This window comes from Phoenix dactylifera, chromosome 1 (genome assembly GCF_009389715.1).
Source record: "Phoenix dactylifera cultivar Barhee BC4 chromosome 1, palm_55x_up_171113_PBpolish2nd_filt_p, whole genome shotgun sequence".
In the NCBI taxonomy this organism is placed as follows: Eukaryota; Viridiplantae; Streptophyta; class Magnoliopsida; order Arecales; family Arecaceae; genus Phoenix; species Phoenix dactylifera.
Window position 1 is genome coordinate 17,461,534 of NC_052392.1, and position 123,200 is coordinate 17,584,733.

The following is a 123,200-nucleotide window of genomic DNA, read 5'->3' on the forward strand; positions in this document are numbered from 1 at the left end:
TGCTCCACATGCTCCGAGCTATCAAAGATCTATCTGATGGACCTACATGGGTGATCTCTGTGCCTGTAAAGTAGCTTGTTCCATGATGAACCTAGGTGTCGGGCAGATCTCTCAAAAAATTTAGGCAATTTAGGCCAGCCAGATAGGGTAAGCAGTATAAGTTGCCCTAGTAGCTACATACCGGATTCTAGGGGCGATGGCCCACCGTCTGAGCACCTGAGTGAAGGAGCCTGACTGACACCGAGCGTCCGGCGGGATGTCAACGAGCCTCCAGACCCTCTTAGCTCGCTCACACTAAAACAAAGCGTAGTCCACGGTCTTCTCCACGGCTCCACCTGGCACCCAGGGCACTGAGGTTGCATGCCCAGTCCCTACCCGCTCAACACCGATCTCATTGACAACCAACCCTAGACCATCTTCTAGAGGAATAGGGCAACCCTCGGGTGAAGACCAAAGCCGCTTCAATGGAGATCGCCACAGAGGTCTTTAACCCCCCTACTGGGGGTACACATGCATCGACATCGTTGCATCGGCCGACCTCACGAAGCACAAAGTTGGGGACCTTATTATCGAACTAGTCCGTGAGGGTCTCCGACTCGGTGCTACACGAGGGCAATCTCTGGGTGATGTGGAAGATGATCCAGGGGTTTATGCTCCCGGGCGATGAGGAGGAGCTGTGGTGGAGGTCACTAGAGATTATGCTCAACTCATCCTGCCGCACTGCCATTGAGGTAATCAGATGGGTTCTTCTGCCTGCTTGTCTTATTTGTTTTGTTTTTTATTTTCTGAAAAACTAGCCTCCTCTTTGTTTCTGCAAGGGGTGTACGCTACCCACATACTAATTGAGGTCATCCGCTCCCATCGGCAAAGATTGGAGGTCTCCAACTGCCTCCTTTGAGAGGCGGAGCATAGTAGGGCCCACATTGAGGTGGAGCGGGTGGAGGCCGAGAGGAGAAGAGAGGAGGTTGAGGTGCGGGCTCATTTCCTCAGCTCCAAGGCTGAGAGTTCCTAGGTAGAGCTAGGGTAGATGGTCGTTGGGCTGCGGGAGATGCAGCAGGCCATTAGCGAGGAAGGGGCATGTGTGAGAAGGAAGGTCGATGTGGAGATTGTTCACTTGAGGAATGCAGTCACTGTGGCCAAACTTCGGGCCTCCCAAGCTGAGGAGAGGTTCACTTAGGCAGAGGATAGAGCTACCCAGTCTAAGGAGAGGAGTGACATCGCAGCCAAAGAGGTCATCCAAGCGAAGGAGGAGTCTTTTCGTGCTAAGGAGAGAACCCAACATCATCATAGACTACAAGACTTCTATAGAGTTCCACAGCGAGATGTTAGAGGCCGCCAAAGACTCCTTCAAGAAGAGGTTCACCTTCTACCAGAGAAGAGTCTACAAGATGGCTCCTAAGCTCGATCTTAGCTTGGTCACCTTCTCGGGCGAGTGCTCGAACGAGGAAGCCTTCTTTCGGGGATTGGGGAGCAAGGCCGAGGAGGAGGAAGAAGAGAAAAAAAAGAGGAAGAGCCGACGAAAGACGAGTAATTGTGTACGCTATTATTTATCTCTCTCACTTGCTTTTTTTTTCTTTGGTGTTGGCTCAGCTACGAGCCGTTGTTTTGTACTTTTCTTTCTTTTCTTGTAAAATGAATGAAAGTTTGCTCGTCTTTTTACTTACTTGGTGGCTCAGCTGAACCGATGCCCTTTTTATTTGAGGGGTTGCTCAGTCTAGAGTACCGTTCGGTAACTATATGATTATGCCCTTTGTTTTTCGAAATGGTTGTCAAGGCACCCACCTCGACAATGTAGTGGCACCTGCTAAGCAGTCATCATGGGGCAGAATTTTGTCATTTTCTCAAAAAGCTACGTGTGCCATCATACTGACCTGTGCTCGAAGTCCAAGCACCTTTCTTCAACAAGGCTCGTACCTTGATGGGGTGATAACCCCGAATGCTGCCAGGATAGTCGTGGGCTCCTAGAGAATCCTGGAATTAAATTTGGCCTAGCTAGGGGCTTGACATGTGTCCTCTGACTTGAGCTTGGGTGCTTCGGTTCCAACTATAAATCACGCCTATAAATAGGACAAGAATCTCCCTTTATCTCTTTACTGTAGCAAGTACCTTGCCATTTGACTTTGTCGAGCTTTGGAGAGACTGTAGTGCGACTCGTGGGGGTCTTCCACTAGTGATCGGCCATCAGACTAGCGAAGATGGGGGCGGAGCTGAGAGTAGAAGCAACCCAGGGCAGAAAGTTGTCTTAAGTTCCTCAAATCAGCAATGAGATCAGAAAATATGTCCCTGTATGCCATAGAGGATGAGGGCAAGGTTGCTCCTTCCTTAGGATACGAGTCTTCTATTGTCACGGGACGTGAAGAGGTTGAGTCCTCACCAAGGAGGTTTGGTTGAGGACTGTTTTATCACCTTCAAGGAAGCCGCAACAAAAGGCAGTCGTCAGACTCCTTATGGATGTTGTAGTCCATAAACATTTAGTTGCTATCGGATTTCCTATGCTTTCACATGGGCTACCCAATTTTTCTTTCTTATATAAGCACGTAACCAATTGGATTGTAGTTTCCACTATAATTGGAGCAATGAATAAAGATCGTCTTTTTTGCTTTGTCCTCCTTTACTATTTCTATTCCTATTTATGATCAGCATCATGATTCCAACAACTTCTTAGGATTCCCATGGGGATTAGCAACCTTCCTCGGGTTGCCACAACACCACTTGGGCCTAAGTCATCACGGAACTACTTATTATTTATCTTTTTGCTAGGTCTGCCCCCAATTAACTCTCGTTATGCTGTCATGGCCTCCTTGGCATTAATATACTTGTCCGCCCAAGACAGCAACTCGACGTAGTCTCTTGAAAACTTCTTCTCTAGGGAGAAAAGAAACCGAGAAGTTTTCAGTCTACTCCTAATGGCGGACATCATGATTGAATAATTCAGATCGAGTACCTCCAGCATGGTTGCATTGAAGCGGCTGACGTAATCTCGTAGGGGCACGTCCTCCAGTTGCTTGATGGAAAAGAGGGTGTTGCTTGATGGAAAAGAGGGTGTCCGAACTCCTCAACCTTTTGCTACGCATGAAATGGGTAGCGAACATCCTGCCGAGTTGCTCGAATGAGTGGATCGAACCAGACTGCAGCCTGATGTACCACAATCGAACCATCTTCTGCAAGATAGTTGGGAAGGCTTTGTACAGCATCACGTCGATGGCACCCTGGAGCATCATGAGAGCTTTAAATCTCGCTAAGTGGTCCAGAGGGTGATGGGGACATCAGCTAGGTCCCCATTTTATTTGCATATTTGCTTATTGTTATTTCTGGGTTTATTTGTGTTTAGGGATTTATTTGTGGTTTATTTTATTCTGGGCTTATTTTCATTTTAGGGCTTATTTGTAGGGAATTATTTTATGTAAGAGGTTTATTTTAATTGTTCTTATGAGGCCCTATTTAAAGGGAACTTGTAAGCTGATTAGGGTTTAATGCAGAATTAAAGAATTTCTTTCCCCACGTTTCCCTCTTCTTCTCTTCTCCTTCCTTCTCCTTCTCCTCTTCTTCTTCCTCCTTCTCCTCTCCTCTTCTCCTGCTTTCATTTTAAAATTGGTCCGGCATCAACTTGGTATCAGAGCAAGGCTGGTTTTGCCCCTGCTGCCAAAGCCACGGTCCAGTGTTTCCCCTCCTTCTCTCTCTATCTTCCTCTCTTCCTTTCTCTCTCGGTTTTCACCAGCCCCCCCCCCTTCCTCTGTCAGTCTGTTCAAAAAAAAAAAAAAGAGATCACTGCCGAGTCTGTGAAGGCCCAGATCGACAGCCACCCACATCCGATCCCCTCTCTCTCGGTCTGTGTTTTCACCAGAGCAAAAAAAAAGAAAAAAAAGAAGAAAGAGCCACAGCCACAGTCCCTGCGCCGGATTCCCCTCGCGTCCATCTGACTTGATCCCTCGGTCGTCGCCGCCGCCCACCACCGCCCTGTGACAGCCTCGGACGCCCTCCACCCGATCCGGGAAGAAGCTGCCCGCCGCCGTGATCGGCCGCCACCTGTCGCCGCCGACCACAGAGCCGCGGCTTCGAGCTCCGTCGCCGTCCCCTACGGCCGATCCGCAGCCGCCGCCCATCCCTCCTTTCCGCGGCCGCCGCAGCGAGAGTCGGGAAACCCTCCCGAAACGGTCGGGAGGTTGGGAACAGACTAACGGGTAAGTATCAGACCCGTTAGCCCGCCCCATTAGCCCGGACCCGTTCCGGAGAAAAAAAAAAAAAAAAAAAACGTGCACGTGAATTGCACGTGCGGTCGTTAACGGGTATCGGAGCGGGTTGCGTTCTAAAAACCCGAATCCGATAATCCGAACCCGAAAGGGTTAACCAAAAAAAAAAAAAAAAAAAAAAAAAAAACTAACCTCTGTTCTGCCGAAAGGGAAACCCTAGGGTTTCACCGTCTTCTTCGCCGCCGTCGCCGAGCTCCACCTGCAGCGCCACCACCAGCCGCTCCGCCTTTCCCCTCGCCGCCGTCGTGCCACCTCTTCGCCGCCGTCGCCGAGCTCAGCCTGCAGCGCCACCACCAGTCGCTCCGCCTTTGCCGCCTCCGCCCGTGCCACCTCCTGCCGCCGCCGAGATCCGTTCCATCCTCTTCTCCTCCGTCGTCCACCGCCCGAGCCGCCGGTGCCCGAACCGACACCACCATCCCGCCGGGGCCCGAGCCGACGCCACCATCCCGCCGGGGCCCGAGCTGACGCCGACGGCCTCCTTCCGCCCCCATTTTCCTCACCACCGGCCGACTCCACAGGCTGCCCGCCGCCCTCCTTCCGCCGTCCTCTCCTTCTCACGGTCCGACTGCCCTGCCGCTACGCCCATCTCCGCTTGCCGTTTGCCGCTGCCCATCTCCTCCACTCGGGTGGTGTGTTATCTTTCACTCGAGCTCCATCGCGCCCCATTCCTGCGCCCGATCCACTGTTGCACCTGCGGCCCAACTGACTGCAGGGCCCGCCACTGATTCAAGGGTCAACTCACAAGCATCCCTCATTTACAGGCCCGCTAGCCACACCATACAGTATACCCCAAAGTTGACAGGTTCAGCAGGTTCCCCAGTTGCTGTAACTCGACCAGATTCACGCCATCCGACGAGCCGACTCACCGCGCCCCGACCGTCGCCCCAGCCCACGAGTACATGATTCTGATTGGCTGTATCCACCACAGGTAATAGGTTCTTCCTCCTTTGGGCTTGTTTATCTAAATATGTTCTAGTTCTCTTGCATGACAACCCTATCTTGAAACTTATTTTATTGTCAAACTGCACAACCCAGAACATCTACTACCACACCCATTCTATCCACCATTTAAAATCTAAATATTAAATTAGCACACCTTAGCGACAGGATAGTTCTCAACATCCATAGATCAGATTACTTTCGGACTTTGAATGACTGTAATACGTGTTTGCAACCTAATTTCTTATAGTGACTAATTTCTTGCCTTAATTCTGAAATAACCAAAGTGCAAATTAGTAATATTTAATTTTAAGTTATTTTTGTAAAAATTTGCTGATTTCCGAATTCATAGTAGGTTGCATTAGTGGGTTGCATCAGTAGGTTGTCCTGCATTACCTTTGGACAATTAGGGTTCATTAGTAGTATTGCATATCATATTACCAACTAGAGTAGTTCCTGTATGCCCACCCGTAGTGGTAGAGAGTACCTCCTCACTGACTCCCAGACTCCTTCATCCACCATGGACCCCAGAGTCATACAAGATATTCTGGAACAATTAGCTGCAATACGAGCTGATCACGACGAATTCAAACGTGAGATCCGTGCTCAAATACAACACCTTAGGCCTCCGGAACCATCATCCCCAATCGCAGCTTACCCCGAGTTTGGTTTGACCACACCGCCGACAGCTTTTCCCCATCCCCCTAGGAACCAACATCATCCTGATCACCAGCGCGATCTTGATGAGCGACTACTTCGTACTGTGCGAGTAGAAGCCCCCACATTTGCTGGTCAATTAGAGCCGAGCGTGTACCTTGATTGGAGAGCAGCCATGGATAATTATTTTGAGTGGTACGATATGACTGAAGATAGAAAAGTACGATTTGCTAAAATGAAGCTTATTGGGCAAGCTCACTGGTACTGGCATAACGTTGAACATATGCGTGAGACCCAAAGGCTTCCTCGTATCACTACCTGGGAGGATATGAAAGAAAAACTGAATGAAAAGTATCTGCCATTCTCTTACCGACAACGCCTTATGGATAGGTGGCAGAAACTAACTCAAGGGACTTTAACCGTCGCCGATTACATTGCACGATTTGAAGAGTTTCACATGAGGTGCGGTGTAATCGAAGAGGAGACTGTTACTCTTTCTAGGTTTCGGGCAGGACTCCGCTAGGAGATTCAGAAAGAATTAATCCTCCGAGAGATTACCACCCTTGGCCAAGCATACCAGTTGGCTCAAGATGTAGATAGTTTCTTACAAGCCCCTGTAGTGAGGCATACCGACCCTCGACCCATGGCCCCAGGGGCCCGACCTAATCAAAACTACCTCCCACAACCCAGGCAGCTTCCCAATCCTTCTAAGCAGCCCGGCCCTAGCCAAGCACCGATTCGGACATCCCCGATACCTGTCCAGAACTCTTCAAATGATAAAGAAAAGGGCATACTAGGTCCCAATCCTCGCTCTAGAAGCCAAACCCAATGTTTCAGGTGCCAAAAGTTTGGCCATATCGCGTCCCAATGTAATGCCAAGACCTATCTAATGACTGAACTTGAAGTAGGAAACCAGGAGACTGAATGTGTCGAAGAAGTCTATGAACCAAACATCGAGGATTTTGTAGAAGACTTTGGAGACGAACAGACCGGGTTAAAGTTTATCCAGTCTGCACCCCAAAATGAGCCCACTGATCGGAATGACCAAAATCCTAGGCTTCATGTGGTTCGGTATACTCTAGCTCAAACCAAGACCGAACAAGATTGGCGTAGAACCTCCATATTTTACACGTTTCTTAAGATCAATGATAAAACATGCAAAATCCTATTTGATAGCGGGAGTTGCATCAACGCCATTGCGTCTGGAGTTGTTTCCCGCCTCGGCCTGAAATCTACCCCTCATCCCAACCCATATAAGGTAGCCTGGGTAGATAAGACATCCATCTCAGTGTCGGAAAGATGCCTTGTACCGATTCAATTCCTATCTTATAAAGACGAGATCTGGTGCGACTGCCTTCCGATGGACGTAGGTCAAGTCATTTTAGGGAGACCTTGGTTATATGATAGGGACGTCACACTTCATGGACGTTCGAATTCGTGTAGCTTTATGTTCCAGGGTCGGAAAATTGTACTGAACTCCTTGCCTCCCCGAGAGCCCGCCTCTACAAAAAAGAGTGCTACCCTACGGAAAGATAAATCACTTCACATCATTACTTCGAACGAGGTAATGAAAGATATCGACAGCCAATCACCTGTGTTTAACCTTGTGGCTAGAGTTATCAATGTGGAGTCGAATCCTGAGCACCCACCCGCAGTAGTTTCCCTGTTGGAGGAGTTTCACTCTGTTTTCTCTCAGGATCTTCCAGATACACTTCCTCCGATGTGTGACCTCCAGCACGTCATTGACCTCATTCCTGGAGCATCCGTACCAACTCTTCCCCATCATAGGCTCAACCCAAACGACCACACCGAACTGAAATGTAAAGTTGACAAACTCCTCACTCGAGGGTATATTTGTGAGAGTTTGAGCCCCAGTGCTAAACCCACATTCCGCACCCCCAATAAAATTATGGTTCAGTATCGTTTTTCCATCCCTAGGTTGAACGACCTCTTCGATTCTATGTCTAGTGCCACGATCTCATGGCAAGATGTCAATATGGACTTCGTGTTGGGACTTCCTCGTACCTATATCAAGCACGATTCCATATTTATGGTTGTGGACCATTTTTCGGATATGGCTCCTTTTCTCCTATGTCCTAGGACTTCTAACAATTCTAGAATTGCCACACTTTATTTCAATGAAGTCGTTAGACCTCCTGACCTTCCAACACCTATTATATCTGATAGAGATGTTAGATTCGTGAGTTCCTTTAGAAAAATTCTTGGACACATGATTGGCACTAAATTAAAATTTTCGTCGGTCTATACTAGGACCTGGGATTTAGTGTTACCGACCGTCGAGTTTGCATATAATAGTTCGGTCAATAGGTCCTTAGGCGTGAGTCCTTTCGAAGTGGTGAATGAATATAAACCTAGGCAGCCCATAGACTTGATTCCCATGTCACATCAACATAGAGTCTCTGAGTCTGCACAATCATTTGCTTCACACCTGCATTCATTGCATCAGGAGATCAGCAAACTTATTCACTCTAATAACTTAAAATATAAATCCTTTGCTGATTTGCACCGCCGTTATAAAGAATTAAAAGTAGGTGATTCAGTCATGGTAAGAATTAGACCTGAACGACTTCCTTCGGGGACGTTCAAAAAGTTGCAATCTCGTAGTGCGGGACCATTCAAAGTCCTAAAGAAAATCAGTTCGAATGCGTATGTTGTAGATCTTCCTGAAGACTATGGGATTAGTGCGACATTTAATATTGAAGATTTAGTCCCATACAAGAAATCAACATTCATTCCTTCTGACCCTTTTGTTGATACATCCACTGTTGTTGATCACCCTGCTCTAGCACCTGCTAGTGAGCCTCCACCTCCCCAGTTTCATGCACGCAGAGAACACATAGAACATATATTAGATGAGCAGGTTATCTCTACCAGGAGAGGAAGCTACCAACGTTACCTTGTTCGGTGGAAAGGTCGACCCGAATCAGATGTGTCGTGGATTTCGCGAGCTGAGTTGCAGCGCCTTGACCCGGATCTTCTGGAGCAGTACGACGGCCGCCCCGATTTACACTCGACGGGGTCGAGTTTTTCTCACCCGGGAGGAGTTGATGGGGACATCAGCTAGGTCCCCATTTTATTTGCATATTTGCTTATTGTTATTTCTGGGTTTATTTGTGTTTAGGGATTTATTTGTGGTTTATTTTATTCTGGGCTTATTTTCATTTTAGGGCTTATTTGTGGGGAATTATTTTATGTAAGGGGTTTATTTTAATTGTTCTTATGAGGCCCTATTTAAAGGGAACTTGTAAGCTGATTAGGGTTTAATGCAGAATTAAAGAATTTCTTTCCCCACGTTTCCCTCTTCTTCTCTTCTCCTTCCTTCTCCTTCTCCTCTTCTTCTTCCTCCTTCTCCTCTCCTCTTCTCCTGCTTTCATTTTAAAATTGGTCCGGCATCAGAGGGTCTAAGGTACTATCATAGGTCTCCAGTAATGGAGGGGGGAGGGATAGCCTCCCTCATTATCTTTGTCGAAAATGGGGGCTCAGTGGTGAACTCCATGTCTCGGCCTTGGCTGGCTTGATGATGTCCCGGGTCTTCGAGGCGCTGGGCATCTTCTCAAGCTTGTGGTCGAGGTTGGCTTCCCTCTTGAAAGCCCTATCAGGTCAGTGAGAGGAAGAATGGCTAGACATCAGCTCTTCCCAAGAAGGAGAGTCTCGGCTGATCAAGATTAGCTTTCCTGCATCTAACTCCGCGGCTGAATGTTGTGGTACGTGGAGCCTTGTCGAAGCCATGATGGCAAGAAGGCTGCTTGGGAAGCTTCTGCCTCCCCACTCTGAGGTGGGGAGCGACAATTTGAGTGCCCCGAGTCCTCATGATGACCATGCTCATAGGCCTCTTGCTGTGGCGGCTGCTAGAAGTGGCTAGTTGTTGCATGTATTGGATCATAGTAGTCGGCACCTGGACTTGAAGAAGTGCTTGAAATTGTTTAGAGGTCACCACAAGGACTATCTCCCCCATCCCGTATAGCCATCACCGTCATTGTTGAAACTGGAACCACCACCCGTAATCACTCGAAATCGAACAAAATCCAAAGCTTTCGACCCAGATCTAAATCCAAGACAACCAATGTCCAAGAAAGCACCACCACAGGTAGAACTATGTAAGGATTAGAGGGAATAGCACAGCAATCGAACACTCGAAAGGCTTCTTCAACCTAAAATTGAAGAGATCGAAGTCTGATTAGGGAGGCGAGAGATGGGTTTGGGGGGAAGAGGGAGGATTTCTAGGAGGAGGGGACATTTATGAAGGATTACCATTATTTTCACAATGCTACCATTGAGAACAAGACCATCTTCCTGAAATCCTTCAAATCCTCTAATTCTCTATCATCTGTGACAAGACAAAGAAGATGAGTGTGTTAGCAAGGAAGAAGAAGAAGAGATTACAGAAGAAAATAGATTGGGGAAAGGGAAGATGAGAAGGGGATGAAGAGGAAAAAAGTTGGGAGAAAGAAGGGGCGCTCGACAGTCGCTACTCAGTCGATGAGGCGAGAAAGGAGGTGAAGAACACTTTCCATAAAGTCGATGGAGAACTGTAAGGGCTGAAAAGGATGTAATTTCTCAGAACTCTCCAGAACAACGCTTTCACAAAACTATCTAGAATAGTACTTTTTGGTATTCAAGACAATGAAAAAGGATGCAGGTTAAATGGGTTACCCAACCTGACCAGTTATTAAACAGGTTAAATGGGTTAAACAGATCAAATGTCTGAAATCCGAACTCGACCCACTTGTTAAACAATTTAAACGGGTCGACTTGTTTATGACCCAAATCTATTTAGTCCGAATTTAAACCTATTTATTGCAAATCGAATGTGAATTGGATTGATGGGTTGGGTCAATTTTTGCCATCCCTAATGATACATATCAATACCTCCTTCCTTATCCTAGGGCTCTCTCTAACCCTCGCACACTAGCTATTTCTCGCCTTAATTTTTTGTTTATCCAGTCTAATTTATGTATATTTTATCCTCAAAAAAATTATCTATATCTTTTGTTTTTCTTCATTCCATAAGTTTGAATTTGTAGTCTATCGTTAAATTACATTGTATTTCTTACATCATTATATTTTTTATTTTAGTATATTATGTATTGTTTTATTGCATATGTTCATATTTTTTGAGCTTTAAGTTTATTTTACATATTTTACATTTTTATTATTTATTATTTTCAAAATATCTATTTTCATTTATTTTCTCTGTGTTATTTGGTTCATTTTTATAAGATTTATCTTTTTCCTTTTTTTTTACTCTCATTTATGTATTTACTATTTATTTCCAATTTTATCATCTAACTTATAGATATAGCAATTGGATAATTTAATATTTTTATCTATTTTCTGCTACTTCTATTTAACTTATGCTTTTATTTTTATTTATTTATAAAATTTATAAATTTTTAACCTATGTCATTGGTTTGTTTTTTTTCTATTTTATTATCTTGTTTTGTATTTTCATCCTTTTATTTTTGCATATATATTATTTTTATTCCATGGATTATTTTATGTTTTTAGTTTTATAGTATAATATTGTACTTTTATTAACTTACTTATTTATGCTTCTTTTAATTTTTAATTTATACTTTTATTTAGATTCTTTACATTTTGTTTTTAATTTCCTAATTATTTCACTATCTTTTAAATGACCTTTTTTTACTCTTCAACTATATTTTCTCTTATTTGATTTCATTTATTTTTAGTATTATGCCTTCGTATTTTTTTCAATTCATTTTTTTCTTATTATTTGACCTTTATTTGAATAAAAAAAAGTTAAAATATTGTATTCAATTTTTATTTTACTTTGTTTGTGATCATTTTTGCCAAACATTAGAATTTATCAATTTTAGTATTCATGAGTAACATATCAAGTGCATAATATTTAATATATTTTATTTTATTTTAGATTAGCTTATTTCCTAATATTGTACATGTTAGCATTATTTCTAAATATCTATTGCATAATTGTATTTTAATATTTTGTTCTATAGTTTCTTTTGAAATTCGTATTCTGAGGTTGATAGATCATATTCCTTTTGAATATTATTATATAACTCTATGTTTTTTATAGTTTTATTTTTAATTTTCCCTTTGCTATTTTATTTTTTATTTTTAGAGTGTTTTATTTTTTACTTTTGTGAACTATGTTGCTTATTTTATTTTATTTTACATTTTATATGTTAAGTTTTTTACTTTATTCTAGTTTATTTGTTATGTTTTCCATTTTTATTTCATATTTTTTTATTTATCTTTTTTTACTATTTATATATTTTTAGCTAAAAATATAATAAATTCTGAAAATCCTTGTCCAGTATTCTCCTAGCTTTAAAATCTCCTGGTCCTATCCTCCCAAGTCCCAACTAGAGGGAGAAGAGAGAGACGAGAGTGGAGTAGAAAGGAAGCCATTCCCCTTCCCACTCACTCCTTCTCTCTCTCTCCCTCCCTCTTCCTTTTCAACAACCCGCACCCCCAAACTTCTTCGTCTCTTCCCCATCCATCTAAGAGAGGAGGGAAGAAGCATATGCTTTTGAAGCTCCTTAATCCTCTCATCGTCAGATCTCTTCCCTCTATAAAGCTCCAGATTGATTCCTTCTCAGTTCCAGCCGCCATGCCCGACTCCTCCTTTCTCAAGCTCTCCCTCTTCGTCTCCGGCGACCCCGCCGACCCTCCGGCCGCCCGCTCCCCCCGGAGCTTCGCCGACGGGGCCGTCGGCCTCGGCATCGTCGCCGCCCTCAGCGGCGGTGGCGACGTTGGAGGCCGCGGGAGGTCCGCGGCGCTGAGACGGTCGGAACCGATCCCGATCGCCCCGACGAGGGCCTTTGCGGCTGCCCGATCGCCGGAGCCGGACGAGACGGAGCTCTCCGAGAGCTATACGTGTGTGATCTCGCACGTCAGAGGCAACTCCGTCAGGAAGAGGGTGTACTTCGGCGACGGCTCCGAGGTCGTCACTGGGGCCGTCCACAGGGGTCGTGCGGTGCTCTTCGAGATGCCGCCGCCTCCGGAGCCGGCGATGCCGTTCGCGGCAATCGGTTTCTTGAGCCGCTGCTATTTGTGTAAGAAGAAGCTTGAGGGGATCGATGTCTACATGTACCGGTATTCCCTCTTCTTCGCCTTGGCTTGTTGTTTTCTTAAAAAATTTGATCTTAGTGGTAGTTCTGATGACACAGTTTCCTTTTTTTTGTTTTGGGGGGGGGAGGGGGGGGGGGGGGGGGGCGGTTCATCGTACTGGAGGGGATTTGTTGGATCAAAATTTTTTGGTGGTACAATTCTTGGATCATTTTTTTTGTGTGCGCGTATTCTTGCAAGGAGTCCTGCAGGAAACATCTGATTGTCTATTAGTTATTAGGAGAAAGTAAATTTTGAGCCCTCAATCTTCAGTCATCTACACAAATATTTCTTCTCCTTCTATTAGTTTCAATTGATCCTTAAACTTTCAATTTAAGTGGGTGCCATCCTTTCTCTCGTCTGACGCCATTAATGGCGCTTAGGAAATGATTTAACTGCCCTTGTCTTTCGTTCTCTACGAAATTTCTGTTACTCTCTTCGCCCTTGTACTGCCACTACCTCCGCTTAGATGCTCCTCCGCCTTGCTTGGTGTCGACTGGCAGCAACTCCTCTTAATCACCGCCCACCCCTGAACCCCACCCCCCCCCCCCCCCCCCCCCCCCCCCCCCCCCCCCCCCCCCCACACACACACACACACCCACACCCACATAAGATGGGAGAGAAGAAATAAAGAACATTGGAAGAGAGAAGAAGAAGAAGCGAAGGGAGAAAGAAGGGACGGTGATGATAAAATCAGCTCTTACCCTTATGCTCTGCGGCACCGGTGGTGGCATCGCCTACAACCATGACGAGCTAGGTGCCATTTTCTGCATGGAACTTGCTGCCAGCCTAACCTTGTGTCCACACAGGGGACTTGTATATATCACGAGGATAATATATATATTAGATTTTTATATATAGAAAATCTTGGCCATGGTTGATAAAGCAGTGAGATAGTCTAACATATGAGGTGAGAAATGAACAAAAATCATATGGGACAGGCATCATAGAAGAAAATATAAGGTGGTACTTTCTATTTTGCTATATTTTTCTTAGTGCCCATCTCAAAGAAGAAATCTAAAAGTCAGAAACTCCTCTTACGAACGGGATCATCATTCCTGTGATTTAAAAAAAAAAGAAAGAAAGGAAGTTGTATGTGGCATCTTCTTTCTTCTTCATTTCTAAAATATGCTTTTTATCATTACATGCTACATGGCCAGGTAATACATACCAAACAAATTAGTCATCTAGCTAGCCAATATACATATTTGGTAAATCGATACACAGTTTCTACAACATAATATTCGCGAGTACATAGTATACAGTCAAGGAATAAATACTTAACAAATATGTATATGCAACCCAGTATACACTGCCAAGCAAATTAATTTATAGTTTATAGAGCATCATGTTCACTAGCATATACATGGCTAGGTGCTACACAATCATCGACTTTTTGATATATACTGCAACCTTCTTTGTTATGCACCTAGCAGTAATTAAATTCATACCTTTAGATAAATCGATATATAGTTTTCAAAATATATTTTTTATCAATACATACTACTTGGCTAAGTGATATACACCAAAGAAATTAGTCATATAGTAAGCTAGTACACAACTCTAAGTAAATTGATACATAATTTTCAAAACATGGTGTCACCAGTACTTGTACATAGAAAACTTTTCTAACTTTGTTTAACATAAGAAATTATATTCATTCTATTCCTTAAATTCTGTAAACTTTTAGGTGCAAAGATCTTGGAAAAGAGAGGGATTTAGAGAAGGAGAAAGGGACTCGTAAGAAGAAGGAAGATCTCATGGATGAGAGAGACGGCTTGATGAGAAAGAGAATAGATGAAGAGATTTGACGAGGAAGAAAGAGGATGCGGATGGTCTCTCTTCATGGACGTTCTCTTTTTTTTTATGTTTTTTTTTTAGTTATGTGACTGATAGACTCTGTTAGTAGGAGGAGTCCTATCCCCATTTGACTTTTGGATTTTTTTCTTTAAGATGGGTGCTAGAGGAAATTTGGCAAAATAGGAGTTCCGCCCCATTTGATATTCTGTAGTACCCGCTTCATATGATTTTTGTTCATGAGAAATGTCTTTGTTATTGTTCTTTTTCCCTCTAGAGAAGCTTTCCCTTTTAAAAGTCATTTTTCCTTTTTCCCAACTTTTTGTTTCATATACATAACTCAGGCAATTGCCCTTAGAAAAATTGCCTGAAGCACCTTACACCCTTATTAAATTTGATTCCTCTCCACTCGCTAAATGATTTGTCCATGTGTTTTGCGTATTCCAATTAATCAATTAAACATACAATGGATAAAAGGGGGCTCCATGGCAAAATTGTTTGGTACCTGAAATCATGTACTAGTCAGGAGGCCTCTAATGGATATACAAATCTCTTGTTTAGGTTTTTACTATTTTCTCAGATGGAAGAAAAACAGTCCATATCATTTGTTTAATCCATGAGATTTACTACATCCATAAACTGTGTTGCTCTCTTTAAGCATAAACTTAAAGCAGGTCAACAATCAACGGAAGCATAACATATGATATCTATTAAAAAAGCACATCTTATGATATTCCCAAAAATATCTGTGATCCAGTCTTCTTTAGACAGTTTTCGGTCATAGCATTAAATATGAATATATTGAAGCTTTAGCTTCACAGTTTGTACCTCAGTCTCTTTGAATCGTGCATGCACATTCATCTCTGATAACTATAATCCTCTGAATCATCTTCTCTTTCTTTCTTTCTTTCTTTCTTTTTAAATCCTCCAAAATGTCAGGATGGGATTTTGATATTATTCTATCCCATTGTTTTTTTAATGGCCCTTAACAGTGTCTGTCTGCCAAATTTTACAAGTGTAGTGTAATTTATGTTCTGAGATATTGGGTTTGTTTGAGATTGTAAATATAAAATGTGAAAATCCTTATAGAAACTTCCTCCTATGAAGTTTTGGCCATCCATGTCTTTAGACTGGTATGCAGATGTTCCTCTGGAAACTGGTGTCAGTTGAATTTCTATCTCTCATCATACTTGTTGATCCAAGCTTCCTTTATGGAAAGTTGATTGGATAAACAATTCATCAACAAATGGCTGAAATCAATTCTTATGTCTTTGAATTTCTCATATATGTTTTGATTCCAACAGCATTTGAACAGAATACTTAGATGGCTGTAGGGATAGCTGAAAATGTTTGATCATTCATTGCCCTTGGATTACTAAACTGTATTGCACTGTCTTCGCTGAAATTCCTTATGTTTAGAATGATGTCATTCTAACTTTCCAAGATCCGATATTTAGTTATATACAGAGTTAAGGAGACCTGTTTCATGCAGAAGTTTCTCCAATTCTGTTTCCTTTGTCATGCTTCAGTGCCCATCCCTGAATAACTTGCTACACAACATTGTTAGCAGTTGAATTGTTTCTCATTTATCTTTCCTCCACCCTATTCTGATTATGTTTCCTGTTTCATGCTTCAGTACCAGTCTTTGAATAACTTGCTATGCAAAATGTTGAGAGTTGAATTGTTTCTCACTTATGTTTCTTATGCCCTATCCCCAAATTTGTTTCCTTTGCTGGTAACTTTGTCTACGACCCTTATGCTGTGTTCCAAATCCGTTGCTTGTATATGTGTTACTCCTTATATTGACTTACAGCTTCAACATTTGCTGAATTTTGGTTAGCATGTGCACAGTGACAAGAAGGAGGTATGTGCTAGGTATATCTGTGTGACAAGTAGCAGTTTAGAAGTGAAAATTGGATGCCTGTATTGTAGATTACACATTAAATCTATAATTTTGCCAGCAGACATAAAGGTACATTCCAGTTGAAGGGCATCTAGAAAGTTGTTCATCACTTTAGTAATTCAAGTACTCTATGTATCATTTGGCCCATAACTTGTGCCTGAAATAACTTGCTTGTGTGAAATTAATTCTGTGCCTGCATTAGAATTCATGGTTTTGTTGGGAAGAGACCTTTAAGGTTGCTATCATCAGGGCTGATTAGTCTGCAAGACAACATAGTTTCTTCTTGCTTGCCGTAAGATTTTGTGCTACTTTGTTGTTCTATCAGAATTCTTTATTCGGTGCATTGGAGTCTACTAATTGAAATCTCTGTGGTTTTGTTTGTTATGCAGAGGAGACAAAGCCTTCTGTAGTGCGGAGTGCAGGTGCCAGCAGATGCTGTTTGATGAGCACAAGAACTGTGGCTCTGAAGTACTGAAGTCGTATGAATGCTCTGTGTCTCCCTGTTCTGGCCCTTTGCTCTTTGCAACTGGTGTGGCCGCAGCTTAATCATACAAAACTAAAGACCCATAAGGAACAGGTAGAAATGATAGGAAATATGAGAAAGGTTACCAGAGTGAATAAGCCATATATGTATAGCTACAGAGAGAACTGGAAAAGATCTGAGATAATATGCTTGTTCGATCACATCTTTTTAGGCAAAGCCCTGACGAGAAGGAATGAAACAAATATGTGATGTATAAATTCCATGTAGCAGAGAAAACATCAGAGGCTTTGGAGCTTCTGTGTACTGCATCCGTTGGCAAATTATTATAGTTATCAATATCATATGTTATATACTCAAGCAATATGCTGCATGATTTTATTATTGTATATATTTTGCATTCAGAAGAGTGGACTCTCTGTGGCATATCATACTCTGCTCTCTTTTCTGGAGAATCATTGATCTGAATTGCCTGCAAAATCCTATCTCACAGCTCAGGAAGCTCATACTCTATGATGTTTGATCCATCCAAGCAAAGTTTGAGAGGCGGGCTCAGGTGGTTGCAAGGAGAATTATTGTTCTTGAAAATCTAGTTTTTTATTTGTTTGTTTCATTAGAAAATTAATGGAAGTTTATAATTAATTTATATAAAAAAACCTTTCTGCTTACAAGAAAAGTTCCATTTTCATTTGTCCTTTTTCATGAATTTTCTTGCAATTAAGCATACGCTTGCCTCTGTCTGCTAACTTTGGATTTTCTATAATGCTCCTCCAGTGAAGTCCTACCAACTCCAGTTGCTGGATGCTGGTGTCTGGGATCTCACAGGAATCTACCAGTCGATGATTGTGCAATGTCTGCCATGGTTGCATTTGGATCAAATCCAACAGACCTCATTAATCACATCTTTGCCTTGGACTTGCAAGTGAATGTGATTCAAAAATCGAAGACACAGTTGCATCTAATTCCTCCATAAGCCATCCCAGAAAACACTGGTTTGTACCCTTAACCTAAACCATTATCAAAAATAATTATATCCTGTGCCCTACCAGCTTGCCTGAGTTTCTGAGCCCTAATTTCCTCCAGCTGATCCGGATGCTATACGAGCCTTTCTAAATGGTTCGTCGATGTTCAGCCTCTTCAGCATTCTTCTGTATTCTTCAGGCCCAACTGAGATATGACTGGCCAAAATTTCTTTAGATGTGAATTATGTAGTTGAATTTAACTAATATAGACGTAAAAGAGTAGTAGTTAGGAGGGTTTTATCATTTTAACTGAAACTCGATGCGTCTTGGCCTGTTGGATTCTGGATGTATTTCTCCAAATAAACACCATCATTCCAAATGCTGCAGCTGCCTCACTCTTTGCTTGCTATCCTTCCAAATAAACACCATCATTCCAAACTAACACGATAAATTGCACCATCGTTACTAATAGTCTATATCCACCATCCGATCTACCTGTTCATAAGAAGGACATGTTCATCCTTCTTTTTTTTTTTTTTATGAAAAAAGAAGGAAGAAGGGGGTGAAGAGAATCTCACCTGCATAGCAACTCCAAACTGGGTCCCTTCTCCACTGGAGCATGTTCGATTCAGGTCATAAATTTCCGTATGCCCTCTTCAACCATGGTTATCCATGTATGAGTACGCCACCCCAGTACCATTTTGGTTGCCAGCGGCAGTATCACTCCCACCAGCAGCGTTTAGGCATAGGGCATCCGGTCTCCGAATTTAATCGATGTCTGCATATTTCGAACCTGAACCATCCAGGTAGAAGTAAAGCCCCGTTCCCACTGGGCTACCACCTTGGTGGTACATATTCATCCTTCTCTACTCCCCTATCCTCCCCCTTTCCCAAACCCTAATTCATTCGGACTCGATCCCATCGAATTTGGTCCCTTAAAAAAGATTTCAAAGAGTCTTTCGTCCACTCCTCTCCAAGGCGTCCTCCGGCGGCGGTGCAGTGGTCCGTCGGAGCAGCAGGTGAAGGGGGCGGCATGGCGTCGGCGCAGAAGCGGAAGAAGTGGACAGAAGAGGATTTAGAGGAGCGGTCGCTGATCGACAAGTATGCGGAGATGGCGTCCAACGGCAGCCTCGCCCGCACGCGAACACGGGAGAAGAAGTTCCGGCCAATCGCCGCCCATGTCAACGCCGGCCACCACGCCGTCGACCCCGTCGCCTACCCCTTCCTCCGGTCCTGGAAGAACGCCTCCACCAAGGTCCAAAATAGGCGACATCTATCTGTGCTTCCTAGTCAAGCAAAAGCTCATCTCCGCCCTCCCTTCCCCATCCGACGGCTCTCACGGTCCCTCCTCCGCCGTCGACTAGGCCGACGGCGTCTCCCACTGGCCCAACTTCCTCCGCTACAAGCAAGTCTTCGGCGACGCCCCGCTCCCCACAAAAACCCCCAAACCTACCCCCCTGCCGCCGCCGCCGTCCCGTCCTTTCCGGCGGCCATCGATGACGGCGATCTGGAGCTGGGGTTTGGGTTCGACTGCTGCGGCGGGGAGGATGGGTTGAGGTCGAAGGTGACGGCCGGATCTGGTTTTGGAGGTGGAGCGCGACGATGGGGGTGCGATGGCTGAGCCCGACGATCGCGGAAACTGAAAAAAAAAAAGAAAGAAAAAGAAATCTGAGGATTTTTTTTAAAATTATTACGCCAAAAATTTTAACTATCTGAAGGTTTTTAGTTTTATTGCTGAACTCTTAAATTCCTTCAATCCAAACTCTGATAATAAATTCCACCTGCTGCTACGATGAAATTGCCGCACGCTGTCTTCTGCCATATAAGTTAGTCATATATATTATGCGACAATTCCATTACAGCAATCAGATGAAATTTATAGTCAAAATACAAATTGAACGACGTTAGTAGTTTGAAAATTTACTAAATTAAAATTAAAAAAAAAATCAAAAATTTAAATTTTTTATCTAATTATTTTTTTATTATTTTATTTGTCGGCTAGAGACGGAAATAGGATTTTTATTCATAGGATCCATGGATCCTATAGGATTCGGGCCGTTCCTAATCCTTCCCTAACAGACCCTAATTGTGCGTGCGTGCATGGCTAGCTGGCTCTCTAGCTAGCTATATTGTTTTGATTGTTTGGATTTTCTAATTAACCAAATATTTGTTGCAATGGTTAATATATGAAACATAGTGGCTAATTTCTTCGGATCCTTTTATCAATTCCTAAAAAAATTGGAACTTGTTGTGTCCCACTGCTAAATATTTGTAGATGGCGTTGCTCCAATGAAGATTAGCATATTTGTTTCGTTGATTAAGATTCTGAGAACTGTCAATCTAGTGAAACATGGATCGAGCAGTCCGCTATGCTTGCCAAAAATATCAATTTTTTTACGGCCGAAGCGTGTCCTCCCTTAGACGTTGCCGTCCATTAGCCGTTATTAAATTGAATGGCTCTTCAATGTTGAACCTTCGCGCAAAAGCGTCCAAGTTCGTTGACTCCCACATTCCAGTCTGCTAAAACGGCCTGGAAGCAGCAATTGGCGTGAAACAGAAGGCGCCAGAAAGATTGACCCTCCCAGAAGGGCGTCCAGGTTCTTCCATCGGAGAAAGATGGGCGTCTAGGTTCATTGTACCTCGAGTTCGAGATAATGAAGCGGGCCCCGCGATTCACACCATAGACCTGAGTTCATGTCATGCGAGCATCCGTACGGGGCATCCCGAGGCTGTCCCCGCTTCTCCCATCAGCCTCTGAAACCCAAACAAAATCCCCGAGGAAGAGAGAGAAGACGTCGAAAGAGGTCCTGGGGTTCTGATCTCGAATTGGATGTTAGGGTTTTGATTCGAAGAGGACGATCCGACGCCGTTTCTGCTTCGTCATTGGATCTTTCTTCCTCTTCTCTGAGATCGAGGAGACATTTGAGTACCTTTCTCTCATTTTTCTGGTATGTTTTTCCGATTACAGCAATGAAGCCTTTTAGTCTATTGTTTATAGGAAAATCACTGCGTGCGAGATTCCAAGAAGCAGATTACAAAAATTTACGAAGCTTTTAAATTCTACTGTTTTTAGAATATTTTCCCCATTAGATCTAGATGTTTAATTTGTAAGTTTTCCGTTCTGCCAAAATTTTTTCCTCCTACATGCCATGAGATAGTTGAGCAGATCGCTCGGCTGTAGAGGAGATAGTAATTAGCCTTAAAGATGCCACCTTTGTATATATATGGTTTACTCTAGAGAAGTTTCTTTTCCTTCCCTAATGTATTTGAATATATAATGTAGGCTGTGACCATGGTGCTGTGGGTATTTGGGTATGGATCATTGATATGGAATCCTGGATTTGACTTTGATGAGAAAATAGTTGGCTTCATCAAGGACTACAGGCGTGTGTTCGATCTTGGTAAGATTTACTTGTTCGTCAAAAGGATGGCCTAGTGACATCTCTCAAAATCTTAAAGCAACACATAAATTAAAATCCTGCATGAGAAAAAAAAAATAATGTTAGCCTTTTTCTTTGCAGCATGCATAGATCACAGAGGTACACCAGAGAATCCAGCTAGAACTTGCACATTGGAGGCCAAAAAAGGAGCAGTTTGTGTAAGCAGAACTTATTCTTTGCCAGATTGTCTATCTGATTACTTGGCTAGAATCTGTTTTGTAAACCTCAGGTTCTTAATCATGGATTTTTTGGACCGTGCCTTTTTTTTTTTTTGGTTTCCAAGTTCTGTGACTTTTGACAGGCAACTGGCTTTTTCTTAGTTTAAGAGGAGGGTACAGTACCCACCTCTGATTTTATATATGTTTTCTTAGTTTCCATTCCCTGGTTTGTTACTTTGTTATATGAGGGCATTGATGAAGGGAAAAACCAAAATTGTTACTTGATTCCATTTATAAAAGATCTGTTAGGTCTCCCTGTTTCTATCTTGATTTTATTGTCATGAGGGATATTTGCTAGATTCTCCAGATACATTTATAATTAAATGCTTGCAGAAAGTGCATATATTTCTATCTATGTCTCCTGTTTTTATCATCAAATGTCTCCAATTTTTATATGACTAGATAGGTTAGACACGATGGCTCTGGGTGTTTTTTTTTTATTTATTTCACTTTCCCTTAAATACCCTTATTGACCACCTGAAAATTATTCTTATTTCAACTACTTCTAATTTTATTCTTCCATGTCTGGTTTGAATATATTTTTTTTACTCATATTCATTTGATTAGAAAGCTTTTATAGCATTTAGTAGTAGCTATTCTTCATTGATATGGGAGGATGTGAAACTTCAGAGTACCATCTTAAAATCTGGCCTTGAAATTAAAAAAAAAAATCCTGGATTTATTTTTAGTTTATCCAGTTTATACCATACAGCAACTATTTGAAAATGTTATTAGAGTGACCAAGTGTGAGAATTGCTTAGGAAATTAAGATGGTCAACTATCTATATGTACATATCGAAGGATGATAAATCAAAGTAGATAAGCAATTAATGCATTCACAAGCACATGAAAGGATGAACTTACTTGGATATCGATCCATACCTTGCGCTTCCAGATGAGGTAAACCCTCATCTGATGTTTGTCCTCGTCAAGCTCTATACAACTTCATTTATATTATATATTCGTGTTTCACTAGAACAGACTTTGATGTGCAGTTCGCAGTCAGTCTTTACAATTTTTCCCTCTCACTCTTGACATGGCTTGTTTCTCTTACAGTGGGGCACTGCATATTGTGTTAGAGGAGACAGAGAAAAGGAAAGGGCAGCAATGAAGGTACAGTTCAATGTGCTGTTTTCTTCAGTTGATTGCTGTTTGATTATTTGATATGTTATCGAGCATTTTTCTTACGCTTCTCAGTATTTGGAGAGAAGAGAATGCGAATATGACCAGAAAACTTCTGTGGACTTTTACAAGGTAAGATCAGAGATTTGCTGTTGTTGATGTCTCAAAGGCCCCTTGAGAGAACTAATTTCTTGATGAACCACTCTCACTCTTCTGTCTGTGGCGTGCATCATTCAGGAAGAAGATCTTCTTAGGCCAGCTGTAACAGGAGTTTTGGTGTAAGATGCTAAACTTTCCTGCTAAATAATATACATTGTGTTGACAAGCTACTTTGGACTGTAATCTTCCGTCGTTGTGAGATTAACAAGTTGTTACTTCTGCAGATTCACATCCACCCCAGATAAAAAGGCCAGCAAGTACTATTTGGGTCCAGCTCCCTTGGAGGAAACAGCAAGGTGAATCAGAAGATTATATTTATTCGAACTCTTTTTCCCCCTGTTCTTTTGAATGATTAGCTTCAGTGGTTGTACTTTTTCTTATCAAGCTCCTTTACTGTGTACTTCAGACAAATTGCTACTGCCCATGGTCCTTGCGGGAACAATAGGGACTATCTGTTTCTTCTGGAGAAGGCATTGTTCAATATAGGTGAGGCTATCTCTTATTTTTTCAACTGAAATTGATCTATGATAAGAGTGGTAACGAGAGGCACTAAAGAAAAGATATTCTATATATATTTCATGTGGGATGAACAACCGTATATATACAAAAAAGAAAACGAACCCCAAACAATATGCATCAAGAATAGAAAATATATATTGTATATAATCAAATGTCACATAATATAGTAGAATTAAATCCTACACAATATGCATCAATAATGAAAAATACATATTGTACCGAACCAAACTCCACATAATATGACAAGAATCAAATTCCACGCAATATACATCAAGAAAGGAAAATAATTGGGTGCAAGGCGTGATATTCGTAAAAATATAAGATCCCCATTGATCATTTTTTGTATCGACATTGTTGATTGTGTGGGTTGAGGTTATCCCTCTGGTTAGCTTTTTGCTAATTGCAGGCAATCTACAGTGCTCTTTTCCTGGGTTTCTAAATCCTCTTTCATAAGATGATTTAGAGTTTGTTATTTGAATTCCTGAAGTATTCATAAGAAGAAATGGAAGAATAATAAATGATGTTTGGATGAGTTAAGAAAGGCAATGGATAATTTTTAGAGCTAATGCAGGTCATCAAGATGATTGCGTGATTGAGCTCGCGAACGAGGTGAGAAAGATAATTGGCAGTTTGAAAGGGACGGGGGTTGTATCTTACGTGCGAAAGGACACACCTTCTTTCATGCGAATCCACCATTGGATGGGGCAATGGCCGCTTAGAGATCTATGTGGGCGGATGAATGGAAAAGTTTGGAGTGCTTTGAGATCTGTGCAAGATGTGATCCAATGGTCGATGTGGCGAAAAAATATTAATCATTCTTTCACGCAGAAGATACGGCCCGAACCCATTTGAAGGTGAGGATAGCTGAGGTCTCTATCTCCTAGAAGCCCCATGAAGCTCTTCTGCATCCTTTATCCCTTTTCGAAACTACTGTCGCAGTGGATTCTTGATAAGAGGCCAGGAGACAATTTCAGTCGTCGTCCAGCAGATATGGCAGCATCCATGTGTTTGTCTCGTACATTTCCAATTTTTCACTTGATTGTACACCCTTACTCGGAGCCCCTTGGCAACGCTCTCTATTTTTAACTTGGACTATACATCCTGAATTCAAGTACTTTGAGATCGGTGCAAGATGTAATCTTATCGTTGTGTCAAAGCTGAGTCTCTTCTTGCAATGGATTCTTTCATACTAATTTTTCTCTCCCTCAGTAAAATAACGTCTTCTCAATTTCGATTTTTGGCTTTTGTGCTCTCTCTCTCTCGCTTTCTTATGGCTTTTGAAATGCATGCGCAAGGCTACAACACTCTCGTTATGAGGTGGGCGAGGCATCTTAGGAAGGGACAATTTGCTCCGCTTGATGGAATTGCGGTTCCGGCCAAACTCTCCACCTGATGCACCGAGGGCAACAAATAACATACGTTGTCGAGTGCTTTCTCTATCTTTCAACAACTTCTGCAGTTTACATTGAAGCAGCCGCAACAAATTCAAGCAACGGGGCATCCAAATCAGCATTTACATAAGAAAAGACAGCATCAGCAATTCATCATAAAGGCAATTGGTTAGAAAATATGATAAGGGAGAAATTTATTCACATTTGGGTAGATGAAAGATAATGCATACTTCTCGGTGGTTGTACCACAATGCACGAACCCCCCTCTCTCTCTCTCTCTCTCTCTCTCTCTCTCTCTCTCTCTCTCTATATATATATATATATATATATATATATATATATATATATATATATATATATATACATACACACACACACATTCGATGAGCCTCCATTCGTCGCATCTACAAATAAGAATGCGACTCTCGGTTATTGAATTTTTATACGTATCCTAAACAGTTGCCGGTCGACCGTGTGGAAAGAGCACGAATGGCCTCGGCATCGTCAGCGGTGGTTGTTCGGACCTTGGGCTATCGTGCTCCGGCGGATTGGATGGCACGAGATCTTCGGCTACAGGACAGGCTGGGATACGACCGTTGAGTCCTTTCAGATGGTGGAGGGTCTCGTGGCCTTCAAATTTTGGAGCAGCATTGATCGGGTAGTTGCGATGACTGGCGGGCTATGGCTGGTGGCCGGTCAACTGCTGGCAATGGAGGAGTGGAGGCCCGATTTCGTCCCCGGCATCAACACGGTGAGTAGAACAGTAATTTGGCTTTGTTTACCCTGTCTTCCCCTAAAATTCTGGGAGGACTCTTTGCTCAAAATTGCAACAGCGACGGTCCGGCTACTAGAGTTGGACGATGTCTCCGACTAGCTCCTGTGAGTAAGGTATGCAAGGGTGAAAATTGAGATCGACGCCCTCAACCCTCTCAAACCGGGGTTGTTTATCCAAGGGAAGCCAACTAAGGTTTGGCAGGCCTTCATCTACGAAGACCTATCGGTCTTCTGCTTTGCTTGTGCCCCGATCGGGCACCTCGAGAGCGACTGCCGCTACCCTGGGCCAGAGCTTGAGAAGGATGGGTTGTCGGGATGCCCTGCTGCGTCGCGGGTGGAGGAGACCTCGGCATGTTCCCCGAGGGAGTCAGGATCGAGGGAGTTCGGAAGCACCAGGCAGCTAGTCTTTGCCCCGTGGATGGCCACAAGCCGTGTCTACTGGCCTAGAGCCGCCGACAACAAGGGTAAGGTGAGGAAGGAGGCTAAGCCCCACCCCCGAGTCGGCCTCGAGTCCGGTTCCTTCCCACTCACGGCCGTGTCCTCCTCAAAATGGGCCGGCTACGCCCATCTCCCCGCCGAACTCGACGGTTGGTAGAAGCCTAAGAAGGTGGGCGGGGCTTGGCAGAGAAGTAGCATGCGGCCGGCGGTCCAACGGAGCATAGGGAGGAGGTGAGTCCGCCTCAACTAGGCGCTGCATCGAGTCTGGATTGCCCAAGTCTGTCTAGCGAGACAGGCCAAGAAGCGGGCATGATGGAAACGGGTCGGGCCCAAGGAGGTAGGGTCGGCCCAGGCTTGGCAGGCCCTAACCACGGGCTAGGCCTCCTGAAACGGGCTAGGAGCCCGTCCAAGAAAAATAGGGGTGGTGGGCTTGTTGGTTGCGGGTCGTGCCAGAGGCCCAAGCCGACCGTGCCAGGCGAGGGCATCTCGAGCCAGGGAGGAGAGAGGCATCATTTTCAGAGCAGGAGCCTCTCTCCGATGGTGCTCAAGGGCGGGCCCCGGTCTCCTAAGGCCGGCAAGGTGAGGGGTGGTGGCAGCCGACCTCGGGTGGCCGGTGTCTTTCCTCTTCACAGCCGACGACAGGAGGTATGGAGGCAGGTGAGGACCATCACGAGCAGGTAGCGCCTGAGGCCATGGTGGATGCCCGGAGGCGGGGGTGGCCCCCGACTTGGGGAAACCGCCGGCGAGTGAAAATACCTCCACGCTCGGGTGGCAGGTGCTGATCGCCACTTCTGTGGTGGATGGGGAAAGTGGGGCAGGGAACCTGGGAGCCGGACAGGCTGAGGCGGGCCCAAGTGAGTTGTGGCATTGGGAGATGACCCAGTTGCTTCAGAGAGTTCTGCAGGGGCCCATGTAGGAGGAAACCGGGCCAAGTGGGGCTGTTGGGAGGCTGAGGTCGGAGGGCTTGGAAGGGCCCTCCATATCTAATTCGGTGGTATGAAGATCCTCTTGTGGAATTGTCGGGGAGCCGGTAAACTTTCGTTCAGGTCGGCTTTCTATAGATTGGTACAACTGCATGATCCTAAGGTATGTGTTTTGTTTGAAATCCGACTGTTCGGAGCTAGTTTGCAGGGGGTGAGACGGTCTATTCCCAACTCCTGGGGTTGGTATGTGGTAGAGTCTCAGAGCCTGTCAGGGGGCATCATTGTCATGTGGAGACTTGGAGGATGCAACCTCGACATATTCCACAAATGCAACTAGTAGATGGTCATGATGATCTCAGAGGGAAATGAACCCCCTTGGGTTCCGTTGGCAGCTTATGCAAGCATGAATTACAAGGAGAGAAGGGTACTGTGGGACGAGGTTACTAGTTTAATCCAGCAGGGGTATCCAGTTTTGGTAGTGGGAGACTTCAATTATATTGACGGCCCGAATGAGAAGCGGGAAGGAGGTGGCCTTGGGTTTACAGGACCGCAGTTCACCTGGTGCAACAACAGACTAGGCCGGGTGTGCGTCTAGGAGAGGATAGATAGAGCTTTTGCCTCGCCCGATTGGATCCAGCAGTTTTCGGACTTTCGGTGCGGTATCTTCTCCGAATTGCCTCAGACCACTGCTCGATTCTGATGAGTACTTCGCATCCTGTTTTGGTTCGTAGCTCTTTTCCCTTTGAGTAGGTCTGGCTTTCCTACCCACGATCGTGAGAGGTGATGCGGGAGGCTTGGCGGATGCTGGTGCAGGGAGATGTCATGTAGAGAGTCACCCACAAACTTGAGGTAACTAGATGATGGCTACTTAGGTGGAATCGAGAAGAGGTGGGGAACATCTTCAAAAGGATAGAGGAAGCAGAAGCAGCTATTATTAGGTTATAGTCTCTTGAGGAATGATAAGGCAGCCTATCTGATGGAGAGCAGATGGACCTCAGAGCCATGTTGTCTAGATATCACTCCCTCCTGAGGCAGCATGAGTTTTTCTGGAGACAGAAGTCCTGCATTTAGTGGATCAGGAAAGGTGATCGGAACATGAGATTTTTTCACCAGTCGACCATGATCCGAAGGCAGCGGAACAAGGTTTGTAGGATTAGAGACATTAGTGGGTAGTTGACTGAAGACCCCGACACTATCAGACAGACACTGGAACAATTCTTTCGATCTAGGTAGACTGATCATGGGGGTGGCTTTGGAGGAGTTATGCTAGTTCCAACGGTGAGAGTATCTGAGCTAAGAAACATATTTGGTCAATCCAATGATGATGGTAGAGGTTCGGAGGCCGTTTGGTTCTTGGGTGAGGACAAAGCCCCAGGACCGGATGGCTTTCCTCCAGTTTTCCTTAGGAGGTACTGGCATATCATCGGGTAAGAGGTATCGACAGCTATCCAGCAGTTCTTGTCGGCGACGATGCCAGATGAGTGAAATAGGACCTTTATCACCCTGATTCCTAAAAGACCGGATCCTGCGGAGCCGGGCTACTTTCGCCTGATTAGCATGTGCACCACCCTCTACACGACTATCGCGAAGATTTTGGTTCGGAGGATGAGGGTATCTTGCCTAAACTTGTCTACCTGGAGAAGGGGGTCCTTGTTGGCGGCCGATCCATCTTTGATAATGTACTCATTACTCAGTAGTTCATGTCTGATCTCCAAAGGGCGTCGGGGTGCAGGAGTTTGATGGGCGTCACGCTAGATATAGAGAGAGCTTATGATAGGATGATGTGGGACTTCGTGGCTCAGTCACTAGAGTGCTTTGGCTTTCACCCACTTTAGATAAGGTGGATTCAGGATTGCATCCACACCCCATCCTTTGTCCTACTGATGAACAGCTCCACATTGCAGTTCTTCGTGTCATTGGTGGGATTAAGGCAGGGGTGCCCTTTGTCACTACTTCTATTCATCATCTGCGCGAATTACCTATCTAGAGTGCTTTAGCTAGTATCAACGAGGCAGGAGATGGAAGCTTACAGGCCAGTGCCGGACTCAGCTCAGATTTTTCATCTGCTATTCGTGGACGACTGCTTGTTGTTGGCCTAGAAGACGATGAGATTGGCTATGGCACTCCGGAGGGTGCTGGAGGAATGCTGTGCGGCTTCTGGTCAGCAGGTCAACCTGGCAAAGTTAGCTATTTGTTTTAGCTTGAAGTTATAGGCTAATTTGAAGGATACCATCATGGAGATTGGGGAGCAGGAGGGGCACTTTGAGATATCTCGGGGTTTCGATCATAGGACAACGTCTTCGCAGGGGGGATTGCTTCTCTTTGGAGTAGAGCATTAAGCAGAGGATGGAGGACGGGCAGGCGAGCGCTCTGTCGATGATGGGCAAAATCACACTGGTACGATCAGTCCTCAATTTGATTTCTATCTATCTACTATCCAACACCTTGGTGCCTATTGCGGCACTACTGTATATGAAGAGCCTATTCATGGACTTTATTTGGCAGCGACAGGATAGCAATAATGGTGTCCACCTATTGGTGTGGGATACAATCTGCTAGCCGACCAGCTGTGGCGAGCTGGGGATCCACTCTTTAATCGAGCAATGAGAGATCTTTCCCAGCAGGTTGGCACTCAGATTTATACTGAAGCTAGCGAGTCTCTTGGGCTCCTTGATGAGGGCCAAGTACGGAGACTCGGTAGACCCATCAGTTTTCTGCATTGGTCGGTGCAGTTCCTTCATCTGGAAAGAGAGATATGCCTCCATGCCCCTTGGTGATTCCAGAGATTAGATTGGAGATTAGTGACGGGCGAACTATTGATTCCTTTGGGCATAGATGGTTGGCCGACCTGTCGTTATGTAGGTGGCCTACCTTTTTTGACCCCGAATAGGGCTACAGAGTCTACGACCTGCTTGTTGTAGGAGAGCAGGGTTGGGATGAGGTCCTTGTGCGGCGGTGGGCTTTTGGCAAGCAATTAGCTGAGCAGGTTTTGGTGTTGCCGATTCCAGCAGGTGAGGCTGAGGATAGGAGGGTGTGGGGCTAGACTGACGGGCCAAAGGTGAGAACAGGAGACCTACTTGGGCTGGTTGGGAGGACATCCGTTTAGCAGATTGAGGGGATGGATCTAGCAGTTGCGAATCCTCCATCGGGTGACCTTGTTTGTCTAAAAGGTCGCTTGGGGCTGCTTGCCCACCATAGGAGTGCTGTCTCGGTGAAGGGTTAGTATTCCCCACGGTGCTGGCCTGCAAGGAGGTAGAGTCTATTTTTCATGTTCTTTTTGGCTATCAACGGGTTGTGTAGATCTGAGAGTGCGCCTCGACTTTCTCCGACCTGCAACAGGGGTGGACATCGACCGAGGAGTTTCTGAGCTTCTTGGAGGTCCTTTTGGAGGCCCAGCCTTATGGAGCAGGAGATTAAGGTGGCTTATCTGGCTTACAACTACTGGCTAGATAGAAATGGCCGAGTCTTTGAGGACAGAGGAGCGCATCCGAGGTCGGTGGTGGACCGGGCTCTTCTTCATGCGGTAGAGGTTCTTGGCATCACTGCGTCGTCGTCCCTTGGGTTGGCTAGAAAAATCTAGGACTCTCATTCCGCTTTTGTAGCGTTCAGGATTTTGTTTGTTTTCTAAGAGCCCCCACTCCTTGGTGTTCTCAAGGTGAACTTCGACGACAGTGTTGGTGAGCAAGGATATAGTGGCGGTTTCAAGTTTGTTACTCGAGATCGGAGGCCCGATTGGTGGCGGCTGGGGGTCGGCGGATCTTCGATCAGACCGTTGTCGGTGCCGAGCTCAAAGCCGCATGGGAGGGCGTTTTCTATGCGAGACGGGTGATGGGCACAGACCGTATTATCCTTGAGGTGGACTAAGCTATGGTGATTGAGTGGATTCATGGTTCGGGGCGGGATGCCGGTGGGGTGCGGTTGCTCCACGACATTCGTGGTCTTTTGGGTGAGTGTGACTCCCATCGAGCTACTCATATCTACATAGAGGCAAACAGTACTGTGAATTGGGTGGTATCCTATGCAGTTCATCATTCTGAAGATTTTATTTGGATGAACTACATCTCTGTCATGTCTTCTTTGCATTTCTTTCTTCTTTGTGACTTTATGGATTGTACCCACACCTATTGTGTGTGAGGCACCAGCGTAAAAAAAAAAAAAAAAAAAGCTGCACTCCCATGTGTCCATCTCTCTGAAAACAATTATGTTAAATGAATGGATGGGAGGCCGAGAAAAACTCCTTCCAAAGCAGGTCAAGAAGATTATATTTCAATACATTAATTAAAATTAATAATATTTTAGTAAAAAAAAGTAACTTTAATAATATTTATAATAATAATAATAATAATAATAATATTTTAATAAAAATAATATAGTTTAACAAAAATGATATTTTTATTAATAATATTTTTGAAAATTAATATTGTTTAATAATATCAAAAGGAGCGCATGAAGGAGGAGGAGAGAGCAAATATGGTTTAACAAAAAAAAAAAAAAAATGAAGAAGAAGATTTAAACAAACATCTATTTTTTTTACTCTCCTGCTCCTCCCCGTGTGCTATTTATTGGTGGAGAAATTGTATCTACAGAGAAGGCCGGACTGCATTGAAGAGAAAAGAAGAGCCATGAGGAATAAATGAGGATGCTTTAAGTCCATCCAGCGTCGCATCTAACCATGTACAAGTTGTCCTCTCGCCAAGTAAAAAGCATGTCCTGCGGAGATGTAGATCTATTATTGAGAGTGGTATTAAACTCCATTGTTCCTTCCATAAGTAGCACCATGTGAAAGCGTAATTTTTTCATTTTTTGAAAGTAATAATGTTTTAGTAAAAATAGTAAAATAAATAATATTAATAATATCGATAATACTAATAATATTTTAATAAAATAATATATTTTAGCAATAATAATAATTTTTATTATAATACTTTAGATGATAATAATGTTTAATAATATATTAATGGTTTAATAAAATGATATTTTATTAAAAATATAAAAATATATTGTATATTATTAAATAATTATGTAATTAATAAAAATTATATATTAAAGATGATATATTTTTCAAATAAAAGAAGTGGAACTTAAATGGAGACCTGTTAAATATCTCTCTCCTTCTGGTACATATTAAACATCTCTTTCAGGATGCAAGCTTCGAGGCGAGGAAGTAACATTCCATGGGGCTTGTTTGGTTCGCGTAAAAAAGAGAGGAAAAGTTTGGTCAAAGAAAAAGTAATGAGATGTCTCTTGTTTGGTTGAAATTTTTAAAGAAGAGTAATAGAAAAGTTGCATTCGTATGAAAATATGATTCCCATATTTTATGAAAAAGTTTTCCTATGAGAAACATAGAAAAGTAACTTTTCCATGAGGCATGAATCACTTCATTTTTATTTTTTTTTCAAAAAGATCCTTCAGCATTAAAGAGGCATTAAATACCTAATTTTTATTAAGGGTATAATAGAAATTATGTATAACTTTTCTAGAAAATTGGATGGTAAATCAAACATAAACACTCTGTAAATTTGTCATTTTTTATATTTAACCAATCATGCCAAAAATACATTCAAGCATTTTCTTTCTAAAAATTTTTATTTCAAAAATTATATTTATAAAAAAAATATTTTTTGAGAACCAAACGCGCCCGTAATGTTTCAATAGTTGCCTTTTAAATGTTCGCAGCTGCTGAAGAAGCTTTTATGAGTTACAATAGTAGGAGGTCCACTTTTCAACCACGTTACGCGACTTGCAAGTCTAGTGAAGCCAACACCTGTTCCATAAGCGTCACGTATTGTGTCATCATTGGAGGACAACTATAAGAGGAAATTTAGATCTATGATTTCGAGGAAGCACGGTAAGGGCCTCCTTGAGTAAAATACATATTAAAAAATAGTCTAAACTATATGAGTTAAAATTTTAAAAAATCTCGAGCTCTCGCTGGATCCCTCAAATGAACCGTCCGTAAGCAGCACATGTTGGGCTCTAAGTTTAAATAAGCTTAGCTCGAGGTCATCTCTATTATAACACAAATAGAGCTGGAGCCCAGCTTTGCTCCCTCATGTTTGGCTCATTTGTACCCCACTATGCATAGCATCTCATAAACTTATAATAGATACGAACAAAAAAAAAAAAAATAGGGCCAAGTGGACAACCATGCTCTCTTAGAAGCAAGATTTATTTCATGTAGCAATGGTCGTATTGGAAAGTTCGTGCAAATAATATAAACGGAGGGCATCTGATCGTTATGCAAGAAAAATTCATGCTAAGCTCCAAGAAAACTTCAATTTTAGAGTAGAAATGTAAGAAGTTTATGAGGCATGCATATTTAATTAATTTGGAAGAGCTGTTGGCAATAGAGCTTTTGAAAGTAGAGCTTTCTTAAGTACAGTTTTCATAAAAAGCTGTTTGTTGTTTGATAACTATATTTTTAAAATGCTATGTCATTTTAATATGTGTTTGATAAACAAACTAAAAAAAAATATTTTTGGTATGACAAAATGATCATAAAGGACACTACATAGTATTATACAATAGAATATAATAAAATATAATATATATTAATATATAAATATATGATACAGTATAATATTATTGTAATGTAATTTTGAAGGCATTTGGCAAGTGGTGATTAAACTCTCAGCCCGCCCTGAACAGTTAATGTGGCCCAAACCCGATCCGGTCCGGTCCGGGCCGGCCCACTTCCACAGTTCAATCGCATTGCTTGCAGAAGGGCTCGCACCTCGCCTTTTTATGCGTCCCCCACTCCCCAACCCCATTATTCTCCGCGACTGTTTCTACTTTCTAGGGTTAGGGTTTCTTCTTCTCGCCATGGCTCCTCCTCTCTCCCATCCCCAAGTTCCCCTCGCCATGGACCCCGATCTCAACGCGCCTCACTCCATGGGAACCACCATCACAGGGGTCACCTACGACGGGGGCGTCGTCCTCGGGGCCGATTCCAGAACGACCACAGGTCCGATCTCTAATAGACTAGCTTAATCTCATCATCTCCTGATAGAAATTTCAACCCATGCACATATGATCCGATTTTAAGGGGAGAAAGTTCTCTTCTTCGTATAATCGTTCGATTCTATAAAAAAGATCGTCTTCTTGTTTGTTTATATTCGTGTAGGAATATATGCTGCTAATCTTGATGTATCCTTCTCGTTAATTCTTCATATTCGTGTAGGAGTGTATGTTGCTAATCGGGCGTCGGACAAGATCACACCATTGACGGATAATGTTTGTGTGCCCCGTTCCGGATCGGTAATCACTTGCATTGTTTAAAATTTCATGCTTTTCAGTTTTTACTGTGCCGTGGACGGATTTTGATAATGCGTATCTTATACCCTAATTTGTTGCCTCTTTTGAACCCTAATTTGTTGCATTGAATGCTTGGAATAGTTAAAATTAGGGTTTTTGGCCTATCGGTTTCAGCAGCCATGTCTTATCCCAGTTATTGGGTTTTCGGCTTGTTGTTTTTGAGTAAGTAGAGCATATTCATGGATTTTTAGTTCATAGCATTTTGCTGGTTTTGCTATTCTTTACGTGATCGCTATATTGTATTTTAAGTTTGTCTTTCTTCCCCTTAAGATTAGAAAAAATGTCCTAATTCTTGGTGGGTCGCTTAAGTTGCGCACTTGCTGTAAATATGGACAGAGAACGATTGGTGGAATTTAGGTGGGCCTTCTTTGAGTCTGGGAGGCCCATAAAGGACCACCATACACTCACATATCAATGAGATAGCTGAGAAGGGGAATGGGACTTGTAAATTGTTCTTCTTATTCTCACCGAATGGTTTTGTGCGTCCATTTACTTTACGTTGCTGGGCATATTCTTTCTCCAGTTGTTTAGTATTTTGATTTTTAGCAAGTTTTATTTGCCTTGCAGGCTGCTGAATTTTAGAGATGGGCACTGGGCCGGGCCGCCCACGGCCCGGCACGGCACGGCACGAAGCGGGCCGTGCCTGGCACGGCCCGCCAGCTACAGTGACGGGCCGTGCCTGGCACGGCCCCTTTGATAGGGCCGTGCTGGGCTAGCGAATCCTGGCCAGCGGGCCGTGCCAGGCACGGCCCGCTTCGGGCCTGGGCCGGCACGGCCCGGTCTAGGCACGCGGGCCAAGCACGGCACGGCCCGCGTGCCAGCACGGCACGGCCCATAAGGGCCTGGGCCGGGCTGGCACGCGGGCCTGGCACGGTCCGGGCCTGGGCCCGGCTCGGCCCGATAAAATTTTTTTAATACATTAATAAATTATGAACACTAAGAAATCTTGATTTATGAATATAAAGCCACCTTAATGGTGGGGGGTTTGGCATAGACCCCTACCAGTTTATTAATTTCAATCAAAATGGTACATGAAGGGAGGTTTGGACCTTGGTCTGACCTCTAGATTCTAGAATACAATAAGAAACTAAGAAAGGGCCGAGGTTTGGACCTTGGTCTGACCTCCAGAATACAATAAAAATGTACAATTATAAAAAATTAAGAAATCTTACTAATCATCAGTGATTCAGTGAATCAGTATTCACTCTTCAGTCTTCAGTCTTCAGTCTTCAGTAGTGTTTGTATCATCATCATCAGAGGATGTTGTATTATGTCCACCTTTATCTTGAAGTCTTGCCTCAGCATCCAGCCAATCCTTGAAGCAGAGAAGCATCTCCACCGTTTCGCCCGTCATCCTACTTCTCTTTTCGTCAAGAACACGCCGACCTGCACTAAAAGCGGATTCCGATGCTACCGTGGACATCGGCACAGCTAAAATATCGCGTGCAATTGCAGACATAACAGGATATTGATTTCTAACACTCTTCCACCAAGATAATACATCTAGATTCTCTATTTGATTTTCATCATATGCAGACTGAAGATCATTTCGTAAATAAAATTCTAGTTCACTACTTAAAGATGAAGAAGATGAAGAGGAACTTGAAGCATGTGTGTGTCTTCTCTGTGCAATGAATGAAAAAATAGATGACGAACGAGAACTACTAGAAGGAGGAATAGAGGTTTGTATTTGTGTTCTAGATCCACGAATTTTTTCATCATATATAGCATAAATATCATAAAGAAGTTGTCTTACCTCATCTTTAGCAGATTCAGCATCTTGATTCATATTTTCAGCGTATGCATCAAGTAAAATTAGCACGCCATTTAATTTAACTCTAGGATCAAATACAGCAGCTAAGTTATGCATAGGACATATCCTGTCCTAATACTCATTCCATTTAGATTCCATTAGGTGAATAATAGGCATTAAAACATCATCATATCTATGTTCTGCAAATTTTTGACTAATTATATATGCTTGTTGTAAAAATGAACATGAAGTAGGGTAATAAATACCAGAAAGAACATTGGTAGCATTATAAAAACTAAGCAAAAAATCTTCCAAAATTTTTCCTTTATTCCAATCAGTTTCAGTCAATGTAAATCCTAATCCACGATCATTAATATATGCACTTAATAAATTTTTATATGGGTATGCATCATGTATCATGCTATATGTGGAGTTCCAACGAGTAATTACATCAAGTTTAAATTTTTTAAAACGTTTACCATGATTTATGCATAATTCCTTAAATTCTTGAAGTCTTGATCTAGAAGCATGAATAAAAGAAACTGCATTTCTAATTTTTGAAATCACATCTTGAATCATGCCCATGCCAGCTTGAACAGAAAGATTTAAGATATGACATGCACATCTAATATGCAGTAAATTTCCATCTAATATGGGATGCAATGAGTCTCTTAATAATACAACAGCAGAATTATTATTAGATGCATTATCAAAAGTAATAGACATAATTTTATCATTAATATTATATGAACATGCAGTTTGATAAATTATATTTGAAATTTGTTGCCCAGAATGTGGAAAATCAAAAGCACGAAAAGCAAGAATACGTTTATTTAATTGCCAATCATTATCAATATAATGAGCAGTAATGGCAATAAAAGAATTACTACCTACAGATGCTGACCAAATATCAGAAGTTAATGAAATTTTTACATTTAAAGTAGAAAGTGTTTCAATTAAATTTTGTTTCATTGCTAAAAAATTGGTCATAGCTACTCTTCTAAATGTACGCCTACTAGTTCTTTTGTAAGCAGGTTGTAGGTTTAATTGAACATATTCTTCAAAATTAAAAGATTCACATAAACTAAAAGGTAATTCATCCTTGACTATCCATTTTACAAGTGCTTTTCTTTGATTTTCATGATTATATGCAAAATTACCTACAAGTAATCCCCCTTGTATATTAAGGCTACTTTGAGTTTGAGCATGAGAATCATGCATCCTATGACTCTCTTGATGTCTTTTTAAATGCCCTGTTCCCCCACTACTACTACAACTATAAAGTTTGGCACATTTTTTACATTTAGCTTTCCAGACTTCCTCAACCATAACTCTATCAAATTCATTCCATACAGTACTAGTCCTCTTACGAGAAGAGGTTTGACCTTCACTCGGTTCACCAGTTCTAGAGGAACTAGGAACAGGGGGTTGGGGATTAGTTTCTTCCCCCTCAGAAACAGGAATGCCAAACTGACTTTCCTCAAAAGATGACATATCTATGATTAATTCAAAAAATAAAAACTAACCGCAAGGAGGAATTGAGTAGAGGGTCGGAGGGCAGAGGCAGCGCCGAGATTCCGAGCTTCCTCTTGTGCTCTCAACAGAAGCGACCTTCTCTTCTCAACAGGAACCTCCTCTTGTGTAGCACTTGAACAAACTAAAAATTAAATTGCTAGAAGAGCACTTTAGAAGAGAGAAATAATAGCAGTAGAGAAGGAGAGAATGAGAGGTTTGGTGTGGTGAGAATGAGGGAGGAATGGGCTATTTATAGAAGCCCAAAAATTTTTTTTTCCCAAAATACCCCTCAATTCAGCCGTTATAGGACTGTTGGGAGGGGCAAAACCGTCTTTTTCCTGAAAATAGCCGTTGGAAACGGCTATTTTCTTCCCCCCTCTCCAGACGGGCCGTGCCAGGCACGGCCCGTCTGGAGCCGTTACGGGCCGTGCCAGGCACGGCCCGTTTAGAGACGTTGCGGGCCGTGCCTGGCACGGCCCGTTACCGCCCGTTACGGGCCGTGCCTGGCACGGCCCGTGCCGTGCCGTGCCCGGCCCGGCCCACCAATAGAGGGGCCGGGGGCCGGGCCGGGCTTGCCTTCCATGCCTCACGGGCCGTGCCAGGCACGGCCCGCTTCATAAGCGGGCCGTGCCAGGCACGGCCCGTTTAGAGTTTTGGCCCGGGGGGCCTGGGCCGGGCCGGCCCGGCACGGCCCGTTGCCCAACTCTACTGCTGATTCCCAAATTGTTTCTGACTATGTCCGTTACTTCCTTCATCAACACACGTGAGTTTTATGCCTCTCTTTTGTTTCTCATTGCACCATACTTTTGATTTTATCTTCCTTTCTCATCTTATAGTGTTCAACATCTCCTAGCTAGTTTATGATGACTGATGAGTTAAGTAACAATTAATTAATGATTCAACATTTTCTGGTGGATGCTGGATTTAGAAATTTGACTTCATAAAGAGTTTGATTTATTGCACCTACAAAAATTCAATTGTTTTTATTGGTGAGGTGTCTTAGTTTGGTTGCAACTTTGTTCCTCCAAAGACTTGGCTTAATGTGTATTATTCATTCTTTGTTAGAAAAAGGAAGGTGGAGGATGTGGTTGGCAACCTTTCCATCCAAGATGTATTGAATTGACAACTATGCTCCTTGACTTGCTGCAATATTGCTTAAACTCAATCTCAAACGTAGTCTAATATTTACAATCTGGATTCCCTAGCTTCACATGGCTCATTGTGCTTGTCCTTTCTCCTTTCATGGCGCATTGGCAGGTAAAGAGATCAAGATGCTTGAGGGAGTTGGAATGGCTGACTTAATGGTGATGGATGGGGTACTTCTATTTTGCGTTTATGATTCTTTTTGCATCATATGACCTGTCTATAGTTTCTTAGAGACATTTCTCAGCCTTGATTGATTTGTTTTGTTAAAGCTTCATGCTTGGAGACAATGCTTCTGATCCTTCTCCACCAATAAAAGAGATGGATAGTGAGGCCAGAATCATAGGCATATAAGTAGAGAATTTGTGCTCAAATTTTGAAATGACAATCGAGACTGTATAATGCTAGATATACGCAAAGTATTCATAGTTATAAATGAGAATAGAAACATAGAATGTATGATCCACGCATATTTAGTGAGATCCATGGTACAGTTCTTTCAAACAATAAGGCAACAATATTTCATGGTTTGAAATCTTTCAAACAAATGTGTAATTAGTGAGAACATAGTGGAGTTACAATATTAAAGTGAAAACCCAGTTAAAATATAGGGAGAACATTGGAAACAACACATTTCACCAAGAAAGAAAACTAAAACTATAGCATTTCCTGTCTTTCTTGTGCCTTTTTCTACCTCTTGGAAATGCAAGTGTGTAAGAGTGTAAAATATTGTGTGTATTCGTAGCAGTTTCTTATTGTAGTGATGGTTTCATTCGATTCATTATTTTGGTTGCAGGATTCAAATTGGGTAACCTGCAGCTGTTAAGGTCACTGCAAATTTAGTTAGGTTATTGTCATATCAGAACAAGGTAATTTCTTTTTCCCTTTTGTGCATAGGTACCATTTTTATGAGATAAATGCCTTTGAAGATTGAAGAACCAGAAAATTTTACAGGATAATAGTGTCGTTTATTTTTTGTTAGTTTTCTTAAAGCCTAGAATATGTTTGTTTTGTGTGGTACTTATGGTTTCTGCTCTCTGAGCTATGAAGGCTATTCTTTCGCTTTATCTTTCTTCAATGAAAATTGGCCTACTAGTGATCTCTTGCTTCATGTAGATCATGCATGCAAAAGCAATTTTTCAGACAAAATGTTGCAAAGACTGATAACTAAACTACTTTGCTTCACCATTTTTGTAAATGTTTGTTTTTCTATAGACATTAGAAATACCAAAATTCATGTCTCATTTAATTTCTACGTTGCAAGAACATCCTATTGTCGTTGTCAAACTGTATCTCACAAGGTTCATCTTGTTCAAAACTTTCAATGATGTTCTATATGATGGTATATTTTCATTTTTGCCATGAATTTTATTTGTCAGAACATTGCTGGAAACTGGCGGCCTAATTGTTGGTGGATGGGATAAGTATGAAGGTGGTCAAATATACTCAGTGCCCCTTGGAGGGACAATTTTGAGGCAACCTTTTGCTATTGGAGCTATTTGTCACACCTCAAGCATAGCTTTTTTTTCTTTGAATTCATTTATTTTGCTTGAAAGCACTTTTCTTATCATGTGTTTACATTTTTACGATCTTCCTTTTTGTGTTGGCGAGATAAATTGTTAAACATTCTTCCTCTTGCAATATCTAGCTGTTTTGTAAGAATGACTGCCAAGTTAATTTTTTTAGTTCTTTTCTTCACCTGATTGAACCTTGAAATCGTTGATCTCTTTAGTACAGTGGACAGTGTACCAAGCTATCGATCACTTGAAGCATATAGGTAGGTTTTGTAGAGCTGTTGCATCTTCTAAACATGGAATTCCTCTAGCTTTAGCTATGTCACTTCTAATGAAATCTGTCAGCCTTGATCAACTTAGATTTTTTTTTTTTTGGTTGAGCATTAGTTGTTTTTGAAATGCTTAAGTTGAACTTTTGCGGGTGATGTCTGCAGTAATGTGATTTTAAGGCAGTTCTATTGTTGATGTCATTATAATGTCATCTTTATGCACTGTATAGTTATGATCACGTTTTATCAACTTCATGTGTAATTTGGTAGCAGAGCCCTCATGCTATGTGCAGGGATTTTTAAAAAGTGTGGGAAACATGAACTCTACTGTTCTTTGAACAAAAAATTTGTCAAGGATAAACTGCAAATAATTCTGAAGTAGCAAATTCATAGTGAATGAATGGATGTGCAATACCCATTTGTTTATCTAAAACATGGAAGATTGGAACATATTTCTTTAACAAAGAAGATGCATCGCTTTTTTTCCCTATAAATAACATTCTTAATGGAAAAACAACAGTAGAAATCAATATTCATTGGCTAAAAGTTTCTTAAATGTTTTTTTCCATATTTATACTGCTACAATAGCGAATGAGCAAAACGGTGAACTTCAGTTTTTGTACTGTATTATAGTGTATGAGTCATGCCAGACAGTTCTGTCAGTTTTCCTGTTCCCAATAGAAGAAAAAGACATGGCATCAAAAAATCGCTTAACTGCAGTTTAGATATAGTTTGAGGTAATATTTTGACTAAAATAATTTTGATCATTGAGAACAGTAGGAGCCTTACAAATAGGAAATCAACAAGAATCAAAAGAAATGTAAATTTCTTGTATAAAATCTCTTACCTGTCATTTAATCAATTCAAAATGACTGATTATGAGAAGCTAGAAATGAGGAAATTTTATTGTATCATGTCATAAAAATTCTGCAAACTTTCTAATTATTACAATGATATCACCACCAATTATCCAAACAGAACATGCAATAGTGACTATTGACGACGGCAGCTTGATATTGGCTAGAAGAACCAACATCAGTGATGCTTGCCGCACAAAGACTCAGAGTAACTGGACAAAGCATCTGAAATAGGCTGTCCAGACTGAGCTATTGCTTTTCCACCCCAGGAAGCTAAAGGTTAGGTGCTATGCATGGAGGCAAAACAAGAATGGGGATCAGCAAATAAATTAGTTAGACAATGTGCCAATTCTCTTTTCATCATCTCTAAACATTCTCATAACATCACCACCATTCTTTAAGGTTGCATAGATAGGCAGCTCAAATCAACTATCTTTGCAACACAAATCTACCTATTTTAGGAGGGGAAATAGATTTGATAATACCAGATTAGATTATTCATTTCAGCATGTGAATTTATCCAAATGTGGCAACAAAATATAAGTACCCAACTAATATCTGTCCCTATTTGCGTCTGTCAAAGAAAAATGGATGTGGATATGTGATTCCCTGGACATCCTATTCCAAATACTTAGTCTAGTACCTCTTCTGCTGTGGTAGTCTGATGTTGGCTAATTTTGACTGTTACCCCTTGGGTTACTGAGGCAATAGTATCATGCTTATTAGAAGGTTTGCATGTTTTTATGTCACCATACAGTAAGTTTCCTTAATTTTTAGCTTCCTTTTATCAATGAAATGATAAATTTATTAATAGCAAAATAGAACTTTCAAATTAGGGATTTACACTTCTGTTGACTCTTTTAAATTTCTTAGTTGTAGGTCTGCTGTTGTTGTCCATGTTCAGAATTGTACAAGCAATAATAGGAAGTATAATATTTGTAGATTTACTTTGATTATGACTTATTATAGTTAAAGTTCTACTTTCCTCAGACTGTATCTGAACTCAAATTAAACTATTTTTTTGTACAATGTTTCGTGCTTTGAATAGGAGCAAGAAAACTTATGGAATTTTTTCGTATGACTCTTATATTATAATATACCATAAGTACTAAAGTTTACAATATTTTCTTTCACTGTTACAACTATGTAAACATGGCAAAAAAATTGAGAAGTTTTTAGTTAATGAATGTTGATGTCAGAAGTCATTTTTGTTCAGTTAATGATGTAATGTATAAGACAAATTTGCTATTCAAAAAAATACACTATAATCTTTAGCACACTTAAACAAACATATATGTATTAACGTCTATTTGTTTGCTTGCTTCTTTTTTTCTTCGATAGTTCTTTGTTTGAAAAATATTATAGTTTGTGTCTATGCATGTATGCACGTATCTATGTGTGTGTATGTATATGTATGTATGAGTGTATGTGCTTGTTTATATATGCAAGCATGATTGCACAAATATATGAGTGATTAATCCTTGAATGTTGATTTGTTATGTTGGTAACCACAATGACTCCACTCGCTTATGAATGGTAATAATGCTGCATTTTTTTAGGATCTGGTTCCACCTACTTGTATGCTTTTTTTGATCAAGCATGGAAGGAAGGGATGAGCAAAGATGAAGCTGAGGTATGTCAGTAGAACACTATTAAGTATTATTGTTATCCAACCTGAACTCAGTCTTAATTTATTTTTTTGGTAAAGAGCAAACTTGTTTCAACTTCTAATCTTCCGTTCTTTAAAACCAACCAATTGTGACTCGAGAACATGAGTAACTGGATGATCTGAACTTCAATGGGTTTGCTGTCATTATAGAAGTATAGGTGCCATGGCCCAGCATCTGTCTCGGGGTTTCAACAAAATAAATACCCTAGATTTAGTTGCATAGCATACTCATTGGTCAGAGGAAGGGAAATATAATTATGAAGCATGAGATTGTTTAATTGAATCTTTTATAAACCAATGCTATAGGTTTTAGATTTTATATTTTAAATATTTAAATATTTGAGGGACTTAAATGGCCAAAGTATACTATTGGTGTATTGCTGGTGGCTGGGAACTAAAGGCATATAATTAGAGTTTTGGAAATAATTCCTTTTCATTCCATTGCTTGTGCTGATGGGTAGGAAAAGGAATTTATGTGACGCCAATTCCTAATTCCCAATGCAGAAATTTATGGTGAAGGCGGTGTCGCTTGCCATGGCCCGTGATGGTGCAAGTGGGGGTGTTGTCCGTACTGTCATTGTAAGTGTCTTCCGTGACTCATTAATCACTGGACAAGTCCATGTCAACTTCCCGTTGCCTGTTAAATGAAATGTTGGCTTACCATTTCTAGCCAATGAATATTATCTTGAGTCTGTTTGCTGCTCCCCAATCTTGGCGTTAGTACGGGACATTAAAGTTTAGATGTGGATCTGGTGAGTCGAATCAATAAACTTTGTGTCCTCACTGTTATGTTGGAATTTACTGCACGATGGCCCAGGGTATGCAGGTCATTTATGTTCTCCATTTTTTAGTTGACAACATTCTTCTGAACTTGCTGGCTTTACCAATGGTATAGGGTGGTTTCCTGGGCTATTTAAAAAGTGCACTTTAATGTGGTTTCTGATTTTATGGTTTTTGATTAGACTGATTAGATTTGACTGTGTTTTTTTTTTTTTTTTTGTGATGCCCCTTATCAAAGAAAGCTTAACCGTGCCGAATCAGCCAGTTCAGAAGCCGATCTGGTCTCCAAATGAGTCGGTTTGATAGTAGAAAATAGTAACCTAATTGGCTCTGGTCGGAACCGGCCAGAATCGGAATAGTTCCGTCTAGTTCGACTTGGTTCGAACTAATACCGATCAGTATCATACAACTCTTGGTACCATACCTTGCCCTTACCTGACTCTATCATGATAGACATCATAGACTATAATGGCACCACCCATATAAGAAAATGCTGGTGCAACTCTTTCCAAATTTTTAATCCTGGAGGTCACTTTTATTTCTGTATATTGTTGTTTGGCCATCAGTTTTCCGTGCACCCCCTCTTGTATCTTCCGTGATCGTTTAATGCTGCCTTTGCAGATCAATGCTGAACTTCTACTGGGGCGATTCTCTTCCACTGTGGCACGAAGAGCTCGAGCCTCTCAACTCATTGCTTGACGTACTGTCATCAAGCAGTCCTGAGCCGATGAGCACGGGAACCGCTGGATCCTTGATTTGCCCCTGGCATGCTGGTCGCGCCCGATGGGATTTCGTTTCTGGAATTTCTGCTTCCACCTCTAGAATTGGGCCATGTAATGGAGTAATCTGGGTGATGCTTCGAACAAGTAATGGAAAATGTTTTTTCTTTTTGACCTTCTCCAGAATATGCTACTTTGGTGAAGTAATCATCTGCAAAAAAGATTTGGATCCAAACAGGTATAGATATTAATGTTTTTATTAAAAACTTGAGACTACCTGCAATATAGGTAATGGTAAATTATAATGAACCCTCTTGAGGTTTTGGGGTAATGACAGATTTCTCCGACGTTTCAGAAATGTGTGCATAACCTTCTAATGTTTTGCTAAATAAGTTAAAAGGATTTTACCGACATCCATCAATCTTTGACCTATTCTGAGTCTTAAATATCTTATTTTTTTATTTTTATTATTTGAAATTTTACAAACTTGAAATTTTTATGTTTTGACAAATTATCCTTTTTTTTTGGTAGAATTGCACAAATTATTCTTAAAAGGGCTCTCAAAGCCTAAATTTGGTAAATTATATATAAATATCCTATATTTTAATGAGTATATACTTTTTGCTAAGCTCTAATCATCATCATAAGTTCATTAGTTAGGAATAATTTGGTCAAATATAAAAATTTAAAGTTTGAAAAAATTCAAATAGCAATAAAATAAAAAAATAATGCAAGTAAAGAATATAAGATATTTTAAAATTTAAATAGGTTAAAGAGTGGTGATGTTAGTGAGGTATTAGTTTATTTAACAGAGAAAGATAACGGTCGCGAGTTATGGTTATGTGTTTTTATGTAGCAAAAGTTAAATAATCAAGTATATATTTTTCAATATAAGATGGAAATTTATAAGAGTTTTTTCGCATGAATATCTTTTTAAATATTAAATTTTGCATTAATATTCTTTCGAAATTGATATTTGCATGTATACTTTCGTAAAACACTTATTTTACTATTCTACTTTTTTTTCTATCCTTTTTTTACCAAAAAAATAATGATTTTAAATTAAAATGATTAAAATATTTTTAACGGGTGGATGTACAAAAAAATATATTTATAAGATGATCGTGATGGAGGATAAAAAAGTAATTTTAAGATTTTATTTTATTTTTTAATTAAAATAAATATGGTTTTTATTAATGGTGTTAGAAAAATCGTTATATTAGAGGTATTTGTGCAAAAATAGTGTTTTATGAAGGTACATAAATAAATATAAATTTTAAGAGGGTATTCATGCAAATTTGAATTTTTAGAATGCATTCATACAAAAAATAAAAAAAAATATTATTATGCGAAATCTCAAAGGGGCATTAGTGTAATTTACTCATGTAAGTATTAATGGGTATGCTCTTGGTCCACCATGGAGCTATAAAACTACTTCATGGTCATGGGTCTTTAATCAATCGGGCAGCTAGTAATTACGCCGTGGATGCAACGGTTACCGTGGATTATGATGGACTCGATCCCTTTGATAAATACGTTGGTAATATCTTGTCAAAAATGCTATCCTATTTCTAGATTATTAGCTAGTGGACATAGCGGATACAGATGAAGGGGCAGGGTTGGTTTGGAGATTGATGTGTATTTCATTCCTAAAATAAATGGTGATTCATGTTCATGCAAGTGAGCAAGCTCACTTTATCCAAAAAAAAAAGTGAGCAAGCTCCTATGGTATGTTTAAGCTGCTGTTATGGTATGTCTCTCTTCCAACTTATAATAATTGAGCAAATTCTGGTCAAAGTTAATTTCTGCTGCTATTCGAGTTGCTTTATTCTAGACTTAATAGACTTAAACATCTAACCAATCACTCTTGAAATCAACTTGATAAATTGCTGTAGTTGTCACATATAGAGCGGAGTTTTAATGAGAGAATTTTTTAATAGTTTATCATGAAATGATTTTTTATTGTCTCTATAATTCCATCAACCAAAAAATTGATATTGTTTGGATTGAATTAGAGCCAGTTAGGAAAAGGCAAATCTACGACTTGGTCGGTACCTTGATCGCTCATCATTGGGTCCAAATTGCCGTACTTGGGTAGCATGTCACTTTCGCTCCTTAGAATGTAGCCCCATCTAATTGGCCAATCGGTTGCCTCACATGATCTAGCTTGTTTTTTATCCCTTTTTTACCTACATTTCTCAACCAGACATATACTAAAATTTCCATATAATGGAGGAAAAAGCTACCGCAAGTAATCTAACTCGATCGGCAATTTCGGTTAAAGATCCAATGGAAGGACAACCGATTCAAGCTTTGGGTCAAAAGTAAAAACCAAATCTCGGTTTCTACCAATGAAGATAATATATAGAGAGAGGCTTCAACAACAACTTTTAGCTTAGAACAAGGCTGCCGAATTGTGTATGCTAGCTACTATAGCTTATTAGCAGTCTCATTCGAAATGTAGGATCAAATTCTACCTTCACTGTAGTTTTTTTGAGTACAATGAGCACCAAGAGAGGGCTATCCTTCGTGGACTGCCATGTAGCATCAGATTGGATGCGGGGCTCATCTCTCAAACTTTATTAGCCTTTATTAGCGTCATGGGCTACCATACTATATTCAAAAGAAAAGAAAAAGGAAAAAGAAGGCTCGGCAAAAGAAACTGGGAGAGTTTGAACTCTATTAACCCGCGACACCACCTCTATTACGAGAGAGACTTCTCCTTTGTTTAACATGTAATCCTTTTTCCTTTTTAACATGTATTTTTTATATTTTACGTCATGCATTCATGATGCCATGACATTTTTTTTTTTTTTTAACAGTGGCTCACACACACACGCGACGGATTTAGATGCGGCTAATAAAATTAGAAAACAAAAAACTACATACGTGCTGCAACACTGAGCCGCAATCCATCTAGATAAAATCTCTAGAATGGTGAGTCGCAAATAAAGCAACCCAGTCAGCGACACTGTTTGCCTCCTTTTAGACGTGCGTGGCCTGGTGGGAACCATACTCTCTTAGTAATCTACAAATATCGTGGAGCAGCGGTCGATCCTTGTCTACATATTTCGATCTTGGATTCACTCAATTACTTTGGCCAAATTCCCATTGAGGAGGAGATGGTCCGCGCCTAGTAATTACTTGGCATAAGAAATGTCCTTCCATGCGGCTCTAAGCTCGATGTACACCATAGATAAGTTGAAGATCTGTTGATCTTCTGCCGCCACTAGCTTGGCATCGTGGTTTTGGTGACGAAGCCTACACCTACGGTGAATAATCCGAAAATCTGTTCATCGGCTGAACCAATATTTAGACCGGATAACGAAAGCCGGTCCCGACCCCCTTCCGGTTTATCGGCCGGTCCGGCCCGTCCGTAAGACGCCAGGATGCCCCGTGGGCGTTAAGGGCATCGCCACGGCCCCCGTCCTCTGATATAGATTGCTGCGTCGCCAAGTAGGGCAATTCTCTCTCTCCCTCCCTCCCTCGCCCCTCCTTTCGGAGCGACCAAGAAGAAGAGAAGAGAGGGGAGGCGCCGCCGGCAGCCGACGGCGACGAGAGAAGCAGGAGATGGCGGTGGTGAGCTCCGCGAGTGGCCTCCTGGCGATGCTTCATGAGCCGCACCCGGCGCTCAAGCTACACGCCCTCGACAAGCTCAACTCCCTCGTCCCACTCTTTTGGCCCGAGATCTCCACCAGCGTCCCCACCATGTGAGCGCCACCCTAACCCTAACCCTAAATCCTTGCTTTGTCCTTCTCTTTCCTCCTGCTTTCTAGCTAGTTGCCGTGTTTCTTTTTTTGGGATAGTTAGGGTTTCTTGATTGGTTGGTTGGGAGGCTTCGCTTGGTTTCTTGTGGTTGGGGTAATTTTATTGCACAATTGAGAGCACCCATGTTAGATTTTGGCGTAAACCCTAGAGAGGTTTGTGGACCGGGGGCACGGGTGGCAGATAATCTCGCGACCTATTGCAAGATTTGATCTTTTGTCGTGTAGATTCGATCTTTCATTTTGTTTTTGTTGGAAGAAGTCCAAAGTTTCATCAATCGACATCTTCTGTCAAGAATCTCATTAACTTTCCCGGCTTCTTGGCAAAGAATGTATAGATTTTACTGATTGTGCCCTGTGCTGTGCAGTGAAAGTTTATATGAAGACGAGGAGTTTGATCAGAGGCAACTTGCTGCATTGGTCGTTTCCAAGGTTGTATTTTGTTTTATTTTTCTTTGGATGCCTCTGTTTTGAGTTCAGAACATGTAATATATAGATCACAGCTGTGAGATTTTCTGAAATGTTATGTGATTGGTGGTTATTTTGCGGAGGTCTTTTACTACCTCGGAGAGCTCAACGACTCATTAACATATGCACTTGGTGCTGGTCCCTTGTTTGATGTCTCTGAGGATTCCGATTATGCTCATACTCTTCTTGGTATGAAATTCTTTTCATTTTTTTGATAGTTATTTGGTTTCTCTTTTGATTGGCTCTGGTTCTGATATATTTTTCTTCCTGCTTGGATCAGCTAAGGCACTAGATGAATACGCCAGTCTTAGGTCCAAGACTACAAAACCAAGTGAAGAGGAAGAAAAGGTGGATCCACGATTGGAGGCTATAGTGGAGAGAATGTTGAACAAGTACGCCCATAGATTACTTCTTTTGGACCACTTTAACTGTTATATCATGCCAAATATTATTATGTTTTCTTAATTTAGGTGTATTTTGGATGGCAAATATCAACAAGCCATGGGAATGGCTGTTGAATGTAGAAGACTAGACAAGCTAGAGGAAGCAATTAGTCACAGCGATAATGTTCAAGGGGCGCTCTCATATTGCATCAATCTTTCCCACTCTTTTGTAAACCATAGAGAATACCGCTGCGAGGTAAGGATATTTTTGCAATCAAACTTTGCCATTTGCTTTAATGATTAGATAAGGGTCTTTAGCGACAAAGAATTAGAAAGAAAGACGAAAGGTTTTTGACACATCTAACTGTGTTTGCTATACTTTGTTCACTTAACAATATTGACTTGAGAGTTGAAAAGACATCTGCATCTTAAACAAATAGTAAACAATCAGTGTATATGATTATGATGAGTGAAATGACTATGCAATGGAGGTAATTGTTCTCAACCATGGTTTGCAGTGCTGGACCTTATGAGTTCGTATTGGGCGTATTGACTCGTATTGGTAGCGAATTGATATTTGGTATGCCCCTCATACCAAGTGTTGGTACCAAGAATTGGACTGTATTGGCACTATACCAATTGGGTATCTGTATGGGGTACCAAACTATGGACTATGAACCTTGTTCTCAACAGATGCTTTATTAGCAAACAACGTGCCTATATTTATCTTTTTTATGAAAATAGTCGTAATCTCACTAAACAAACACTTACCATGCTACCATTGGCTTTCTAAATATCCTATTTGTTTCAAAAGGCTTGTTTTCTAGCATATGAAAATGACAAAACCTCCAAGTGAGAGGCCTGCAGTTCAAACCGGACTGGTGGGACATAACCAATGTGTTCTCAAAAAAAAAAAAAAGATAAAAATGGTACAACCTAATGTGCATTTTCTAGGCAAGATATGCTTAACTTTGACATATCAATATAACTTGCAAGAGCTTGCTTTCTTTTAGTTTTGATGGATATCTACTCAATAACATCTAGGGGATCTATTTGTCGATTTAAAGTTTGTAATAGAGAGCATTATAGGTCTTTGTAGCCAGTCCATTTCCCAAATGCTTCCTTACTGAAAGTGTTTCTAAAGTATCCGCTTCCTTGCTCTTGCACTAACTCCTACTTTAGGCAACTAAGTTATGGGTATCTACTCAATAACATCTTGAGGGATCTATTAGTAGATTTAATTTCTGAAATTGAGAGGATCATCATAAGTTCAATGAAAAGTCAAATATCTAGTATATGTATGTCATAAGACTTGATATGGTGTACAATGATTTATTGAACTTTTATAGATGACAATGGGAAGTTCACCATTAGAAGGCATAAAGAGAACTAGTATTTTACTCTTGATATTTTTTTTCATAAACTGATTATGTGTGTTCAAGTACAATCACTTATTTCTTTATTGTACCTTACTTTTGAATGAAATGAATATATAATCCATTAGGATTTTGGGGGAACATGTTTTGGGATTCTGCAAGTAGTATTTTGCATTATTTCAGAGATATGGTTTATTCTTAAAGAAGGGTGTTGTGACCATATAGCATCTTCATAGAAGATGTTGAGAACGATATAATTCTTTATGTGAAGAAAGTCTCTTGATGATTAACTCAAGATTAACTTGTTCTTGGAATTTCAAAATTTTGTGGGTGAATATGTGCTCAAGATTCTTAAAGCAGTAAATTGGTTGGAGACACATTGAAATAGCTCATAAAAAATGTTAGGATTTTTTGCTTGGTGATTTGTGATAGAATGAGTTGTTCTTCAAATAAAGGTTTGGTGGGTTATGTATGTACGAAGTATTTTTCTAAGTATTTTCTGTTATATATAAAAATATTTTCTTTGCATACATGAGATCATATATTTTTCATCTTGCTTTTACTTGAGAACAACATCACTGGTTGATGAAGAGTGCAAAGAGTTTGACCTAAAAATCTGAGTTGGCTTTGTTTGAGATAGCTTTTATGACATCCTCAAGGAGTTAGCTTTGAAGTATCTCACAAAATCAATCTACTACAAATGACGGTTGTATCTTCTTTAGATGGCATGCATAGGTGCATTGCATCATCCTGATTCCTAATTAATTGTTAGTTTTCTAGTACTAGTGTGATGATTGAAGATGCTAAGGTCCTCAGCTTGTCATTATCAGCCGCCGTCCGCTAAATAGCATGTATGTAATATTTTCTGAGTTAGTTATATGGCATGTATTAGTTTCAGGCATGGTATGCCGAACCGGTCCGGCCAGCTACCAGTACGCTGGAGCCATGAAAACCGGTACAGGCCGGTTCCGTGCCGGAGACGAAGAAGACAGAGAAAAAGAGGGAGCGCGGGGAAGAGAGGGAGGGAGACCACCTGTGGCCGCCATCGGAGAGCCGCGGAGGGGTAGCGGAGGCCTGGAGGGGCGGCGAAGCCCGACGGGGGGTGGGAGAACCCGCGGGGGCACGGCGGAGGCGGAGGCCACGGCCGTACCCCCTGTTTCGAAAGAAACAGGAGACGCAGCCGTGGCTTTTTAATTTGGGGGTTTTAAGTGAAGTTGGCATATTAGTTGCTGACTTTTCTTTCTCGTTCTCTTCTTCTTTCTCGGCTCTGGCGGTGCTCTTCCGGTTCGTACCGCCTGATTTCGGTATGAACTGGAACCATACCGGTCCGGTAGGCAACCGGTATGCCTACCAAACCCGGTACAGCGGACTTTTGTTTCAGGTTTATATATGTCATGGTCTTGCACATAGTTGAAGTCTAGCAATGGTAATTTGCTTGATGGTTGTGTTATCAAATCAAAGCAAATTGGATGATGAACTAGTTATTTGTCTGAATCTAGGGGTTTCACAATGGTTGGGTTCCTTCAGAGGTTTTTATTTCTAGTAGCGGTAATAGATGGTAGAAGACTGGAGTTTGTAGTTCATCAACATGGTTTGCCGTTGATGATGGACGAGGATATTGAGGATGTGGAAGTGCCTGAACTATAACATATGGAACTACAATATTTGGAAAAGTAAATAAAGAATTGTATTCAACATATTTCTGGCACATTCATCATGATCAAATGAAGAAGCAGGAACTGATGTACGCTGGGAAATTTTCTGAATTGGATAATGACATGCAAGCTAGAGTTTAAGAATTATGCAAATGGAAGAATTGTTTGTTGAAGTTCTCAATTATTCATTGTCATACAAAAGGCACCTTGGATTAAATCCACACAAGTGTGGCCTTGCAATAGTCATCTCCGAGGGAGCCATTGACATCATTACTAACAATTTAGTGGTCGTCTTTCAAAAGAATGAGGATGTGTTTACAGAGTTGGAGCAATCAGAGATTAAAGTTAAAAGCAAATAATATAGTGTGAAACGAGTAATGCGAAATAATGCTGATTTCACTTTGTAACCTAGTTCACTATGTTGGGCATCGTAGTGAGAGTCTCTAGTGCTTTTGGAAACATGCTATCTGAGCATGAATATTGCTCTAAGCGAACTCATGTCTAATGATCTTGACCTTTAGTCTGTTTCATTACCTGGATTCTTCTATGCCTTTTATCCCACATTTTGGTTCTTGTCTCCAACTTGGACAGATATTGCAAGAGAATGAATATCTTAACACTTCATTTGACAAATTGCATCATATTTCTCTTTGGCTTCCCCTTTTTTTGATCATGCAACCAAACTGCTACTAATATAATCTGCTTTTGAACTAAATTGCTAATTTAAGAAAATACTCTCAAGTTCATCTTCAGTTATAATTTAGTTGCTTTCGTTTTGCTCTGTAATTAACAAATTCCTTGGGCAATGACTTGCATACTTGGTGGTGACTATCCGGTGAATAAGTTATTAAAGAGATTGATAATTTGATAGTTATTGTGACATTTAATGGCTGAACAATGTGTGATTTAAAGAGACGGAGCAAATTTGCTTAAGAGGAAGGACTGAAGGAATGTGTTTAGTGTTGCAGCCTTGTAGGTGGCTTAGAAGTTTAAGTAGTAATAGAAATTGGATGATCCACCATTTGATGTTAGAATGGAGGAATATTTTATAAAAATAAAAACAACATCTAGGGAAAACCAAAGGTTATGTGCAGCATTTGTGACATATGATTTAAATGATATGAGGAAACATATACTATTTGATCTTGTTTAACTCCAAGAAGGAAATGAAAGATAATAATTGAAATCAGGGTATGCCGTACCGGCCCGTACCGGTCGGTACGGGCGGGTACGAACCAGTTCGGGCTGGGACTGGTACCGGATTAGCGTGGGATCCGGTACCGGAAGCTTTTCACTGAAAAACCGTCCGGTATGAAATATGGTACCCACAAGTGTCAAACAGATAAAATATGGTAAGAATGTAAGTTGCAAGAAGAAATAAGTAAATACATGGGAGGAGGAGAAGTAGAAAATGGGAGGAAGAAAAAAAAAGAATCAACACTTTCCTTCACCATTGCTGCTGCTAATAGGTTATAGGGGATTTATTTATTCTATTGGATCATGGATCAGAAGTTGTGGCTACCCAACTTGACTTGTCAAAGTACTTGGGATGTGTCTAGAAGTATTTGGACTGAATCCTTACCATACTCGATATTGTTCAAAAATAATTAAATGGATTCATGTGGTAAGTGAGGAGTCAGATGTGAATCGCCCCATATTTGTTGTATACCAGATACAAATGCAGTTGCTTTAGGGAATCATTTGCGCGGTAGAGGGATATTTGTCCCTGCTTACCTATGAAATATCGTTTGGGACAAGTGACAGAATCTATTCAAGCTTCTATTAGTCAGTTCTAGGGATTCAATACAAAACCAAGGTCCATGGCATGTGATTGCGGATTATGTTGATGCATGAGTAAGAGTGGATTGAGCACAAGTCATGAATTTATGGTAATGCCCATTTGCATGGTATGGTGAGATAACATCAGTGGCCTAGAAGAAAAAGAAATACCATCTATGAATCAAGGATTCTGGTATTAATCCATATGGCCCATACTAAGTTAGTAAATGCGAAGCCTTTCGGCTTTTTATTGAGTGCTCGGACAAAGTATACCAGCTTTGTTGGCAGATACCCTTTGTAAGTATGGGGTTGTCCCATGATATGTCCTTATTGGCTAGTGAGCTGTACGGGCCCATACCTTGATACTTCAGACTATGCTACCAATTTGTTTGTTTACAATGCCCTGAAGGCAGTAGAGCTGTGTATCTGGCTGTATTTTAGTAACATTTGGTTGTCTCCTCTATTTTGGCCGTTATGTGAGTTGACTGGTATATTGTTTTAATGTCATGAGTCAAGATGTGTATTATTCATTATTGTAAGTCTGTTATTCTTTTATAATCTTCACTAGGATTGGTCTAATAGTTACGGAAAACTAGTGGATTTTACACTTTACTAGGTGTATAGAATGGCAAATAGATTTGGCAATCATATAAGAAATCAGATTTTCAATAGATTAAATAGAGTGGAGTAACCTCTGCAACTTGGCGCATGTGTATGCTAGATTGTTGCAGTTTCAAGCTGTTACGAGCGATTTATCTTACTCTCAGGATGGTCTTGCTCTTGCAATCATTGTTAAAAGATTTACTTTCAATAGATGATGAAGTAACTTGGAGATGTCATTCCATGGAGAATGGATTTGCTATTGCCAAAGGAGAATGGATCTGGAAATTTCATAAAAAGAATCTGAGATTCTTCAGGCAGTCTTCCTTTTCTTCTTCAATCACTTGTTTGTAATCCTTTTAACTAGTTCTTGGTTATGTTTTATGTTGTCTTCAATCCTGGTTTAATTTGAGCTTTTTATGATATGGATTAATTGTGGTGAAGTCCTTGTTTTGTGGGAGACATTTCCACTATCCTTGAACATGCCTAATTTGATGGATATCTGCTAGCCTCATTGTCTGTGCATCATCTTAGATACTGTGATAACTGTTTCACCAAAAGCATGCTTGTTTTCATTTTAACGGGGCACAAAGACTACTAAATGATCTCAAGGTAGATAAGAGGAAGTGCATTAGTATGATTAGCCAACCATTCCTTCTCTCTATACATAATAGCAGTGCTTGGGGTTATAACTCCACCCTTTAGTACAGCTCCACCTTTGTATATTCCCAAACAACCTTCTCGGATCATCCCTAAGAGAGAGTCTGCCTCTTCTGTTTCTCTAGGAGCAGGCTGCATGGCCTTCGCATTGGCTGGGTGACATGCATCAGACATGTCCAGCTCTAGCGAGCTGACCATAGATGAAAAGGGCAGATGTGAAAGAAAGATTTTTTTCTATTGTCAAACGGTGGATGGAATGTTTAAACTAAGCGCATGTTACATGTTGCAAGATTGAACAATGCAGCATATAGGCAGCTGCAAAGCAGCCTATCAAAGTTTGTAACAAAATTCTCCTGTGTTATTCACTTTCTGTTTTTGGTTTTTATTCTCCACTTGTTTATAGCTGGTGCTGATGTAACATTCTTCCATGCTCCAAGGCTCGAGGTAAATTGACCAAGTACTGAGCCTCATATTTGTCTTAATAGACTTTGCAAGTTTCGTAGTGTTTAGTTGGGCTGTTTATCTTTATATGTAAGTGGAAAAGAAAACTTTAGCAAGATACTGGCGGGGACAACTTGCTCACCAACTGAAGTCTGAAAATTGGTTGGTTCATTTGTCTAGTTGTCTGATTAGTTCATGCTGATACTTGCTTCACATACTCTTTGCATGTTTTTGACTGTGTCTTTTAGAGGGCGAAAGAAACTCAAGAGAGCATGTTGCTCACCGAACATATTCTTGCTAGGCACATGTCAGCTCACATCATTATCTCGCAAGGATCATCGATATTATAAGGCAAAGAATTGTGATTTTATTGTAAAAAATTCTTGAATCCTGTATATAGAACACCAAAAGATTCAAGAATTCTAAGAATATGTTCCACTGTCACCTGAAAATTGATGTCTGACTTTTTCTTCAGGAAAACTGCATGAAATGAGGTGGTTCCACTGTCACTGGAACCACACTCTTTCCTTTTCCATGCTTTTCTTTCTTGCTTCCTTTTTTCTAACCTTTTGCAACTTCTCAGTAAAACTCTTGAGGCACTTTGTGCCTACTGTTTCATCAAACAGAAAAAAGACATATGTTGCCACAAACTAATATGGATTAACGTTTGTTGGATAACTAATGCCTATAAAGCATGTTTCTTTTATGAGTTAATTATATTGTCACATAATCGATCATAGATGCCTATCATTTATACTCGATTTATCTTTTAGTTGTTACTATTTGCTATAAACATTTCAACCTATTGACATTCAAGTGTTCAATACCCAGAATACCAAACTTCAAGCAACATAGCTTAAGGGTCCATCTTGTTTTTAGCAATGGAAATAATAAATAATCTCATTCTCCTCTTTATTGTGATCACAGGTTCTCCATCTTCTAGTTAAAATATATCAAAGATTGCCTTCTCCTGACTACTTGAGCATATGCCAATGTCTCATGTTTTTAAATGAACCAGAAGCTGTGGCAAGCATTTTGGAAAAACTTATGCTATCTGGCAGTAAGGTACTTTGCTTTATTTTCTAAATGTTTTGCTTTCTTGTTTATCAAAAGTAATGCAGTGTTGTCATATGTAAATTTCAGGACGATGCTCTCCTGGCATTTCAGATTGCCTTTGATTTGGTGGAAAATGAACATCAAGCCTTCCTGCTAAATGTGAGAAATCTTCTGCCAGACTCAAAGTCTCAAGCTTTAAATCGTGTAAACCCTGACCATGGATCCACTCTACCAAGTTCCCAAAATGGAAATGCAAGCACAGACGATACAACGGCTACAACAGAAGATGTTCACATGGCCGAAGGTTCTCATACTCCAAATGGTAGTGCACATAGCATGGATCCAATTGAAGTTGCATATGCTGATAAGCTTGTGAAAATAAAAGGAATTTTGTCAGGAGAGACATCAATACAGCTGACATTACAATTCTTATACAGCCACAACAGGTTTGGTGCATGATTTGCCCACAATCTTGATACCCACCCTTTCATAGGCTTAACTACTGAAAATAAATGCTTTTTTTTTTTTTGCTTATAGGTCGGATCTTTTGATTCTGAAGACAACAAAACAGGCTGTGGAAATGAGGAACAGTGTATGCCATAGTGCAACTATATGTGCTAATGCAATAATGCATGCAGGAACAACTGTGGACACATTTCTTAGAGAAAACCTGGTATGCATCAAGTATATTAATTTTTGGTAACGTGTGCCTATTCTTGTTCTTGCTGGCATGTTTCTTCTAATAGTTACTGTTCATAAACTGTTCATGTCATCACTTGGCAGGAATGGTTAAGTAGAGCAACAAACTGGGCTAAGTTTAGTGCTACTGCTGGATTAGGGGTTATCCACAGGGGCCACCTTCAGCAGGGTAGGTCTCTGATGGCACCATACCTACCTCAGAGTGGTGCCGTGGGAGGTGGCAGTCCATACTCAGAAGGTGGTGCCCTTTATGCTCTAGGCTTGATTCATGCCAATCATGGCGAAGGCATCAAACAATTCCTTCGTGAGAGCCTCCGTAATACTAGTGCTGAGGTGCTTTTTTCCTTTTGCAGATCAGTACAGGCTGTTATGATTTTTTAAACTATAGATCTCTAAAGCTCTGAACTTTCATAACCTTGCAAACTGATTTGTATTGTGCAGGTTATCCAGCATGGGGCATGCTTGGGTTTGGGATTGGCAGCTCTAGGGACAGCAGATGAGGAGATATATGAGGATGTAAAGAATGTCCTTTATACCGACAGTGCTGTGGCTGGTGAAGCTGCTGGTATCAGCATGGGATTACTTATGGTTGGGACTGCAAGTGAGAAAGCAAGTGAGATGCTTGCTTACGCACATGATACACAACACGAAAAGATCATTAGGTAAACATAATCTTAAGCCGTCAGGCATAAAGCCTACCATTTATGTTGCATTGAAGTGGATTATTCAAATTTTTTATGAGCTGATGTTGTTTGGAGTGGATGAATAAACACCATATCATCTCATAATATGTTAATGCTATAGTACAATGCTGTCAGCATTTCCTGATAAAGAAAAAAGGCAACATTCTTCTTACACAGGTCTTTAAGAGTTGCATTCTTATGAAGAACACATCATTCTTGTAATTTGAAACTATGATGCGGACTTAGAGCATAATTTGAAGCTGCTTATGTTCAATTCTCGTGCTCATGTTTATTTGTTGATTCACCTTTTTCCAGGGGTTTGGCACTGGGAATTGCATTGACGGTCTATGGAAGGGAAGAAGAAGCTGATACTTTGATAGAACAAATGACTAGAGATCAAGATCCTATACTTCGTTATGGTGGTATGTATGCTTTGGCTTTGGCCTACAGGGGTACATCAAACAACAAAGCCATCCACCAGTTGCTGCATTTCGCTGTATCAGATGTCAGCGATGATGTACGGAGAACAGCTGTTCTAGCCCTTGGATTTGTCTTATATTCGGAACCTGAGCAGGTCAGTTTGCGAATGCTGAATTTTATAGTTGAATTGACATCTTCATTTGATGGGGCTGGCGTTTTATCTTTAAACTCCATTTCCACCTTGCAAAAGGAATTAGCAGAATCACCATAGACAGTCAATGTTAGGGTGGCAGTGAATCGGGTTGAGTCGGGTCAAGAATCCCTCAAATCTGTCAAAAGGAATTAGCAGAATCACCATACCTGACCATTTATTTATCCGTTAAAAAATAATATACCCATATTCGGCACACTTATTTTTTTTATGGGCCAGCAAGCCACTTACTCGACCTGCAAACCTGATTAATAAATGAAACAAAATGGAGTCAAAAATAGAAGATCGAGGGTAGCAGAAATAAAGTGAATGAGAAGTGATAAATCCTGAAGTTGCTGTACCCTCCATTTTTCTCTTCTGGGCATTTTATTCATTGTTTGAAAATTTTGTAGCCTTCCTAATAATAATCCTGATCAATCCTTGACAAAGGCAGGAGCCCACTGCCCGACAAATACTATCTTAAGGGTTTGAAGGGGGATTTAGAAGTTCAACCCATGGCAACCTTTCAGGTTGGAGGGCTAACCTATACCCAACCTGTTTATAGTCAGGTTGGTGGGTCTAGCTAAGAAATTGTCACCCCCTAGTCTGTGTAGACATTTAAAAAATCTGTTATCAGGAATTAAATGCTGATATGCCAAGAAAAATAATTTGGGCTGCGTGGTGTTAGTTTCTGTACCTTTATTTACTTGGTTAATATACATCCATCATTGAAATACTTATTTCTCCGTACATTTAGGCATAAGTGGTTTGATTTTTCATTCTCCCTTATTTCGTGGTAGTGGTGACGCCATTAAGTCCCCCTTTTTTAAATAATTGAGAAAAATGATAATAATAGGAAGCTACGGAAAGGTTTCGTGCAGTAATTATTGTTCTTGATTTCTTATGGCCTTGCAGACACCAAGAATTGTTTCCCTGCTCTCTGAATCTTACAATCCCCACGTCCGGTATGGTGCAGCTCTAGCAGTAGGCATTTCCTGTGCAGGTACTGGGTTGAGTGAAGCCATTTCTTTGCTGGAGCCTCTTACATCAGATGTTGTTGACTTTGTTCGTCAGGGAGCCCTCATAGCGATGGCTATGGTTATGATCCAGACTAATGAATCCTGTGATGCCCGTGTGGGGACATTCAGGTATACCTTTTTGCTGTATTCAGATTATGTTATATACGAGTTAGATAATTGGTTTGATTCATCTGCTTCTGTTATCAATGTGTCTAGGCGACAGCTCGAGAAAATAATTCTCGATAAACATGAAGACACAATGAGCAAGATGGGTGCCATATTGGCCTCTGGAATTCTTGATGCTGGTGGAAGGAATGTGACAATTAAGCTGCTATCCAAAACTAAGCATGATAAAATCACAGCAGTTGTTGGGCTTGCAGTGTTCAGCCAATTTTGGTATTGGTATCCCCTTCTCTATTTCATAAGCCTCTCTTTCTCTCCCACTGCCTTCATTGGACTCAATTATGATCTGAAAGTTCCAAGATTTGAGTTCTTATCAAATGCCAAGGCTTCCCTATTTGAGTATCCACGCCCAACCACACCTCCCACATCAACTTCAGCTGTCAAGTTACCCACTGCTATTTTATCAACAACTGCAAAAGCAAAATCAAAAGCAAAGAAAGATGCAGAACATAAAGCTAGTTCTGAGAAGTCATCCAGTGAAAAGGGTCCTAAATCTTCTGAGAAGGATGCCGATGTGATGCAGGTAATTTTCAATTTCAATTACAGCTTCATCAATCTTGCCAAAATTTTGCTCAAGACAGCAGCTGTCTTTTTTAATTTGTAGTAATGATTTAATAGAATTGCATTCACATATCATGAGGGCGGGCCTTGGCACAATGGTAAGGTTGCTCTATTGTGACCTTAGTATTAGGGGCTTGAAACATAGAAACTTCCCTCTTCATGTGGGGTTAAGGAAATGTGACCCTCCCCTAGAGTTGGGCACTGGGCCGGGCCGCCCAGGGCCCGGCACGAAGCGGGCCGTGCCTGGCACGGCCCGATAGCTACAGTGCTGGGCCGTGCCGGGCACGGCCCATTTAAGGGGGCCGTGCTGGGTCACAGGTTACTGGCCCGCGGGCCGAGCCCGGCACGGCCCGCTTCGGGCTTGGGCCGGCACGGCCCGCTCTAGGCCCGCGGGCCAAGCACGGCACGGCCCGCGGGCCAGCCCGGCACGGCCCATAAGGGCCTGGGCCGGGCTGGCCCGCGGGCCTGGTACGGTCCGGGCCTGGGCCCGGCCCGGCCCGATAAAAATTAATGCTTTATAAATTTTTTTAATAAATTAATAAATATTGAAAACTAAGGATTTATGAATATAAAGCCACCTTAATGGTGGGGAGTTTGGCATAGACCCCTACCAGTTTATTAATTTAAATCAAAATGGTACATGAAGGGAGGTTTGGACCTTGGTCTGACCTCCAGAATACAATAAGAAAGGGCCGAGGTTTGGACCTTGGTCTGACCTCCAGAATACAATAAAAATGTACAATTATAAAAAATTAAGAAATCTTACTAATCATCAGTGATTCAGTGAATCAGTATTCACTCTTCAGTCTTCAGTAGTGTTCGTATCATCATCATCAGAGGATGTTGTATTATGTCCACCTTTATCTTGAAGTCTTGCCTCAGCATCCAACCAATCTTTGAAGCAGAGAAGCATCTCCACCGTTTCGCCCGTCATCCTACTTCTCTTTTCGTCAAGAACACGCCGACCTGCACTAAAAGCGGATTCCGATGCTACCGTGGACATCGGCACAGCTAAAATATCGCGTGCAATTGCAGACATAACAGGATATTGATTTCTAACACTCTTCCACCAAGATAATACATCTAGATTCTCTATTTGATTTTCATCATATGCAGACTGAAGATCATTTCGTAAATAAAATTCTAGTTCACTACTTAAAGATGAAGAAGATGAAGATAAACTTGAAGCATGTGTGTGTCTTCTCTGTGCAATGAATGAAAAAATAGATGACGAACGAGAACTACTAGAAGAAGGAATAGAGGTTTGTATTTGTGTTCTAGATCCACGAATTTTTTCATCATATATAGCATAAATATCATAAAGAAGTTGTTTTACCTCATTTTTAGCAGGTTCAGGATCTTTAATCATATTTTCACAGTATGCATCAAGTAAAATTAGCACGCCATTTAATTTAACTCTAGGATCAAATACAGCAGCTAAGTTATGCATAGGACATATCTTGTCCCAATACTCATTCCATTTAGATTCCATTAGGTCAATAATAGGCATTAAAACATCATCATATCTATGTTCTAAAAATTTTTGACTAATTATATATGCTTGTTGTAAAAATGAACATGAAGTTGGATAATAAATACCAGAAAGAACATTGGTAGCATTATAAAAACTAAGCAAAAAATCTTCCAAAATTTTTTCTTTATTCCAATCAGTTTCAGTCAATGTAAAGCCTAATCCACGATCATTAATATATGCACTTAATAAGTTTCTATATGGGTATGCATCATGTATCATGCTATATGTTGAGTTCCAACGAGTAATTACATCAAGTTTAAATTTTTTAAAACGTTTACTATGATTTATACATAGTTCCTTAAATTCTTGAAGTCTTGATCTTGAAGCATGAATAAAAGAAACTGCATTTCTAATTTTACCAATCACATCTTGAATCATACCCATGCCAGCTTGAACAGAAAGATTTAAGATATGACATGCACATCTAATATGCAATAAATTTCCATCTAACATGGGATGTAATGAGTCTTTTAATAATGCAACAGCAGAATTATTATTAGATGCATTATCAAAAGTAATAGACATAATTTTATCATTAATATTATATGAACATGCAGTTTGATAAATGATATTTGAAATTTGTCGCCCAGAATGTGGAAAATCAAAAGCACGAAAAGCAAGAATACGTTTATTTAATTGCCAATCATTATCAATATAATGAGCAGTAATGGCAATAAAACAATTACTACCTATAGATGCTGACCAAATATCAGAAGTTAATGAAATTTTTACATTTAAAGTAGAAAGTGTTTCAATTAAACTTTGTTTCATTGCTAAAAAGTTAGTCATAGCTACTCTTCTAAATGTACGCCTACTAGTTCTTTTGTAAGCAGGTTGTAGGTTTAATTGAACATATTCTTCAAAATTAAAAGATTCACATAAACTAAAAGGTAATTCATCCTTAACTATCCATTTTACAAGTGCTTTTCTTTGATTTTCATGATTATATGCAAAATTACCTACAAGTAATCCCCCTTGTATATTAAGGATACTTTGAGTTTGAACATGAGAATCATGCATCCTATGACTCTTTTGATGTCTTTTTAAATGCCCTGTTCCCCCACTACTACTACAACTATAAAGTTTGGCACATTTTTTACATTTAGCTTTCCAGACTCCATCAACCATAACTCTATCAAATTCATTCCATACATCACTAGTCCTCTTACGAGAAGAGGTTTGATCTTCACTCGGTTCACTAGTTCTAGAGGAACTAGGAACATGGGGTTGGGGATTAGTTTCTTCTCCCTCAGAAACAGGAGGAATGCCAAACTGACTTTCCTCAAAAGATGACATATCTAAATTGATGAATTCAAAAAATAAAAACTAACCACAAGGAGGATTGGAGGAATTGAGTAGAGGGTCGGAGGGCAGAGGCAGAGCTGCAGAGCCGAGATTCTGAGCTTCCTCTTGTGCTCTCAACAGGAGTGACCTTCTCTTCTCAACAGGAACCTCCTCTTGTGTAGCACTTGAACACTTGCTAAATGCAAACTAAAAATTAAATTGCTAGAAGAGCACTTTAGAAGAGAGAAATAATAGTAGTAGAGAAGGAGAGAATAGTTGGTTTGGTGTGGTGAGAATGAGGGAGGAAAAGGCTATTTATAGAAGCCCCAAATTTTTTTTTCCAAAATACCCCTCAATTCAGCCGTTATTGGACTGTTGGGAGGGGTAAAAAGGTCATTTTCCCAAAATAGCCGTTGGAAACGGCTATTTTCCTCCCCCCTCTCCAGACGGGCCGTGCCTGGCACGGCCCGTTTGCGCCCGTTACGGGCCGTGCCTGGCACGGCCCGTGGCGTGCCGTGTCGTGCCCGGCCCGGCCCGCCAATAGACGGGCCTGGGGCCGGGCCGGGCTTCCTTTTGCGCCCGAGACGGGCCGTGCCGGCACGGCCCGCTTCATAAGCGGGCCGGGCCAGGCACGGCCTGTTTAGACCTTGGGCCTGGGCCGGGCCGGCCCGGCACGGCCCGATGCCCAACTCTACCCTCCCCAGATGCTGCAATGGGAGGGGAGCCTCATGCCTTGGGTCGCTCTTTTCCATTTATCACATATCATGATGGGTAATTCTTTTTAAAGCAACCTTTTAATTTTAGTGGTCGACTAGTGATATTCTTCAAGCAAACTCTGAAATTGGCTGGCTTTGTTACCATTTATCTAAATATGGAATATGTTGTTTGAAGTGTGCTGATTTATGTCTCGAGTATAAAAGGGGATTTTGCCCAAGTTGAAGCAGGATTGAATCTTGAGGCTGTATTCGAGGACAGCTTCCTTCTGCTTGTTCACTTGCTTTGACACATATAGCATGGTGGTAGATAAATCACATGCCTTTAGACTAGGAGGGCGACATATTTGGGATCATTGCTATGGCCATGCTCTCATGCATGCCAGTCTGTCCTCGTGGCACACCTCCTGTACTTGGAACGTGGATGCATCTCATTTATTTTGTTTTCTACCCTTAAGCAAAGGATAGCCTTAATAGTTTATTACATCAATGATGGACTATTTTTCGCGTAACAAATATCGCCTGATGATTGCTGTCTCAGGTGGACAGCTCTTCGGAAAAGAAGGTGGAGCCTGAGCCGTCTTTTGAAATTCTGACTAATCCAGCAAGGGTCGTCCCTGCTCAAGAGAAGTACATTAGATTTTTGGATGGTAGCAGATATGTGCCTGTGAAGCTGGCACCCTCTGGTTTTGTTCTTTTAAGGGATCTTCAGCCAACTGAAGCCGAGGTGCTTGCTCTTACCGATGGACCGTCGCATGCAGCTAGTGCTGGAACCACCACTGTAGCTCAGCAGGGATCTGGTTCTTCAGCAATGGCTGTGGATGAGGAGCCTCAGCCCCCACAACCTTTCGAGTATACCACATGATGTTTTATGGCCTTGCGCACAATTTGGAATAGAGTTCATGACCGGGTGGGGATTGAACTTCTTTTACTCGTTTCTTTTTGTGTACTCCCATAATTTTTTTCCTTTTTGTCCTGGATAGTTAGTGTGAAATTTGTTGGGAAGGGAAAAATGTACATTCAATAGAGAGAGAGCTGGGTCTCTCTCTGAGACTGCTTGACGAAAGCGTTGGGGCTTTGGCAAAAAGATGTACTCTACAAACAGATATGGCGCCCCACTCTGTGTTGCCGTCGGATCAACTCCACCGTAGACTGCGAAACACGATAAAGTTGTTCCCTTCCAGTGCCAGCAATCTCTTTTATGTTGGTAAATCCATATTGATGTTAGAATTTTAGGTCAAAGCTTCACGTGTATTGGGAATATTGTGGCTGAACCACTAGTAGTAGTTAAGCGGGGAGTTTCAGTTTGCAAGCATGCATCATCTATCTGTTCAAGTGATGGTTGCTCAAAGGTAAAACTTTCAGTCCACAACTGCATGTGGCTTTCATGTTGTGCCAATGGCATTAGAGTGCATACATGTTTGAATGTAGAACCGTTGCATGCATGCATAGAGCTAATTTCGTAGGGACTGTTTGATATATATATATATATATATATATATATATATATATATATATATATATATATATATTCTGAAGTAGGAATGTGGAATCCAAAACAAAAAATATTTGTTGGGTTGCTACGTTTCTAGTTTCAATAAAAGTAACTTTCATTATTTATGAAAAAATGAAAGTGAAATTTTTATTTTAATTTTTGTTTAAGTGAGACTTTAGTTTATTCCGTGCGGCCCGACTCTGGACTCCCGTCAATTTGGCCTCTTTCCCAAGCTCGCCTCCCTAGCAGTAGCTTGATGGTCGAAGAGATTCATTGAGATTAGGAATGTGACTCCTTTTGACGTCCTCGGTGCCCTCACCACCCTCTATTCCAGTGCTGCCCTCGCAACCTCGTTCCCTCCACCGTCACTGAGCCTACCGCCTCTCCGATGCCTCCACCGAAGTGGGCTGGGATGGGCTGCTCATATCTGAAATTAATTTAAATTATTTAAGGGCTTCTCGGCTTAGACTCAAATTTTTTTAGATAATCTAAGTCCGAGTCTGGTTTAAGCTCGGGTCTGAGTCTGGCCCGAATTATTCATTTGGGCAAAATAAAGCTCAGCAAAAATCCTATTGAAATTTAGTATTTTATAATATTGTTTCACAAGTAGATAAGTTAGTTAAAAATTAGGCAAATAATACGTGATATATTATTTTTAGCTAAACTTATTTTAATTTGTTTTTTATTTTTTTAAAATAACATCATTCAAAAATAAATTGATTCAGGCTTAAATTCGGACTCTGAATCGAACTTGGCCCAAAAAAAAAATGAAAGTTTAATTTAAGGCCAAATCTAGTTTGAACTCCTTTGGGCCTAACTCGAAGTTCAGTCTAAGCCCATTTCTATCTCATCTGATTGTCCCATGCAACGGTGATCGGCTTCACCAAGGCTGAGTGCATCCTCAAGTGCCTTCTCCTCCAGTGTCTCCATCTTTGGCCTCGCTTCCACGTTCAAGTCTTCGCTGACCTCAAGCGCAACTTGCCGGTGGTCATTGATGTGGGGTCCCAAGACCCCTACTATGAAGGGGGTCCAAACTGCAGTGCTTGAGGCCATGGATGCTTACCCTAAGGAGGCAGCTCGATCCTATGTGGCACACTATTGGCAAGGAGACCAAGCAGCTGGACAAGGTCTCAAGACCTTGAGGAAACTGAGTTAAAAAGAAAAAGATAGCGACTACTGACCATATTTCTGTTGCCAGAAATCCGAGATAAAAAAAAACAGCAATATGAAATGCAGTCTTGTTCTGTATTAGCATTAGAGATGAACCTTGCTCACATTTTGATTTTTGTTTTAATATGCTTCACTAAAATTAGCTATTCCAAAATGTGAAACAAACAGCTTCTGATCAGCCTTCTGTTGATGGCCAGCGGTTATGATCTTTTTTATAAATTTTTTTTTAGTATGTTCGAAGGAAAACAGATCATAGCAATTCTACTAATGAGCGTCAGTTGATCAACCTGCTTGTAACCTTCACATCAACGCTAATTGTGATAAGTTTATTAATGATGCACAGAGATTTCCTCAGACCTAGAGAATGATAAATGAGAAGGGAGCCTGTCTATGTTGATTGTACTCACATTAGAACAGTGTGAGCAGCCGTTGTACCAAAAAAAAAAAAAAAAAAAACTAACTGACAAGGGAGACCCATCTGGCTCAACTTCTGAATTCATAAATAAAATCTGCTGAGAGCTTTACATCTCTAAGTCTTGGTCAAAATTATAATCCCTATGATGATTATTTTCTCCAAGCTTGCCTGAAAATCAGTATCGAGTATGTTTGGAAAATCCAACAACATTAGACTAAATTTTCCGTAGGATCATGAATTACATAATCTATTTAAGGGCATATTTAGATATTCCTACAGAATTGGACTGAAAATCATATAGAATTTATAGATTGGGCCATCTATTTAAGCATGGTCCTGTATCAACCAAATATCACCCAACCCAAATCCCATGGAAAGAAAAAAGAGCCCTCCATAGATTGTTTTTTTCTTTTTGCAGTCCAAAGGCTAGGATGAAGGTTGGGTTTGGATAAGCTCTTGGAAAATACAAACTAGATGGGCCAACATGATTCTTATAGGATTTTCAGCCCAATACTATAGGAATATCCAAACAGACTCTCTATATCATCCCCATCCCCCTCTAGTCCAAATCTTGTGGGAGCTGAAAAAAAGACTCCTAGAGTCTATTAGGCCCATATATGAGATTTAGGCAAAAACTAGGACAGGCCTTTAGATGAAATGAGATTAGGCATGCTAGCAAGCTTGATTTCCATAGGCAATCCAGCCCGATCCTGCTAAATTTTCCAAACAGGCCCTTAATGTGAATTGCACCTTATGACAAACCAAGAAATGATAAACATTCTAACATTCTCACTTCTGCCTTAACTTTTTATACTCAGCATGTTAAATAACAAAGCAAGATGATTAGAATGACAATCACACCACAAATTTGTAGATTCTACGAAATGCTAGTAATTACTTGCACCTGGGCATCAGATCAATAGTTTCCATTTTATTATGTCAAAAAAATGACAAAGGGTAAACAAATAAATGGCAATGAATCTGCCAGCCCAACATGACTACATTCTATCAAGACTTACACTTGATTCTAGCTTAAACTTCTGGATGCACATCTGGTAGGGGCCGACGTCGTAATTTTAGGTAGCCAAACTTTCCAGCACCCGGTGATGAACCATCAAAGATAAATGGCAGGTAGCCAGTTGCATCTCTGTACCTCCGTTGAATCTGCAAAATTCCACCCGAATGGTAAGACTGAAAGTTAAGCTCGAATCAGCAATTCTCAATTGAAATATCTATGCAACTCAAGAATGGTGGTTAATTTACATGTTATATTGACTCTCTTAATTGACTCTTGATGCTACTTAAGTTAGGTTCTAAGCATCCTAAGTCTTGAAAGCCTCTTGCAAATTAACAGACTTACACTTGCTGATATTCCTGAGTATGCATAAAACAACTAAATTTTAGGTTGAAAATTAACCTCCAGAATTTCTTCATTGCTTTGGACACAGTTTCGTCCAATAACACAAACTGAGCCACCTGAGCCACCTCCAGTAATTTTTGCACCAAATAGAGTCCCGCCTCCATGTTGAGATGATTTACGGTGCTGCACTTGTTGCACTAATGCAACTAATTTATCTGTCCCATATGAGCCTAGTCCACAGTCACTGTAGCTGTAATGGCACTGCAGAAAGGAGGTAAAAGAATTAGAAGAAAATAGTGAACCTACGCAATAGGAGAAAAAAAAAAGAAAATCACCACAGATGGATTATTAAGATTAGTGATTTGAGCTATTAGATATTAGTAATGCCAGTATCCTATCAAAAAAATGCTGCCGGTATTGAGTTATGAAGAGGGTTCACCTTTCCTGTAAAAAAGAAAAAAATTCTGTACTCTTCCACTAAAAAATAGAGAGATTTTAGATTAAACCCTCTTTAAGTAATTTATGAGTGTTTAATGCTGAATAGTTCAGGCACTAAATACTGGAAAGGGTCCCATAAGATGAAAAGAGTAATTAAATCATGCATACCTGATACATGAGTTCTCCAAGAGCACGAAGTTGCTCATCTGTTGTTCCTGCGCTTAATAGTGCTTTAAATGCCTAGTTGCATTATTAAACAACAATTTGTCAGCCAATTAAAGAGTGTAATAAAGAAAACCAATTATTAATCTCTTTACTTAAAAAGGCCAAGTGCACATGGCACCTAAAATTCTTCCAGAAATGTTAAAAGGAACATATACAGCTAAACAGAGTGGAGACACTGATTCTCTTTGCCCTTCCATTACACATTCTCCTCAGAGCATAGGGTCATTTAGATGCTTGGAGTATTACCATAACAAAAATAACTATGTTTCCTTGAATTCAGACCTGATAAATATTGATATTAGCAATAATTTGCCTATTATCTTTGGGTTCATCCAGAGTAGTTTCATTAAAGGCAAAAATCTGTCAACTATGGAATACATCTAATTCAGCTTTTAATGAAACAGTACACATACTATTTTCCCCCCTAAATTCCAGAGTTTACTCTATGTTTGCTATCATATCCTTAATTTCAAGCAATGCCAAATGAGGCTTTTCTAAGAACAACAAAGTCTTTGCTGGTATTCATGCAATATCCACTAGCCTGCCTTGAAAATTGAAATTTACTAGCAGGTTAGATAGCATATTGCCACAGTTCAACTCAAGATTTGCCATACTGTATCGAACCAGACGGTATGGAACATACCGTACCCATTTATTATCGATACATGGTACAGGGGGCAATACTGATATTCGGTATGCCGAACTGGCCCCGTACTATACCGACATTGTGGCAGTGATACGGGGTCTGGTACAAAAACGGTGTACCTTGGTTCAACTTATATATTCTGATCCTCATTCTGACAAGACCATGAGTATTTTTAGATAAAACACATAGACCATAACATTATACATTATGTTTCAATCGCATGTTTTAAACTTATACTGCAACTTATCAGACCTTCACGGTCAGAGTTAAAGCCAGTTGAGTTGCATGGTCAGAGTTAAAGCACCTGCATGAAAAATCAGAACTCTGGTACTTTAAAAAACAGCATAGAATATAAATTGATAACATATTCTTTGCACACACAAAATGAGGTCCTTCTAAAGACAACTAAAAATACATGAACTAGGTTAAGGTGTATATTATGCTGTAAAACACATGCATACGATCCATGCCATGTTAAGGTCATCTAGCAAAACTTTGACTAGGCAAGCCTTGCACTGGCAAGTTTACATGGTTGAGATTTTTTTAAAAAATTTAATTCAGTGATAGTGTGGAACTTCTGCATTTTTTGATAAAAATAGTGCACAAAATATCGTATTATGGTTGCCTGCTAACTCTCACTTCCAATATAGAAATGATACTTGCCCATGGTATAAACAGATCTTTGCTTAAAAGATTAAGACTTCATTGTCATCGTACTGAAACCTAGGAACCCTTAAGGACAAACCTCAACACGGAAATTTTCATAGATTGGATGTCTAGTAGGTGCTCTGACTCCATAATTGAGCTCAGGATCAATTGTGGTTACTGTGTCATCATGACTGATGTATTTGTCTAAGAATGTCTTTCCGAGTATGCTCTCAGGAAGATTTTTAGCATATATAGCTTCATATCTGCAGTACAAGATGAACATTAGTTACGAGATCCCAACCATAAACTCTCAGATTAGCCATGTGCAAGAAGCAAAAATATGGTTACTTTTTTCATGAATAGAGAAGGATAAATCAACATTATATTATATTATATTATATATATATATATGGGTTTCATTAATCAAAATTTAAATATTCATGATATATAAAAGAAAAGGTCAGATCTTAGTTCATTCTTATAGACAACAATCAGATAATGCAACTACCTGTGCGTTGAAAGGTTGCATAGATAGTCAAGAGAAGCTTCAGTTTTAAGTAACTCGATGTTGTCCTCTTCATATTCATTAGAATTTATTTCATCCACCTTTTCAAGGGAAGTCCCACTATCCAGTGAAGAGGACAGCAAGGCAGTTGCTGCAGATTTAATCATCTTACGCCCCATGAAAGTACCAACTCTAACAGATCCATAATCTGCCCCTCCAACACTGCCAAAAGCACAGTTAGTTAGAAAGCCATATTATATAAATTAAGATGCCTTTTCCCTAGGAAGGTCGTGACTGTATTCCATTCACCCTATACTGAGAAAAGTAATTCTATTTTAAGTTGCAATTTAGCAGTGACTTGGGTTCTGCAACATAGTCAGTTCAAGGTTAAGTAGCCACCTCCTCAATGAAGGCTAGCCTGAATCCCATATGAGACCTGGAATTTGTGGTGCAGCGAGGGTCCAATGGCCTCATCCTCCCTTTGTCCACTTGGCTGATTTGGGTGGCTACATCTGCTGAAGCTAATGCAAGTGCTATTCTTCTAGTCTTACAGAGATAATTAGTGTACTTTAAGGGTTTGCCAATAAAAAAAAAAGCTACACCTAGTCTATCAAGTGGCTTCCCTGCAAATCATTTTTGATGAGTTTCTTGGCATTGTTGGTGAGGTCGTAACTTCTTATTCTAATTCTACACTATGACAATGCTAAGGTTGATGCTCTAGCTAAGGGGATGTGGAGACAAGTTTTTCCTATATTTAGAAAGTCAATGTCCTAGTCGCTGTTTGCATTTATTTAGCAATGTCATATCCAAATGTGTTCTCATATTTTATTCAATAAAAAAACCAGACTTTGATTTCATATACCAGTCATCAGCTGTTGCTTGTGAGATCTATTTGGATGACCGACCAACTTAATTAAGGACTATCTCCCACATGAGTGGGGAAGGTGTAAAATGACAACCTAAAAGGATGAAAAAGTTAGGAGTATGGGAATCTGCTGATCCCAAAATCCCAAGATTTTTGGAATGAAGGGAAAAGAAACTGCTAGTTCCTCCTGCTTCCTTCCCTTTGCTTAGAAACTTCCACCTGCTTGAGAGGTATCTCATGGATAGGGTGATCGGTATCCAAATAGGCCCTTAAACAGATTCTTGTGGATATTTTTCTACTCAAAATGTATACCACAAATTTAGTTGCTAGCTGACAGGGCAATCAACAGCATACTTGAGCAGTCTACTGGTCAGTCTTTTTAAGTTTGACATTCTTGCCTTTTCTGAAGTTGGATGGCAAGCACAGCCTTTGAAGCTTAACTAATCATTATTAGGACCAATCAATTCTGTTGTTTTAAGCAAATTAAAGAACAATGCAGACCTGTGACGTATTCCGGAATCAAAGCCCCAGAAACGTATATGAGTTGGGATGCTAACCAATTCCTTTACTTCTGCAGGCTGCATTAGGGAACATTCAAGAAATGAATAATGGAAAACTAGAAGTGCAGAGGCAGTTTTTCTGCATATTTAGCAATACAAACCTGGCAAACCATTGCAAGAAGTTTGTTAGCTTCCCCACAAGCAGAGGTCATTTGATCCATCACTCCACAAGGAGCTCCAACAACATAATTCTCAACCTGTCAAAATACAATGAGTTAGTCAAGGTTATATCACAGTTAGAACCTAATGAAAAATATCACATAAGAAGGCTGGATATATAAGCATGCCTTCTGACAGAGCAATGCTAAATCTCTTGGAGAAATATTTAGTCCTGCAGATAACAAAAGTTCCCACAACATCATATAAATATTGATACAAACTTGAAAGCTCAACAGTGACACTAAATTGTGACATTAAATATTATAATCTAACATTAATCTGGATAGCAATCACAGAAAATCATAATATACTTAGTCAGTGCTATCCGAGAAATCATGTATTCATGGAGGAAACTTAGGAATCTAGCCTCTATAAGGAGATATCAAACCTAGTTCATGCTATTCCACAAAATCATCATATAGGTGAAGTATGTAGTCGCATTCATTCTGGATACATGCAAATATTAAGACAACAAGTTCTATCGATGTGATGCCCAATTGATCAGATATGAGATCCAAATGGTAGCTCCAAGATTACATTTTAAATGAAATTAACAGAAAGAGAAACTGAATAGGGGTTCTGAGAATCAAACTCTCAGGCTGATTGATTGAACCCTTGATCTAACAATGAATGTTTAATTGTAATTCTGAATATCTTCTTAAGAAGATAAAAAAGGAAAGGGCAGAAAATTCTGTTTACATCTCTATTACTCATGAGATGCAGTTCTAAGGTTCTGTCTAAAATCCAAATAAACACATAAACTAAAAAATTCACATGTAAAATTAGGTTTCCTCATCTAAATAGGACACTTATGTCATTTTTCTAGAATCTGATGTTATTTATCAATCTCTTTCATTTTCTTTCTCTTTATTCTTTTCATTTTGCAGTACACTAGATAATCTACTATAATCAGAGAGCCATAAAAAATAAAATAAAAGACATACTTTAAATCTTTAGTCCAAGTTCAAATTATCTTCATATTAGATTCATATTAGAATCATTGAAAAAGTATCTGACTCAAGAATCCAACACTTTAACTACACTCTATTTCGACTTCTGGTTGAAGAGTCATTGCAATTATAAGGTACGCTGGTCAGGGCCTCAAACCAGCAAGATTTTAACCATCTGATTCTTGGGACATAGCAAGGCATATCTCAAGATTCCATGTCAACCTTGTTTTATATTTCGTTCTGCTGATTTTTAAATCAATCCTATAATAAATCTCATGCTTTAAATGCTAGTCTCAGATACTTAAAAGCAACTTCAGCCAAAATTCTCATCCTGATTATGATTAGTTCCATTTCATTTTTGTTCTGCAACTTCAGCCAAGATTTTGATTCTGATTAGTTCCATTTCATTTTGTTCCGCTTTCACTGACTCCTAGGTTAAGCAAATTCATCTGAGACAATGTTTAATGCTTTTAAGTGCTTCCTTAGAATCCACATCTAAAGAGATGGAAGACTGATGGCCCATAGGTATCAATGAATAAGCCTTCAGTCCTCTTCTCTGGATCGACAAAAGAAGGTGCAGTGGCTAGTCCTCGGTTAAAGTTAGCCTGTTTTAATTATGGACAAGAATAACATTTTCTTTTTGGGTTGCAGACCACCTGGACTCTGGATTGGCAATATGTGGACTTATTTCAACTAGATTTGTAGTTAGAGAGTTGGATTTGCTATTAGATTAGTGTCAAATTAGTCAAGTTGTCTCTTATTTATTTCTAAATATGGGCTGAAGGTACTTTAAAATCATGAGATTTACTTGTAATTAGATAAGCAGGTGAGGGAAGAGTTGTCAAAGGGCCAATTAGCTGAAATTATTTATGGTCCCTCCCCCCATAACAAAAAACACCAGGTCATGGCGGAAGCAATCAAAGGTTAGACAATCACCTTTAGAATTGATCCTTGACTCAATTCTTGAGTTCTTCCTGGGTTTTAGATGCATAGTTTAATAGCCTTAGTAAATTTAAAAATCATATCAATCCATGCTTTTAAGTGATGATATATAGCACTGGAACCAAAGTTCGTCGAATCGACCGTACCGACGTACCGGTGGGCACCGGTATGATACCAGTTCGGTGGAGACGCACGTGGGGGTGCGATGTGCAAACGCGAAAAAAAACTGCGCGAGTCGCGTCTGCGAGAAAAAAAAAACTATGCGTCCACGTGCGGACGAGAAAAAAAAACTACGTGTGCCACAGAGTGTCCACACTTTGTGGCATTAAATGGCCCATGTGGACTGCCAGAGTGTCTGCACTCCACGGACGCGATGCGCCAGGGATGTGACGCGCGGATGCGGAAAAAAACTGCGCGCGTCGCGTCCGCGAGAAAAAAAACTACGTGTCTGCGCTCTGCGGCATTAAATGGCAGCTGGCGAGCTGCCCCGCACGGAAAACCGGCGCGGGCGCGATTTCCTGCTAGAGAACCGGCTATGGGCGTGCGATTCCCCGTTCGCGCGGACGAAAAAAAAACTACGTGTCCGCACTTGGTCACATTAAATGCCACAGAGTGGCATTAAATGGCCCCACGCGGGCTGCCAGCCCCCGTGGGCGCATTGCCCTGCGCGCGGGGGCAGAGAATCGCATGCGAGCGCGCTCCCAACTTGGGGTACCGCTCTCGAGGAACCGCACGCACGCGATTCCTAGCTCGCGCCCGTGCGGGCGCGCTTGGGCCGGTGCGAACCGGTCCGGTTCGCACCGGTACCGGCTTGTACCAATGCGTACCAAGCTAGTACGCACCGGTTCAAGTACGGAACCAATAATTGGGTCAGAACCCAATTTACATACTGTACGGTACCGGTGCCTGTCGGCACTGGTTCGGTACGGGCTGAACCGATTGGTTCCGGTCGGTTCAGCATACCTTGACTCGAACCCTAGTCTTGTTTAACCAATCAATTGCCCATGCATTAGACTTTTTTCATGTTAGTGCTCAATCTATCAATTAGCTTTCAGATTTTGGTCTAAGTGTGCATAATGCATTTGCATCATCTTAGGAAAGCATAGAGGTATCACCACCGGGTCTATTCTGCGACACCATGTTGAGTTGAAGGTACTAGGAGCACTAGGTGACATTTTGCAGAAGTCCTTTTCTTTAGATTTTAATTTTGGTTGTTTCTTTTCATGGTAATACATTTTCTGCCTACTTTCTAGTCTATCACAATTTCTGCATAGGCATCTCTTCCTTTTCCAAGAGACTCCCCTCTTTATTGAGCCTTCTATTTGGGGTAGTAGGGTATGATATCTTAGATTTCGTCCTTTCCCATCAACTGAGCTTAGAGTTTTGTTTTAATTTCTAATTTCAGATTTAATCTTGTCACAGATACTACACTAATTAACCTGACTCTAATCTAGCTTCTCATCTCTTCCTCATTTCTTACATAGGCAACCTAACAAAAGAACCAGTAGAAATGATGTGCCCTGATCAAGTCGCCACCAAAGCAGAGTTGACACAGTTTGGGGAAAATTCAGACTATTTGGCAGTAACAACCATAAGAAAGCATATGACATGACATCAATTACGCATTCACATATATGACTGTGATTTCTCGATCTGAAATGTTTTTTCCATGGTATGTTATCATCAAAAAGAACCAACAGTAAGCTCACATGATTAATTGATATTTAAAGGCTGGGTCATCTTGAATGGACCCAGAGGAATTTGTTAAAATATTATGAGAATCTTTAAACACCAGGAAACTAAAATAGCTACATATCTCGTTAGACAGTTCCCAGACAAACAAAAATAATTTAGTACCAAAAAAAAAAAGACAAGCAGTTGTCTCAAAATCAAAATAACCAACCATTAGCAGCAGCTATTGCAGACATGCTGGCAACCTCCACTGAAGCAGAAGAAGATACACCTTTGCCTTCTGGAACAGCAGAAGAAACCTGAAGTTCATTTTGACATATCAAACACTAAAGTAACAGGCTTGGCTTTGAAGAACTGTATATAATGCTAAGCTTAGAGCATTGTCAGGGGCTTTAAAGTATACATAGAGAGCCCCCACTGAATTGTTCGAAACCATATTAAAATAAAAGTTCCAGATAAATTCCATCCACGAAAAAGTTTTGAAGTTATTGAACATGCATAGGCTACCACTGGCAGGGAAATAAACAACACTTGGACTTCCTATTTTTAGTTGCTCAGATGGGAATCAAGTGATAGAATCCAATTCAGTCAACACTATTGTTACTTCATAAACCACATCTTGTAAAGGGGTCCTCTAAAGTAAAGTTTGAGGAAATGCAGTCAGCTTTACAAGATGTCTCCTATACACGAGTCACCACTACATAAAGCAGTTTTTGAAGAACTAAAAAGAACAATATTGAAAAGGTAGCTTAAAAGCTAACAATAAAACCAACTTCACAGAAAACCATTAATGGCATCCTTCCCATGGCAAGATTTTGAGGTATGTCCTATATTAAAATTATCTAGTTTGGATTTCCATGTCACCAATTTCATGCTGCCCCTACCAAATTTAACTTAATCCCTGGTCATATCCAAGGATGGGTCCTTGACAGAAGGAAGTATATCTTCAAAACTTTGTGAATTTATTGATTCTATGTCAATCTTCAGTCTCCCATCCTCTTCGACTCTTAAATCTAAAATCCTGAGACACTTTCTAATGTTACCTTTGGCCTACAATGCATGTTGAAATAAACTCAAACAATTCTAAAAACAGAAGGATTTAGGTATCTGCACTTGCCACCTGTTGGCACAGCACCTGCCATTCTGTGCCAAATCATAAAATAAACAAAATAATAAAAAAATAAAAACAAGTTCAGTTAAAAAATATATAAAAAAGAGTCAATATTTAAAAACATAAATATAAATAATAATAATAATATAAATAAATTAAAATTCAAATAGAACCAAAGTTTCTAGATGTACATTTCTTGTCTTCATCATAAGAGAATAATCATGAGGATGATTCTTGATTTCTCTTACAACAATAGTTTTTTCTTCATAGCAGTAAATAGGCATGTACGATGAATGATTACTATAAAAATTAAAATAATAAAAGTACAAATAAAATAAAAAATTTAAATATTTAGCAAAAAAGAATATATTACTAATAGAAATAAATATAGGATTGAGTAGAGTCAATAAAAGTGGAGAGGTTGGATGGATCTAGTGGGCTAAGATAGGCATAGTAGAGATCGAGAAGGATCAAAGTGTAAATATTTATTTCCAAAAATGCCCGTGCAGATAACTACAATATGATAAAGTTTTCTATTGAAACTAACTATTTTTCCATCTATGGGCAAATTTTATAGACCTGAAAACTCAGAAAGGCTTTTTTAATATAGTATAAATATTTGGGTTTTACATTGAATTGTTTGGCATTATTTTTTCTTGGCTTAATGGCATTAGAAATTTCAAAAAAAAAACATCAACTAAAATATGATATTAGTTGAACAAAGTTTTTCATTTTGAGTCTGATAACTAATGATTATAAATTTATAACGTTCTATCACTTTTCCTATCCTCTCATCAACATGTGTATGAAGAAAAAGTAGGATAATGAAACTCACAATCTCTGAAAATGTTTGAGTAAGAAATAACTAAATACATTAGACAAACAGATGAAGTTATACCAGTATGCTGATACTGTCAGTAAAGCAAACACCCAGCTCGTTCATTAAGACAACAATTGCCCCAGCCACATATGCTGCCCACCTGAATGGAACATGATTTAGTGGATCTATAAACAGAAAAATGATGAAACACATCAGTAAAGAGGAGCGACTAACTTCTGTGACGGATCTTGTGCGAAGAATTTATGTGCCTTTTCATATGACATTGGTTGCTCGCCATCCATCATATCTGATAAGTCCATGTCAAAGGTTGGTGCTCGGTTACTCAACTCAGATCCAAATGATACCTGAAAAGATGAGTCAGAAGACAGCAAAATAACTTGAAAAGACAGTCTGGAATAAAGGAGGTTATTGACATTACAAATTGATCAGCAGGGATCAGAAGAATGATGACTTCACAACATCATTACCCATATGTGTATCAGTTAAGACTTCTTGAAAGAATTGTCCTTTTGCAACAGGAGACAGAGGAAGGAAAAGAGAGCATGTGGTATAAAAATGATTTATCTGGATCATCACATATTAAGGGATTTTAAAATACCCGATTTAGTCATCATTCTTGCTGAGGTTCCAGTTCATGAACACAATGACGTGGTGCATGAGGATTTGTTCAGCACACAGGTGACACAGCCCACGCTACGGTCCCTGCGTGTTTGAGCTTCCACCAGAGCATCTCGGCTCGTTTCTCTTGGATAGACCGAGCATAGACCCTCTCCCCAAGAAGCCTAGCGCAGGAGAGACTATCACATTCTCAGATGATGATTTATAGGGCATTTAGGCCCCTCATGATGATGTACTGGTTGTTTTTATAACCATCGCAAACTTTGAAGTGAAAAGGATCCTCATAAACAATGGCAGCTCTATTGATATTCTATACTACGAGGTTAGAGAAGATAAAAATTCTTAAAGATCGGCTCATGCCAATTAAGGCACTTCTGGTCAGTTTCACTAAGAACTCGGTCAACCGGAGGGATCATCACATTGCCCATTACCACCAAATATTTGCCTCAACAAGTGATTGTAATGTCCGAGTCCCTTCTACATATAGCCATTATCAGGCGACTAACCCTTAATGCAATTAAGGCCATCGCTTCTACTTACCAGGTGGTGATGAAGTTCCCGACTGAGCATGGGATTGGGGAGGTCTGAGGTCAATTTTACACAACCTCCCTTAAGATGAAAAATGAGTCGCTCCTTATCAAAGGCTTGGATACCCGAGATGAGCTAAAGGATCAAAGGGGGGCGCCAGTGGAATAATTGGTTTTGGTGCCACTGCAAGAAGATCCTTCTCGGACGATGCGGGTTGGCTCCCTGTTGGAGCCCAAGGTATGAGCTCTACTAGTCCATTTTCTTAAAGCTAACTCAGATGTATTTGCATAGATAGCCATAGACATGCTGGACATCAAGCTCGGACCTTGGCTAGATTCCTGAGCCCTTAAAGCCTTCCCATGGCGGACCTCCTCTTGCGGAGCCATGGACCCAGAAGGCTTGTCCCACGGCACTCCCTGCAGGCTCCAAAGCTCACACCCGGATTGAACAACGAGGTTTGAGCAAAAGACTCTAGCATGCCTTCTTCACGGGCTACCAACACCTGAATGTCCTGCAGCTAGATGGGACGCGATTTAACTAGTGGTTCTTCTCGTGGTATGGAAAGGAGCAATTTCAGCTTCTTGGAAGGCCCAGCTAAAATTTCCTCCACCGCCCTATTCCTGACATCTTGAGCAGCTTTCATCCTATCTTCTTGCTGTAAGGCCATCTCAGTTTCTGCAACACAAGTCAACTCAGTGAGATAAATGCAAAACCGAGGGAAAAGCTAAATAAAGCAAACACTGACCAAGCCTGTGGTTTACTCGAGGACCTAGGGTCCACGAAATTGGCTTGGAGAAGGTTCTCACCTGAAAATAGCTGGTTGGGACTTATCGCCCTCAATCGGCCCAAGGATTCTATTGTTTCCTTCTCCCAGTGCTTCAGAAAGACTACCTTGTTGGGCCTCTCAACAATGGTACCCCAACTGGTGGAGACATACCAACGATCAGAGGAAGATATGGCCATGAAGTACATATCCTTCCACCTATGAATGAAAGAGGGATTGTCAAGTAAAAACCTGATGCTCTTCCCCGAGGTCAAGTACCACCATCCATTCTCGGTAGGATGCTTCTTTAAAATATAAAAGAATATAAAAACATCTACACTAAACTTTAAGTTGTGAAAAGCACAAAAACAAATAAAACCCACGATCATCCACCAATTGTTGGGGATGAGCTGCATGGGGGCTAGCACATAGATACCTAACACCTTGATAATAAACGGATGAATAAGGATCCTAAACTCCACTTTGAGGGTGTCTTCATACAAGGACAACTGATCTGCCCTCTGATTGAAGACCCCCTCATTAAGAAGGAGCAACCTAAGCCCCACAGAGGCCTGAATATTATATGTTCCCCTAATCAGGTCAAGGTCGGCTTCAGAGAGGACTCCGTCCGACTCGGCTGACGTAGCTCTAATGGGTACAGGTCGCCCTAGAAGACGACCCAGCAAGAGAAGATGAAGAGGATATACTTGTTAAAGATAGGAGGTGCTCTTTACACATCTACTTAAGGCCAAAAAAGTCTAGAACTATGGTCCCAAGAACTCAGGAAGAAGACAAAAGTGGAGAAGGAGAAGGGGCACCACCTTCCTCTTTTATAACACAACGAATGAACCAGATACCTCCAAATGCATAGCTCAGATGAAGGCCTCTTTTTACCAAACTCTTGACAAAGATCATGCCCTGGGAGTCTACCATCCAGAAGGCAGCACATGCCCTATGCGCTGCAAAAAAAGCGGCATCGTTAAAATGTTTAATGACAAGCCCAGATTCAGAGCGATCCACCATGATTGCAGCACGAGATTCCAAGTGCTGCACATTCCAATGGAGGATTCAAAATTATGAGATGGTACTAAACATCCAGAGGTTGATGTCATCAAGCCAGGCTTGTACTCTCTCGCTGAGGAAGTGGAGGGGCAAGTGATGTGGCAGTTCATGAACATAATGACGTGGTGTTTGAGGATTCATCCAACACACAGCCCATGCTGCGGTCCTTGCATGTTCGAGCTTGCGCCAAAGCATCTGAGCCCATTCCTATTGGATCGACCGAGCAGAGTAGAAGCACCCGAATCCCGAGGTCGGCATCCTTCCAGATCAGTCCTACAACCTTGATTGCTGACCTGTGCTGAGCAGAATCTCCCCGGGGAGCAACAGCAACACTTGCAATTTGCAAACATCAATTGCTTATGCCTATAGCAACTTCATTTATCTCTAAAGATGGGCATTCTCCCAACTTAGTCAAAAATGGAGATACGCATCCACAAGTTGGCCTTCTGAGTTAATGTGTTAGGAGACTATGATCCTGTATCTCTTGTTGATAAGAGATGCAGACTTATAAAAGCTTCTGCAAATAGTAACAATCAAAGTTGAAAGACTCATGCAGGTTCAAAACCTTCTTCAATGATCGACAAAGGAATGGAGAGGAGACGTTGGGCCCTCAGATTAACAAACGTAATAAACCCATTGCAGAAAATGTCAATTGTCAATCTATATTCACCAGGAGAAGTATGATGGTTTCCAATAAAGATTATAATGCAGCTTTTCTATGCTCTTAAGTCACAAAACTTCACTGTATAAAGTTCTCAACATGAAACTAGAAGTCACTAAGCGTTCATCCACAGATTAAAATATAAATGGAATTTAATTTGCATTCCCAGATATTAACACTACATAATAGAAACATATGAACCAATGCATATAAAGTGTAAAGCCCATACAATTTGCAGAACAGGAGTGAATTCTTGTCCTTTTGCCTTTTGTCGTGCAAGGGCATGTTTCCAGAGTTTTTCCTTATTAGGATGATTCCTTTGAATGGCAACATGGCAGGCCTCTCTAATTGGCATCTGTTTAGAATGGCAAAACTGATAAGCCAAGAAAATAATAGAACTCTTCCACATGAAACCATAAAGAGGAAAAGCAATCCTAAATTTTATTTAAAAAAGAGAAAATATTCTAAACACTCAAAATTCTATAATTCTCGAACAGAAGACTTATACATCAAAACCCGTAGCTCAACCAACTTGCTTCCAACAGCATCTCTCTCTCTCCTCTTCCCTCCCTCCCTCCTGAACCCCCCCTCCCTCTCCCCCTCTCTCTCCTAGCACACTCCACAGGCCTTTCACTTGCTGTATGTGGAAGCCAAGACATCGGAGAGGAAAGGTGGAATAGGAACTAATGGAAATATAACATGTTAAGCGGAAATCATGAAATGTTTCCCAAACAACAGCGATGCTTCTTTACGAGGATAGGGAACTGCCTTTGATAAATGCCTCACCTGACACCTCTGCAATCTCTAACATTGCCAATAACAAGTGAAAGATAACAAGAAACAAAAGCTTCTATTTAGTCATCCATTTAACCCATGCATTGAGTAGAAGACCAACACTCTTAGTAGAATAGCCTATCTTATTTCCTGACAAAACTGATTTCTTTGATATTTGGCTAAGATGCATAATACAATTCCCTTTGTAACTCATTCCCTTCTAAGTTTTACATCCTCATATATGTTCCCTATGAATTTTCCAATAAGGAAATGGAACTGTTTCAGTCTTCCAGTTCCCAAACAAGTTGTCCAGAATCACCAGACAGTGGGAACTGAGAACAAAGTTCTCAGCGGCTGTTCTATTCAGTAATTATAGAAGTAAATAAAATTGATGGCATCTGTTAAAAGCTGGAGAAAGACTCAATCTCTTTGTTAAGGGTAAGATTGTACATCAATAGTATGTGCTTATAATGAATCTGCAAACATGTGCAAAACAGCATCTCTGTGTTTCCTAATAGCTAGGTAGATGCAAGACAACAAAATGAAATCTAGATGCCTATCTGCACCAGTGCAGAAGCTAACCTGCAAAACAAGACTTCCTGAATAGTCTGCTATCCCTCCCATTACATCCAACCTTCCAGGTGCTCTTGTTACATAAATTTCCTCCTGCAAGAAAACTGACCCTGAAACTGGCTATTGGATTATATCTGGTCCAAGTGACTAAAAACAAATTCTGAAATCATAAAATAGATTACAGATAATATAACATATACATAAATCAAAAGACTGTGTACATCAAAGGGACATTTTGACAAGAAAAAAATACATTAGGAAAATAATTGGCAAGAATTAAAATGTATAAAATGGCATTGCTGAATACTGATAGGGTAAGAACATACATCAGATTACAGTGGGGCCAGGAGATGGATTCTATAAGAACATAGTACTGAATCTGCAGTACATATAGCAATCCATGACAACAGTATAGAAATAATAAATACTGTTAGTACTAGCACTCTTACTGTATGAATGTCACCGACAAGATTTAAACAAATGAGCACCACAAGAAACACAAAGAAAACGACTAGACATAGAAGATCATAATTATGATGATATTTTAAAGACATTAAAAGTGCCCGTTTATGGTGAGTTCCTTGTACAGCAGGCATGCAAGGAGATAACATGGGTCGACATTCCTGCCAAGCTAGGATGACAGCCCCTCATGTTCCATGCTGTAATTTGTATAATAAATGTTGCATTTTCAAATTCAAACAGGAAGCATAATAATAAATAAAGAAAAAAATTGTCAAGTCCCCTGGTGGTTGATGTTTCTCAACCAGAATAAGTAAACCAAAGCATTTGAAAAAAAAAAAACACACAAACACATAGCAAAGAATGGGTTAGGCCAAGACCTCCCAGTTGAATAGCCCAGCAGCAGCAACCTGCTCCCGTAATAGGTGCTTCTCGGTGTCCTTTCCTGGATCAGCACTACTTGCAAGAGTTGACAAGCTCTTTAAAAAAGCCATTGTATCAGATAAACCATGAAGTTCCCCATGAAGAATCTCAAAGTTCTCGATGCATCTACAAAAGACATTCATGAAAATAAGTCAACTACAATTGAAAAGGTAGAAGCGAAGCATGATGATTCACATAAATTACAGAAGAATCAATAACTCACAATTGCTCTAAATAGGCACTCCCATTCATTTCATTATTTGGCGATGCAGTGTGATGGTGAACTTCATTTTCAGCAAGCAAATACCAATCAGGAATGCCAAGTTCTCTACCAGGAGCGCATTGTAATTGATAGCCAAGAACAATGGCATCACGTAATCGCCTCACCCCACTCAACTACATTTATAGAGCAAACAAAGACATTAAGAGAGCAAATCTTTCTAGCAGCATGGTGTACTGTAGCAAACTGAATAAAAACAAAATGTATCTTGAAGAAAGGGAGCATACTTATCATAAAATTCGAGAAGCCAGCCCAACATAAAAGTAATATTGAACAACAGGTCTCTTGAAGATTAAATTGATGCTGTTAGCTATTCATATTAACTTGGTATCTATCATCAGAAATAACAAATTCTATCTCTAAGAAAGAAAGCTGAAATTGCTTTTGCAGCTTAAACTGATACTAGATAGAAAGTTTAGAACTTAACATTTTATACAATACTGTCAAAATTAACAACTAGGCATTGCAGTCCTAGCAGAAGAGAATTGAAATCTTAGAGAGTGATTGATCACACAATTGCTTAGGAATATATAAGAGTATATGCCAAAGTTAACATTGCAAATAATGATACATGAAAAAAAACAACTGAGATTAGGCTCGGCTGGTCGGGGGAGGACGTCTTACCCAAGAACTGGAAAGAGTGGAATGCTCAAAAGGAAAGAATGCAAAAGGTAGCTTTTAAAAGGACAAATGCATCATTGTTGCCATAGCAACATAAAATGAAGCCCCAACTATTCCACTGAGCATTTCAATTCACTATAAAAGTTTCAGAATATCCTCAACAGTCATTTCATACAAAGGATAGATCTGTTGCTGTCTGAGAAGTGGAATATGAGCACCGGAGTTTCAAACTCAATTTCCAATCAGATGTAAAAGAATATAATGGATCTCTTTCACCAAATAACTAGGGAAGCATACCGAAGAGAGGCATTCCTCAAGTTTAACATACCTGATTCATATACTTATGTTGACATTCATGATACTCTCATATATCAGTCTTTTCATTGATAAAAACCCTAATCCTAGAATAATTTCCATATGGTCAATCATGGAAAGACACTGAATGCAGACAGCATGTGTGCGAGAAAGTTTCACAAACAGGATCAGTATTGCAAAGTTTATCATGGAAAATAAAATAGAAATGTATATATTCTAGTCTGAGAATGAAAATAAAATTTAGAGACTAATCCTCATCAATGTCCGTGAAACTAGAACCGGGCACCGTACCAGTTATCCGGTGGGACGAGTCGATACGGGCCGCGCTGTGCCGGGCCCATACTGACACAGTAGAGGAGGCGAGGGAGAGAGAAAAAGAAAGAGAGAGAGAGAAGGAGAGAGAGGGATGGAAGCCGACAGAGGGTGGTGGAGGGCTGGTGGAGGCCGGCGGAGGGCCGTAGAAAGCCGATGACCTAGGTTGGAGGTGGAGAAAACCTCCGCGGCTGGGCAGGTCTCCTCTTTCGTTCGAAACAGGGGTCCGACCCTTTTTTTTCTTTTGTGATTTTTAAGTGAAGTCGGCAAATCATTTGCCGACTTCACTTAAAAATCACAAAAGAAAAAATGGGCCAGTCCCTGTTTCCAACGAAATAGGAGACCCGTCCTGTTTTATGCCGCGGAGCCCGGAGGAGCATCCTCCGGGCAGTTCGCTGGCCTCCGCCGGCCCTCTGCCAGCCGGCCTACACCTCCCTCTCTCTTCCTTCCTCTCCCCCTCCCTCTCCCTCCCTCCCCCGCTCGCTCGCTCTTTTTCTCTCTTTCCTTCTCCTTCTCCCCTTTGGCAACATGAAGAGAGGTAGGGTTCTAAAACATAAAGTTGACCAAACAAACATGAACTTGTATATTTGTTCATGATTGGCATATTATAGAACCAACATGACCAAAATTCAGTAAACTAGGATACTTCAAAGACATAAATCAAATAAATATGTGCCGACAAAATTGTTCAATTTTTGACCACACAATGCATAGGTAAGAATCCTACTCAACATTTGGTTTTGTTTCTTAAGCATTTTATACGTTGTAAGTCATGATTAACATGGGATTCTGGACGTAGATGGCCCATCATGTACTAGTAAGATTATAACTAAACGCATTATCTCCCTCATTAATTCTCTCTTATATATATGCAGAATAATGCATGCATGTATATTAGATTAAAGAAGAACTATAAACGACTTGTAAATGTTTAAATAAGTTATACAAAAGAATAATATACAGAAAAGGGCATGAAATATGAATGAAAAAAGATATTAGCAGATAAGCTTTGGCTCTATTTCAAGTAACAAGTAATACGCACCTTATTTGATGCATGATTTTTCCCATTAGCAATATCTTGCAGAATGCGGGAAACCACCTGAAGATAGAAGGAAGGTAGATAATTGTAAATTTGTAATGGTTCCCATGTGAAAGTATAGGATACTAAATACTAGCAGTTAATTTTGTCTCCACATGGATATTTTTCTACTTGTGCATATTTTCATATATCAAGATCATAATAACAAGTTGCAAACCGAGAGAGGCTCTACATGGTCTTTCAAAATAAGGAAATATAATACAATAGGATCTCCACAGGCACAGTAGTTATCATATCATGAAAGATGTCTAGAGTGGATATACTGATGAAAAACAAGCATGAGAAAATATGACTAATGCTTAATTTCTTGTGAAGAGACAGGGATTTTGGTTGAGAACACTAATGGTCCGCTTCAAGAAATCGTACATGCAGGAATCTCACTAATTATATGTGAGGATATTGGAGTACATTCTTCAATGATGAGCCTATTAATTATCTACCAAAAAAATTTACAGTAACCCATAACTCTAGAGATTTTAGGTTAGTTAAGAATTGTGTTCTTCAAAAGCTCAAAGGTACTGAGTAAAATCAATTGATGCAGTTTCACAAAAGATAGAATTATAGACAGATGTAAACATGAAATTAATTTTTAACTGCTTCTGGTGCAACATTTTGACATTCAAATAATAAATAGCAGAGCAAGAACTTAAGTATCTACTGTTTAAGCCAAGTTACACAGAAAAGAGAGCATTATTCCCTTTTAAAAATATGTAGTTGTAGTGGATGATACAATTTTTTTGGTCCTTAAATGTCCTATCTTATGACTCCATTGCAATATATGGTGTTTCAGTATTAGGTCTGCAAAGAAGTCCAAACTTCCTCTTATCACCTATCATTATTTTAAACCAAGCAGATGCTCAATTTACCATGCACACAATCTTCATGGCATAAATTAAAATGCTCAACAACCACCAAACATAATCAAGGAAACATTCTTTCGGCACCAATAACAATTAGGCAATGATTAAAGTTGTAACATACTGAAAAGTAACAGAATATTAATTAAAGTAAAGTAAATGGTTCACTCATAGCTAGTTATACGGTAAAGAGTCAGGTTCGCATGTAGGTTGTAGATAATGGAAAAAAGGAGAATACTTTGCCACCACTAATGCCACCATCATAGCACGGACTAAGGGTAAGTGCCCGTGCAAGATACGGCATCCATTGTCCAGTGAGTAAGTCCCTCCTAATCATCTCAACACCACTTTGGTAATGCTGCACCAAGATAAAAACATGATACATGTTACACAAAGTATACCATTATTTTTCCTAGTTATCCAAAAAAATAGAAGTAATAAATTTGCATTACCTCAAGCATATTTCTTAAGAAAGGTTCTTCATTAAAATAATCTCTTCGTACAAAGACAAATGGCAATTTGTATGCTAGAGCTTCACTGACTGTGCCATACCCAATTTTTCCTAGAATAATTGATTGATGAGATCAGCATATGTCATCTCAGCTCAATACTCTGGAAAAAGCTTGCACTTTCAAAGCTACTTATATTACCAAGCATGCAGTCAGATGCTGCTATTAAATCTGGAGTGTATGCATCCTTTTCAAGTCTTATAAAATTAGGAGGAAGCTCTTGGTTGTCAGGCGCTCCACAGACCTTCAATAAAGAAGAATAATCATTGCATGCGAGATGCAAATATACCCAAAAAATGGTGCATGTGTAGAACAAGAAACCATACCAGACACAGCCAACCAGCAGGTAACCACTCTTGCTTCAGTATCCATCCTGCTGGCTGCAAGTGAAGGATGTGAAACACAAGAAATCACATTTGAAAAACAATTCATGACTACTTCATCAATAGATGAAAAAAAAATGTAATAACCTAAAACAACATGGATATCCAAGAGTAAGTGAACAATGTGGAACACAATGATTTGTAAGACTCAAACTACTATTCCGTTAGAGGGCCTACAATTCAGCAAGCCAAAGCAAATCTGAGATTATTAAAAAGGAAAAACAAAACAAGTCAGTGTCAATCAATGGTTATTCTTGACTATATAATATCTTGCTCATAACAGGCTCTGAGGATGAACCCTTGTGTTAGATGTTTAAATTTCAAATCATATCATAATGGTTGGAACCTGTTACTTAGGCATGCTGTACTTCCAATCATTCCCTATTTTACATATTGCTATAAAATAATTGTGAAAATGCATGTGAAATATAAAATTAATATAGTAACTGTATAGTCATTTTCTCTAGTTGAAAGAATCAAAATAGTCCAAGTCCACCTGCACATCATAATTTTTTTTTGTTGTATCTGGTAAAAGACATGGAATAGGATTTGGCATCATTATGTTGTCTATTGAGTATCCATTCACTATGTACTCTTTCATTTGCATAGCAACAGAATTGAACTATCCAATTTGCCAAGGGTTTTTGACTATATGTATTGAGATGCATTGGTAATCCTACATCTTGAATGAAGGGAAGTAGGGAACCAAGTTGTAGAAAGACTTCAAATAGTAGAAAATAAATATGTTGAATATTATATGAACTCTTGATCCATTGAATATTATATGAACTCTTGATCCACAGCACAATTGAAGGATACATAAGATAATTAAATAATGCCGAAATGTGCATCATATCAGAACAATGATTTTGAACATAAGACAGATCTAGGGTTACAGATTAAATGGAGCATTCCCCAAACTAGCCTTGGATCATGAAAGGGATACTCAATCCTTCACGGATTCCAGTGTAAAACTATAAATCTACTTGTATTTAGCTATAATTTAGAGCATTTAACATCTCTAAATGTTCATGTTGTTTCAGGTCGTTCAACAGAGTGCAGAATAGTGTCAAGTTGGTATAGAAGATCTGTCAAATAGGCAAGTTTTGACCATTTTGCCATGTGAACTGAGAAGAAAACATGGGAAGGATAAAAGAACGAAGGACAGAGAACTTAAGGTTGAAAAGAAGCTACCACAACAAATATAATATATCACAATAATACTCTTAACGTATGCTTAAAACCCTTCTACAAGACCTCTATAAACTTAATTTCCAGAAACTTTCAACTGAGAACACTTTCTGAAAGCATACTAAAAATAACTAAATTTTAAATAAGAAAATACCCAATAATTGGAGAAAGCTTGCACTTAAACTATACTCAAATCTTAGAGCCACTTCTGGGTAAGTAGAAACTACCCTCAGAAAATCAATATATCATAATAATAGTCTTAGATATATCTATAACCCATTTGTATAGATGTCTAATACACCTAATTTCCAGAATCCTTTAACCTAGAACATTATCATAAGGCATACTAAAAATTACTAAATTTTCAAATACGAAAATACCTAATAATTAGAGAAAACCTGCACTTAAACTATGCTCAAATTTTGGGAACACTTATGGAATACTTTGACCAGAAAATTATGATATAGCACTAGCAGCGAAAAATTCCAAATGAGTATAATAGCACGTAAACATATATTCAGCCATCAAGTTACTTATGCCTTACAGCAGATTGCTTCAATATTTGGTTGCATAACTAATATGAGGCATATCACTGGTGAGGACATGCAAGTTCTTTCACAGTTAGATGATAAAGTTTCTTTTTTAAGGAAGGTAATACTTACACATAGAAGCACTGTACTTACACAAGCAAAGTTAGTTATAATTACCATCATATTATCCAATAACATTAACCAACTTGACAATACATTGTCTGAATCAGTTTAGTCACATAGTCATGAATCATGATACTCAAGCAATGATATTAAAGGGGGTTTGAGTGTTAACTAAGTTGGCTAGTCAATGATTTGGTGACAAATTAAATTCTATTTTGTATTATACTTGAAGGAATATAAGAAAAAAGATGTCATTTTAGGTGCAACTCCCTAGCCACTTTGAACTAAAATAGTATGGCTTGTAGGTGACTAAAATATAAGCGCTAAAACTTGGAATGAATTGTTCCAAAAATCTAACCTGCATGTTGGCCCTTCTACTGAAAGAAGCATGATATTCATATATCGAGTGTCAACAAATGCCATGACATATCCAGATGTCTTAAAGTCTTGACACTGAAGGTATTAGCTTTTAAAGAGAATTAGCTTTTAATTGATTAGGTTACTCTATGTGGTTAAAATATTACAGTTCCTACTTTTCCTTTCAATACCAAACAATAAAATAATAGATTCCAATCTAACATCTTTCTTTTCTTTTACTTTTTCAGCTACCAACCAGACCCTTAGACTTTTACAATGAGCAACTAAAGCCCAGAATATCATATGAAGACCTATTATTTTGAATGCACGCCGCAGAAAAATTCTGAACGCAGCGGAAGGGCATGCGCGAGATCCTGTTCATCGCATGAACGTATTTTAAAACCATCGTTTGTAGATAGATTAGGATTAAATATTTTTTATATGATTAGATTAATGATTCTATTGTTTTGTTAATGTGATTACAAATATTTAGAATCATATCTTGCATGATCAGCAACTCATAAGATGATATAATCTGTTAAATATTCAGATCTGTAAATTATATTTAATGCATGAGATGCGTATGGTGATGATCATGGATGGACCTTTTACATGTGTTGAAATGTTCTACGATGTTATGTGATGACATGTAAATCAGTTTTTCAGATGCCTGCGTGCATCTTATATTGATGTATTAGAGACCTGCGTATCTCATGAAAAAGGGTTATAATTATTATTTAATTTTATTTAATTTTTGAAGTTATTTGGGATGTAATCTGTGATGTATTTGCACATCAATGGTTGATCGGTGTATGCCTCTACAAGCACGATTTGTGCGGATCGAGATCAAGGGTCTATTGGAGATGGATCAAGAAGTTGATCGCAATTGGACCAAGGATGCTCAAGATCAAATTAAGAGTTAAAGACGATCTAACCAATTGACGTGCATGTGCTTATACTATGACCCCATCCTGGATCCATGATCATCACCAGTTATATTGTGATTATGCCTTATTGTTGATGTTTATGTTTATGCATAGCGGGTAGATAATTATTTGCATGAGATGTAGATAATTAAATGAAAGAGACCTAAATTAAATCTCCTCGAAAAATATTAAGTCTATAGGTCTTCCACCGTAGTAGAGTTGCTAAGATCTTTCCGGTGTTGATTTGTCTCGACTGGACACAGTGGGCAAATTGCATCGGGGGACTGGACCTCTCTATTTGACATGAGATGTTGCGGGGTAAAGGTAAGGTTGGGCGCCAATAACTGTTAGGTGAGGATCCAATGACGACTTTATGTCTGCGGTTATACGGTGGGTCAAACTTAACTAAGAAATGACGTCAATAACTGTTAGGTGAGGCTTTCGTGACTTAGAGACCAGATAGCATTGCAAGTTGCTTGAGAAGCATTGTACAAGAGTTGTACACTCATCCTTTTATGTGTCGCCAATAACTGTTAGGTGAGGTGGCATGTAAATCGGTGGGACCGCAGTACCCACTAGAAATTCTAGTCGCGAAGGATTTCCGTTTCTCTACCTGAGAAGTGTAAGAGATTCGAGAAAATAGTAGGAAGCACATTTGTTTTAAAAGTCCCTAGAACAAATTAAGATCAAGTACAAAATCTAACTAGAATCTTTACTCTCTACATATTACAAGATCAAGGACCTAGAGGAGCTTGAGAAGCTCGGTATGACCATGCACAAGGATTTGCAAATGGATTTGATCCTGCAATCCCTTCCTAATTCATTTGGGCAGTTTATCGTAAACTAGCAAATGAATAAGATTGATTGCACGAAGACCGAGTTGTTGAATATGTTGGTAACTGCTGAGGGGGCCTTGAAAGGTTCAAGGGGCACTGTTCTTGCTGCTGAGTTCGCTTCTACTTCCAAGAGAAAGTCTACTTGGAAGAAGAAGAAGCCTTCGAAGAAGCAGAAGAAAGATAAAAAGCCAAAGAAGGAAGTTCAAAAGAAAAAGGCTAATGACAAAGAAAAATGTTTCTCCTGCAATGTCGATGGCCACTGGAAAAAGAACTGTCCTTCATATCTCGAGAGCCTGAAGAACAAAAAGACAAACACACCTTTAGAAGGTATGTTAGACTTGCTCTTAATTGAAACTAATCTTACAGTTTTTTCTACTTCTAGTTGGGTTATAGATTTTGGTTCTAGTGCTCACTGTGCACTACTATGCAGGATCTAAAGGAAAGTAGAAGGCTAGCGGAAGGTGCAGTAACCCTTCGGGTTGGCAACGGGGCAAGAGTTGCTGCTGTGGCTGTGGGCACCCCTCTGCGACCACCGTCTGATTTTAGTTTATTGCTTAGAGATTGTTATTATGTCCCTGCTGCTAGCAGGAATTTGATTTCTGTTTCGTGTTTAGCACAGGATGGTCATGTTTTTATATTTGACAAAAACTACTGTTCTATTTATTTCAGAAATAAATTAGTTGCACGTGATTTCATGATTGACAGTCTCTATCACTTACATGTTGATGTGTTTGTGAATATGTCTGAGCAAGTAGTGAGTGCCATAGAATCCAAAAGGTCCAGAGATGAGATAAACCAGAAGTATTTGTGGCACCTCAGGCTTGGCCATATTGGAGAGGACAGAATGAACAAAATGGAGAAAGATGGACTTCTTGGCTCATTGACTTCCGAGTCATATCCAGTTTGCGAGTCCTGTCTTTCAGAAAAAATGGCTAGACTACCCTTTGTAGGATATGGGAAGAGGACCACTGAAATACTTACCCTGGTACACACTGATGTGTGTGGCCCATTCGATGTGCTAGCCAGGGATCGTTATTCGTACTTTATTACCTTTACTGATGATTTTTCACGATATGTGTATGTGTATCTTATGAGACACAAATCTGAATCTTTTGAAAAGTTCAAAGAGTTCAGAAATGAAGTAGAAAAATAAACTGAAAAATTCCGTAAGGCTCTTCGATCAGATTGAGGAGGAGAATACCTTAGTGGGAAATTCCGGGACTATCTCAAGAAAAATGGCATAGTCTCACAATGGACGCCTCCGGGTACACCTCAACTCAGCGGGGTGTCAGAGAGAAGAAATCAGACTCTATTGGATATGGTCCGATCCATGATGAGTTTCACTGATTTACCTATGTTTCTTTGGGGAGATGTCTTACTTTCCGCGATTTATTTATTGAATAGAGTTCCCTCTAAATCCGTTCCTACCACACCGTATGAGATATGGCATGGTAAAAAGCCAAGTCTTGGTCATCTTAAGATTTGGGGATGTCCGGCCCACGTCAAACGACTGCAGGCTGACAAGTTAGAGCTTAAGACCATAAGTACTCGTTTTATAGGATATCCTAAAGAGTCATTAGGATACAATTTTTATGTCTCAGAGGATTACAATGTGTTTGTGAGCCGACATGCCATTTTCTTGGAAAAACAATTTATCCTTGATAGAGGCAGTGGGAGGAAAATTGAGCTTGAAGAGAGAGTTTCTGAAAAGCAACGAGTTATGGATCCTATAGAACCTATTCACATAGAGCCAGTACATGTAGTTCCTCCACCTCGTAGATCTAGTAGAGTCTCCCATCCTCCTGATAGATACTTAGGTATGCTTATAGAGGATACCGGAAAAATGTTCCTCATGGGAGATAGGGAACACGTACAAGATCCCAAACCTACAACGAGGTGATATCAGATATCGATTCCGAGAAATGGCTGGAAGCTATGAAGTTAGAGATAGACTCCATGCATTCCAACTAAGTATGGACCTTAGTGGATCCACCAGAAGGTATTGTACCTATTGGATGTAAATGGATCTACAAAAGAAAGATAGGTTCGGATGGAAAGGTAGAGACCTATAAGGCAAGGCTAGTGGCGAAAGGGTATAGTCAGCGCGAAGGCATTGACTATCAGGAGACCTTTTCACCTGTAGCCATGCTGAAATTCATTCGAACATTGCTTACCATTACAGCATTTCATGATTATGAAATATGGCAGATAGATGTGAAAACTACTTTCCTGAATGGATATCTTTATATGGAGCAGCCTTTGGGTTTCACTTCCAGTGATGGAGATCACAAGGTCTGCAAGCTGCAAAGGTCCATCTACTGACTAAAGCAAGCATCTCGGAGTTGGAACATTCGTTTCAATGATGCGATCAAATCGTTTGATTTCATCAAGAATGAAGAGGAACCGTGTGTTTACAAGAAGGTTAGTGGGAGTGATGTCGTGTTCCTCGTATTGTACGTGGACGACATCCTCCTAATTGGAAATGATATTCCCATGCTAACCTCGGTCAAGGTCTGGTTGTTAAAAGAATTCTCCATGAAAGACTTTGGGGAAGCATCCTATATTTTGGGGATTAAGGTCTATAGAGATAGATCTAAGAGGATGCTTGGCCTATCATAGAAAATGTACATAGAGGAGGTGCTGAAGAGGTTCAGCATGAAAAACTCCAAAAGGGGTCTATTACCCCTTAGGCATGGGATTTATCTCTCCAAGAAGATGTGTCCCAACACATCTGAAGAGATTAACGCATGAGCAAGATTCCTTATGCTTCGGCAATAGGGAGCCTCATGTATGTCATGCTGTGTACATGACCTGATATAGCCCTTGCTGTGAGTGTCACTAGCAGATATCAGTCGAATCCAGGCGAAGAGCACTGGACAGCTGTGAAGAACATTCTTAAGTACTTGAGAAGAATTAAAGATTTGTTCTTAGTCTTTGGAGGAGCATTAGAGTTAAAGGTAGAAGGATACACAGATTCAGACTTCATGACTGATATTGATGATAAAAAGTCTACATTAGGATATGTGTTCTTGTGCAATGGTGGTTCGGTAAATTGGAAGAGTTCCAAACAACCGATCATTGCTGATTCTATAATGGAAGCTGAGTATATCGATGCCTCTAAAGCTGCAAAGGAAACCTTTTGGTTCAAGAAATTCATTGCAGAGTTAGATATAATGCCATCAAATGCCATAACACTCTACTACGATAATAATGGCGCCATAGCTCTAGTTAAGGAGCCAAGGTCTCATCAGAAGTCCAAGCATATAGAGCAGCGCTTTCACCACATACGCGACTACTTCGAGAAGAAATATGTCGAGGTGCAGAGAGTAGACTCCGCGGACAATGTGGCGGACCCGTTCACTAAGCAGCTAAGTCAGCAGAAGACTGAAGCCCACCTTGAGAAGATGGGACTTAGATATATGATTGATTGGCTTTAGTGCAAGTCAGAGATTGTTAGATATATGCCCTAAAAGCCAATCTGGCTGACACATTATTAATTCTGGGACATAGTTTTATACTTGACTTTATTATTATTGATTAATAAATGGACATCTTTTCATTCATATTATGTATGTGTATATGAATCGTCCAAGAAATTAATAAGATGATGATGCATATTCTCAAAAGTTGAGAATTTGAGCAATGTATCATTGGTGATTAATTTTCTAAATGTTCCAGATCAATGGATCATCACGAGGACGGTGATCGATTCGATGAAATCAGTGCACAGATCACTTTCCTTATGGATGGACGAATCTCGAGTCCATAGTGTAGGAACACTGAAGTGATAGTGCAGGTGCTTGTTAGAGAACAAGGGTACTGAGCATGACCAAACAAGAAGTCACTTGGATGTCTATCCACTCGTCAGTGACTTACTTGATGTTGCAGTAATGTAACTGGTCCTTTGACCTGCGGTGCTTCGGCTATTCACAGTGAGGTTGCTGTAATTTGACTGCACATATACATGGTCTCTAGCCATATGAGTTCTTGTGGTGTAGATTGGCTGCAGTAGGTTCACTATAGGAGTAGGGTATGCACCTACAAGGAATCTATCGACCTTGATAGGTAAGGAGTGATCCTATGTGATTTATAAGACTGAGTTCGTAAGACCTTGACTGGGGCAGTATGAACAGTGGAGAAAGAGTTTTCCACTCTCGAATTTAAATCGAATAAATCTAGACATATGACAGACGATGGGGTTTGACGAGTTATCCATGACCACCATCCTGTAGAGATCCATGATAGAAGGACTGTATCATACGATAACTGCACCTAGAGGTTCATCATTCCATTATGCTGGGTTGCCACTGGTGGATGGTGAGACTCATAAGGACTATCTTGATGATCGATGATCCCTGGTGAGTTGAGTTGGAATTGTTCCAACCCATTGAAAGAAGTTTTTAATGATATTGTGATAGAGATCGCAGTATATCTCACTACCAGATAGAGTAGAACCTATGGGGTTACACACATTAGAGGTATTGACTGATCCGATGGTTGAATTGTGATTTGAAATCACAAATAATTTATAATTATCAATTTGATTGATAATTGATATAACCCACTAAGAGTTAGTGAGTAGAAGAAAGAATAATTGCAATTGGATTGCAATTTAAATTGAATCAATTGGATTTAATTAATTAGACTTGATCATATTAAATACGAGACCTACTTGGAGTAGGATTCCTAGAGTCCTAATTAGATTAGGACTCAAATTAAATTAAAGTCCTACTTGGAGTAGGATTTCTGAAGTCCTAATTAGATTAGGACTGAAATTGAATAAGTCCTAATTGGATTAGAAGTTCTTAAGTCCTAATTAATTTTAATCTAATAGATTAAGATGGCTCCTAATTGGATTAGGATTGAAGAGTTCAATTGAGTCATGGTTCAATTGAATCCTAATTAGATTAGGATTTGAAGAAAAAGGAAATGGGTGCACTCAATCCTCTTTGGAAGAGGATTAGACCTCCTTGTAAAAGGCCCCACCCCACTTAATTTGATTAAGTGGGGGCGTGATTAAAAAGAAGGGATAAGAGGGAGGGGCATACCTGGTGCATTACGTGAAAAAAAGGAGGAGGGGCGTACGCCCCTCTTCTTAGATCAAAGATAAGGTTGGAGCTCCTAAATTTTAGGAGCTCCATCCCTTATCTTAAAAATTTAAAAGGGGCATCCGTGAGAGTTTTTTTTGGCCTTCTCTTGGAGCCGTGAGAACCCCCTTTCTTCTCAGGTGTTTCATCCACAAAAGAAAAAAAAAGGGATAAACATGAGCTCCTAAAAATTAGGAGCTCACGCTTAAGATAGTTCAAAAAGGAGGGCATGCGGGCCCCCTTAAAACTCCCTCCTTGAAAAAGTACATGGGATCTTCTCCTCTCCCTTTTAAGCCGTGAACAGCACCTCTCCCATTTGATTTTTCAGCCGCAAAGAAAGAAAAAAAAAAAGGAAGGTGGCGTTGGCTTCTTCCCTTCCTCCTTCCATCCAAAAGACAAAAGAAAAGGGGCAACAAGATGGGATCTTTTTCCTCCCTTTTCTAGTCCTTCTTCCTCTTAAGATCAATCAAAGAGTTGATAGATCAAGAGAGGATTTCAGCCATCAAAACAAATCTCTGCAAGGGAGCTAGCACCCCGGGGAGATTCAGGTGTTTAGATTGGTCCTCTGCCTCGTGTGGATACCCGTAGAGGCCGGACGCGTGTGCGGCTTCAAGCAAACCTTCAACAAATCCACGATCATCAGATTTGCGGTGTTCATTTGCCCACACAAGTTGAAGATCAGTTCTTCCTAATCATATAAAAAGTATTTAATCCTAATCTATCTACAAACGATGGTTTTAAAATATGTTCATGCGATGAACGGGATCTCGCGCATGCAACCAAGTATAGGATTAAATGGAAGATAGGAAACACGTACAGGATCCCAATACCTACAACAAGGCGATATCAGATATTGATTCCGAAAAATGGCTGGAAGCTATGAAGTCAAAGATAGACTCCATGCATTCCAACCAAGTATGGATCTTAGTGGATTCACCAGAAGGTATTGTACCTTTGGATGTAAATGGATCTACAAAAGAAAGATAGGTTCGGATGGAAAGGTAGAGACCTATAAGGCAAGGCTAGTGACGAAAGGGTATAGTCAGCGTGAAGGCATTGACTATCAGGAGATCTTTTTACTTGTAGCCATGCTGAAATCCATTCGAACATTGCTTGCCATTGCAGTATTTCATGATTATGAAATATGGCAGATGGATGTGAAAACTGTTTTCCTGAATGAATATGCGCGAGATCTCGTTCATCGCATGAACGTATTTTAAAACCATCGTTCGTAGATAGATTAGGATTAAATACTTTTTATATGATTAGGAAGATCAGATCTTCATCTTGTGCGGATAAATGAACACCGCAAATCTGATGATCGTGGATTTATTGAAAGTACGCTTGAAGCCGCACACGCATCCGGCCTCTACGGGTATCCACACGAGGCAGAGGACCAATCCAAACACCTGAATCTTCCTGGGGTGCTAGCTCTCTTGCAGAGATTTGTTTTGATGGCTAAAATCCTCTCTTGATCTATCAACTCTTTGATTGATCTTAAGAGGAAGAAGAAGGACTAGAAAAGGGAGGAAGAAGATCCCATCTTGCTGCCCCTTTTCTTTTGTCTTTTGGATGGAAGGAGGAAGGGAAGAAGCCAACGCCACCTTCCTTTTTCTTTTTCTTTCTTTGCGGCTGAAAAACCAAATGAGAGAGGTGTTGTTCACGACTTAAAAGGGAGAGGAGAAGATCCCACGTACTTTTTCAAGGAGGGAGTTTCAAGGGGGCCCGCATGCCCTCCTTTTTGAACTATCTTAAGCGTGAGCTCCTAATTTTTAGGAGCTCATGTTTATCCCTTTTTTTTTCTTTTGTGGATGAAACACCTGAGAAGAAAGGGGTTCTTACGGCTCCAAGAGAAGGCCAGAAAAAACTCTCTCACGGATGCCCCGTATAAATTTTTAAGATAAAGGTTGGAGCTCCTAAAATTTAGGAGCTCCAACCTTATCTTTGATCTAAGAAGAGGGGCGTACGCCCCTCCTCCTTTTTTTCACGTAATGCACCAGGTATGCCCCTCCCTCTTATCCCTTCTTTTTAATCACGCCCCCACTTAATCAAATTAAGTAGGGTGGGGCCTTTTTACAAGGAGGTCTAATCCTCTTCCAAAGAGGATTGAGTGCACCCATTTCCTTTCCCTTCAAATTCTAATCTAATTAGGATTCAATTGAACCATGACTCAATTGAACTCTTCAATTCTAATCCAATTAGGAGCCATCTTAAACTATAAGATTAAAATTAATTAGGACTTAAGAACTTCTAATCCAATTAGGACTTATTCAATTTCAGTCCTAATCTAATTAGGACTTTAGAAATCCTACTCCAAATAGAACTTTCATTTAATTTGAAGTCCTAATTTAATTAGGACTCTAGGAATCCTACTCCAAATAAGACTCGTATTTAATATGATCAAGTTCAATTAATTAAATCCAATTGATTCAATTTAAATTGCAATCCAATTGCAATTATTCCTTCTTCTACTCACTAACTCTTAGTGGGTTATATCAATTATCAATCAAATTGATAATTATAAATTATTTGTGATTCCAAATCACAATTCAACCATCGGATCAGTCAATACCTCTAATGTGTGGGATTCCATAGGTTCTATTCTGTCTGGTAGTGAGATATACTGCAATCTCTATCACAATAGCATTAAAAACTCCTTTCAATGGGTTGGAACAATTCCAACTCAACTCACCAGGGATCATCGATCATCAAGATAGTCCTTGTGAGTCTCACAATCCACCAGTGACACCTAGTAGCATGTAGTGGCAACCCAACAGAATGGAATAATGAACCTCTAGGTGCAGTTATCGTATGATACAGTTCTTCTATCATTGATTCCTACAGGACGGAGGTCATGGATAACTCGTCAAACCTCATCGTCTGTCATATGTCTAGATTTATTCGACTTAAGTTCGAGAGTGGAAAACTCTTTCTCCACTATTCATACTGCTTCGGTTGAGGTCTTACAAACTCAATCTTATAAATTAGATAGGATCACTCTTTACCTACCAAGGTCGATAGATTTCTTGTAGGTGCATATCCTACTCCTACAGTGAACCTACTGCAGCCAATCTACACCACAAGAATCCATATGGCTAGAGACCATATATACGTGCAGTCAAACTACAGCAACCTCACTGTGAATAGCCGAAGCACCGCAGGTCAAAGGATCAGTCACACTACTGCAACATCAAGTAAGTCACTGACGAGTGGATAGACATCCAAGTGACTTCTTGTTTGGTCATGCTTAGTACCCTTGTTCTCTAACAAGCACCTGCACTATCATTTCAGTGTCCCTACACTGTGGATTCGAGACTCGTCCATCCATAAGAAAAGTGATCTGTGCACTGATCTCATCGGATCGATCACTGTCCTTGTGATGATCCATTGATCAGGAGCATTTAGAAATTAATCACCAATGATACATGGCTCAAATTCTCAACTCTTGAGAATATGCATCATCATCTTATTAATTTCTTGGACGATTCATAGACACATACATAACTCTGTTGAGATCCCATGCACGCCGCAGAAAATTTCATAAAAATTCAATGCGCAGCGAAAAGGTATGCGCGAGATCTTGTTCATTACATGAACGTATTTTAAAACCATCGTTTGTAGATAGATTAGGATTAAATATCTTTAAACCATTTTACATCATTAGGAAGATCAAATCTTCACCTTGTGCGGGTAGATGATCACCGCAAAATGATGATCATGGTATTTGATGAAGGTTCGCTTGAAGCCGCACACGCGTCCGGTCTTTACGGGTATCCACACGAGGTAGAGGACCAATCTAAGCCTTTGAATCTCCCCGGGGTGCTAGCTCCCTTGCAAAAATGGCTTTGGATGGCTCAAGACCTCCCTTTGAATCAACTCTTGATTGCCTAAGGGAGGAGGAAGAAGAAGGAAGAGCCAAGGAAGAAGATCTAAAGGCCCTTTCGCAGCCTTTTCTTTCTCCTTGCTTTGGAACCAAAAGGAAGGAGGAGAGCCGCTAAGGCTCTTCTTTTTCCTTTGTTGCTTGCAGCTCAAAGGAGGAAGAGGGGAGGATCTGTTCACGGCTGAAAGGAGAAGGGAAAAACCTTGGTACGGCAGCCCATTTGAACCCTTCTTTTATGGCGTGTGAGGATAGAGATGAGCTCCTAAACATCTTTATCTCTTTGAAATCGAAAAAGGAGGGGCGTACAAGATCAAGTATTCTCATAGAAACATCATAAAGAATTTGTTAAATGCTGCCGTTAAGGTTGTTATACAAACATTTAAGAACTTAGCAACAACAGAAAATCAATGAAGCAGAAACATATTACGGTTCAAGCCGACCCGCAAATAGGGAATGCGCAACTAAAGACATATTTCTAGAGTAGACGTTGGCTTTTCCCATCATTTTAACATTTAATAAAGTGTAATACTAGAATTGTAATACAGCATTCATCTAAACATCTTGCAGAAAGAGCTAATATCAAGATTTTCATTATCTAGATCAGTAATTGATGTATCAATACATATCCTACCTGTCCACCAAAATTGAAAATGACTAACTTCACATCATCTCCGATCCCTAGTTCCTTCCTTACCTGAATCAACAAGAAGATTATAAAGCAAATAAAAATGCATCTATTTGTGTTAAAAAAAAGAAAGTCTTTTTCTAGTTGTAGAATTCCCACCACCAACCGAGATTTGTGCAACCTTCTGACTACTAGAGGCACATCAATAACATCCCGGAAAGCAGGCACTTCAAAATAAACAATTATCAGGTCAGTTACTTTAGTAACATAAGAAGATAAGGATATATGAAGGAATTTCAAAAGAAGAACCACAAATCTAGCACATTTTAAAACATACTTGGGCAATATCCAGGAAGACGGAGTACTAACTCGCAGTGAGAATAATCTTCAGCTATCTGCAACAAAGAAGATGATATAGAAAAAGAAGAATTTAACGTGTTAAGATTTTATCTCATAGGCAAGATGCATAACTCAAGGCAAGTTATGTTGCACTTCTACCATGCTACTCCAAATTCCTCTCATTTGGTTAGCGAGAGCACCTAAAGTGCATTGCAGAGACAATATCAGTCATTTAGCTTAGCATGGAGAGATGGGATAATGAGTTGATAGATATTGGTAATTTATATCATTTTATTACACTGGAGGGTAGTAGGATACCCTCAGCTTGTCATAAATTGATGGGATAAAGTCCATTGATGTGCTATACAGGAAAGGAAGGGAAGAAGTAGCTTATCTGGCTCAAACAGAATTTGAGAAAAGGGGATAAATGTTCTCCAAATTGGTTAGGTGAAAAGCTTCATAAGCCTATTTTTAATAATACCAATTTTCAATAAACCCAGAAACAATCCTATTCAAAGCATAGTGAAGCCTTGCAAGTACTGTTGCACTTGGTGCATTTCCTATCCTCAGGCAAAATGCATATATTAGGCCATGTCCAAAAGCTCAGTTGTAGGTGGTCAACATACTTCAATTCACTAAACAAGGTCCGCGAAGCCGGTGCTAGGAATTTTACCGGTACATTATCGGTTCAGTATGGTAAGGTAAGCACCTCATACTGAGACAAGCTTCCAACACTCTTTCTCGCTCCCAGCCATGGCACCATCCGAAAGTGGGTGCTATGAGTCGGTATCAGGCAGTTCTCATTGGTACGAACCAGCACAGATCGATTTGGCTCATATACCAAATTGAACCTTTGGAACAGAGTGGGGCGGGTTGGGATGGTGACACTAAACATTGGCAACAAGTCTTTTCTTCCACAAAGATAAGCGCAAGTAAACTAAAGACAATTTTGCATGCAAATGTATAGGCTGTTGATGCGATTGCAGAGATTACTCTTGATCATGTTGCAACGAGTCCATGTTCTAACTTGTTTAAAGCAATGTATAGATATCCCATCAAAGGATTCAAGTGCTGACTATCGCATAGATATCATGCCCATTGACACTAGACGTTGAATACTTGATGCCACCAATGTACACTAGCAAATAACTAATAAATGAAGCATCACAAATGCACAAAATTCCCTAAGAATAATGATTAGAACTATGGTAACATAAATTAAATGCTAAGGTATCCTCTTTTAGATGAGGATAAATTTGTAAGCCAAAACTTTTAAGCTTCAGTCTCAGTAGTCAGAAGCAATTGCTGCTGCAGGAAAATAAGAGATGAAATGTTTGAGTTTTAAAATGCTATATGAACATGATTATAACATGCATGATGGTAATCGGATGAAAGGCTTAGAAATGTGGTGAATGGTCGAAATATCTAACGTAAACTACAATGTAGTAAAGATCTTGCAATATATCCCAAAGAATAAGATCTGAAGAGCACATGCTCTAGCAGACAAATAGTGTGCCCAGCTCAAGACACTAACATCCATTAAACTAGTGCATGCTGGAAGCTGTTCATATCTGAATATATGTTAAAAGGGATGTAAATGCAAAATTCCAAGTTTCAAGGTTTCTGCAGATTGAGTTTTCCAAACTACACATGGGGGCTTAATGATGCACATGTTTTCAGGGATTATATGATATCAAATATGATTAAAGTGGATCTCATACCTTCACTTTTATTATTGTCTTACTAGCATGTGTTATAAATAAAATGAATTATGTCATTTATTCCATTGATATATGACAGTATACAACTTGATTGAGAACCAAATTTTGAATGAACACATATATGCCAATTGGTGTCAGCGCAGTAAAAGCCCTATGATAGCATAGAAATTGATTGACAACCAAGGGCTGAAGTAACAGTATGCCTATTGTTGTCAGCACAACAAAAGTGAGGTGCATACCATATGCCAATATGGTACTGTACCAAAAGGAATGTGTATACTGGTACCTTATTGGTATGATACGGAATGACCTATACATACTGGTAAGCACTGATATTTAGATCTTTGTTGGTTCTTGTTTTTCCCTCTATTTTCATGCATGCTTTTAGGTTATCACGTTAGTGATCCAACTTCTATAGGCAACTTGCATACATGTCAACTTGGGCACTTTTGTCATTTCCCCCTTCTTGTGGAGGTGGGTGCAAGTCACCGGTAATAAAGATGCATGAATACTCTTCTCAAGAGAGTTTGAAAAGCAAGGTCACGAATAAATGCAATATCTTAATAAGGACAAGCAGGAGGGGGATGAGGAGGAGGAGGAAGAAGAAGAAGGTACAAATTTTAAACAATTAGCCTTTCGCATTAGAAATGAACCAAATTTCAAAGATGCATAAGTTTTAAACAACATAAAGGTCTAAATTCTTGGGGAAAAAAAAAAGAAAGTAAGAAAGAAAAAAACATAAAGGTCTAATGAAGACCCCCTCAAAAGAACAATAAGAAGAAGAAGCAGCAAAAGAAAAGAACCTGCCAAACAGTGGAACGATGATGATACCCAGCCGCCACAACATACTCTGCATATATGAAATCCCAACTGCAGAATTAAGCAAACAAAAAGAAAATCAACATCAGCTATGTCTAGTAAATGATGGGGAAGTCCAATTGTTGTGCAAAGTGAGCTATCAACCTTAATGACACAATATGATCTCCATTAAGGAACCTCATCAAAGCAGCTGATTAATAGAAACAATGTTGACGAGGAAAAGGTGTTCATCAGGCATGGATGGTGGCCTTAAGACAAATCATAGGTATCTTTCAGAACATTAAAAACAATTCAGCATATCTCAAAGCACTACAGGCTATTTCCATATCACTGAAACTATAACATAATTCCACAAAATAAGTTTTATTATGTCCTACTTAAACAACAACGGGAAAAACAATACTCAACCATGCATATCATAATATGCCTCATTATTTATTTTATTTTTAACTCATAAGAACACATTTATATCCTGAGAAATAAGAGATCGGTTAGATTCACCACCCAACCACCACCACCCCCTCTTTCTCTGGGTGCGGGGTAAGAAGGTTTGAGAAAGCTCAAGTGTTTGCTGCAACTCATATATGAATAAAATGAATTAATGATCTACTTCATAATTAATTGCTTAAAGAGGTAAAACAAGACCTGATTTGTGTGAGGAAGGCAACACGACTCAAGGATCAAAGCAGAAGGAGCAACTAGAATGTGTCCATGGTATACAATACAAATTCTTACCAGCTGATAGAATTAGTTAATTTAATAACCAAGTCAACATTTTATCCACAGAATGAAGCTCAATCAACGAGCCAATTGATGAAAATTAGAGACTTATTTACAACTTAAGTTTAATGAAGTTATAGAGTAAAACAAGCTTCGAAACCATGTTTGTAAAATGCTTCAGATTGACATGTTAAACTTTAAAGAAGACTGCTTTTCACCTTAAAATCTGTATCACCTTAATCAATCAATCCTCACAATAGAAAATTTAAGCCATCAGATAAGAAAAGCAGCTACCTAAAGTTTGTGACACAAACAGAGCGAATCCCAGCATCGGCCGCTGCTCGGCATGCCACAGGAACAACATCTGAGACCTGACTCCATAAAAGCATTTAGATGAGGGAAAAAGATCAAGTATGTATGTAAAATGCCATTGCTAGTACATGTCAATAGAGCACTAAATCATGGCCTAAAAAAATACATAATATATCATGTAAAAAAGGAAAATGCAAGTACCACTAGGTCTGCCCCAACAGATTTCAGCCACTCCACTTCAGTTGCTATGATAGAAGCCCGAGGTACTACAGCTGTCTGAGCATACTGCATTGAATAAGGGGGGAAGTCATACACATATAAGAGAAAAAGCAAAAGAACACCCTGCAACATCATAACATTACTATCATAATGGTCATTTAAACGTCTAGGAAACATCTCTAGTAGAATTTAACTTTAAAAACATCTGAAAATGTCATCTGCAATCATGACTGGTTCTTAGATAATGGAGGGAAATCCCAAAATCCACTGCTTGAGAGCAGTGAGTTCATAAACATTTCCAGACTGTTTGATGATACTGACGGATATCAATAAAGTAGATTGAACTAAGTTATGTCAAATACTAGTTATGAAAAACAATTTTCAAGCTAATCAAACTTAACAAATAAATCAAGGATTTTCGTTGAAGGAGACTCAGCTAGAATGATTTCTTGGATTAACAACGCCGATGTATATCAGGCCAATGCTGATCCCCTGCTATGAGAAATTTGACACTTCATGGAATCTAAACCACCCATGTACACATCTCATATTCTAAGGGAAGGTAACCAACCAGCCGATTGACTGACAGGTTCGGCTGTTTTTTCTTAAGACAATAAATTTTTGAGACTTGCCTCCCTTTTATCCAAAAGAAAAAAAGAAAGATTGCCAAAGAACGCAGATAGCATCTTTTAAGAAACCAGCAATAACACCCCTATCGTAGACGCGTAAAAGGATACGGAAGTAGAAGAGTTACCTTCTCCAAAGAGGCGAGGGGATCCACTGTCAAAGCATCAGCTTGCACGGCTCCACAATCTAACAAAACCTATCGATCCACATTTAATCAAAATGTCCACATTAGACTACATAATGGCTCAAACCAAAATATCCAAGAACATAGATTCTCTTCGCTTCAGCCAATTCAGCTTCTGAGCAAACCTTGCGAATGTGGAGATTGGGAGACTGGGTCTCGCTCGTGAAAACAAAATCCGGTGCCCCCGTTACGATATGAACAACATGCCCAGCAGCAATGAGATGCCGCACAACCTGTAAGTCAAAGATTAAAAAACATACAAACAAATAAACAAAATCACATTGCCGAATGTTGTCAATAGCTACTAACTTTTCAAGAAACGAGACAAGAAAAGAAGCTCACGGTTTACAATGACAATGGCAATCGAACGGAAACAAATATGAAAGAACATGCACAAAAACACGATTTGTTTGATAATGCTGAAAACATTGTAATGCTATGGGTTAATTTCTCGTTTATTATAAATTTCCTAATAAAAACCGAAATTTATCCAATGATTTTAGGAGCAAAAACAAGAAACCAAGAAAGAAAAAAAAAAGGAAAAAGATTCAAAAGATTCAAAAGAACAAATAAGGGGATCTTAATGACCTCGGCGACGCGGGTGGCGTGGCCGAAGCCATGGCCGGTAACGTAGTAGCCGAAAGTGAGATGGTCGCGATCTTTCGCTTCACCTCCAATGCCGTTCATCCTGATTTCTGACCTTGCAAATGTTTTTCCTCTTCACGAAAAAGAGACTCGGGGTGAAACCCTGGAGAGGTGATCGAGACCCGCGAGGAGAACAAAATCCGGGAGGGGAGAACGGAGGCTGCCGATCTTTTCGAATTCGGGAGCGGCGGGTGACGGTCGGTTGTAGATATAGTGGAAGCTACACCGACGTCGACGGACAACAGTTACCACCGAAAATGTTTTTTTTTATTAACCCATGCAACACGTGTACAGATACAATTAATAAAATTAGAAAACAGAATATCACAAAAGTCTCAACCCAGCCTCCTAACGGGTTATGGATCCTCCTTTTTCGGCATGGATGAAAATAGAAGCGTAGATCCCTTCTTTCTTCAACGCTGGACGAGCTTGTACAGGGAGTTCAAGAGGAAACTGCTCAGTGATCTTGATCCCTTTTCCCTTTGGCTTGGGATGAGAGGAGAAGGAATCGGTCTTTTCTCGAAATACGAAAAAACCCCATGAAATTTTCGATAGAAACGGAGTTTTGCAAATTCTCCCCGGAACTGGAAGATCATTTCGAGATCTTCGAGCATATTCGAGGGTTCAATGTTACTATTGTCACTTCGGCAAACACAAAAGATGAGACTTTACCACCGTGGAGCGGTTTTTTGCTAAAAGATGAGGGAGAAACTAAGTAAGATGTCTTGGAAAAGCTACTCTCGATGCTGATTAAGATATTAGTAAATTAAATTTAGCAAACAAGATAACCAGAAGTTTCTTTTGAGGGATATATTTAACCTGATAAGTTTTTTGCTTAGCTAAAATGGAATAGATAAACTTTGTCCTCGAAAACAAAATAAATTCAGATGGAGAAAATTTTGGATCTAGTTTCTAAATAAAATTATGAAACTAAAGATACTAAATACATATGTTGATTTTAAAATATGGTCTATATGAATATGCGTATTTATAGCAACATAACGTTGGAGCCAATGAATGCCCTATATAAGACAATAATATAGATTTTAAATATGTATATTGACTATGTTATTACTCATTGGCTCCATAATGCCATAACGTTAACATATTTATTTTCCAATCATAACCCAACCGTGCCACAAAATTTTTTTATCTTATACATCTTGAGCATCAATCAGAAGATAGACTTTCATTGCTCTTATTTCATGTAACTGGCTTTGGCTTATAGAAGTGTGAAAATAATGCAGACATCTAAGTATCACATTATCCATTTTTTTAAAAATACTTATGTTAGTGTCTTTTGAATCTTGTAATTATCAAGTGAACCCATTCTCCAAATATTCTAAACATCTATACTATAATAGATTGTTTGAATTGTTTTCCTTATATTATCTTCAGGCATATAGGTCCATTGCCGCAACAGGCAGTCCGGAACCATGCACAGCCAAGAAGCAACTTTGCAGCAAATTGGAGTTCGAGGAACAAAATGAAAAAGGAAGACAGGACGATGAGACTTAACGTTGTATTTCCCGCAAAGAATATCACAGAGCACAAAGATTTTACTTACTATAAGCCTAGCGGAAGCAGTCGTTTGATCGCTTCGCAAGTAGGAGACTCACATGACCATTGTTCCATGCTAAAGGTCGTCATAATTATCATTTCTATGGGAATTCCTGCACCTTCACTAGAAGCTTTGAGGCAAGTGCCAATAAATAAAAGAAGCTGATCGGCATTTATGTAAAGGATGAATCACCTACTTTTCTCATATTGCCATCCAAGTCATATGACCTAATCAATAACAAGCCATATACTTGGATAACATTAAAACACCACCACAGCTTACAAAACCAACATATGAACATATAGCCCTTGATTGACCTAGGATCTTCTACGGTGCTTCTTTTGCACAATAAAGAATAGCATGCTTTGATCACCGTCATATTGTTGCACAATCATCTTATCTTGCATGTTTGGTAACCATCTACATGTTTGGCATCCTTACATGATGTTTTCGGTCTGAGATGAACGAAAACTATTCATTTTCAAAATGCGCTTTATCGAGTGATCCAAACATGCTTTGCTTTTTGTGGTATAAAGATGCTGCGGACCAGCTCAATCATCTTGGAGGACGATTCGGCTATGGTTATTGAGTAGATTCGGCGGGGACCGAGTGGTGAGAACACAGACCACCCTCTGATCCGGGACATTGGGATGATGGTGAGGGATGGCGTAGCCTTTGAGGCCAAGCATGTATTCAGAGAAGCCAATGGGGTGGCTAACTGGGTGGCTGCATACGCGGCCCACCACTCAGGATACGCTCTATGGGCAGGAGAGAGGGAGCTGCCACTGGTACTCCGTGAGATTGTGTATTTTGATTTTCTTAGATGTATTCAGACACACGTTGTCGGAAGAACTTGTTAAAGCAAAAAAAAGAAAAAGAAAAAAAAAAGATGCACGGTGTAAGATCACAATTGAGTACACCTTAAGATCAATGCCAGGTATATTAAGCTATTCTTTGCGTATGCCCCATCGTGTCCTATAAATAGCTTTGTAACCCAACTGGACATACATGGTGACAAGACAGAGTGCATCACATGTGCGCAAGTCTGTTTTTCTCCCTAAGATTGGGTTGTATTTTTCATGAAAAATTGAACGGTCTTCTTTCATAGTACGAGTCATTAAAAATAATATTAATGTATTATAATATAATATATATAATATAATATTTATAGTATAATATAATAATAAAAAATAAAAATATTTTTTTTATGGAAGAGTTTGATCTACAATTAGAATTTTTTGTTAGGACTCTAGTAAATTTTTAGGTTTATAAAGAAACAAAATATGTAACTGTTATATTTTATTATATATATTTTGATCAAAAATAATTTTTCGACAAAACTCAAAACAGCTTTTTCGGAAAGTTTCAAAATAAAACTTCTTCTAAAAATCTATTTTTAGCTTTCTGAAAAAGTTAAAACAGTTTCTCAAAATTTTTACCAAACATTTTTTTTTTCATCCAAAAATATTTTTAGATAGCTAGAAAGTACTTTTTGGCCCTCAAAAAGCTTCCCAAATAGGGCTTAGATCATTTTCTGCACATATCTCAAATCACTTCGAATGCATTCAATCGTCGATGCGCTCAGATCCGTTGCCAATCGAATGGTGGATTCACACAAAGGAAAGAGAATCGTTCTTTTATGCAAAGGATACAATCCCTGGAGAATTTTTTTGGACCCAACAACCCTTTACTTTGCATAGCCTTTACTAGTGATGTATTTCAGACGGTGGTGTAAATAAATTAAAAAAAAAAAAAGAGGAGAAAGCAAGAAAGAAAAGAAGAAGAAGAAGAACATACAACCTCTGTCCTCTCTCCCTATCCCAACGCGTAACGCGCGCGCGAAGGGTTTAAGTTCGGCTAGGGTTTTGGGGATCAGGGTTTTATGGTTTTGCGAAACCCTAAGGAGATGATCGGGAAGCCATGCGTGCGTGGGCTCATCCTTCTTCAGTTGCAGCAAGATTAAGAATTTCCCCTTCGATCGATCGCCTTTCATCCATAAGTATTGCCTTCTTCATTCCTTTCTCAGTCAATCCTTTCCCTCCGCCGCTTTCTTCGAGGTTCGGTTTCTCTGCGAATCCGAGGCGGTTTCAGAAGGCGCGTGTACGGTTCCGCCGCCTCTGATGGCCGGAATCCGCTGGCCACGGTGGAAGGGCCGGACGTGGACGAAGCCCAGGAAGCCGTCATGGAGATGCTGCAGGAATTTGGGGCATTGGAAGACGATTCCACGGTTATCGCTTAGAATTCTCCCAAGTATATAAAGATTGTTGTGGATAGCGTCCAAGAATTGGATGCGCACGGTCTATGGACTTCATTGAATGACGAGATAGAAGAAGAAAGGAAGGACTGTGTTAGTCTTAGATTTAAGAAGCCGCCTTTTTTTTTTGTCACACCCCGGATCCGGATCCGTGACACGGCCGTGCTATTGCCGACTACCGCCCACAATAGCACGCAGCCTCATACCTGGGTAACAGGGTAGTCAAACCAACCAAACCTTTATATAAGAAAGCATTCGTAGTACAACATGTTGGTCAGTACCCAAATACAGAGCTTCTATATAGTTTATGTACACAAAAGTATATTTATTTTACCCCAAAGGAAAGAAGCCCTGATACCAAATTAAAGTGTCTCTGACAGCTATCAGTGGTGACGATCTGAAAGAAAAATGTAAATAAACGGATATGAGCTACACGGCTCAGTAAGTAATCCTGCATAATCCTACCAGATCAACTAGTAGGCTAAACTGAAGCTGACATGCATATTATCTCATAATTTATCATGGCAAAATATGTATGCTTGGAAAACAAGGCAGTATTTTAAGTCAGACAGACATTTGCATAAGGTATAAGAATTCATGAAACATAAGAATTCATGCGATTAGCATCATTTAAAGGAGATTTCGGTTATAGCAAAATACAACATTTCATAAGGATATATTCAAAAATCCGTCGTAAAATAATGTATGCTTGGGCCAGGCACGTTCATAAATGTCACGGCCCGCCTGCGTAGGGCACGTGACTATCGGGCCCACATGAGGGGGAAACACGGGGCTCCCCTGCCAGATGTTGGCCGGTTCCGGGGCTTCACGCAAGCGTCCTTCACCCCTCACCGATTTTGCTTCTCCCCAAAATGCATCTGCAGGATTTGGAAACACCCGCCTCATATACCCAGGCTCTGAAACGAGCCTCATGATCATGCTTCAAATATCATTTTCATAAAGTATGCATATGAAACCGTGCCCCCGGCATACCGTGGTCCATTCTCTTGGATGCTACTGCGAAGTCCATTCGGCCACTAGCGGGGCCAGCTAGTCATTCTCGGCCACTAGCAAGGCCAGCGAAGTTATTCTCGGCCACTAGCAAGGCCAGCTCAGTTGCATTCGATCAGTAGCATCTTTGAGCCCATTCTAGTGCCTCTTGGCTAGCTAAGACTTTATAAACTTACATGCATGATTAAAATATCAGCATCATCATGTTGCATACATAGCCATAGCTTCTGAGATCATGCAAATTACTTATGCATTGTAACATATCATGCATGAAACATATAAAAATAAATGCTTAGGAAACATTAATAACATGACATGATCCATAACAGGATTAGAACAGGTTACTTACAGCAATTCGCTTTCCAAATTTCTCAAGTTCAGGTGACAAATCCTTAATCACCTAAAACAACACCATAGGGATCACATTATTCCCCCTTTATTTATTATAAAATTTCTTAGTTCATCATACTATGAACTTACTTGCTTGGATCCCATCCAAGGATCTAGCCCAAGTCCAATTTACCCAATTTAGAGCCTTTGGGGCTCGATTTAAAACCAGATTAGGTCCACATGGGTTGATTGGGTTTTTAATTAAAGGATTGGGCCTCGTTTATATTCAATTGGGTCTGCTGGATCTAATCCAGCTTAATTGGGTTCGGACCCAAATCAATCTGGGCTTAATTCGGTTCGGATGACGGGTCTTTGATTTCTAAAATCACATTGCAAGACCCACATTATCCTCTAATCATAAATTTCGTTCATCTTACCATGGACTTGTTTGTATCCTAACCAAGGATCTTAGCCCATTTAATTTAACCAATTTGAAGCCTTTGGTGTTCGTTTAAAGCCATTTGGATCCATATGGTTAATTGGGCTTTTAATGACAGGGTTGGGCCTGATTTAAAACTAAGTCCAGCCTCTTTCAGCCAATTAGGCCCTTTATCAATTTAATTAGCACGGACTGGGCCTGATTTAAAACTAAGTCCAGCCTCTTTCAGCCAATTAGGCCCTTTGTCAATTTAATTAGCTTGGACTGGGCCTGATTTACAATTAATTGGGCCTGCTGGGATTACTATTGCATAAATGGGGGTTCAGACCCAGCTCAAGTGGGCTTAATTTAACCCATTTCATTCAATTGGGCTCGGTTCAGTTTCTATTGGGTTTGGATTTAGCCCAATCTACTTAATTCGGGTTCATTCAGGCTTGATTGGGTTCAGACTCAACACCAATTAGGCTTAATTGACCCGTTTAACTCGATTGGGCTTGAATCAATCCTTCATCGGACTCACCCAAATCGAATTAAAGGATTTAGGCTTAGCGGGTTTCGGATTCGGACTCGGATCCGACCCGCTAGGCAGACCCGTTAAGGGTCCTTTCCAGGGGGTTCCAGAGGCTTCCGCCTCTTTCGCGCGCCCCTCTCCCTTCTTCGGCCTCTCCGCCTCCCTCGTTCCCTCCTAGCCTCCGCCGGAACCCCTTCCGACATCTCCTCCTCCTCCCGCCGGCGACCGGGGAGGCGGGGTGATGGTGGCATGGGGTCGGGACCCCTTTTTCTCCCTTCTTCGAGATGATGCCGGAGGAAAGGAGAGGAGTCGGAAGATGGGTCCGAGGTGGGATCTCCTCCGGGGAAGATCCTCTCCGCCTTCGGCCACGGCGAGGTGAGGCCGTGGCCCGAGGTAAGGATCGATCCTCCCCCTTTTTTTTTTTTGTGGGTTCCTACATGGGTGTTGCACCGCCACCCCTTCGCCGGCGGAGAGGCGGGGGCGGAGGCTGGCGGCCTTGGGGCCGCATTGGTTGCCGGCACGGCCAGAACCGGCGGCCCCCTGGCTGCCCCTCTGCCCTAGGGTGGCAGCGGCCGGGGACTGTCACCCCGCAGGCCGAGTCCGGTTGGGCTCGGCCCGGGTGGCAGCCGGGCCTGGGCTTGAGTTTCCTGAGTCCGACCCGCGGCCCGTGGGTCCGGCCTAGGGTTTTGTTGTTGTCTTCTTCTTACCCGATCTTTCTCCTTGTGCCGATGTGCTCCCCTAAGTTCACGAATGGAACAGAGAGGGGAAACATCGAACAGAGGGTTTCTTCCCCTCCCCATTTTCGATCTAAAAAAGAATTACACTTGCCTGCTCCTTACCTTGTCGTGGTCGGTCGGGGCAGCGTGGTGTCACCGGTACACAGTCCCTCCTTCTTCCTCTAGGGCTGCGGGGCACCTTCCATCTCCAGCTCCGGGACCTAGCTCTCTGGTACCGAATATCAGAGGGTTAGAAGCTTAGGAGGGTATATCAAAGATTAGGGTTAGCAGGGCTTAGGTCTATAAAAACTAAGCTTGGGATTTGACCCTAAGGAGAGGTGGCATCCTCTCCTTGCTCAGGGCTTCGGGAGCCACCAGCTACCCCCCCCTCTTCAGGCCAGCTCAAGGCCCAGCTGCCGAGGAGGAGGGAGGTGGCGGGCTCTCGCGTGGTGCATGCCTGTGGGGGTCTCTCCGTTGGCCATCTGTGATCCTGTCTTTTCAGCCCTCGGGGAAGATGGGAGCCTGTTCTTTCTGGGCCTGCTAACCCTTCACCCTGGTCCAATACCCTCAAATTGGGCCCAACAGTATTGGGCCCAGTCTGTATTGGGCCCGGACATTACATTTTTTTGCTAAGAGATCAAGAAGAAGCTTTACTACATGGCGAAGAGTTAAGGAGATGGTGGAATACTTCCCCTTTTGGAAAGCGTGGGTCTCAAGCTCTCTCCTGTCATGCTTATTGCCAGGTATCTGTCTTCGAAACGCTATGGACCTAATTGCAAAAGTTTTCATCGAAAAAAAAAGGGCAAAGGAAAAGTTCGAATAACTGGAGCTCTATAGCTTTTGTGTTATAGAGTGTAATTTGTAATGAAGTATGTGGGTAGTGCTTCATTAGTTGATTGCTTTAGCTTCTTGCATCCATAAGAGTAGCCATTCTTTTTTCCAGAAAAAAGATATATGGTGTACTACCCACTAACAGGGTGTTTGGTATGAGGGTGATCATCTAAAGATGAAAAATAATATACATGGAGGTAATGAGATCACTGCATTTAGTTGTACTACAATGATCCTATATGAGAGTAATTCCAAATTACCTTCATCTTTCAAATTACTGCTTAACTTAGTGATAGAATGTCCATTTTTGAGGCAGGAAATCCAAAATTATCATAGGGCGATAATTCTGGATTGAAAGTTGATGGAAAAAATGCTCTTCAATCTCATAAAAAAGATTAGTATATCAATATACCATTAATATATATTATATTATATATACTCGTCTTCACTGTTTCCTGCCTTATTGTTCTTTGCGTCTTAGTAGCAGCATCTACTTAATTGATTTTGTTGGGGGGAAAACCCAAGTCGTGCCAGCCCAAAGGCGCTCGACCAAGGAGCGCCGACCAGAGAGGCGCTCGACCAAGGAGCGCCGACCAGGAAAGCGCTCGACCAAGGAGCGCCGACCAGAGAGGCGCTCGACCGAGAAGCGCCGACCAAAGAGGCGCTCGACCAAGGAGCGCCGACCAGCGGTCAACCAGAAAAACGCCCGACCCCACGACGAGACACCCCGCCGAGCAACCGGCTCGGCTCAGCACCCGTGCCGAGCTCGTGCCTTAGCCAGATATCCAACCTCCGTGCCGAGCTCGTGCCTTAGCCAGATATCCAACCTCCGCCTAATCCTCTAGAGGATCTGACAACCAAATACACGACTCCACTACTCTATTACCATCCTTAAGTCATTAAGGCACGTGACCTCCGCAGGCCTTCGGCACGCCTTATCATTAATGCGTATGACCCCTGCGGGCCTCCGATGCCCTCGACCATTAAATGAACACGGCTCAAGATGATCTCCGGATCACTGGACCATCAAAGCGTATGGCTCTCCCTGATCACCGGTTCACTCAGCAATCAATGCATTTGCCATCTACGAACCCCAGGCCCATCACGGCCGGCAGTTCAACCACTCCAACAGGTCCGATCAACCATGACAGTTCGCTGACTCCGGCCTGATCCGGTCTTATTCTCCACAACGCCATTAATGAGCATGATCGTGCCCAATTATCACAAAAAAGACAATTTGCCCTGTCACCTCCCAGGTAACATAATATCTTCCTATAAAAGAGAACCTAGGAGGGGACGGGGGGGGGGGGGGATGATTCTCCACTTTTACTCCACTCACATACTAGCCCCCTCTGACTTAAGCTTCGGAGAGCCGGCGCCGGGGAATCCGGCTACCGGCTTTCTTGCAGGATTCTCCAGGAGGACGCCGCCAGCCGACACGTCGTCACCCACTGTTCCAGCAGCGGAGCTCCTCCCCTCCTCGGTTCGCGGCCGCCCCCGGGTCCAATTTCCAGCAACAGTTGGCGCTAGAGGAAGGGCCCGAGTTGCGGCCATGAAACTGAGAAGTAAGGGGGCCTCCAATGCCTCTCGACGTCCTCCACCCAGTCCTAGACACTCTGTCCAGAACTCGCCGCCTCCGGCCAAGTCAACTCCTCAAGTTCGGCCGGAACAGTTCGATGCCCTGGTACAACAGGTGCAGGCCTTGGCCACCGCTGTCCAAGGCTTGCAACCCAGGGGCATCCCGACGGTACCGCTCCCTCCGGCCCCAGTTCAACCGATGCCTCCTACAAGCGGACTTTCCCTTCGAGGTCAGGACTTTCAAGTCCAGGCCTCCCTCTGGAGAGAACATCCAGCTAGAGGCCCTGGTGGCTGGCCACAGCCCTCGGAGGCTGAGTCAGTTCCAGGGCAACCCGCACCGGAGCGAACCGCTGCGGTGATCCCCCAGAATGATGAGCTCGACAAGAAGGTCGAGAAGCTGGAGCGCCAGATTCAGGCACTCCATGGAAGGAAATCGGGACGTGACGGTGACTTCGAGTTCACCATGAAGTCCCCCTTTTTTCGGCAGATTGAAGACGAGCCAGTCCCGCCACGGTTCAAGATGCCCCAGGTGGAGCCTTACGACGGCAAGACTGACCCCCTTGACCACCTGGAAAGTTATCGGGCCTTAATGGCCCTACAAGGAGCCTCGGAGGCCATGCTGTGCAAAGCTTTTCCAGCAACGCTCCGAGGACCAGCCCGGCTTTGGTTTACCGGGCTGAAGCCGAGTACTGTTTCCTCCTTTGAGCAGCTTGGCAGGCAGTTTGCCAGTAACTTTGCCGCTAGCCAGCCCCAGCGGCGGACATCGGACTCCCTCCTTGATATCAAACAAAAGGAGGGAGAGTCCCTCAGGGAGTATTTGGACCGATTTACCGCCGCAACATGGAAAGTCCGGGAGCTTGACCAGTCAATTGCCATGTCAGCACTAAAGACTGGAGCCCGGTCTTACAGGTTCCTCTTCTCCATCGAGAAGAACTTCCCTGCGGACCTCACTGAAATGCTTGTGCGGGCGCGGAAATACGCCAAGGCCGAGGAAGCCGTGGCTGTTAGGTGGAGCGGGGCCGAGCAGACTCCCAAGAAACAGAAAAGACGCCGCGAGGAGCGTGGCCAGCCCAGAAGCCCGTCCCCGCGCCGAGCCAAAAATCCGCCCCGCCTGAAGAGTCCACCCCGATTACGGGGACCGCCCCAGCAGAGGCCACCACTCCGCTCGAGGTTTCCACCACGGGCCCATGCACCCGAAGGGAGGTATGAAAACTACACTCTCCTTACTGCTCCTCGGGCCGAAATCCTCATGGAGATTGAGGGTCGGGATTATTTCCGGCTCCCACCCCTGAAACGAGATTCCGGGCCCGCCGTGATCCCCGAAAGTACTGTCGTTTCCATCGGGATCATGGCCACGATACTGAGGACTGCTATCAGCTCCGGAACGAGATCGAAGCGCTCATCCGCCGAGGGGTGCTCGATCGATTTGTGCGAGGCCGGCGTGAAGAAAAGAGGCCAACAGAGGGAGCCGCACAGCCTGAAGGTTCAAACGCCAACAAGCCCATTGTCGGCACCATCAACACCATCCGAGGCGGAGCCTCAGTTGAAAAAGCTCCAGGGAAAGGAACCTCCTCGAAGCGCCTACGCGCCTTGGAAGCCATCTTGTTCTCAGATGATGATTTGGAGGGAATCGAAACTCCCCACGATGATGCTGTGGTCATCTCTATGGTTATAAATAAATTTGATGTAAAACGCATCTTAATCGATAATGGAAGCTCGGCGAACGTTTTGTATTTTGATGCCTATTGTAAAATGGGGATGACAGAAGAGCAACTACGAAGGATGAATGCTCCGTTGGTCGGATTTACCGGAGATTCGGTCCCAGTGGAGGGCGAGGTCGACCTCCTGGTCACGGTCGGGCTCGCCCCCCGCGAAAGTACTGTGAGGATGAGCTTCCTCGTGATACGCCTGCTCTCGGCCTACAATGCCATCCTTGGAAGACCAGGTCTCAATGCCCTACGAGCAGTGGTCTCAACTCGCCACCTGCTCGTGCGATTCCCCACCAGCCAAGGAGTTAGCGAAGTTCGTGGGGACCAGGCGGTAGCAAGACGATGCTACATGGCAACCCATGAGGCGAAGCGACCAGCCAAGGTATCGGTCCCAGCAACCGACCAGCCTTCAGCTAAGGCCCTGGAGGCACGGGTCGGCCCTCAGAAGAAGCGGGTAGAGCCTGGTGAGCTACTAATCCAAGTTCCTTTGCGCGAAAACTTTCCTGAGCTAACCGTACAGGTCGGCTCTGGCCTCAATGAGCGCGAAAGGGATCGCCTCGTCAACTTCTTGCGAGACAACATGGATGTCTTCGCATGGTCGCCCGCAGATATGCCGGAGATAGACCCAGAGATCATGGTCCACCGGCTCCAAGTAAAGCCAACCTGCAAGCCCGTGCGACAAAAGAAGCGAGGCGCCGCCCCTGAACGACAACGAGCAGCAGCCAAGGAGGTTCACAAACTTCTTGAGGCTGGCTTCATTCGGGAGATATCTTACCCGGAGTGGCTCGCCAATGTGGTCCTCGTCAAAAAAGCTAGCGGAAAATGGCGTATGTGTGTGGACTACACCGACCTGAATAAAGCTTGCCTAAAGGACAGCTTCCCACTCTCCAGTATCGATCAGCTCGTGGACTCCACCTCGGGGCACGAGCTGTTGGCATTCATGGACACCTTCTCCGGATACAACCAGATCCGTATGGCACCAGAAGATGAAGAGAAGACGGCCTTCATCACCGACGGGGGTACCTACTGCTATAAAGTAATGCCATTCGGCTTAAAGAATACCGGGGCAACTTATCAGAGGCTGGTCAGCCGGATCTTTAAAAACCAAATAGGCCAAAACATGGAAGTCTATGTTGATGACATGCTGGTGAAAAGCAAGGTGGCGCAAGACCATGTGACCGACCTTGATGAAGCATTCTCTACACTCCGAAGGTACCAAATGAAGCTCAACCCAGCCAAATGTGCATTCGGAGTCACCTCGGGCAAATTTCTTGGCTTCATCATTACACAGCGGGGAATCGAGGCCAATCCTGAAAAGATCCGAGCGCTCCAGGAGATGACGCCTCCAAAGACAGTCAAGGAGGTACAACGGCTTACGGGCCGAGTTACAGCTCTCGGGAGATTCATCTCCTGCTCGGCCGAGCGCTGCCGCCCATTTTTTGCGACTCCTAAGAAGCCAAAAAACTTCCTATGGTCGGACGAGTGCCAGCAGTCTTTTGAAGAGCTCAAACGCCTTCTTGCTTCCCCTCCCCTGCTCACAAAGCCTCAACAGGGTGAACTCCTCTACCTTTATTTAGCTTTTTCCCCTGCGGCAGTGAGCTCGGTCCTGGTCCGAGAGGAGGGCAAGCTTCAAAAATCAGTATACTATACTAGCCGGGTCTTGAGGGATGCTGAGACCCGATACTCCAAGCTGGAGAAGACTGTTTATGCCTTGGTCATCTCAGCTCGGAGGCTCCGACCTTATTTTCAAGCCCACACAATGGCCATACTGACCGACCAGCCAGTAAAGCAGATCCCGCAAAGATCAGACCACGCGGGCCGGATAACTAAATGGGCCGTCGAGCTCGGGAAATTTGACCTCGAGTACCGACCTAGGCCGGCGATCAAAGCGCAAGCACTCGCCGACTTCATAGTCGAGTGCACCATACCGGACGAGGTCAAGCCCGAACCTGAGCCTACGTCAACAGAGCAGACCCCGAGTTTGGCGTGGACTTTACATGTCGATGGCTCTTCAAACTCGGGGGGTAACGGAGCAGGTCTCATCCTCACCAGCCCGGAAGGGGTGGTTGCTGAACAAGCCTTACGCCTCGAGTTTTCTGCCTCCAACAACATGGCGGAATACGAAGCACTCGTCGCCGGGCTCAAGTTAGCCAGAGAGCTAGGAGTGAAGGACCTGAAGGCCTTCAGCGATTCTCAGCTCGTCGTCAACCAAATCCTGGGTGACTTCGAAGCCCGAGACCCCACAATGCAGGAATATCTCCGGAAGGTACTGGATCTCACCTCGACCTTGAATTCTTTCCACATCCAATATGTTGCCAGGTCAGAGAATCTTAGGGCCGACCAGCTGTCAAAGCTGGCGTCCTCTTGCATGAGCGAGCTCCCCAAAATGGTGGCACGGGAGTATCTCCAAAAGCCCAGCACGGAGGAGCCCGAGCAGGCCCTTTGCATTGAGTTCGAGCCAAGCTGGATGGACGAGCTCATCGACTATCTGCAAGATGAAGTCCTCCCCAGTGAGGAACGTGCTGCTCGCCGAGTGAAGCGTTCCGCCACCTGGTACATACTGCATGAGGGAAAGCTTTATCGGAGGTCTTTCACCTCTTCCCTCCTCAGATGTCTCCGTCCGACAGAGGCTGATTATGCAATGCGTGAAGTCCATGAAGGGATTTGTGGAAATCATCTGGGAGGACGAGCATTGGCCCATAAGATTTTGCGCCAAGGGTACTACTGGCCAACACTCCAGAAGGATGCTATGGACTTTGTCCGAAGATGTGACCGATGCCAGAGAAACGCCAATATTCAACGCCGACCCTCGGCTCCGTTAACTTCTATCAGCTCCCCTTGGCCTTTTGCCCAGTGGGGGATTGACATTCTGGGACCATTCCCTCTGGCTACCGGACAAAGAAAATTCCTGGTCGTCTCCATCGACTATTTCACTAAGTGGGTGGAAGCCGAGCCACTTGCCCGGATCACTGAGCAGAAGATGCAGGATTTTGTCTAGAAGTCAATAATCTGCAGATTTGGGCTCCCCCGCATCCTCATATCAGACAACGGCCGCCAGTTCGACAACCTCCGCTTTAGGAAATTCTGCTCCGAGCTCAGCATCGACCACCGCTTCACCTCGGTCGCGCACCCTCAGACGAACGGAGAAACCGAGGTAACGAATCGTACTATTTTGCAGGGGCTCAAAGCCAGGCTTGATAAATCCAAAGAACAGTGGGTCGAAGACCTATATAATGTCCTATGGGCTTACCGGACTACATTCCGTGTCCCCACCGGCAAGACCCCCTTCAATTTAACGTACAGAATGGAAGCTGTCATCCCGTTGGAGATTGGACTCCCCTCTCCGAGGGTAGAGCATCATGATGCCAGCTCCAACTCCTCACAGCTCAGGAGCAACCTCGACCTGATCGAGGAAACAAGGGAGGCTGCCCGAGTTCGCATGGCGAGATACCAGCAAAAGACAGCACAATACTTCAACGCCAAGGTCAAAGTTAAATCCTTCAAAGCAGGGGACATTGTCCTCAGAAGAGCCGAGGCCTCCCGATCAACTGAGCAAGGGAAACTGGCTCCAAATTGGGAAGGACCTTACCGAATCACACGCATCCGGCGGTCCGAAACTTACAAGCTGGAGTCTCTCGATGGGACTTCCATTCCACGAAACTGGAGTTCTGAAAATCTCCGCGTGTACTACCAGTAGAACCCCGAGGGGCTCCCCACCCTTTAATCATCAATTTCATTTTATAACAGTTTATGTACACTTGTTCAAACTTATCAATTCTCCTAATTATCTCATGATACCAGACTTACGTTCCCCTACCCCGACCACGGTCGGGATGCCCCGATACTTCGGGATGACGGAGTACCTACGTGGTCTCTCCGAAGATGTTCGCGAGTTCGTGATGCGTTCTCCATCGACCAACGAGCTCGGCTCGTTCTCCATCGGCCAACGAGCTCGGCTCGTTCTCTACCCCGACCACGGTCGGGATGCCCCGATACTTCGGGATGACGGAGTACCTACGTGGTCTCCCCGAAGATGTTCGTGAGTTCGTGATGCGTTCTCCATCGACCAACGAGCTCGGCTCGTTCTCCATCGGCCAACGAGCTCGGCTCGTTCTCCATCGGCCAACGAGCTCGGCTCGTTCTCCTACCCCGACCATGGTCAGGATGCCCCGATACTTCGGGATGATGGAGTACCTACGTGGTCTCCCCGAAGATGTTCGTGAGTTCGTGATGCGGTCTCCACCAAACGAGCTCGGCTCGTTCTCCATCGAACAACGAGCTCGGCTCGTTCTCCATCGACCATCGAGCTCGGCTCAGTCCCCTGTTCGTGATCAGCGAAACGTCCGTGGCTGGCGACAAATGTCTTTAACGATAACTGAATTTTTCTATTATGCTGGCGTTCCCAAAGAACGGACCCCGAGCAGAAGAGCGTCCTCAAAATCGCCAGGCAAAGTTCACAGCCTCGGCGTAAGATGCTCATGGTACCAGGTACCCATTCAATTAATATCTTCACATTATTTCATTTATTTTCATTCTTGGTTAATTAATTACCTGAATGAAACCCCGACCAGCGTTGAGGTACCTGGTCGGGCCAATCATTGCTCGGCCTCACCCGTCCCACATGCACTATTCGATAGCGAGCTATAGCCTAATTTGTACCGGCAGCTCGATGAATCCTCATCTCGAGCTTCGGGACATCCGACTTGGTTGTCGAAAGAAGTCCGACAATCCGCCTCGGCAACCCAAGGTCCTGAGTTTGAAGTCCGAATA

The 123,200-nt window shown here is 41.1% G+C and overlaps 6 protein-coding genes and 1 non-coding gene across 10 annotated transcripts; 5 read left to right on the forward strand and 2 right to left on the reverse strand.

Annotated features, from left to right (window-relative positions):
- The first annotated feature begins 12,198 nt into the window (after positions 1 to 12,198).
- On the forward strand, positions 12,199 to 17,532 carry LOC120111377 (FCS-Like Zinc finger 14-like). The gene is made up of 3 exons (XM_039128390.1): positions 12,199 to 12,950; positions 16,865 to 16,954; positions 17,052 to 17,532. Exons 1-3 carry the CDS (start codon positions 12,379 to 12,381, stop codon positions 17,206 to 17,208), a joined length of 819 nt encoding a protein of 272 aa, XP_038984318.1. The 5' UTR covers positions 12,199 to 12,378; the 3' UTR covers positions 17,209 to 17,532.
- A 1,444-nt stretch (positions 17,533 to 18,976) lies between these two features.
- Positions 18,977 to 24,756, forward strand: LOC103701451 (gamma-glutamylcyclotransferase 2-1). 4 transcript variants are annotated; one of them, XM_026802359.2, is made up of 10 exons: positions 18,977 to 19,360; positions 21,389 to 21,506; positions 21,627 to 21,703; positions 22,820 to 22,876; positions 22,961 to 23,017; positions 23,123 to 23,163; positions 23,269 to 23,340; positions 23,451 to 23,530; positions 24,135 to 24,458; positions 24,514 to 24,756. In XM_026802359.2, exons 1-9 carry the CDS (start codon positions 19,139 to 19,141, stop codon positions 24,413 to 24,415), a joined length of 1,005 nt encoding a protein of 334 aa, XP_026658160.2. In that variant the 5' UTR covers positions 18,977 to 19,138; the 3' UTR covers positions 24,416 to 24,458; positions 24,514 to 24,756. The 4 variants fall into 4 exon arrangements, with proteins under 4 accessions (XP_026658160.2, XP_026658161.2, XP_026658159.2 ...); XM_026802360.2 differs by having other exon boundaries at positions 24,135 to 24,455; positions 24,511 to 24,756; XM_026802358.2 differs by having other exon boundaries at positions 18,978 to 19,360; positions 24,135 to 24,756.
- Positions 24,757 to 33,911: 9,155 nt separating this feature from the next.
- Positions 33,912 to 44,953, forward strand: LOC103701567 (proteasome subunit beta type-6). The gene is made up of 6 exons (XM_039125395.1): positions 33,912 to 34,053; positions 34,213 to 34,322; positions 40,180 to 40,307; positions 43,012 to 43,087; positions 43,628 to 43,702; positions 44,525 to 44,953. Exons 1-6 carry the CDS (start codon positions 33,912 to 33,914, stop codon positions 44,600 to 44,602), a joined length of 609 nt encoding a protein of 202 aa, XP_038981323.1. The 3' UTR covers positions 44,603 to 44,953.
- LOC113462367 lies at positions 34,706 to 34,809 on the forward strand. Its single transcript, XR_003384590.1, has one exon. It is a non-coding gene; the product is annotated as a small nucleolar RNA snoR103 (small nucleolar RNA).
- Positions 44,954 to 48,053: 3,100 nt separating the features above from the next.
- Positions 48,054 to 65,448, forward strand: LOC103701452 (26S proteasome non-ATPase regulatory subunit 1 homolog A-like). The gene is made up of 14 exons (XM_039128394.1): positions 48,054 to 48,332; positions 48,755 to 48,818; positions 48,938 to 49,043; positions 49,135 to 49,246; positions 49,325 to 49,493; positions 56,676 to 56,813; positions 56,892 to 57,250; positions 57,342 to 57,477; positions 57,588 to 57,836; positions 57,945 to 58,165; positions 58,502 to 58,760; positions 59,712 to 59,944; positions 60,032 to 60,521; positions 64,632 to 65,448. The coding sequence occupies exons 1-14, from the start codon at positions 48,193 to 48,195 to the stop codon at positions 64,953 to 64,955; spliced, it is 3,000 nt and encodes a 999-aa protein (XP_038984322.1). The 5' UTR covers positions 48,054 to 48,192; the 3' UTR covers positions 64,956 to 65,448.
- Positions 65,449 to 68,081: 2,633 nt separating this feature from the next.
- LOC103701454 (L-arabinokinase-like) lies at positions 68,082 to 107,711 on the reverse strand. The gene is made up of 29 exons (XM_008783501.4): positions 107,434 to 107,711; positions 106,971 to 107,078; positions 106,789 to 106,857; positions 106,017 to 106,100; positions 105,798 to 105,874; positions 104,768 to 104,834; positions 102,242 to 102,299; positions 102,064 to 102,131; positions 101,911 to 101,973; positions 88,293 to 88,346; positions 88,108 to 88,210; positions 87,910 to 88,019; positions 87,696 to 87,815; positions 86,544 to 86,600; positions 84,197 to 84,369; positions 83,931 to 84,099; positions 83,101 to 83,184; positions 81,974 to 82,099; positions 78,326 to 78,456; positions 78,170 to 78,251; positions 76,372 to 76,459; positions 72,705 to 72,748; positions 72,519 to 72,614; positions 72,359 to 72,435; positions 70,996 to 71,214; positions 70,585 to 70,750; positions 69,137 to 69,208; positions 68,588 to 68,791; positions 68,082 to 68,334 (listed from the first exon to the last, which is right to left on the reverse strand). The coding sequence occupies exons 1-29, from the start codon at positions 107,530 to 107,532 to the stop codon at positions 68,203 to 68,205; spliced, it is 3,000 nt and encodes a 999-aa protein (XP_008781723.2). The 5' UTR covers positions 107,533 to 107,711; the 3' UTR covers positions 68,082 to 68,202.
- On the reverse strand, positions 79,578 to 81,922 carry LOC108511089. The gene is made up of 2 exons (XM_017841421.3): positions 80,065 to 81,922; positions 79,578 to 79,933 (listed from the first exon to the last, which is right to left on the reverse strand). The coding sequence occupies exons 1-2, from the start codon at positions 80,435 to 80,437 to the stop codon at positions 79,776 to 79,778; spliced, it is 531 nt and encodes a 176-aa protein (XP_017696910.2). The 5' UTR covers positions 80,438 to 81,922; the 3' UTR covers positions 79,578 to 79,775.
- Positions 107,712 to 123,200: the final 15,489 nt, after the last annotated feature.

Bases quoted from the DNA above. Each gene is read 5' to 3' on its own strand.
- LOC103701454 (XM_008783501.4), bottom strand. From the start codon at position 107,532: ATGAACGGCATTGGAGGTGAAGCGAAAGATCGCGACCATCTCACTTTC. The intron at 87,816-87,909 runs GTAATGCAAATT...ATCTTGGTGCAG, and splicing joins TCTTAAGAAATATGCTTGAG to CATTACCAAAGTGGTGTTGA. The intron at 84,100-84,196 runs GTGAGTTATTGA...TGTCTTTTGTAG, and splicing joins AGTGCCTATTTAGAGCAATT to ATGCATCGAGAACTTTGAGA.
- LOC103701451 (XM_026802359.2), top strand. From the start codon at position 19,139: ATGGCGTCGGCGCAGAAGCGGAAGAAGTGGACAGAAGAGGATTTAGAG. The intron at 23,018-23,122 runs GTAAGATCAGAG...TGCATCATTCAG, and splicing joins CTTCTGTGGACTTTTACAAG to GAAGAAGATCTTCTTAGGCC. The intron at 23,341-23,450 runs GTGAATCAGAAG...TGTGTACTTCAG, and splicing joins CCCTTGGAGGAAACAGCAAG to ACAAATTGCTACTGCCCATG.
- LOC120111377 (XM_039128390.1), top strand. From the start codon at position 12,379: ATGCTTTTGAAGCTCCTTAATCCTCTCATCGTCAGATCTCTTCCCTCT. The intron at 12,951-16,864 runs GTATTCCCTCTT...TGCCTGCATTAG, and splicing joins ATCGATGTCTACATGTACCG to AATTCATGGTTTTGTTGGGA. The intron at 16,955-17,051 runs GTAAGATTTTGT...TTTGTTATGCAG, and splicing joins ATAGTTTCTTCTTGCTTGCC to AGGAGACAAAGCCTTCTGTA.
- LOC108511089 (XM_017841421.3), bottom strand. From the start codon at position 80,437: ATGCAGCTCATCCCCAACAATTGGTGGATGATCGTGGGTTTTATTTGT. The intron at 79,934-80,064 runs GTGAGAACCTTC...CTTGTGTTGCAG, and splicing joins TCCCAACCAGCTATTTTCAG to AAACTGAGATGGCCTTACAG.
- LOC103701452 (XM_039128394.1), top strand. From the start codon at position 48,193: ATGGCGGTGGTGAGCTCCGCGAGTGGCCTCCTGGCGATGCTTCATGAG. The intron at 49,044-49,134 runs GTATGAAATTCT...TGCTTGGATCAG, and splicing joins TTATGCTCATACTCTTCTTG to CTAAGGCACTAGATGAATAC. The intron at 58,761-59,711 runs GTCAGTTTGCGA...ATGGCCTTGCAG, and splicing joins TATATTCGGAACCTGAGCAG to ACACCAAGAATTGTTTCCCT.
- LOC103701567 (XM_039125395.1), top strand. From the start codon at position 33,912: ATGGCTCCTCCTCTCTCCCATCCCCAAGTTCCCCTCGCCATGGACCCC. The intron at 40,308-43,011 runs AGCTATTTGTCA...CTGCATTTTTTT, and splicing joins AGGCAACCTTTTGCTATTGG to AGGATCTGGTTCCACCTACT. The intron at 43,703-44,524 runs GTAAGTGTCTTC...CTGCCTTTGCAG, and splicing joins GTGTTGTCCGTACTGTCATT to ATCAATGCTGAACTTCTACT.